Source organism: Dermacentor silvarum, chromosome 5, assembly GCF_013339745.2.
Source record: "Dermacentor silvarum isolate Dsil-2018 chromosome 5, BIME_Dsil_1.4, whole genome shotgun sequence".
NCBI lineage: Eukaryota > Metazoa > Arthropoda > Arachnida > Ixodida > Ixodidae > Dermacentor > Dermacentor silvarum.
Window position 1 is genome coordinate 41,853,877 of NC_051158.1, and position 144,179 is coordinate 41,998,055.

Consider the following 144,179-nt stretch of genomic DNA (forward strand, 5'->3'; position numbering starts at 1 on the left):
TATGCTCATCTGTACATACTCATCATCGCCGTTTTGGGGCCTGGTGGTGGTGCGCTCACTCTAGTGACTAAAAGACAGTGTGACTGCCTAAACCTTATCGTACAAGTGGTGGAGTGCGCTGTCCGGTTCCTTCGTCCTCCCGTGTTGTTCTCTGTCCAGCTTTACCTACGCTACATCCCTGCCTGGGTCGCCGTCTCTGCCAACTGCACCCGACCATGTCCCAAGACCAGCAGGCCATTACCGCGACATCCACCTTGCCTGTTCCGGCGGAAACCTCTGCTTGGACGGTCACCACCCCTCAGAAGGATCCACCAGTGTTTGCCGGACTTCGCGGTGAAGACGTTGAAGACTGGTAGGAGCAATACGATCGCGTGAGTGACTTTACCCACTGGAACAAATCTGCAAAACTTGGGCACGTCGCCTTCTGCGTCGCCGGCGTCGCAAGAACTTGGTTTTACAACCAGCAGCTCGATTTCGTCTACTGGAGCACGTTTAAACGCCAGCTACGTCTGATTTTCGCGAACTCTTCTGTCCGCCAAGATATCGCCAAGAAGAAGCTTGCTGGGCGTTTTGAGCACTCGGGCGAGTCGTAGACTTCGTACAAAGAGGACGTCCTCGCCCTCTGCCGCCGCGTGAACACCTCGATGGCAGGGAGTGTGTACGCCACCTGCTCAAGGGTATTGGGACTCTGGCATTCAATGCTCTTGTAGCGCTGAACCCCACTACCGTCGCAGACATTATCAGTACGTGTCAGCGCCTCGATGAGCTTAATATTTTTCGCTTGCACCCACAGTTGCCTGCCCAACTGTGGTCTCTAGACTTTCATTGTCTTTAGATGAGAATCATGCGGATACATCAGAACCAGGGCATTCTAACATTCAGCTTAACGAAACCCTCGTGTGTATCATGCAGAACAGGGATCGGATTGAAGTTCAGACTGTGGCTCTTAAGACACACACATGGAGATTAACTACCGTGCTCTTAATATCGCCGTGCGACTCCTGTAGCGCAGGGATCTACATTGCTAGATATGATAAAGCAAAAAAAAGTATGAGAAATAGATTATTTCTAAAAAAAAATTCTTAAAGGATAGTAGCACCCTGCACAGGGCAGTTACTACTGCTGGTCATACCTCAACATAGCTACAATAAAAATATTATGCTGCAATGGCCGTTCCATTGATTCCGCGGCTACTGACATATTTTACCTGTGTACTCAACATTCCACTGATATTATTGTATTGCAAGAATCTTGCTGTCAGCAGAAAAGACATTTAAGCTTAGAAATTATCGTGCATTTCGTTTAGGTCATGCCTCTTTTGGTGGCGGCTTGGCTACTTATTTCATCGACATCAAGAATTTCGCACCTTGCTGAAATGGTTTTCCAGCTTATGACTTCAGAAGGGAAATTGTAGCTGTAGACATTTCCATTCTAGGCTGCGTCCACTGATATCAGCTAAAGTTTATTTTCCCGAAGGTATTCAGAATACTAGTTTTCTTGATGCAGTAATTACGTCCTGTAGAAAAGAAATAAACTCTGTCAGGGATTTTAACTATCATCATACTTCATGACGTTTTAAGACCGTTTCCAGCGCTAAGCGTTTGTGGGATTAGGCTGCAAACAATACTTAATCATGTAGAAAGGCAAGAACACCCACATTTTTTTTGTAATCAGTCAGGTTTCGCGAGATACCTTTCTTTCGCTAGTTCCACGGTGTTAGAAATATCCTTTAGGTGTTGACACTCTGCCCAACGGCGCGACCAGATAATGTTCGGCGCAATGGCCTAAGTTACAGATCGGCCCCATCGACCCCTAAAGTCACTGGAACCAAGAAAGTACCACAGCCCTTTTCTCTTCGCCGCCGCGCCACCGTTTGGTGAGTTGCCGTCAGGTGACGAATGTAGATATGTCGGTATGTTGAATGTAGCTATCAGTTGCCGTCATGTGAATATTGTAGCTATGTTGATCGCAAAGCGGAGAAGCTTTGCGGTGCCATCGAACTGTCTAAATGACATAATGGGATCGAGAAGGTTCTTCACCAATTTGCGTTGAAGACCGCGATTTTCTTTGCGCAAATGAAGCGAGAAGATACTCCGAAATGTGCAGAAACGAGCAAAATGTGGCTCGAAGAGCGTCTGAATGCGGGCCGCTGTGCCAAAATAACATATTTAAGTGAGAAAACCTCTGCAATAAATTTGATGTGCTCGCAGATAATCTAAATATGGAACTTTAGAATACTTTTAAACTGAAAATGTTTGAACTACGTGAAGCTTTTGTCCCATCACGAGTTATAACCCATGTTTAACCCAGAGTTACGTGCCCTAGTTCGACGACAGCGACGAAATTATCAAAGATACAACGCATCTAATTCGCAAGAGCATTTGGCCTTGCTCAAAGCCATACATAATGTAATTTAGACAAGAGCCCTACGTCGCTAACCACTTGAATTTTTTGAATGTAGGAGAAATACTTGTCAAGGATACTAAAAAATTTGGAGGGATGTGAAGCGTAATGGCAAGGAGATCGATACGTGCTTTGAAAAACGATGAAACAATTATTCATGATAATGAGTCTAAAGTTGAAAATTGTAGGCGTTACTTTTTATGTGCTTTTTTGCCGTGTAGCTCACGTGCTGCCTGCTTTGAATTGCCAGTTGAAATAGACCGAATCCGGGAAGTCACCCTTTGTGTCGATGGTATCCGTAAATTATTAAAAGATGTGAACCAGGCTAAGGCGTGCGGCCCTGATTACATTCCTGCCGCTATCATAAGGAATTGTACGGACGCGATGTGCTTTTATTTCACTCGGTTGTTCCAGAAGTCCCTCTATGAAATCGATATGCCTGTTTATGAGAAGTTATGGCGAGTCGTGCCCATTCATAAGAGTGGTGTACGAAACTCCGTTCAGAACTACCGACCCGTTTCCTGAACTAGTATAACCTGCAAAATTATGGATCATGGAATATATAGTTGTGTTATGGCCCATTTAACCAAACATATTCTCATAAGTGCCAGCCAAGATGGTTTCAGGCGTGGTTTATCTTGCAATACGCAGTTGGTATACAGTTTATTCACGACTTAGCCTCGGCAATTGATGAGCAACAAGTTGTGGACTGCGTTTTCTTAGATTTCCGTAACGCATTTGATGTAGTCGCACATAGACTCCTACTCTCCAAATTAAAAGCTTATACATTGGTTAATAAAATAACAGCGTGGATTGCCGAATATTTGTCATTGCGGTAACAGGCTGTTGTTCTGAGCGGTATGTCGGGAGTGCCCCAAGGCTCGGTGTGGTTATGGACTAGAAATCCTACCCGGGATTCTCTATTATCTGGAAGACCTCTGTAGCAGAGGACGTGGCCATTAGTCAGCACTCTGTAGGCCTCACGAGTACTTCTAGCCTCACTGAGGCCAATAATATCCCAGGCAATGTCTGATAATTCTTGAAATAGCCCTGCTAAGCTAGCCTCACTCGAGAGGGTGCGCGTGTTGAACGTTGCCAGGTTCAGTTTCCATTGGCGGCCTGTCCAGACCCAGAGATTCTTACCACCCTCCGCCCTCTGCAGTAGCATGTTTAAGCGCCGCCTTGGTCAGGTGCTCCGCAACCACTGGGGACTGAGGGCCATGGGTTAATTGTCGGAGTCAAGAGGGAGGTAGTGGCCGAATACTGCACCAGGGAGACCAGTTCCTGTTCTGGTGAGGGAGTGACTTTGATGAAGCTTAGTGGGTCTTCCTAGTTTGGTTGCACCTGAACTAGTTTAGCCCCACTAGCTCTCGGCAATATATTTTTTATTGCGATAGCAATTATATGGACACTCCAAAGCAGATTTCTGCCGTCGGCGTTGCCGTCGTCGTCGCCGTTGTCGTCGCCGTCGCCGTGAGGTTCCGTATGACGTCAATGGAGATGAAATCGTCGCCGCGCGCCGCCGATCGCTGTATGTGCGAGTGAAAGGGGGCGAGGGACGCGCGCTTTCATGGGGAGTGAACCCACAGCGGAGAACAAACGCGCGTTCTGCGCCGTGCTCTCTTAAAGGCTGCAGAAGTAGGCGTCTGATGATGATATTTGGTGTTTTGTGGCGCAAGGGCCAAATGTGGCCAAAGAGCGCCAAGACAATGAATGGTATGTTTGCGATGATCGGTGAGTTCCGATGATAGGTTGCTATGTGGCTGTAAAGGGGCCTAAGAACAAATCGCGGTATATAAGCGTAAAACATACATCGAATAGAATTATGGTAGTGACGTGTGGAATGATCTGTGGGTCGTGAATGTATGAGAAGTGGTCATGGTGTTAAAATTATTAAGGATATAAAAGCAGCACAACGCCTACCGAAGGCCTTTGTGAACAAAGACCACGAGGCACGAGCTTTATTTGATAAGATACTGCAGCACCGGCCTCTGCAGAGAGGCCGTGCTACACGTCACCTGGATAGATAACACGAAAATTATGTATGTCCTTTAAAAATGCCAGAAGTGATTGATATTTAAGAAGAGGTTCATTGCCCAAAAACATAGAAGGATGTAGTGGGAGATTTAGCCGTGATGGCAATGGAAAATGTTTTTTTCCTCTGAGGCTCCAGCTCAGGGCACTGTAAGAGGACATAAAGTACACTGAGTGGCTCGCCACATTCGTCACAGACAGGCGGATCGCCACAGGACAATACGTTTGCGTGTGTACTGTATGTGTGTCCCATCCTAAGTCTGCAAAGTGTAACCTGTGTGTGGCGTGTTTTCGATTCTGACGGCCAATGAGCGAGATGAGGCTTGAGAGTATGTAGTTTGTTTCCGTTTCTCTGTCCCACAGACGTTGCCAGTAGGCTCTGACCTTTTTCTTGATAAATGGATTTAGGTCCATTACAGGGACGGTTATGGGCGAAGTGGCAGCGTCTGTATGAGCAGATGTGGCTAGCTTGTCGGCCAACTCATTCCCTTCGATCTCGCGGTGCCCTGGCACCCAGCACAGCACAATTTGTTGCTTGGATGCATACGCGGTGCAATTTATGGAATAAAGAGCTATAATTACGGGGTTTCTGTGCCTACTTAGAGTTTTTAAACATTTCAACACGGATAAAGAGTTAGTACAGATGATTGCCTTGGGTATGTATAACCGTTTGATGTGTTTAACCGCCGCCAGGATGGCGTAGGCCTCCGCTGTAAAGATGGTTGTGTTTGGGTGTAGAACTCCGACAGCCGAAAAGGATGGACCGACCGCCGCGTAAGACACGCCAGTGTGTGACTTTGAGGCGTCAGTAAAATATTCCGGACAAGAGTAGTTGTGGCTGTAATTTGAGGAAGTGCATACGGATATGTGCGACCGGCGCATACTTTGTAACATCAACGAAGGACAGAGAAGTAGGCGTCTCTTTCCTCCTTTACAATCACCATATATGTAGAGCAAACGCGCCTTCTTCCGACGTGCGAAAGGCCGTGGGGGGGGGGGGGGGGGAGGGAAGGGAGGCGACGTTTAGCTGCGGCACCAAGTGCCTATTTCTATCAGAGGCTGCGGCAATAGTCACCAACGCCGCACGCATTTTGTGCGAACGCGGGTAAAACGCCGACGGCGTCGACAACAGTTCTGCGTGTTGCCGCTGCTGCTGCATGTCGAAGTTTATACAGCTCATAAGGCTACTATCATTACTCCGAATAGCTCTCTACAAGTTTGCTATCGGGATTGATGCTTCGCCTTTCAGATGAAACTGCGACAACTTTTCAATTGTTCTTGGCATCGTGGGTCCCTACAATTGGCTCTTTGGAACCAGATGAGACATCCAATACATTTCGTCTGCCCTCATGAGTGCGCCATTGCCGTTATGGTAGCCCGCTTTTCAAAGAAAGCATCATCGTCCTCATTTGGTGTACTGCCATACTCAACTGCGCATACGCTCGCAGGAGATTGGGGACACGCTCAAGTTCCTCGGGCACAAGGCGGACGTACAGGACACGTGGCCCAATGACGTCATGGACATGGCACGCGCTTCGGCGAGGGCAATAGCGGCAACCGCATCTACGCTAACTACGACTTTCGGCGACAGGCCAACAACTTCGTGGATGGAGAATGACGAGAACACACCACATTGTTCGTCACTTCCGGTGCCGCGCCTGACGACAGCGATCGTAGCGCCTTCTGTGGACGTCAACCAAAGTGCACGTCACTATCTGCATCGTTGGCGTTGAGAAACTTGACCACCAACACTTTGAGCGTTTGTTCGTTATCATCAAATGACATCACATCTCATCAACTTCCGGCATCTTACTAAGGCAACGCAGACGCACTTACAGCCCAGCTTAAAGCAAATTCAACCTTGCGTAACCTCTACGGTAAGCATAAAGTGAAATTGCACTGAAACTCGTATAGGAGATTGTATTCCGCTTGTGATAACGGGAATAACATTTTATGGGCCAAAGTGTTCGATCAAATGTAACAATTGTTTGCGAATTTGATATAACGATGTCAAATCCCTTAATTTTATTCAACCTAAAGCGTTTTTGTTCCATGTAATCATTGCTGTTACACTGATATTGCACTTTTACTTATGTCGGATATGCTACGTGTCTTCTAATTATTTGTTCTGTGAATATATGTGAAATGTTTTGACCTGGTTCATATTTTTTAATGCGATAGCAATTATATGGACACTTCAACCGGATTTCTGCGGCCGGCGTCACCGTGAGGTTCCGTATAAAGTCCAAGGGCGATAAAATCGTCGCCGCGCGCCCTATGCGCGAGCGAAAGCTCGCGGAGGACGCGCGCTATCACGGAGAGCGAACGCACGGCGGAAAGCAAACGCGACCGTCGCGCGAAAGGCCGTGGGGGTATGGGAGGGAGGGAGGCGGGGCGACTCTGTGCTGCGGCACCAAAGTCGTATCTTGCAACCGGGCGCAAGGGAAACTGGCCACTCAATCTCCCACGCGAAAGCAAGAAAGCGGGAAGGCAGCGCGGGAGGGAGGGGGGGCGCAGCTTCTACTCTGCCAACAACCGCGCTCGTACTTTGCCCGTCTGTGGCGGTATCCCGCACCGTCTCTTATCTCCACACGGCTCTGACCTCTGTATGCGCTGTGCATTCGCCGCTCAGTTTCCGTTGAAGCGATAGACCGCACGAACCTTCGCACGCTGCGGCGGCTGCGCTTGCTGCCAGCGTTTTGACAGTCGTTGTCCGTAGTCATTCAGTGTGATCCATTCTTGTTTGCTTCTGCGCGCTGACACCACGCTTGTTGATTCAGATAGTAAGCAAATGTGTCCAAGTTTATGTAGCCAATAAAACTACTATCCCTACTCCGAACAGCTCTCTACTAATTTGCTATCGCAATTGCTGCTTCGCCTTTCTGCGTCATTTTTTTTCTTGCCGGTGTTAGGCACCACTGCATGCATGAAAATGTAGTGGACTGGAGTAGGATTCGAACTTACGACCTTCAGATTTGAGTTCGGGTATTCTACCTCTGCTCCACGCCCCCAACTTCGCGTGAAATACGATATGGTTAAGATACGAATTAGGTCAGTAATCAACATGAAGCAGACATAATCAACATTCAATCTATAAATAATTTGAAGAACCATGTACGTCGACATTGTCCTCTTTAGCAAGGACACTTGACTTTCCTTTATTTGCCAGTTGGCCCAGCATTTGCATTAACAGACCAAACTCATGAAGACTGCTCGTTCGTCTCTGTTTTACAGCAAGGGGCCCGCACACTGCGTGTTTGTTGTTGGAGCTTGTTTGTGGTTCTTTAGATTAATTGATTCAAGGAGTGATGATGATATATGGGGTTTAATGGCGCAAGGGCCAATAATGGCCAAAGAGCGCCAGGCCAGTGTTAATGAGTTTGAATTGATGCGATGAATTACGAGTGGTGGATATGTCGTGGCTGTAAGGGGGCCTAAAAATAGTCGCTGTAAAGTGCATAAAATCTACAGGTAATAAGATTATGGAAATGACTGATGGCGTGTGCTATGAGCATGAAATATGCATTGCAAATAAATGTTACTATTTGCAAAGTAAGTCCGATGCGAAAATTGGCATGAAGCACTATTGCCTCAACAGAGCCCTTGAACATAAAGGCCTGGAGGCATGCGCTATACTGAGCACTATCGCAACAGCATCCTCTGGTTGGAGGATGTGCTACGAATATCTAGGGCTAATCACATGTAGTACCACGTCATTCAAAAAACCTAGGACTGCTTTGGTATTAAAAAGTGGTTCTTTGCCAAGAAACATACTGGGATGGAGAGGGATATGGTAGCGGTATGCAAGAGGAAAGTGTTTCCTTCTCTCTGTTTCGGCTTCCCGGCACTCCAAGAGGACATGGAGGACGGTCAGCCTCTGACCACATCGGCCACAGGTTGGAGGCTCGTTACCAGTCAACAGAAAGTTGTGAGTACCATATGTGTGTCCTATTCTGAGACGGCAGAATAGGACATCAGTTCGTCGTGTTTTAGTTGTACAGGGCCAGAAACCTAACTGTGGCTTAATCAGGTGGAGTTTATTATTTGTTTCACTCTCCCACAGGCGTTGCCAGTGGTTTCGCAGTTTCCTTCGCAAAAAGGCTTCAGATCTGTGGCGGGAATAGTACTGCTAAGATTAGTAGCTTCAGATGTAATTGATGTGGCCATTTGGTCTGCAAGCACATTACCTTCGATGGATCTATGACCAGGAACCCAGCATATTGTCACATGTCTACCAGATGAGTAAATATTGCACAAATATGAGTAAAGTTCAATGAAAACAGGATTTTTGTGTTTCCTTAAAGACATTAGTGCCTTTACGACACTTAAGGAGTCCGTGAATATTATTGCCTTCTGTAGTTTTAATTTCCTAATGTGTTTAATCGCAGACAGTACTGCATAGGCTTCTGCAGTAAGATACTTGTATAAGGGTTCAATACGTCTGATTCAGAGAAAGATGGACCGACGGCCGCGTAAGATACACCAGCATGGGACTTTGACGCGTCGGTGTAGAATTCAGGGCAACAGTACTTCGATTGGAGTTCACGGAAATGTATTGCGATTTCGAGTTCAGGAGCGTGCTTTGTGACCTCCACAAAGGATACATCACATGCTATCACCTGCCACTCCCAGGGTGGTAAAAGCTTACCTGGAGGCATTAAACGATGTTCGAGAAGTGGGACATCCATTTCTTCGCTAAGTTCTCTCACACGTAGTGGGAAAGGCCGTCTGACAGAGGGTCTATTATGGAAAAGTGTAGTACACGTCAAATCGTTAACGGTTTGAGAACATGGATGTTCATGATCAGAGTGAACTTTGAGGAAGTATGTGAAGCTGATGTACGATCTCTGGAGATGAAGTGACCATTCATTCGATTCTGCATATAGGCTTTCTATAGGGCTCGTTCTGAAAGCACCGGTGGCCAAGCGGATACCTAGATGGTGAACGGGATCCAGCATCTTTAGTGCACTTGGGGCAGCAGAGTTGTATACTACAGCACCGTAATCCAGTCGCGAACGAATGAGGCTCTTGTAAAGATTCATTAAACATTTCCTGTCGCTGCCCCATGATGTGTGAGATAAGATCTTCATGAGGTTCATTGTTTTTAGGCATTTTGCTTTGAGATATTTTATGTGGGGGATGAAAGTTAGCCTAAAGTCAAGTATGATGCCTAGAAACTTGTGTTCTTTGTTCACAGGTATTTGCTGTCCATGCAGTTCTACACAGGGATCTGGAATCAGGCCTCTCTTTCTTGTGAAAAGAACACAAGAACTTTTGTGTGGGTTAACTTTAAAGCCGTTTTCGTCTGCCCACTTCGTTACCTTGTTTAAGCCCTGCTGTACCTGTCTCTCACACACTGCGAGGTTACATGACTTGAAGCCTATTTGTATGTCGTCTACGTAGACGGAATAAAAAATAGCCGGTGGTAATGAGGCACGGAGTGTGTTCATCTTAACGATAAACAGTGTGCAGCTGAGCACGCCTCCCTGGGGTACACCAGTTTCCTGAATGAATGGGCGTGAAAATACATTCCCGATTTTGACGCGGAAGGTACGATTGGACAAATAGCTTTGTATTAGGCTTAGCATATTGCCATGGATGCCTATTAGCGCCAAGTCTCTCAGGATTCCGTAACGCCATGTTGTGTCGTACGCCTTCTCCATATCGAGGAATACCGATAAGAAAAACTGTTTATGTACAAATGCGTTTCGGATATTTTCTTCAATGCGCACAAGATGATCAGTTGTGGATCGGCCTTCTCTAAAGCCACACTGATAGGGATCAAGCATTTTGTTCAGTTCAAGGAAATGTATAAGGCGTCGATTAACCATTTTTTCAAATAGCTTGCACAGGCAACTTGTGAGAGCTATGGGACGGTAACTTGCCGCCAAGGAAGGATCTTTACCCTGCTTCAATACAGGGACCACAATCGCTTCTTTCCATGCGGATGGAAGATATCCGGCAGCCCAAATAGTGTTGAGAAGCGCCAGTAGTGTTAGTTGTGTATCAGTGTGCACGTTCTTAATCATGTCATACACGACTCTGTCGGGTACCGGTGCAGAGCTCTTACATGCGATCAAGGCGGCTCTCAACTCGGCAATATTAAAAGGACGGTTATACTGTTCGTTCTGTCGGCATTTGCGTATAAATGGCTTGCATTCTTCCATCTGTTTGTATTTGAGGAAGGATTTGGAATAATGGATTGAGCTTGACACATGCTCAAAGTGCTCCCCAAGACAGTCTGCCTGGTCCTGCAAGGTATTCCCTTGGTCATTAACCAGAGGCAACGGATGAATTTGTTGCCCCTTTAGCTTTCTTACGCCATTCCACACTTTTGCCTCCTGTGTGTAGGAATTTATACCCGAGATAAACCTCACCCAGCTTTCTCTCTTTGCCTGACGTCGTGTCCGCCTTCCCTGCGATTTAATCTGTTTAAATTGAATGAGATTTTCAGCATTTGGAGATCTACGCAATATGCCCCATGCCTTATTTTGCCTTTTTCGCGCCTGTCTACAGTCTTCGTTCCACCAGGGAACACATCTTTTACGTGAGCTACCATTCGTTTGTGGGATACACTTTTCAGCAGCATCAATAATAAAAGCGGTAAAATATGCAACAGCATCGTCGATACTAAAATTGTTTATAAAATCTCGTGGTAAATAAGTTGATTCTTTAAAATGCTCCCAGTCAGCAGATGCTAATTTCCATCGAGGAATACTGGGAGGGTTGTCATGCTGCGTTATTAAGTTTAAAGTTACAGGGAAGTGGTCACTTCCAAAAGGATTTTTGATGACGTTCCATTCAAGGTCAGGCAGAAGGGAAGCGGATCCAAGTGCAAGGTCTATCGATGAATACGAATCGTGTTGGGCGTTGTAATACGTGGGCTCCTTCTTATTAAAGAGACAGGCACCAGAGGTCAGAAGAAAATTTTCAATGAGACGACCTCTCGCGTCACATCGCGAGTCTCCCCATAACGCGTTGTGAGCATTAAAATCTCCCACGAGGATGTAAGGTTCGGGAAGCTGGTCAATGAGGTTATAAAAGTCTGTTTTTTCAAGGCGATGATTGGGGGGGACATAAATGGAACAGACAGTTACTAGTCTGTTAAACAGAATGGCCCGAACTGACACTGCCTCAAGGGGCGTCTGGAGGGCTGCATGTTGGCAAGCTACAGACTTATCTGCTATTATTGCTACACCGCCGGACGAGGCGTTAGCCTCATTGCGGTCTTTTCGAAAGATGGTGTATTGACGAAGGAAGTTTGTGTTTGTGGGTTTCAGATGTGTCTCTTGAACACACAGCAACTTAGGATTATGTTTGTGTAGGAGTTCTCTTATATCGTCGAGGTTGTGAATAAGTCCTCTAACATTCCATTGTAATATTTGTGTTTCCATAATGAAGAAAGTGTTTGTGCTGTGTGTTCAGAAGATGGAGACTAGCTCACGGTGCCCTTTCCAGGCGCCGTGACGCGAGGTTTCTCTTTTCTGGAGCGGTCAAGGGATTCCCGCCGCTCCTTAGGCGCTGGCGGCGCCGTCTGGCTGGTTGTTGTGTCCATCGCCTCTTGCGAGGCGCTGGACACGCGCTCTTGCGAGCGGTTGGCTTGACGTGAAGGCCTCGTCTCGAGGGACGAGGCCCTTGAGGCCACCAGCCCGGAGGTCGATGGCCCCTTCTTCTGGGGCGGCGGAGCAGCGTTGGCCGCAGCCACCGAGGGGGCGGATGGCGTCACCGCCGGCTCACCTTGTGTGGGCCGGACAGCTGCCGGATGCCGCTGTGGCGCTGCCCCCTGACGCGCCACCTCGGCAAAACTGACTTTAGGCAGGTATGAAACCCGCCTGCGAGCCTCTTTGAAAGTTATATTTTCCTTTACTTTGATCGTGATGACTTCTTTTTCTTTCTTCCAAGACGGGCATGACCGCGAGTATGCGGCATGCTCGCCATCACAGTTGACGCAGTGTGGTGTGTTTTCGCACGTTTCAGAGGCATGGTCATCGGAACTACATTTAGCACATGTCTGTCGGCCTCGGCAGTTCTGGGAACTGTGGCCGAAACGCTGGCACTTGAAGCAACGAAGAGGATTTGGAATATAGGGTCTGACCCGTAGCTTCACATAGCCCGCCTCGATTGTCTCGGGCAGGATACTTGATCCAAAAGTAAGTACTAGATGCTTGGTTTTGATCTCCTTGCCGTCCCGCCTTAGCATAATTCGTTTAACATTGATCACGTTTTGCTCGCTCCAGCCTTCCAACAGTTCAGCTTCTGCCAGATGCATCAGGTCATCGTCGGAGACAACGCCACGACTGGTGTTCATAGTTCGGTGCGGGGATATTGTCACCGGGATTTCCCCGAATGACACTAGGTTTGGAAGCTTTTCGTGCTGTTTCGTATCGTGGAGTTCCAAAAGGAGGTCTCCACTAGCCATTTTTGATGCCTTGTAGCCTGCCCCAAGAGTTTCGGTGAGACACTTTGACACGAGGAAGGGTGAAATCATTCTCATCGTCTTTTCAGAGTTATCAGAATGAATAACATGGAACCGGGGGAAATTTTGCAATTTGTTACCAAGGAATTGAAAGATATCTTCGGTGCGCCCTCGTTTATGAGGGCGATCAGGGAGTCGGGGAAATGACGAAAGAGCCATAAAGGGAACTATAACTTCGGTAGCTATGCCAGCCACCCACCACCGAGCCCAACATGGGGACGCTACGAAACCCGAAGGCAACGAAGACGCCAGCTGTACATAGCCACTATAACCTAATATAATAGACCCAAGGCTGGATAAACTACACCAGGTTAACCCTTGCTGCCTGGAAAATTAGAAGTAAAACGAAGTGAAGAGAAGACAGGAGAGATGGAAAGTGAGAGAGAAAGACGAAGGTTGGAGGGAGAGAGAGACAGGAAAAGGCAACTACCGATTTCCCCCGGGTGGGTCAGTCCGGGGGTGCCGTCTACGTGAAGCCGAGGCCAAAGAGGTGTGTTGCCTCCGCCGAGGGGCCGTAAAGGTCCAAGCACTCGGCATCGGCTCAACCCCCAGGATTCCCTTTTCCCCGGACACGGCTAAGCCACGTACAGTTAAACGCGGGAGGGGCCAACCCTCATGTGCTCGGGTCCGTGGTGTCGCAACACACCAAACGCCTGCTGACGCAGACGCCCCTGCGGGGGATTCAAGGAGTGCACTTCAATGGCTGAAGTCACGGCTGGTATTGCTATTGGAGCCAAGGATGTATTATATTGTCGAATGCAGCGTTTCTTACGCAACCATAAATTCTCTTCCGGCTATTTCTTGAACTGCTGTTCAAATATTTTGCTAAGGTAATAATTAAACTTTAACGCAGAAGCAGCAGTGACAAGAATTTTGACCTGTGTGCAAGCCTTTTAAACTATCGCTAGTTATACAACAAACCACAAGTGCGGCCGCGACCACAGGCCCGTTCACCTGTGCGGCGTAGCAGTAACACTTGCGCACTGGTTCCGGAACCACATTAACTGCATTAATACATTAGTTGGTTGGTTGAAGTGTTTGCTGCTGGCGGGTTTCATATTAAAGGACTATAAGAAAGCTATGTCCCCTACGAGCACTGTTTGAGCGTAGCGAGTGAACTCATGATCACCAAGACGGGTTTCACACGGCGCATTTTCTATCGTGCTCGAGTCCTACCGGGATGGAATTTTTCGATCCCAATTGGCTCCTTTGCGCAAGCTGAGAGGGAAGGAACCCTATCCCGGTCGGAAAATTTTGATCCCGGTCTGAATCGACGGTGGCGAAAAAATGCTGCGTGTGACACTGGTATAAAAATTTTAATCCCCAGACACCAACCGCTGTCCTTCTTTTCATACGGTCGATCAGTCAGTGAATCAAAAAATTCCGTGTGAACAGTAGTTAAATTGCCTTTTTATACATCCGTTGTGCTGACTTGATCTCTCTGTGCATGCGGTGGTTGTTGTTAAAGTCTTCTCATGTTTTCGGTTTCTTAAAGTGAAGCTTTCTTGCCGAGTTCGAGGCACTCTTCTGTACGTGTCTGGCCGCTAACGTCGAATGCCACAGACGTATGCTTCGGCAAGCGGCATAGAACAGCCTTTATCGCGGCCGAGCTGACGCGTTGAGACGCTTCGTGCGTTTAGACCTCCAGATTCACTAAAAGAAAGCGACGCATCACAAACACCACGAGTTTAACAAGGCACTATGGATCCACAACTGAAAATTTTGACAAATAATTTATGTATCATGTACTGCATGTAAATGTGTGTATGTAATATCCAGCCTGTCTGTAATTCACTGCAAGTAAGATCAATTGTTCGCATAGCATGCTGCCTTTTAATACGAATATTTATACCTCAAAAAGAACACTTCGTATGGACAAACCCATGGTTCACGAGCCAAACCCACAAGAATGCTTCGCTTTACGTGGATGTCAACTGTAGTTCAGTCTGCCCCCCGTCAGCCCCGCAGGGATTTAGAATCCGTATTCAGAGGCGCAAGTTGGAATCAGATAGCGCAAGACAGGGGTAATTTGCGATCACAGGGAGAGGCCTTCGTGCTGCAGTGGACATAAATATAGGCTCATGATGATGATGAAGATGATTCAGAATCCTCGTGTTCTCGATTCAGTAATTACGTCCTGCAGAAAAGAAACAATTTTGGCCTGTGATTTCAACTATCATCACATTTCTTGGTGTTTTAAGACTGATTGAAGGGGTAAACGTTTGTGGGATTAGGCTGCCAACAATAATTTATCATGCAGAAACGCAAGAACATCCACATTTGTTTGTAATCAGTCATTTTCCGTCATATACTTAGTTCTAACCTGTTATTATAAACTAGGGCACAAACAATGATCATCTTCCTGTATTTTTTGAGCTTGTATGCACGTTGACTCAAATTGCTATGCATTCGAATACTTTTGCTAATTTCAGCACAGTTAAAAAGGTGTTACGCACGGCTTTACCTAATTATCTAGATGATAAAAAAGAACGTAAGGCCACAAATTTATTTTGTGTTTTAGAAGACTCCGTTAATAAACCTCAATTCACTGTGCGCTCCCCTAAAAGAGGGTCTTCTAACCCTTGATGGAACACATAGTCCTCACGCAATTACAGGGTAAGAATGGCGCCGTTAAGATAACTACTTCTTAAGCAGTGTCTTGGTTTTTGGAGAGACCATAAGTTTGCGGCTGCAACTTTTAAAAGAACAGTTGCCAAATCCAAAGACAGCTTCGATTGTAGGCACTTCTTCCTAAGGAAAGCAACACAAAAGCACTCTTTAGATTCTAGAGAATTTAAAGATCAACCCGGCACAAATAAACCTCAACGCTGTGGTTGGAAGATATAGCTAAATGTCTATAAAGCCACTGTAAGCCTATTTTGATCTATCACGCTACGCGTGATAGGTAAAGGAAGGAAAGGTAAAGGAAAGACAGGGAGGTTAACCAGACATTATCTCCGGTTGGCTACCCTGTACCGGGGGAGGGGTAAAGGGATTCGCCAGGAGAGAGAGAGAAAAAATAGGTACAAAAAAGGGAAAAAAGTAAAGAAAAAAATCACACACACACACACACACACACACACACACACACACACACACACACACACACACACACACACACACACACACACACACACGCACGCACGCACGCACGCACGCACGCACGCACGCACGCACGCACGCACGCACGCACGCACGCACGCACGCACGCACGCACGCACGCACGCACGCACGCACGCACGCACGCACGCACGCACGCACGCACGCACGCACGCACGCACGCACGCACGCACGCACGCACGCACGCACGCACGCACGCACGCACGCACGCACGCACGCACGCACGCACGCACGCACGCACGCACGCACACACACACACACACACACACACACACACACACACACACACACACACACACACACACACACACACACACACACACACACACACACACACACACACACACACACACACACACACACACACACACACACACACAACACACACACACACACACACACACACACACACACACACACACACACACACACACACACCACACACCACACACACACACACACACACACACACACACACACACACACACACACACACACACACACACACAAAACGGAACTGTTTCTGTGGGCATTGTCACGCAGTCTGGCGAAGGCGTTCTAGTGTTGCATAGTGTCAACGTCCCATCTACGTCACACAGTGTAGAGTCACAATTTGTCACTGAGTTGAGTAAGACTTCGAAGAGGCTACAGTTTCGGAGCTGAGAAATGTAGCAGCCAGCTGCCCAATTCAGCGCCAGGTCCTGATGGTATTACTACTCCAATAATTCAACCATTATTTGAGATATCCCCTCACGCATTGCTTACCATGCTAAACCATTCCGTGAAGATTTCGAATATTCCTCTGGAATGGCGACTCGCAAAAGTAATCCCTTTATTAAAAAAGAAAGGTGCTGGTTACGCCTTCGATAACATTTGACCGACATCTCCTGAATGTAGCCTGGTGAAACTTATCAAAAGTATTTTACATGACTGCATTGATTATTGGCTGATAGAGAACGTGATTCTGAGCCCGTGGCAAATTGGTTTCAGTCGTGGGTGCTCCATTTGGTGTGCCCATATCGACCCATAAAGTCGAATTCAGCTTGCTCGAACGGTTAAGCGCATAGATGATGAGTAGAGACCGGATTTTAGGCAAATGCCTTTTTTTGTTCCTTGCGCTCCTATCGCCCCACTTTGATGTATGAGCATGAATTAGAGGTTAAGAAGGGCTGCTATAGTGTTTTTGTAGTGCCTATAAATGCCTATTTAGGCGTTTGTGCCTAAATGCCGATAAAGGCCTATAAATGCCTATTTTCAATATCGGCGCCTATATGAACACTATTTAGCATCAAGTTTCGCTTTCGAGTGCACTCAGAGACCGTTAATCATGTTACCGGGCGACATTGACTGTTCGGAACTCTATGGGGTTCAACCTAGATCATTAGTTCAACCAACTCCCGGAAAACAACTGGTAGCAGCATTGAAATGGAACGCGCCGGCCAGCATACGCCGCTGCGCTGATATTGCGCGAGCGGTTGGCGAATGCGAAACCGCGGAGAGCCGTCAGGGGAAAGGAGAGTGAAGAGCAAAAGAAGAAAGAAAAATGTGATGTGCACGCGGCTTTTGTTTTGTTTGTAAATCACTTTTTAAGGTGTTCACCGCCATCGGGCGTTCCTTCTCAGCGTACGAGATCATTCTCAGTGACAAGAGGCACAATTCTGAATCCAAAAATCTGGAGACGGTGGTAGTTTGCTAGTCTTTCCACAATCTTCACAGTGATTCTTCACAGTGCACTGTGATTCTTCACAGTGCTATCCAAGCAGATTTCTTCAAAAATGTGCACTTCAAATGGGTGGAAGTGTATTTGGCAGTGTTGGGACGTCTGGCCTGTACAATTCGGATAATGTCATTGTATATGAGAAAATTGCGAAGAGTTGTACCTAACAGTCCTCATGTAAGAACATGCTAATTTCTTAATAAATCGTAGTCTCTCTTGGATTTGTTATTCGTCTGTTTTTGTGGTGCCTTGATTTGTTTGCGTCAGGCAGACATTAAGTATCGTTTTTTTTAATCAGCATTCCCAGCTTTTAAGTGTTCTTTTTCATGCCTGTTTCACTATATGCGACGCTCAATTACAGTGGCCATATTGAACATGAATATGAGCAGTGTGCTTACTGAATGAAGCCAATTGATCGTCATTAGTCCAGCAGTTTTATGGGACAATTGCACGGCTATGTTCAATCCTTGGCGCCTTTGTGCAATCATAGATAATAATATTTCTTGTTTTCCTATCGTAGATATAGGCCGCGCACGTCTTTGTTTGAAATTATTTGCATCTGTGTAAAAATTTATTGTGCCTATATTTACGACGTTGGAGGCCTAAAACGTTGATTTGCCTGCCTATTTTTGGCGCCTAAAACGCGCTTTTTTAATGCCTAAAGATCGGGCCTCTAATGATGAGGGCCTAAAGGAAGGGCTTTTGGCGTTGCGCGGCTAAGCCACATGGTGCAACCAAAAAGGTCGTGGGTTCGAGTGCCTTAATTACCTCCACCTTAAATAAGATAGAATTAATTAAATCACTGGCACCAATGACCTTTGGTGTAACTTAAAGCAAAGGTAATTAAGGCAACGTTAATTAAGGTAGAGGTAATTAAGGCACTCGAACCCACGACCTTTCGTGGGAGTCGAACCAACTTTGGTGGGAGAAAACAATAGGGTCTAAGAAGGCATTAGAATGATTCATGAAGCCACCATGACGTCTGGTGCCCTTGTATTTAAAAGCAGCGCGAGACAGCCTGCTTAAGATGATCGGATGAGCGCACGACGAGAGCACAGTGAGCTGCATAGGATGACGAATTCCGTCGAAGGGGAAACGCGTGGTACACTGTCCGGTAGGATAAATCGGACTGTCATTGGCGCCACACAAGACGGGGCCAACATACGGAGTTCGCACTTTTCGTAGACGGAAGCTTAGTTTGCGATGAATAACATATACGGCGGTGCCAGTGTCTATAAGGACATCGACGGAAACTCCTTGCACACAAACAGCGAGTAAATTTGCCGGGCGAGCAGGAGGAATTATGACAGTGCGCGTACGAGCTGTTTCTCCTGCAAAAACTGCAGCTTCTATATAGTTTTCCAAATGGTTGTCGAGGGAATTGGAGGCAGGACGCAAGGGCGATGAAGTACGGCGGAACGGTGACGGGGAACGTCGACTGGGTGAGCGAGAAGTCCGGTTTATGACTTGGGACAGCGGATGTCAGGGCGAGCGACGTGAAGAGGGTATATAGGGTCCTGGAACGCAGGCGTCAGATTTGGGCACATAGTCTGTCTCATAGGCGGAATATCCACGTCGTTCATCTTGCTGCTGCCGGCGGCAGAAACGAGATATATGACCACGTATGCCACAGTAGAAATATGCTGGGCGGGAAGGGCGCCAGGTAGAGTCGTAAGGGGGCCTTCGCTGCCATGCAGGCCAGGTGGTCGCAAACAACGACAGCAGGTGCAGATGGAACTGGTATCGGTGGCCGCGGTGCAACCTCTGCATAAGATGGCGCACAAACTGGCACAGGGGACAGGGCACATGTGACACTTGTCATGGACGCCGGTTCTTCTTTAATGATCTCGCGCAAATTGGGGGGAGGAGCTTGCAGAGACGCAATGGCGGTGTTGGCCGGAGCATGGCCGTACTACTTATTTTTTTTATTCAATTAAATTTTTTTTATTATACTTTCGCACAATGATGCGGATGAGCGCTTGCACTATAATGAATTAAGGCACTCAAACCGATGACCTTTGGTGGGATCCGAACCCACGACCTTTGGTGGGAGAAAACAAGTAATAGGAAGTAACAACGTATTCGATTGAGAATGTCAAGGAATTTAATGAATGTCTTCTGAGCACGCAGATTCTCGCCTTCATCTTATTCAGCGTATGCTAAAGCTACCCTCTACGTTTTTCCAATTAGCCCAGTATTTAGATTATCAGAGCAAATTCATTAAGCTGTGAGCGGACCGCTGGCTCGGCTCTGTTTCCGAGGTAAAGATCACGTGTTCGGCCTTTTTGTAGGCGGAGATTGTTTGCAATTCTCAGATCAATAGATCAAAGGGGTGCGCAGGGCAACAAACTGCAGTGCTCAGTTCTTCATGGAGCCGAAGGTTGGCTTCTTGTTGATTGCAGGCTATCTTACGCAACCATAAATGATGTTCTGGTTATTTCTGTGACTGCCCTTGCAATATTTCGCAAAGATAGACCTAAATCATAAAGAAAAAGAAGCATTGACAAGAATTTTGACCTCTGTGCAGGACTTCTAAACTATCGCTAGTTATACGACAAACCACAAGTAAATGCGGCGGCAACCACAGGCACATTGAGCTGCTCGGTGTAGCAACAACACTTGCACGCTAGCGCCGGCCGTGCATTAACTGTATTAATAGATTGGTTTGTTGGTTGGTTGGTTTGTTGGTTGGTTGGTTGAGGTGTTTGCTGCTGGCGGGTTTCAAAATTAAAGGGGTAATTAAGGACCTTAATAACAAGGCGGAACATTTTCAAGGAAAAAAATATGCGGCCATCCCGCCCTGCGAACGTGAATGTCCTTCTTCTTCTTTCTGGGGTTTTACGTGCCAAAACCAGTTCTGATTATGAGGCATGCCGTAGTGGAGGGCTCCGGATTAATTTCGACCCCCCGGGGTTCTTTAAGGTGCACTACAACGCAAGCACACGGGCGTTTTTGCATTTCGCCTCCATCGAAATGCGGCCGCCGCGGCCGGGATTCGATCCCGCGATCTCGTGCTCAGCAGCGCAACGCCTGAGCTGACTGAGCCACCGCGGCGGGTATATATGAAAGCGTGGTGACAACACTAAGTACATGGATATATATATATATGCTGTATGCCTGATTGCAAAGAAATATATGCCGTTTGCCTTCAATTGTTAACCTGGAGTTTTTGTGTTTACGTCACAAAATTTTCCCACCAACGAGAGGTATCAAGCTTCGCTGTAAAACTACACGAACTGTTCGGCGAGCCCTTGGGGCGCGCGGTCGCAGCAAGAAAATTAAAAAGCGCCCTAGCGACGCGTGATCAGAGCCCCACAGAGCCCTACGACTAATACATGCAAGACGTCTTGGCTCTTTGCCGCAAAGCTGACGACCATGCAGACGTCTGAAATTAACAAAGTGGCCCACATATTAAAGGGTATCGCAGACGACGCCTTCCACTTGCTGGTTTTCGGCGACGTTTGTACTATTGATGCCACCATCAAGGAATGTCGCCGCTTCGAACAAGCTAAGAGCCGACGTATCACGCCCCACATCGTGCGCCTACCAAATGCCACTGCGACGTCGTCGTGTGAGGACCATCCCCGCCAGCCAATCAAAAGTGGCAACATAAATCATCTCGTACGCGGCGAGTTCGAGGCCTTTAATTCACCATTCGCCAATCGAACTCGGCCCTCCGGGGTGCCAGACGAGCGCACTTCCTCGACGCCACGGCGGCTCCACGGTTCTGGCTGACTAAATGTGTGTCTAGTGCGTGCGTCATTGCACACGTCACATCGAAGCAATCTGGCTACGACGTTAGAGTAAGGTGACTTAAGGGGGAGAAAACTGAATTAAAGTGAAGTAAAGTGAATGAAATTGAATTAAACCCTCGAGGGAACTTGCATTCATCTGGCGTTCTGTAACCAATGGCCGATCAAGTACATCATGTGTGAATAATGCTACTTACGGATCACAAGGCAATGCTGACGTCCGTGGATCCATTGCCGCTACCATGCGTTCGAGGTGAATGAGTCTTGACATCGAATCTGTATACTTCGGACGATGATTTAAATGTCACGGAAGAAGACGTCATTACGTCCGACTTACTGCTGGACTTCGAGAACTGAGTGCTTAAGATGCGACCTATGAATGTGGAAAAAAAATTAACTCAAGTTTGATTGCATCAGTCGCGTGTGTGTCACGGCGGTATAATGAAGCAATGCAACCACAATATGAACTCGTTGCGACTTTGCGATGAGTTCTGAATGGTTGCGCTCTGGTGATTAGTGAACGCAGAGAAAGGAAAGCGCAGAACGGAACGCAAGCACATTGTAGTACTTAAGAAGTATTTAATGTTGTCAGCTTAGGACTTAGTCACAATGCTTTCGCATTCAAATAACGTAAGGATACTTAAGTGATTGTAATTTTTTATCTGTTCTGGTTCTCTTTTATATGAAAGCGAGAAATGATGACGACGCAGTAATGATGACGACGCAAACTGTACCACACGCGCCGCTGTTCGCGTTTCATTTGACGACGATAGCATGTGCGGTTTCGCCTCAATGGGCGATAATGCTCGCCCTGTACGGTGATATTGTCACGTAATAGAGAAGATGAAGCAAACAGCAGTACAGGTGTGAATGACGAAACTAGCTTTTTATTGGGCCAACTTGCGGCCACAATAAGCTACACTCAAAGAACAACGACAGCGCCGAACGCAGTCGGCGATCCCAGGAAAATCTGATCAGCGGCGAAACGCGTCGGCTTTTATACATGAGTCACCGAAGGTTCTAGATTAATCCCCGATGCCCGCGTGTCTTGCAGAAAGTACTACACAATTCGCGTCGCTCATACAACCAGATTACATAAGCGCCGGTGACAACAGACAGTGGATAAACGCATCGATAACGTTCGAGAAACTTCCGATACACACATGAGCGTCCTGCGCCGAGCGATAACGTTTAATATTTGTTAGCCGGAGAAAGGCGGTCACTGGTGAAAGATAAATACGTACATGCGTCAACATTTTAGTTTCTGCAGGTTTTCCCTTTTTTAATTTTCTACCTTTAGAATAAAATAAACAGAACAGAAACGAAACGGGGTAACGTCATCGTGCAGTAAACATGATGGGCGCGCCTGTCAATAGTGAATGACTGGACGGCGTGCACTGTACTTTCTGCTACGCTCCCCGCTGTTCGCGTTTCATTTGATGCTGATATCACATCGCGTGCAATCTTGGCTAGCCGGCAGCATGCTGGCCCTACAGTTCGGGTACACCGAAGAGAGCGTGCCGAGTTGGCGCTTTCGCCAAACGAAAGAGTGAAGACGCTTAAGCTTCGCCTTCAACCGTGGAACGCGATAGCGTTATCGGGTCCCGGTCCCATCGCATTTTTCTTTGAGTAGGCTTCACTGCAACACACAATGTAGGAAAACCAGCCCTTCCCCTGTCGAGAAAACGGGGTAAGGCGAAGCTTGTGGCAAGACGACGCTGTCGCAGGCGTTCCGCTTCCTTCGCCCAACTCAGGGTCGGCGGCTCTTCGCTGACGTTTGGCCTCAACATCGCGCTACCGCAACTCGGGGTCCGCGGTTCTTCGCTGACATATCGCCTGGGCTTTGGAAATCCTTGCGCTAGAATCGGCAAGTCGACGACGAGTCCTGTCCCGAGCGAATTCGTGGCGCCCTTACTCAAACGCACCGCCCCTGCACCCCGCACAGATGGTAAGCCAGCGGAGCTGAAATGTGCGGCCCCGGTATTAGCCACACGTGATTTCTTTCTTTCCTTCTCTTTCTTTCTTCTTTCCTTCCTTTGTTTCTTTATTTCTTGTCCCTGGCTCATACCCGCTTATCCCTGACTCGTACTCGCATGTCCAATTGATTGCTGGTGTCACACGTTTTTGACACGTGTCATACGCGCAATTGACACGTGATTTTGTTATCGTTAATTGCGACGTAACTGAAGAGCATGTGATATTATTGATGTCATGAGCTATCAGTCATGTTAGTCATAGGTTCGTACCCTCACATGCCGATTTCGGTATATACCTAAGTGAACGAGACGCTAGTTTTCGACAGGTTTTCGATAGGGTTTTAGCGTGACGCCCCCACCCCTACCACCACCACCGAAACTTGCGAGGGAATACAAGCTTCGCTCGAAAAACCAAGCTTACAATGATTCCCTTATAGGTCGCTTCGCTTTTGAACACATATGCATTGCTGGGAAGATATTTCTCCAGGGGCAACAAAGCCGTCTTATATCAAAATATGAAGGCCCATAGACCTTTTTAAAAAAATAATTTTAAGAATTTTTTGCTGTTGCCCCGAGGCACACGCGTGTCCGAAACGCATTAGGCAGGCCAAGTCCCAGTTTGACCTTGGCTCAGCTTGAAAGTCAGATTTACGGAACCAGGCGTTTTCTAGGTTCCCACCTGGACTAATAGAGCTATCGCTGTGAGGCGCTTGCTGGCCGTGCGCCTGTGCGCATGCGTTGTCGACAACGCCTGATCGCAGCGCGACTGCGACTTTCTGCGCGGCGAAATATACAGGGCGCCAATCTTCGGCGACTGTGACGTCACCGGCTGAACGATTCCTACATCGCCTGCTGCTGCCTGACACGCTGGAAACGCCAGACTATAAATGGCTCTAAAGGCTGATTCACACTATAGGCCGACACGGCGCCGATTTTGGTCTGCCGACAGTTGGCGACAGCATTTTCCTTCCCTTAAACCATTGGTCACAACATTTCCCGTCCTACAAACTGCTCGCGTCATCAGTCGGCAGACCAGAGTCGTTCTCATGTCGGCATAGTGTGAATCAGCCGTCAGGGATTCGTAACGGTGACATGCCGCCGCGTCGAAAGACAGATGTCGACGGTGAAGAGAACAAACGCAAGCCCGTCGAGAGCGTGCGTGTTCGGTGGGCCAGTGAGTGTGCCGACGCGCGTTAAGCCGCATGCCAAGCCAAGCCAAGCTCGCGAGGCCTGGCTCGCCTAAATGCGGTCTTCGTGTATTACCCGCAAGGAGCCGCAGAAGGTCCAGCAGCGTTTGGGGCTCTAGTGGAAGAGAGTGGCCCAACACAGATGCGTGACTCCCGAGACTCCTGAAGAATACAGCGTGCGTCTCCTACGTTTTGTTGGACGGCCAAGGAGACTCATTGGACATCATAGTAATTTGGTGTGAAATACGATATGGTTAAGATACGAATTAGGTGAAGAATAAACAGGAAGAAGAGTCAGAACAGAGACATATATAATCAACATTTAGTCAGTATATAATTTGAACAACCACGTACGTCGACCATGTCTTCTTTAGCAAGGACACTTGACTTTCCTTTATTTTCCAGTTAGCCCAGTATTTACATTATCACACCAAATTTATGAAGACTGCTCGTTCGTCTCTGTTTCACAGCTAAGGGCCCGCGCACTGCGCGTTTGTGGTTGGAGCTTGTTCGCAATTCTTAGATCCATACAGTTAAGGAGTGCATTTTCACAGTTATTGTAACCCCGTATGCGTTGCCCTTGGAGCCGAAGCTGTAGTACGTTGCTGAATGCAGCCTATATTACGCAACCATCAATGCTGTTCTGGTTCTTTCTTTGACTGCCATTGAAATATTTCGCGAAGATAATAATTAAATTATAATACAAAAGCAGCAGTGATAATAATTTCGATCTGTGTGCAGGCCTTTTAAACTAACGCTAGTTATACAGCAAACCACAAGTGTGGCGGCGACCACAGGCCCGTTCAGCTGCGCGGCGTATACAGTTACATTTGCAGGCTAGTGCCGCCAGTACATTAACTGTATTAATGCATTGGTTGGTTGGTGGAGGGATTTGCTGCTGGCGGGTTTCAATATAAAGGACTATGCCATGATAGGAAAGCCATGTCGCGTACGCGGACTGTTTGAGCGTAGCGAGTGAACTCACGATCTCCAAGACGGGTGTGACACGGTGCATTGTCCATCGTGCTCGAGTCCTACCGGGATGGAATTTTTCGATCCCAATTGGCTTCTTTGCGCAAGCTGAGGGAAGGAAGCCTAGCGCGGTCGGAAAATCTTGATCCCGGTTTGACTCGACGGTGGCGAAAAAATGCACCGTGTAACACTGGTAAAAAAATATTAATCCTCAAACACCAATACCCCGTCCTTCCTTTCCTTTGATCATTAAGCCATTGAATCAATAAATTCCGCTTGAACGGTACTTACATTGAATTTTCATATATCCGTTATGCTGACTACACCTTTCTGTGCGTCTGTTCTTAAGGTCTCACATTTCCTGCTTTTTAAAGCGAAGCGTTCTTGTCGAGTTCGAAGCACTTTTCTGTACGTGTCTGGCCGCTAACGCCGAATGCCACAGACGTATGCTTCGGCAAGCGGTGTAGAACAGCCTTTCTCGCGGGCAAGCGGGGGCGTGCAGGCGCTTAGCGCGTTTCGATCGGCAGATGCACTAGAAGAAATCGACGCATCAGAAACACCATGAGTGCAACACGACGCTACGGATCCACCACTGAAAAGTAAAAAAAAAATAAGAATATATGTATGATGTAGTGAATCTAAATATGTTTATGTAATATCCAGCATGTCTATAATTCACTGTAAGTAAGATCAATTCTTCGCATAACATGCTGCGCTTCAATACTAATTTTTATACCTCGAAAACCGCACTTCATATGCACACGTACATGAGCCAATCACACCAAGAATGCTTCGATTTACGTGGATGTCGACTGGAGTTGAGTCTGCCTTGTTTTTAAGGCGAAAGGCTTATATGGCTCATGGGTCGAAAGTGTGACCGTCCGGAAAGTTCAACGGCACCAAATTGATGTTGGCACCATGTGGCATCACTCCATCACTCTTTTCGCAGTGTCTTCGGGTGACGTTGCGTATGTCATTTGTTCCAACTTTACTAGATTACTTCTTTCTAGCAACGGTGATGTGTTCATACCTGTTTCCTTGGATGAGGATTGCTTTTGTGCTGTTGTATCTTTTAGCGTGTGCCACGTCTGGCGCGCTGATTATTATTATGTTCTTGAAGTTGTTGGTGCGTAGCGTGTCTATGATGGCGTCGTTGACGTGGATCCCGGCTGCCTTGAGGATTCTGTCTCTTAGAGATACGCGACTTGTTTTGGAGACGTTCAGTCCTTCCTTGGCTTGGGCCGTAGAATAATTTTGCGTCGTATTTTGGTAATTCTAGCAGCCGCGGTGCTGGAAGCCGCGGTGCCGACCGCGTGCGGCTTCCCTCTGTTCTGTTTTCTAGTTCTTGTTGTGTTTTCCAGCCACAACCCTGAGCTCCTCCAGAATCTTGGCTCTTCTTTGACGGTGGCTTTCCATCCATCCAGCATCAATCAGCCTTAAAGTCTGACGGTGAAATGATTTCGACTTCTACCTCAACCTCCATACTGCCGATGCGCCTTGCGTTGTTTTGCTGTTGTTTGTTGCTCTGTTGTGGGAGCTTGCTCTTCGAGCGCATGTCATACGCCAACCGGGGGGCGCACCACGACGGGGAACTGGACACAGTCACCAGACGCTATGGAGCAATTTTAGAAAACCAAAGAGCCCTAAGGAGGATCTACCCCTCCTCCCCAAAAAGACCTTAGTAGAGAGCAGTCGGTCGCCTGGAGACAACTGCAGACTAATACATACCCCAGTCTGAGTTTACTCAGCAAAATCTATCCGGCAACATATGACAATAAATGCCCGCTATGCGGGGAACACGCGACGCTTTACCACGTTACATAGGATTGCCAAAAACCAAATGTAGTGCCAGTACACAAAACACCAACACCGGAGCAGTGGGAGGCTGCGCTATCCTGCTCAAAGCCTGAAGAACAGCTCAAGCTGATCCACAGAGCTCGCAAGATGGCAAAGGCCACAGGTGCCCTGGACTGAGGGCTCCACCTACGCCTGGAAACCTCCTTTGTGAAAATAAAGTTTTATTGCGATAGCAATTATATGGACACTCCAAAGCAGATTTCTGCCGTCGTCGTCGCCGTCGTCGTCGCTGTCGCCGTTGCCGTGAGGTTCCGTATGACGTCAATGGAGATGAAATTAAGATCCCTGTATGTTCCAAAGGTAGCGCAAACCATTGTTCAAATAGGAAAGGAGAATTTCCTCCCCGCCCTCTACCCCTCTCCTGACTTCTTCGCCGTTTTCCGCTCTCCCATTGGACGAGGCTTGGCACGTGACGAATAACCGGCGCGGCTTTCGTCATCGCGGGAAAACGGCGCCATTAGTGAGCGTAGAAACACCGGGAAACGTGTGCGCTGTGCGTGAGCGTAGCATTTTCGAAGACGCGCTCGGCTGCAGCACGATGCCGACTTGCTGTGCTGTTGGATGTTCGAATAGCATTGCCAAGGGGGGCAAGCTTTTTGCGGTTCCTCGTGGCAAACGAAACCTCAAGCGGCGAGCGATATGGCTCTACCGTATCGGAAGAAAAAAATTTGACTTCCACCGAGGAAGGCCATTACTGAGGGGGTTTCTGATCGCTGTTCTCAACCAGTTAGTGATGAACGCGGTTAGGTGGGTGCGTTCGCGAGTTCACCATCAACCAACAACTGAGTAAAACAAAAAAAAAGTCCCGGTTTGGCGAACAAAAGGGCTCATTTTGGCAATATGAATACCAGCATGACCTCTAATAAAATGAGCATAATGAAAGAGTCGACAATTAAAGAGCAAAATGCAGAAAGCGCGCGCACACACGGGAACCAAGGCATATAACTGAAGGGGGAAGAAAAGCGCGAATGCATTTTCGAACAAAAAAAAAAAAAAAAAACACGTTGAGGGTATTTAGTACATAAATGTCTCCGCCGTGTTGTGTGTGCATCGTTTGATGTAGTACCTCTGTTTTCGTGAATGCGTCAGGTAAACAGAACACCATCCGATTCCGAGAAACAATCAGCAGTAGTAAAGACTGCTGAGTATTGCGTTTCACTTGTTCTACCTTTCGTTTTCCTTGTCTGAGCGATGCAAATTCTCCTAATAATTGAAGGTACTACATATCTTACGTAGAAATCTCACGTACGAACAGCCTTGTGAAAATGCGCCCAGAACAGTCGCGTTTCAAGCAAGCGCTTCAACGCGCCGCATGCGATACAATATGAAGCGGGCGGTAGCGGCCGCGCACTTCGCTCACTGGGCGAGGGGAAACGGCGCGGAGAGGAGGAGTTTGCGCTACCTTTGAAAAATACAGGGACCGTAGATGAAATCGTCGCCGCGCGCCGCCGAACGCTGTATGTGCGAGTGAAAGGGCGCGAGAGACGCGCTCTTTCACGGGGAGTGAACCCACGGCGGAGAACAAACGCGCGTTCTGCGCCGTGCTTCCTTAAGGGCTGCAGAAGTAGGGGTCTCTTTCCTCCTTTACAATCACCATATATGTAGAGCAAACGCGCCTTCCTCCGACGCGCGAAAGGCCGTGCAGGAGGGGGGGGGGGGGATGGAAGGGAGGTGACGTTTAGCTGCGGCACCAAGTGCCTATTTATATCAGAGGCTCCGGCAACAGTCACCAACGCCGCGCGCATTTTGTGCGAACGCGGGCAAAACGCCGACGGCGTCGACAACAGTTCTGCGTGTTGCCGGTGCTGCTGCATGTCCAAGTTTATACAGCTGTTAAAGCTACTATCATTACTCCGTATAGCTCTCTACAAATTTGCTATCGCAATTGATGCTTCGCCTTTCAGGTGAAACTGCGACAACTTTTTTTTTCCATTCATTCATTCGAGCGCAGCTGGTGCGGGCTTCCAAGCTCCTCGCGGCGCGCGACCTCACGTGGTAACGTGGCCGCCGCCGCTCGCCAATGGCACGCCTGCTGTTCCGCTCGATCCGAAAAGTCAGCTGTAGAATTCTTCCTGATGACCTGATTTGCAGAAAACTTGTATCAGCAGGTTTCTTGCACCTCTAGACACACTCTTACCTAAACATCGTTGCGATATCCTTGGAATTCCGCCCCAGATAGAAGAAAATCGCGGGGCCCATGTGAGGTGCGACCGCTCCGCGCTTTCGATCGTCGTCGTCCAGCTGTGGGGCATAATTGCTCTTGAAGGTGGTTTTAAGCGAAGCTTTACTGGCTCACTTGTGTCGGTGTCGGCGTACGCCGAAAACTATCATCATCAGCATTGGCTGAGAGAGATGTGGTTGTAAAGAGGAAGAGGCGCTATTTTCTCGAGCGTCGTCGTCCTCTTGCGCAGCTGGCTGGTTGGCGCCCCTCGGGTTGCGCTCGTGCTCGTGCTCGGCACGCGAGATCGTGACACATGCTCCCGATTTCGTCGTCGTCGTCTTCTTTCACAGCTGGCGGCGTTGCCGCTCATCATTCCAGCGTAGAAGTTCACTTCTCTTCTGTCGTCGTAATGGGGAGGCCGCGTTTACGGAGCCATTCATTGTCTTACGTGACGGACAGATTTAATTTCGAAGCAATTTAATTTCGAAGGATCGCAAGCGGCACTGGAGGGCGAATGCTGTTAACCACGCCGTTGAGCAAACTCGAGACATCGAAGGCAAGCGACAAGCGCGACTCGCAGAGAATCGTAAAACGCAACGGAAAGAAAAGTTTCAGGAAAGGGAAGGAAAGGTAGACGGAAAGGGAAGGACAAGTAGTACGAAAGGGAAGGAAAAGTAGTAGCTCAGGTACGCATACGACATGCTTCGCTAACCCACATTTTCTCGACAGGGGGAGCGCTGGTAATTTTTGTTATTCTCTACTGTAATGTTATGAACTTGAAAAACAGTTCTTTTAAATTTGAATAAAACGGTTACATGGTAAAAGCTGCTTCTCACGTACGTGCAAAAATAACTATCTCCATCATCTCCTCATGCTTGTTGCGGTAAAAACTGCATTTCATTGCTTAAACGTTGACATGAAGATGGAACTACGTGTTGTACATTGCCCTATTGCTGCCTCGTCCGGTATTTTCACGCAATCTCAGTGACTTCGAAACACACCTCGAGGTTGCTTTCGGCCCTCTGGGACGGCACAGAGGTCTAGATCATTTTTTTTGTCAAATTCCTCGAAAACGGATTGCAAGAATATGAGTAAACCACTTCTTTTACAGTTACACATGCACCGTACTTCACACAGAGTGAATACTTCGCGTAATCACTTCCGCGTGAACTTAGAGAAAAAAGGCAATGTGTAATGTACTGTACAAGGGTTCTTAGGAGGCTATAAGATGGACGGTGCGTCCACAATGCTTTGCTTTTGCGGCCAAGCGCACTCCACGTCTCGGGAGACCGTCCAACCGAGACGCGGAGTCGTGCGCATGCGCCGTCGATATAGCGAGCGCACGACAACGCCGACGGCGCGACCGCGCCTCGAGTGTCATTGTACTTGCTATTGCAACAACAGTGGGAATTTATATGGTTGGTGACGAAGTACTGTTTAGAAAACTTTATTTACACTATGTACAAGAAATAGCAAAAGCACTCACTGTACGAAAAGCCGGCAGATGTCACGCCCTGTGGGAATCGATGTTATGCGAAGCAGTGTGCGGGGAGCCTACCAAGTTAACGAAACAACCACGAGAACACCAAGACGTAGGCGGCTTTTTCCTGACCTACATGACACGCATGTCATGACATTCACGTCACGAGTCCTCAGGAGTCCCTTTAGCAGTTTGCCATGTTCGTGACTACGACTTCAACCACTGACCTTTATTTAGCCTTTTCCTTCACTTAGTACCACATTCGAACCCATTCCATTGGTATTTGAGTGGTAATCTTTTTTTGCTGAGCCATTGACATTTATGCTCAGTCATGGTCATGACTACGGCTTCTACCACTATTCTTTAGTGTTTCCTTCACTTAGTACCCGCGTCAGAACCAATTTCAGTGGTTTTTGAGTGTCAATATTTTTTCGCTGAGTCATGTCATTTTTTGTTCAGTCATGCTCATGACTATTTCATCGAACACCATTCGTTAGTGTTGCCTTCACTTAGCACCCACGTCCGAACCTATTTCAGTGGTTTTTGAGGGTTAATTTTTCTTGCTCAGTCATTGTCATGTTTGCTGAGTCATGCACATGACTTCTACCAGCATCCTTTAGTGTTTCCTTCACTTAGTACCCACGTCCGAACCCATTTCAGTGGTTTTTGAGGGTTAATCTTTTTTTTGTTGAGTCATTGTCATTTTTGCTGAGTCATCCTCAAGACGGACATCTACCACCATCATTTTGTGTTGCCTTTACTTAGTTCCCACATCGGAACCCATTTCAGTGGTTTTTGATTGTTATAGTTTTTTCGCTGCGTCATTGCCTTTTTAGGCGGCTGTTTTATGACCTACATAACGCGCATATCATGACATTCATGTCACGACCTATCATTTATGTTCGCCATATACTCTTGTCATACAATGCCAATTTTGGTACCTACCAAGTTGACGAAAAGACCATGAGAGCACCAAACCGTATAGGCAGCTGTTTTATGACTTACATGATGCACATGTCATGATATATCATGACCTATCATTTATGTCCGTCATACAGTGTTGTCATATTATGTCAATTTTGGTAAATATCAAATTAACGATACGACCATGAGTGCACCAAGACGTAGGCGGCTAGATAGATAGATACTGTCAAAGTGGCAAATGTTCGCCAAGAAATGCTTCGCATTTAAAACGATGTACACAGATAATAAATAAGTACACACTGTAAAACAAGAGGCTGGTATGCTAAAATTATTGCTTTAAAAGGCCGCAGTTCGTAACCACCGCTTTCAGCGAGGTATATTATATAACCGTCCAATTCATTCTGACCATTTCTGTAGTTTATGGTTAAATGTTTCATTAACTTTCACGTCGTTGAGACTAAAAATGTAACACTGACAATAAAAATGGTTTGCTGCACATGCTTTTTAAACTATTGTCGGTAGATCGGGCACACAAAAAAACAGATACGTAAAGCAGCTAGAGCCCCATTTACCTGTCGGACATATACAGAGCCGGCAGGTGCGGTTATCGCGGTTTAGATGGATGCACGAATATTGTAAGCGTCCACTTTGAGTCGTCCTATATGCAGCGTGCAATATATCCTGCAATGTTTACAAGTGCACACTGTACACCGACCACAAGCTTTGCATGAAATGCAAGCAGCAGCACACGTGAATGCGCGCTAGCTGTGAGTGAAGCTGTGAAGTGTCTGTGAAGTCTTCAACGGCTTGCACTGCGGAGGCTACGGGTATCTGCAATGCTCCGCCCACTTGACGTCACAGCGACGAGCAGTTTAAGAGCGACCGCGCCGCAAAGGCGTTCGTGCCGGGTTCGAGACCCGGACCATGGACGAATTTTTGTCATCTGCGAGACTTTCTGAGAATTAAACCTGTTGGGTTTCCGTTGTAGTTTCGTGCTATACAATTCGGGCGGATGCCATTTTTTTTAATTTGCCCTTTTATGTACTTTCCTCCACCACGCTTCCGCGGAACTGAATTGCCAGTTTAAGTTTGGTTCTGGATGTTGACGTAGATGCCACTACTCCCGTTTTGGCGCCTACTACAGGCTAAATTAAGAGGCTTGTTCTGCTTGTTCCTCGACTCATATGTTGTAAATGCTGCAACAACGACGAGCACTGTCGCTCTAGCTGAGGCGTTAAACGTCTTCAGAGCACTCCAGACGAAATTCAGTAGAGACGCGAGGTTGGTATCGTCCTCTATACTTCAGCAACTTTACGCATGCTAACACGAAAGCTTAATTGCGCCACCCATGGGTTTCTTGTGCATGGGAACCATGCACACTAACCATGACTTGCTGAACCTGAAGCTGCGAGTCTTGCGTCAACCGGTGCAGTGCACTTTGACGATTCTCGCCGCCTTTCCAGCCAACGAATGCACAGCGGCGTCGCAGTTTCCCCGTTCCATTTCAGCAAACGGCTGGCGAAGCGCGTTCGGCACGAATTCCACAACTGAAAATGCGACCGACGTGCCTTTCGCGATGCGCGTCTGTACTTGCGTTCAAGTGAATCAGTGACAACCGAAGAATTCGGCATAAAATCCGCCCATGAAAACGCAGCGCACTTGATTTTTACCTCCGAGAGAAAGCCGAGCCAGCTGGAGTCCGCTCACAGCTTAATGACATTGCTCGGCTGATCTAAATGCTAAGGTAATTATAAATAAAAACTCGCTGTTTCAAGCTATATTGTTACCTTTGGCCGATACAGATATCAGGACGACGCAGATCTGTACGAATAAAAAAAATTATCTGCTTTGGACACGCATAACCGCTTGATGCAGCAGTGCTGCCAGCACTAGGGAATTTCCCCTAGATATCGGGATACTATAGGCCTTGTCTTGGGAAACATTTGGCAAGTCTAGGGAAAACATGTGTGATCACATGGAGGAAAGGCCAACACTTGGGAGATGAGAATCCGCTGCTGCAGTACTGCAATGACCGATACGTCCCGCCCATAGTCGTTTGAGGGCGCCATGGCGTCAATGTGTGCAGTTTCGATGGCTTAGTTTTGACGCAACCGTGGATAAATAACCTTGACCGTTCTTTCCAGGGACATTGTACGTTAATTCTCCGCTGCATAAAAGTGAGCGATATTTGGCCCATGTGTTCCGGAAGCATTGCGTCGCGTCTAGCGAGATTTATTTAACGGGCTCAAAAGGCGTTGCAGGGCCTCTTTAGCGTAAGTTCAGAACTTCGACGTCATAACAAGCAACTAAGGAACGCGAACACAAAGAAGAGACATACGGACTGGACAACCTCCTAGGGACTGGACTAGCGCCCGTCCATTCTATATGTCCCTTCTTTTTGTTCGCCTTCCTTAGCGCTAGTTATGGCGTCCAAGTTTTGTTATCACCAACTAGCCCGAACTTCGGCTTGAATGGAAAGTTAAAACACTCAGTGAAAAAAAAAAAGATGAACAAAGGATAAGGCATACATATTAGAAGATGCATACAAATGAAAAAAGAAAATGATAACCTCTGTTACTGTTAGCACTTTTACGCATATCTCAGACATTATATTACGTCCCGGCCATGCCCTAATTACATCTACAGGATCGGTTTGAAGTCACGATTCAGGGGCTTGGCGAGTCCTATGAACGTGGCCGTAGAACAACAGAGGAAGCAGGGACCGTCTCGAACCAGGACGCCACCGCTTGCGGCGCCAGCTCGCTGCATCCACGTGATCCGCTTCTCGGTGCCGCCGGCAGAGTTCCGGTAGTGAACGTGTATGCACTTTATGTGAGGCTTTAGGCTGGCACTGAGCGCCAGCACGGACATCGCGGCGACATTGTCCAACACGGAGGCCTCCGACAGAAGGCACAGGTACTGCAGGCCGGCGATGCGGGAGAGGTTGGCCTGGAACGGAACGATGCACCGCAGAAGCGTACATTCTGAAATATTTTACACCACTTAAAGGGGTTGAGACAGCAAATTTTGACGCTATAAAAGGCCTGCTGTAGGCTTGCTCTGTATGAAAGGACACTCAACATGAAGTGTTGGACACCAGCAAACGTTTAAAATATATTTTAATTCGCTTCCAAAGAGTGCCTAAATGCTAGTTCTCGCGATCGAGATCCATCGCTAGCGCGATTGACATCGACGTCACTATGTTGGAAGCGTAACGCGTTTTAGTGACGTCACACCACATTAGAGTGACGTACAATGAGCGGTGACCCACAGCACCGGGCAAGCCTAGAGAGCCTCGAGTCTAGAGTACAGTGAGCCGCATCGCAGGTAGACGTAGAATCGGAATCAGAGCTGCGGCAGCTAGCCATGACAACAGTCGGCGTGGGTTTGTTTGCCAGCACTGGTACAGAGCGTGTGCGCGAGAGCAGACGACGCAGCAGTGCGTTCATGACTTGAGCAGAAACATCACAAAATAACAGGACACGCGTCTGTTTCTTTTGCACATCATGTCATTACAGCGAAGCTGTTAGCCTCTAGTTGCACGGGATTTTTCCTGGCGTCATCCTCACGTATAAAAAAAAATATACCTTTAGCAACTAAAGCGAAAAGTGCATACATTCTTTGGTACCACGCATACTACATACACCACCGCATTCGTTTCAATAAGGAACAGGCACAAAACAAGCATTCAAACCACCACATAATTGACGATAAGGCGCTCCTGCTAACAATGCGAAACACGTACTCGGCGCTCCACGCATACGTAATCCCGGTAACGATTACCGTTGCGGAAGCTGCCGCGGTGACGACAGCTTGCGAGGCGGGTAGTGACGTCACTAGCCTTTCAAGTATAAAACAACCAGCCTAGCAACTAGCCATTGTTGTTGCAGCACCGATATGGGTAGACAACGCATAGTTAGGACTCTTGAGGAGCAGCGTGAATACGAGGCGCGACAAAGGGACAAGAAACAGCAATACCACCAGCGGCGGCATGCTGCCGCTGAATAACGTCTGGCTGAATAATGCGCCGGAGGAGTAGTTCAGCAATAAAGTATTGCATACACCTAGAACACATACTCTGGGATTGTGAAATAGTTCAGAGGAGAATTGCAGTCCCTCCGGATGAACTAAGGGCGCGGTGGAGAACCGCACTGACTAGCTCTGATCTTCAGGACCAACTTTGGGCCATCCAGCAAGTCCGGGAAGCTACCGAGAGACAGGGTCTCTCTGCTGCCCCCGGCGCGGCCTAGACCCAGGCCATCAATTTGCCGGATATTTATTAAAGTTGACTCACCCACTCACCCCTTCAGCAGTTGTAGTGGTGGTTTTCAACAGCATTGCTGGACATCCACTTTAGCAGGGCTGGGATGACGAGTCAATTTTTTTGTGCTGTTTCAGCTCAAGAGAAGATGCAACTGTGGGTGCATCAGGGGAGGGACAGAGCCTAAGGATGTCTTACGGAAGCATTTTAAGTTGTCCTTATCTAGCCCTTTGACCTCCTATTAAGTTTTATATATAGGAACAAGGCTATCATAAATTGTGCCAAATGCTATAAAGAATTTGAAGGGAGCAAACCGGTTGTGTGTGACTGCAGGGACTTATAACTGGTACTGGTGGAATGTCCTTAGCAAAACAGCTCTATGAAGCAGTTTTTTTTTCGTTTCTTCTGCCATTAGAGGGAGACGGTGTCTGCGAGCGTAATGATAAAGCTACCTTGAGCATTCATCTCAAGAAAAATACGCAATAATAGTAAATATAATGCAGAACTACTTTGTTGCGGATTGGTTGGTTCATACCGAACAAGTTACGCACTGCGCAGAATATGCTTTTTGATTTTTTTTGTTTCACTTCTGAAAGAAAAGTGTGCTCATCTTGTATTACAGTGGCGGCAAAACGATGGTAAATGTTTCCGCCCTTCTGGGTGGCGCGCGTGAGTACTCTACCTACATATTGGCTTTCTGTCGTTTCATGCAACTAAACTGTTCGTAGTCTGCACTTCTGTCCTACATATCCTTCCACCCTTCTTCATTTATTTTGCGCAGTACGTAACTCGTTCAGCAAATAAATAAGCGAGGAAATTTCAGCTCCGGCTACGTCTACACGTTTAGAATACGGAACCATCCCGAAATGTGCTCGTGCCACCGAAAGCCCCGTAGCGCGAACCGACTCACCAACAGATACGTGTCGCCGAAGGGCAGGGCACCGTGCCGGAGCACGAGACAGCGTAGCGAGCTGTTGACGGCGAGCACGTGACCCAAAGACGGGTAGTCTGGGTGCAAGGGACTGGGGCAGTCCGAGAGCCGCACTGTAACCGCTGGGCAGGCCTCGACGAACCAAAGGCAGATACGGCCATGCACGTCGTTTAGAGTCAGCCTGGCAAGCCCATTGTGAAACACGGGGGCGGCGTTGTTCATTTCAACCATGTCTTCGGGATTGAGAAAGAACTCACCCTCGCAGACGGCGCACCGAACAAAGCTTCCACGTCTATCGATGCGCACGTCGAGTTCTTTGAAGTCTGGGCAGTTCTGCGCCAGACGGCGCAGAGCTGGTGGGCGGCGAAGCCCGCAAGGGGGTGCCGAGAACGATTGCAGATACTTCAGCGACCCGTCCTGGAGCAGTTCCGTCAAGTCAAGGTCAGGGCCGAAGTGGAACGAGCTTATGTTAAGTTCGACGATATGCTTGAGCGCAATGGTGAAGAAATCGCGAAGACTGTCGCGGTACGAGGCTCCCGCCGCCGGGTAAACTCCACTGGAGGGCTCTGCCGGAAATAGCACAAGACAGAGTTGGCACACGTTGGTCCAGACGTGTCCAATGCTGGCCACGCGAATAAATTCCTCCGTGGTGCCTTCGGTGTTGTGGACGGCAGCCACGACCAGCTGTAACGGCAGAACGAGGGGATCAGTGCAGCCGACGGCCAGGTCACGGAGTCGAACACAGCTCCACGAGTTGCTCGACCTCTGGTAGCTGACGTTGGCGCATACGGCCGCGCAGCTAGTGAACTCCAACGGCGCGGAAGGCACGCGTTGAATGGAGGCTGGCACTTCGGATGAGAACGTGAACGTTTCCAAATGGACGCGTTGTTTGAGGATGACGTTACACTCCAGGAGTGCGTTCGAGAAGGTTCCACGCACGAAGTGCACACGCAGCTCTTCCAGCTTCGGGCAGTAACGTAGAATCGTCGAGAGGAGCTTGAAGTTGTGGTAGCCGCTCACTTCGGCGTACATGCGGCGCAGGTTGAGAGCTAGGGCGCCGTGCAATTGCGACTCGATTTGGTGCATGTGCCTCACTTCTGACGCGACGTCCGTCTCGGACACGAGTGAGAACTCGACTTCCACTAGAAACGGAAGCCGCTCCAACATCAAACCGAGAAGGTCGCTCGGCCGGATCGGGCAGGCGACGCAACGCAAGGATTGCAGTCCCGTGCATTTACCGATGTGCAGAGGCAATTCATCCGGTTCCACAAGAATGCAATTTGTGAGGTCCAATTCGCGGATGGCCCACACCTCTTTCAGAGCTTTCAGCTGTTCGACCAGAGACGACACACCTAGGTTGGCGCGCAGACTCACCATGTTGTTCCTGTGACGTGTCTTGTTAGGGAAGCGGTGCACGCTCGTTGAATTATAGAGGCTCGAGTGGCGCGGCCCAACGAGTATGGGGAACGCTGGCGGTGCTAACCGCACGTTGCACACGACTTTGACAGATGTTTGTTGCAGACGCGATATAGTGCGAGTGAGCAACGTGACGTCACACAGGTGCGGTGGCGCTGTCAACGCTCTGAACGCGTGCGAAAGAAAGATTTCGGCGAAATCCGAAGGCGTGTGTGTTACCGAAAAGACGCGCGACCGAGTTTTCCGCCTCTACTCAGCAAGAAATATTGTTGACAGCGGCGAACAGCGATGAAGAGCAGTAGTGTCAAAGTTGTAGTTTGCTCGTTCTGCCCTCTTCTATGTGCCTGCTTGTTCACTGCATAAAGCTATAGATGCAAGAACTCGTGGATATGATACAATATACACGAGATAACGTTCTTCAGAAGCCACGCATGTGCGGCCACAACACCGGAGCCAGCTTCAAGCGATATAGCCTCTAACCTTATAGGCTGCACTTACATGGACGGGACAGTCAGGAATCGGGCTGAAAGCGTGCTTTGCACGAACTCGCTTCTGACGCGTTTGAACAACGATGGCACGCAGCGTCGTCGAGCCGATACATCATGACGCCCCCGAACTGAGCTGCCGGTTCCCGCAGCCGTCTGTGACAGCTCTATATTTTGGGGTCATATTCTTATATATTAGGTTGAGTGCTTGTAGCCTTCCCGCGGCCAGCGCATAAATCGCGACGTCACAGTGCTTCCGCGCAAGTATCGGCGTTGGCTGGCCCGACGTGGGCGCTACATTTCAGTCGAACTGAGTCGACCTAGCACGTGCAGTCGGGCCGACTAAGCTCGACTCGACGCTCGTTCAGCCCTACCGGGCAGCGTTTGCATCAGCTCGACAGGTCAATTCAATCCCCACAAGCCGACTTGACCCATCTTTGTCGAGTTATACAAACGCCCCGATATTAGCGCTTTGACATGGGCTAGCCGGTGGTACAGCGGTGAGCACTGTTAGGGTGAACACGCGAGCGCGTGGCCGACGGCACTATCAGCGCCGCGTAACAGCCATCGTTGGAAACATTGCACATGCGCAGCATGTGCTTTGCGAAACACTCTTTCCACCGCGCGCATCACGTCATCGATACGCTTGTTCGTCGTCTGCTAGCCGCATTTTTTGTTCGCTGAGCTGATACCTTCTGCATTTCAAGGTCCATCTGGATTGAAGATTGGCGCGTGAAGGAAAAAAGTGAGTGTAAGAGGGATAATTATTAAACTTTTTATTCAAGAAAATTGCACTTTTGCAATTCAAGTTAAACAAGACCATGAGAACAAATATAAAAACATGAGCAAATCTAATAGCGAGTCATGTGACCACTTACAGCAACGACTGCAGCTATTCTGGACGGTAACGAGTCGTAAAGTGATCGAACATATTCCCGATCGGCTTTCAGCCTTTCCCACTCGTTGCTGACTTGCGCCCACAACTGGTCCGAAGTCGCGGAATAAAGGGGCTTCCTTGCCAAAGAAGCTTTCAGACGGCCCCACACGTTTTCTATCACATTCAGGTCCGCTCCTTTCGGAGGCCATTCCAGTAGCTGCATGTGCTGCTCCGCCTGGAACTCCTTGACAGCCCGCGCCGTGTGTATCGGTGACCGGTCCTGTTGGAACAGGTAATCACCGTCTGGGAATAAACTGCTCGCATATGGCAACAGCACATTGTTCAAAATGTTGCAGTATTGTTCCGACGATAAGTGTCCACGTATACGTTGCAGGGGCCCTAAACCATATCTTGAAACAGCACCCCACACGTTCACACTCGATCTCCCACTGGCAGAAACACCTTGCATGTTGTCCGGGTCGTTCCTGCGTGGCATTGTGACGTTAACTAAAACAATTGCTTTTCAAAGCAGGAAGTTTGCCTCACCGTGTGCCTGGTAGTCTCCAAACACGCAATCTTTGGTCTTGTCGCGTCGAAAACGTCGACTCATCCGAAAAGATGACGCGACCCCACTCTTCTGATGTCCATGCTTCGTGCAGCTCAGTGAACTGCCGTCGTGCGTCCTTGTTTGCCGCCGTTAGTAGTGGCTTCTGCGCTGCGACGCGACTGCGAAGGCCCGCAGTACGCAGGCGACGTCGAACAGTGGTGTCCGAAACGTCCAAATCCAAGTCCTCGCGTATTGCTGGGGCTGGCAAGAAAGGGTTACGAACAGCAGCTGCAACTATGAGGGCGTCTTCATCGTCTGTGGTAGCTTTAGGGCGGGGCGCGCGGGGTGCATCCTGAATGCGACCTTCATACTTGTAGGCTTGAATTATCCTGGTCACAGTCTTCAGGGGCCTAATAACTAAAGCGCCAATATACCGCTGGGAATAACCTTTCAGGGAAAGATCGACAATTGAGCGCCGTTCATCATCGGGAACCCTAGCCATAATACGATCTGGCGACAGAATGAACGGCTGCGAAAGATGTTTGGTTGTTTTATATACGGCGTTGCATGCACAACAACTTTCAAGGGAACGAATAGACACGCCCCCATAGATATACAAGTTTTTTTGTCTTGTTCTGTTCAAGCACAGATGTTTAAAGAAATCTTAAAATGCAGGATGCATGGGCTTAGAAAACAAAAATGCGGCTAGCAGACGACGAACAAGTGCATTCATGACGTCATGCGCGCGGTGGAACAATTATTTCGCGGGAGGCGTGATGCGCATGCGCAATGTTTACAGTGATGACCGTAACGGGGCGCTGACAGTGCCGTCGGCCACGCGCTCGCGTGTTCACCCTAACAGTGCTCACCGCTGTACATTATGCCTAAGCCCGCTCCTTCGTTGCTCAACAAAGGACAGGTTAAGAACGTGACCCAGATAAGGTGATGCGCCCACTCACAACTGTTATTTTTCGTTTAGAAAACGGCGGCTTATGTACAGAAGTCACAAGAAAGACAAAAAGAAAAACTGAGAAGCAAAATTAGACACAAAGAAAGTGACACAGGTTAAAACTTGAACTCCCTTCGTCAACACGTGTGCTATGAGCGTTTGTGTTTTCGCACAAGCGCGGCGTTCAAAAATTCAATGTTTTAAGAATTTATAGTTATGGGTGAAGCGCTTGCGCATCTATCAGCGTGGTGCATTTTTTATGCCGTAGTAATCACGTTATCCGCCTTTTCTAACGCGCGAGATAACTTTATGGCGTCGCTGAGCGTAGTTCTCACGCGCATGTCGCGCAACTCGATTTAAAAATAAATTTCGGTGTCTTACGTGTCCAAACCCCGATATCATCATGATGCACTCTATAGTGGGGGACTGTGGATGAATTTTGACCACCTGGGTTCATTTTACGTACACCGTCCAAGGTAGACATACCTGGTAGCGAAGCTTCCATAGGAGCCCATACGTCCAAAACATGGCGGTTGATCGGCGGTTAAATGGGGCTTAGCGCCATCTGTGTCAGAAGAGAACACTTCCGGGGGAAGAAAAAATAATGTGACGTCATATCCGTTAAAAACAGAAGTGAGAACATTTTGTTCTCAATGGCGCGAAATTTGTTTTCGGAGGCCTGCCACTACAGCTGTATATTCGAATGCCCCGCCATACAAATTGATGGGCGTTGCGAGCTTTCAGCGCGGAAAGCGATGCAGGAAATGGTCAGCCGTACGGGTGTCGAAATCGCATCCCTGCACAGAACATACTTTCTTTGGAGGCCGACGAACCCTTTGGGCGTAGAGTGCTCGTCCTTTCGTCGGACGCCAAGCCCGCCGGCCAGCGCTGTCGCACGAAAACAACTAAATTAAACAATTATTTGGCGGTCTAAACTTACTGCTTTTGACTGAATAGGTTAAGAAACAATGAGACTACCCGCGTCACCAAATTCAGACAAACGTCGGCAAGCAAAACAACACACCATGTGAGGGTGGCGTATTGTAACATGTTAACTTTTCGAGCGCGCCTTTTTGCACACTTCAAGAGCTGCATTGCATTGCAAGTGATGGCGGCCGCCGCTATCGGTGGGCGCTCTTACGGTGGGCGCTGAAAAAAGGTATTTATTGACAATGATCAAGTAAAACAGAATTGTCTCTTCTTTTCACGCCATCCGTATATAAAATTGATTAGGAACTTTATTTTCGTTGAATGAATCTAACTGTCCTTCTCTTTATTTATAAAACGCTTTTTTCTTTCCCAGTGTTTGTTCCCTCCAAACATACTCGCGCTTCAATCGCTGCTCCCATAACCACCCTTGCTGATGTCGGTGACAATTCGTTCTGAACCGCTTTTCGCCCCAAGCTTCGCGACCTATGTGAATCGACCTTGCACCGTCCATGGGCGTTTTTTTTTTGCATTTCGCCATTATCGAAATGCGGGCGCATTGGCCGGCATTTGATCCCGCATCCTCGGGATTGACAGCTCGTAGCAGTATACGCGTTGCTGTGCGGACCTCTTAAATTTCTATCGCCTTTCCCCCTCCTTATATGCACTCTAGAACACTTTTAACAGCGGAGCTGTTTAAGGTCTTCGTTGCGCCGCGTAGAGCGAACAAAAACTGCTCCCCACGATGACGTCACCGCGCGTTGCCTAGCAACCACCTCGCTGAGCGGCGTGTGCTTCGCCTCCTTTCCGTTCCGTGCACATGTTGCCTTGACATGGGCCGTTAAGGAGAGGGAAGGAGAGCATGGGCGCGGCGCGCGCAAAGCTTGTTGTCAGGTGCTTCTCTGTAGCTACGATATGCGCGTTGTCCAAGTTTGTCGTCTTTAGTTCGGACGTTGTCAATCAATTGAAAAGGTTCGGGTATAACGAAGATATTCTACCTGTATAACGAAGCGTTTTCAAAATATTTGATAAAGATTGTTTTTTACAGGTTCGGTGTCTTTCATACCCAAGTGAACGGCTCGGGCTAGCATCATGTGCACATTTTTTAAATGTATGCTTTAATTGTTGTAGTAAGACTTCGGTGTCTTCCGTACACGAGTGAACTGCTTGGGCTGGCACCGTCTGCAAAATTTTTAAATGTAAGTTTTAATTGCTGTAGTAATTTCGGATGTTTTGTTAGTAAATGTTATGCATTCTATCGTTCGAGTCGAGAGCGCACGGGCAGTGCAGCTGAGCTCTTGATTGCCTTTAATAGCAGTTTATATGTAGCGGCAATCGTTCGGACCGCTTCCCTTTGCGAGCTGTCCGCAGGGCCCGTCGACGAGACGCTTTCGCGTCTGGTACACGACCATGCAACGCTGCTGGAGGTCATCCGGGCTTCGGTGGCCTCCCATGGCGCAGCCGAGCGCGCAGTGCATTATGAAGAAGAACTGCTTGCTCGAGAGATTCACTCCCAGCAGCTGCGTCGTCGAACGACCACTCCCGGCGGCGGCGAGTCGGGCTCTCTGGAAGGCCAAGTAGGCTATCCTGGAACCCAGGACTTCATCAAGGCGCCCCCTGTCGGCGAGCTCGGTTTCGTTCAGTCTCCGTTGCCGCCAGGTGTCGTTCTGCGGCGTCGAATGATAGACAGAACAGACAACCAGGAGGTCATAAAAAGTGAGTGAGAGAAACAGAGACGGTAAATCCGATGTAAAGGATGGAAACAAAAAAGGTCCATCGAGATTTACAGAAATGGCAAAAAAAGAAATCGCGAGGGAAAAGCTGTATGTTACCGAAAGGGGAGTGCCTTGCTGTTTGAGGCCAGATCTGGAAACCTGAGCACAAAAACATACCGGAGCACATAAGCGCCATAGGATGAGGCATGCTCACGCGCCAGGTGTTGCGTGAGGAGAGAGGGCATCACCGCGATGCCACGTCACTTTCGCTCTCGGAAGCCGGTGGGCGGTCCGTATGTCTGTCTCTCATCTCTCCCCCACTCGGCTTAGCTGCTGCACGCGCCAGCCGGCCCTGGTGGCCGTCGCTGCTTCGTCGGTCTCTCGTCGCGCAGGGCGTCGGTGACACGCGGCGTTGGCACCGCAGGCCAACGCCGCATGCCGCTACTTTTTAGAACTGCGACTTCCTAAAGGAAGTCGTCGAAAGGCGAAGCATCGGTTGCGATAGCAAATTAGTAGATAGCTATACGAAATAAGGATAGTAGCTTTGTCGGCCGTGTAAACTTCTAGACATCGGCATACTAACTAAACTAACAAGCATGGTGTGACGCGCGCACAAGCAAACATGAACAGATCTCACTCGATGACCGCGGAAACTCGCTGTCGAAACGCTGGAGTGAGGAAGTGCGGCAGCAGCGGCGAGCGAATTGACCTTCGTGCGGCCTATCGCATCAACGCGAACCAAGCCGCGAAAAGAGAGCGCACGGCGGACTCTGTCCCCGTCGAAGATGGCTTTTAAGGAAAAGCGACCGCGTGCGGCTGCGCCTTAGCAGCCGCTGGAGTAAAACGCGCTCAGCCTCCCTTCCCTCCCCCCCGGAGCCTTGAGCACGACGAAAGACGGCGCGCTTCTTCCCCGCTTTCCCCCCTTGCGGACGCGAGATTAAGCCGCCATCGCCGGCTCACTCTCGCGCGCTTTCACTCGCACATACAGCATACGGCGTGCATCGACGATGTTATCGCCCTTGGACTTTACACGGAACCTCACGGCGACGCCGACCGCAGAAATGTACCTGGAGTGTCTATACAATTGCTGTCGCAATGAAATTGTCACATTGCGTAATGTAATCGTGGCCTCGGGCTTGTAATGCACCAATCTGAGCCGGGCTGCATGTAGGACTTGCCTTGTTGCGGCCGGCATGCAGGCAGTAAGTGCTGTCGTCGGCGGCGATGTCTCGGCTTTGCCAGAAGCTTCGCCAGCGCTCTCCGACTGCTGGATCGGCGCGACGCCGCTCGACCAGCTCATGCGCCAGAGCCTTGGCGATGACCTGGTTATGCCGGGCATAGAGTTTCATTAACTTTCGTAAGGAGAGATATGCAGAGAACCGAGCTTACATATGGACAGATGAACATACATAATAACAATCCATGCACAGGTTGATGGACAGACAGACAATTACGAGAGATGGTTAAAATGAGAAATAGACACATTTGTAGTCAAACGAATACACCACTAGATGCTTTCCCGCCCGCGTGCGCGCACACACACAAGCAAGCAAGCAAACAAACAAACAACAGACAAACAAACAAACAAACAAACAAACAAACAAACAAACAAACAAACAAACAAACAAACAAACAAACAAACAAGCGCGCGCGCACACACACACACACACGCACGCACACATACAACAAAGTTGCGTACGCGAGAAAGTGGTGCAAACGTACGACAGCACGAGGCCACCACTGTGTAATGCATAATTATTTACCCTTTGAACACAAAACATAATGCACTTTGGTAGACCCGTCAGTCGCAGTCAAACACTGACAATAAAAAAAGTATACTTTTACAACACTGCAGAATTGATTAATTGAACTTCTCTCGGTAGTGTGGAAAAAGTTTTCTTTGAATCGTCAAAGATAATTTTCCCTTATTACGCGAAAAATAACGCAATATTCGCCAATCTTTCTGGACCTTATCCGAAGAACCCCCCGGTGCTACCTCTCTACGCCGCTTTTGTCAAAAGTGACTATTACTGGAGTGATAATGACGCCCTCTCTGACCGAGCCTCCGAATCAGAGCAGGCGTCGACGGCGATGGTTCGGAGCAAGCGTCAACCGACGGCGATAGTTGAAATTCGCCTGGAGTGTCCATATAATTGCTATGGCAACGAAAAGAAGTATTGGCGATACTCGCACCTGACCCGAGCGCGGCGAGGTTGTACTCGGGTGGTGCTCCAGGAACGTACAATGGTGGCCGGAAGAAGGTGGCCGGAGAGTCCACGCTGACCGCTGACGTCATCGCCGGAAGCAGCGCCTGCGCCAGCGGTGGGAGGGCGTGCCAGGCGCGAAGGCGACGCAGCCATAGCTGGGGGAAGCTGCCTCCTGCTCCCACGGGTACCCGCAAGCATAGTTCCGTCCGTTCTCTGCAAGACACAGTTGTGGTCATCGAGTAAGTCTTGCAGAAATTACTAGAGCTAACTCTGGCGGAGCGGTCATTCAGCCATCATAGGAATGACGCGTAATGCATGCATTTGTCTCCGCATGTGCGTGCTTGTGCTTTCAGACGTTCTCGCGGCGTTATTTATTGCGCTTGCTCATGTGAATTTTCAAACAGTCGTATTTTTTTTCTAAATGCAATAAATGCAGTAAGTTTCTGACGCAGATGCGTAGTCACAGGCAAATTGTTGTAATATATTATAGTGCGGCAATTTGTTTTGCGCTTTGTAAAGTCACGAAGCCGTTTGAAGCATGAACGACGAAGCCTTGGAAGACCCGTGTAAACCGTGCGGTAAAGCCGTGTGACCCGTGAAACGTTCTACTTTCAGCTCACGTAGGCACTTGGACCATAATTCTTGGAAAAAAAAAACTATGCTTGAAGCCACGGGGCCTGCTTCATATGAGCTGTCGCATCAACGCATCAACTGTCTACAGTAACGCAAGAGTCCTTCAAAAAAAAAAAAAAAAAAGAAGAGAGAGAGAGAAACATGGAAGGACAGTGGTAACGCGAAGGCGAGGGGCGATCAGCGAATCAGAGCCCAAATTCAGAAAGCCGTTTGCTCGTAAGAGCTATCCGTAATTGATTATTCATGTTCGCTAATCACGTGTTCGCTATCACACGATTGGACAGGACTTGTTCACACGAACCGGTTTAACTTTCGAACTACTTTGCAAGTACGGGCTCGTGAACGAGCAGCCGATGCTGCTTGTCACAAGATAAGATGGAAGGCTCGACCAATAGTTCTGCCACTAATTATTCCATTCAAGCCGGTGTCACCCAAAGGGATTTTTGCACGACATTGGGCGATGATAATAAGAAAATCGAACTGCAGGAGCGCTTCCGCGTTTTAATCCAATCAGAATGTGTCCGGTTATCGAACCTGCGATCACGTGCTCAGTACCAGTATGTGGGAGCAGCCTTAATATAGGTAGATGCGGTACACTCCGGCGATAAGAATGGCGGCATTGCCTTTACAGTTGCCACTTATGTTAGCAAAGTAACCCGACCCACTGCGCGCAGCCTGTATGGATGGATGGATGGATGCTATGAGCGTCGCCTTTGAAACGAGCTGGTGGGTTGTTCCACCAAGCTCTTGTTCTTGTGTGTAAGTGTGCCACTGAAAGCCACCTAGTGGTGGAATTTGGATTGAGGGCCGGGAGAGGCCATTGCGCCAAGAGTGGAACGCACGGGCTGTGATTTTTTTTTTTGTTTTTGTTCGCGCAATTGAAAGAAAGTGATTTAGCATCAGACTAGGCAGGACTACGCAGCATCGGACCACGTTTCCCATCTCCAGATTCACATTGGTGTGTACAGGTGGAGCAGTGGTTGCGAAACTCGTAGTGTTTAGGTTGTGGCGGGTCCTGGCGAACAGCCGGTTACGAATGGATGGAGCGACGGACGTACAGACACCGTAGATTTCCCCACACCATCGTTTTTTTTACTTATTTAGGTACGACTGATGTAAATGTACCTTCTAATTATATGTAAACGATGTGCTTGATTCACACACGAAAATAAGCCACTAGAAATCTTGCAATATGGCCGCCGTTCTGAACACAACCCTCTCTCGGAAAAAAATGTCCTCGGTACAGACAGCGACGGACGTACTAACACCCTCCCCCATAAATGCTCTGAAAACGGAACAACCTTTGTCGTGCCTCCAAGCGCCAAGAAAAGATGTTCGGGGTCAGCGTCCTGTCGTCCAGAATCCGGGAACAGCGCCGCTTGCGACGTAGCGCTGGCTCTTCGAGAAGGCACAGAGTCTCTTTCTGCTGCGATGGCGCTGCCATTCGCCGCGCCGAAATTGAAGATGGAAGCCACGGCATCCTGGAGCTCTGCCATGAAGCCGGTGACACCCGAGATGGTCGCTGCGGGCACTGCGGTTTTGCCTGTGCACAAACCGCATGCTTAGTAAATGCGAGCTTTTACCGGCGAACTGGCTACAGAAGTTGTAGCCGCGTAAAATGCCTAGTTTAACGTAGTATAGATCTAGAACAGCCTGCGTGCAAAATTTTAAGTTTGAAATACGAGTGGATGCGCAAGGAAAGGATCGCAACAGTTGATGTTTTTGATACTGAAGGTCCATGGGGGAAAAAAACAATGCTGTCATTAACGCTCGCCGGAAGTGACGCATGACTCGGAACGCGCGGCTCCTAGGCATGACCTCTGAGATTGGCCACCTACCACCCGTGGCTACCGCAGCTGCATGGGGCATGTTGGAAATATGACGTCATATCCACAAACAACCAGCCGCACGGGTCGCCTGCTTAGGCATTCTTTAAAGGCTGCTAAATATCGAATTATACGATTATTTGACCTGCAGCTCTGCCAAGATTATTTCTGTAGCATATACGGCTCATTTATCACCCACTTAAGCCAAGTTGACGTTTCGTTGCAACTGACAAGTGCTTGTCCTAGCGCTCGAATGCGTCAGTTGATGCGTCAGGAATTGTTGCTATTCACGTTGTAAGTTTCGCAAAGATAGAGGACTTGTGTGCGTCTTCCGTCAGTTGGACACCTTAAGAACGCTGGAAGTATAGTACTCGTGTCCACAAAGCACTTTGTACGCTCTGTAACAACATAAGGTCAACAGACAGTGAAGCCGTGGAAACATGTCAACTTTGCCGGCCTTGGTGCCATTCGGTAGCACGCGAGGGTTTGTTCGCCCCGTCGCTTTGTACTGTATGCTTACGTAATGCGTGACGCCTGTGACTGAAAGGATATGTCACTTCCGTCGCCATGGCAGTGAGTAGCGTTAGCTGACACTTCCAGCGCTAGGTCTACGGTACACGCACGCTCAAACGTCCAAGCAAGTGGATGACGGGGTGGTTGCGTTAAACATATGATTGCAACAAAAAAGGAGACCTCCTCGGTTGTCCTTATAATTCTTGCTCACATCATACGCTATACCATTTCTTGGAAACAGTCCTCTACATTCAGTTTACTAAACTTACTATTATCAAAGGTTGCTGGCCAGTGACAAGAAGCTTCAATGAACACGAAGCTTTGTGAACTAAGAGGATGCTTTGCCTCGTGGCCTACTCAGATTTCCCCACTTAAATACATGTGAAATTAAACGCTGAAATTGTTTCCCTAGACAACTGCTGAAGCGATTTGAATAAAAAAATTGATGCGTCTAAGAGAGAAATCTGAATTTTACTTGCTGAAGGAAGCAGAATTTTGATATAAGACCTCATAACTTTAAAAAAAATTGCTTAATAGTGGCAACTCGGAAAAAAATTGAAGCACAAGATTTACAAAACCGTAACGTGGCACCAAGAGCAGATGTTGCAGTTCTGCAGCTTTAATCTGTCGCAGTATCTGAAGGGGTCAAATTTGATAAGATCTTATGACTCACGTGAAACTGAGACAAATATTACGAATAGGCGGGGCCCGTGCAGAAGAATTCGAAACTAACTTGGGCTTGTTGGTTTACGTTCAGCACTCATGGCGGACAGCAGAGACGACGAGAAATGGTACAGTGATATCCATGATATGACAAGTGATTACAGTGATCACAAGAGATAATTATTCAGCAGGAAAGTAATATTGGCTTAACTGCGCTCTTTTCACGTCTCAATGCATAATGTTTTAATGCCGTATTATCAGTGACCGATTACATTAACAAACTAGGGCCAGGACACGTTACATCAAGAAAGACGGTACTGTAATTTCACAGTGTCAGCACCGAATTTGTGCCCTGTTCTTGCGTATTTTTACAGTTTTCTTAATTTGACTCTTTGGTTTCACTACACAACAATGCACTATCTCTTAGTATTTGTCTATAGCGTGCCTTTAGGCACTGCATAGCAGCATTCACACTACCTCATCGGCTGCGAGGCGTTATATTTATGCTAAATGCGAGGTAACCTTAGCTCACCGTCGAATAAGTCCAGGATCCTGTGCGGCACGCCGCTCAGTCGGTCCACCAATCGCTGACACTTCGTCTCCGGCGTTGGCTATAAAGAAAACGTTCGTTGGCTAAGTACTGACTCGATGCTTTGAGGGCATTATTTACAGCTCTCGCGGGTTTTACTGCTCACAAGTTGGCGTCTCCGTAGCATAACGCAAACGAGCACTATACGGCGACCTGCCGGTCTGGCTACGTAAGCATGCATATAGTTGATTTAAATGACCATGCCGGATCCTGTATGCGGCGGAGAAGATGTAGTTTGGAGTGCAGCTCTCCGGTGATTTGAAATCGGGATTGCAGGGCACTGCATCGCGGGCCAATAAAACGGTCATATGCTCGAAAAGCAGGCGAAACAACACAAACACACATTGCAAAAGAAAAGAAGCGGACAAGAGACAGCGTCTGTCTCTTGACCGCTTGCTTTTTTGTTTTAGTTTTAGCTATACGTGTGCATTTCTGCTTTCTTACTAGGTCAAGTATACAACGACTAGGCAAACCGCAAGTCCTTTGAATACAAGTGCCCTATTTTATACCGTCACTTTATTAACTGCGTTGAGAGACTGCCCCGCGGCCGGACGAATCTCTTGCCTTTGGATTCTACAGGTGTAGATTTGCAGAGCTGAGGGTATAGGCGCTTGCATAACGCAGATACAGTGGCTAAAGCATTCGCAGTCTGCTGAAGATTGCTGTGAACCAAGGACTGAATACAAGCACATTGAAACGCGAACAGGGGATATTGCGGTTATTGAGAAACCTAGCGTGATGGCTTTATCGTCAGCTACTCCGTCATCGAACTTCACCAACAGCACCTACACAGGCCGCCCGACAGATGGCGACGGGGTTCGAGGTTAAGTGCGTTTGCATGTGGCAGAGTAACATGAAGATTCAGGTCTGTGGTACAGCGGATAAGAAGTATAGGACTACCTGCATGACACCACCACTGGCAATGCATGGGGATATGCTTGCGCTCTGAGCGTAAAGTGACTCAAATGGTAGCGGTTTGTTAATCGACAGTTCCGGAGAGCATGAACTATTAGAGCTCTAGCGTGTCCGGTATTCGGGTAAGCGCAAGCGGGCTGAGCGTTTTACCGGATGAGTGGAGGCGCAAACGTGAACGGCCGGCACGGTGCAGCCACCTGGTGGTGCAGAGCTCAAACAAACAAACACAGCGATAATACTGAAGTAACAAAGTTTCTTATACTTCGCTGCTGGTGTAAATTTCCGACAGCGGCGTAATCGTGTTGCTGCCGAAATTTTACACCAGCAGCAAACTAAGATACACTTGGTTACTGCAGTATGAGCTGTGTTTGTGTGGTTGAGCTCTGCGCCACCAGGTGGCTGCAGGTCGCCCACATTTACGCCTCCGCCCTCCGCTAAAACGCCCAGTCCGCCTGCGTTTACCGGAATACCGGACAAGCTAAAGCTTTCTAGTTTCATGTGGTATCGGTTTATAGCCTCACCATGACTGCTTTCTTGTCCGGGAGGTCTTCTACAGCCCGGGTCCAGTTTAGAGCCGCCACAACGTCCGCCTTGGGTCCGACCAGGTAGCGGAGGACGTTCCAGGCGAGCACGCGTCGCATAGCCAGCCTCTCTTCGGGCCTCGACAGGTACGCCACCAGGGCTAGCGCCTGCTCGTCCACGGTCACGTGCTCGTTCAAGCCGTGCTTGGAAAGGCCGAACCGAGCAAAAAGCCACTGCCACCGGTCTGCCGCACGAAAGACAAATTTCCAGGAAATCCGTTTCGGGGATTACTCAGGCAGAACGAATACTGTTGTAAAAACACGTTCTTCAGAGGCGCTATTCCGGAAGAGCAAGAAATGTGGCCGCTGAGGTGGTTGTGGAGCTCAACGACTTCCTTTTTGGGCGTGCTTGGTACCTTGAGCGTCTTGGTAACCTAACTTAACCTAGCCTATGAGATTCGACTGCTGTCTGCCGGCAGCCGGCAGAAATGTTTTTTGAAGTTCTCCTGGCAGTCATAATCTCATTGGCTGATGGAGTGATGCTAGAAATGCCGGCAAAATTAAGATTTCGCATTCTGCCGACCTAACCTAACCTATGAGAGTCGACTACCGGGAAAACTTCGAAAACATATTTCTCCCGCCTGCCGGCCCTTGCTTGTTTGAACCATTGTTTTAACATGTTTAACTTATTTAACCTTTGTTTAACCTTTTTTTAACATAGCCACACCCTTGTTTTAACATGACCCGAGTGCTGTTTTTCAAGCTTTAAGCGCTCTCATTTTATTATTATAGCGAAAGCCTTATGTCTCATCGTTCAGTAGACCTTCAACGTCCTTGAGCGAAAACCGTGTCGTCGAAGTGAGATCGTACACGATGACGGCTCGGTGTCGTGATTCCCTTACTACCCCGACCCGGCATCGTGTCTTACCTATATACAAATGCTCAAGCGACAATTCTGATGGTGTGCGCGCCACCATCGTCGTCGTGGCACTCGAACTTTCAGGCACTCGAACCCACGACCTTCGGTGGGAGTCGAACCCTCGAACTTGTGTGAGAGTCGAACTCACCACCTTTGGCCTTAGGGCGAAGTAATTAAGGTACAGTTTATTATTATTGTCCTATGTAAGAGGCCGCCTGCGGCGCACAAAAGAAGAAGAGCACGTGAAGCACGGTGTTCGGAACGGCACGAGCTCTCGAGGCGCGTGAGCCGAGCCGTAATCGAGGGATGAACGGCGCTGTCTGAGGATTATCGACGTGGCACCGGGTCAGGAAGGTCGCATCTCCAGCTATGTTCTGGCGACGGGAGACTTGGGGGTCTTGTTGAGTCCGTGACGTTGGCCGTCCAAGGTGTGGCCGTCGACCTCGGCAAGTTCGAGCGAGGCTCCTGGACTGGCTGCAGCCTCTCACGGCAGGACCGGGCACCCCAGAGAGGATCCCCCTTCTACGGCAGACCGGCACGTTCGATTCTCCACGAGACGCCACGTCGGCACTCATGAAGAGGTAGCGACGCATCCAGACGCTAGGCCTATCCAGGTGGGCCTAAGCAACGCCGAACGCCATTGCTGACGAGCCTACGAGCTCATCACCGACGAACCGACGAGCTCACCGCCGACAAAAGAGACAACGCGAGGCTTCGGCACCTACGGCGCTCTCAACGCTTCCGACGAGCCCGACACGTGTGCGACAAGAACTTCAAGACGGCGATCCGTCAGAGACGATCACGTTTTGTTTACGACGCAGTTATATAGTTAATTAAGGCACTCAAACCCACGACCTTTGATGTTAATTAGAGGTTCAATTAAGTCACAGTTAATTAAGGTAGCGTCCATTAAGGCATTAGAGCGCGCAACCTTTGGTCGGAAAAAACAAGTAAGAAGTGAGAACGCATTCGAATGAGAATGTCAAGTACTTTGAGGAATGTCTCTTGAGTGCGCAGGCTTTCGCCTTCACTCTCTTTAGCGTACGTTAAAGTGACTAAATTTTTGCGACAGCAATTAGATGGGCACTCCAGGCGCATTACTACCATCGCCGTCGCCGTGAGGTTCCGTATAAAGTCCACGGGCGATAAAATCGTCGCGGCGTGCCGTACGTTGTATGTGCGAGTGAAAGTGTGCGACGGTGAGCCGGCAATCGCGATTCGCGCACGCAAGGGTGGGAGAGAGAAGGAAACGCGCAGTCTACCAGCCGCGCCCAACTTTTCGGAGAGAGGGGAGAGAGGTCGAGGGGCCGCGCTTTACTGCGGCGCCGCGTGCTCCCGTTGGACTGGAACATAAGAATTTCTCACTATAACACCTAGAGGTTAATCTGGCGCCACCGTCTATGTGAGTTTCCTAAAGGGCGCTGTGCCGTCATGGGAATGACAGGATATGTGTTTGCGAGGCTTGTGTTGGCTGGTGTTGTACGAGGCTTTCTCTAAAACGTGCACATTGCTACACAAATTTCTTCTTAAAATAAAATCTACATAAAAGGCTTTCACTCACCAATATTACATCTCTCAATAAAGTTTACACACTGGCAATGCCGAATCAAGCGAATTAAAAGCAAGAACAGACGACAAGTTGTTCCAAAGCGAGCGAGAACCTTGTCGTCTGTCCTCCAAGTTTAGCGGCCAGCTGATCCTTCTTACGTTTAATATTATTGTACATTCAATAATAAGTCCTCGAAATTAAAGAAAGCATGTTTTTGTGTAATACATCTGTAGCGCTGCACTGCCGATCCGGGCAGCATTGCATGTGTAGCGTGCGTTGGAAAATGTGGCCCGACTATTACTAACTGAATGAACAAGCGTGGTGTGAGCGCGCACAAACAAACATGAATAGATCACACTGAATGACTGCAGACAACGACCGTCAAAACTCTGGCAGCAAGCGGATACGCCGCAGCGGCGAACGTACGTGCGGTCTATCGCTTCAACGGAAACTGAGCGCATAAAGGTCAGAGCCGTGTGGAGATAAGAGACGGTGCGAGCGAGCGACGATCGCGGTTGTTGGCAGCGTAGAAGTGCGCCCCCCCCCCCCCCCCCTCGCTCCCTCCGGCGCTGGCTTACCGCTTCCTTGCTTGCGCGTGGGAGCGATAAGAGACTGTGCGGACGAGCGACGAGCGCGGTTGTTGGCAGAGAAATGCCCCCCCCCCCCCCCCCCCCCCCTGCTCCCTCCGGCGCTGGCTTTCCGCTTCCTTGCTTGCGCGTGGGAGATTGAGTGCGTTCGCTCTCCGTGATAGCGCGCGTCCCCGCAAGCTTCCGCTGGGGCATACGGCGCGCGGCGAAGATTTTATCTATACGGAACCTCACGGCGACGGCGACGGCGACGCCGACGGCAGAAATCCGGTTGAAGTGCCCATATAATTGCTATCGCAATAATAAATCCACACCAGCTTTTTACACGCTGTTTCAGCAGGAAATGGATCATTGTGACAGACGGAACGGTACTAGCCAGGCGCGTCTTCAAAGCGCCCCGGCTCTCCAAGAACGATGCCAATCCGAAGTCCCAATATACCGGCATTCCCGAGCCTACCACAGCGCAGCAGCGCCTGATTTCCCTCTAGGTAGTATAGTGAGAAACTCTATGGGCTGGAAGGCTCCGGGGGAGGGAGGGGGGGGGGAGGGGAGGGGAGCGTTCTGCGCCGTGAGTACCCTCCCGCGCGGCTGTATTTTGAAAGCCATCTACGGCGGGGGCACGTACAGTTCGCCCTCCCTGTGTTTTCGCGGCTAAGATAGCGTTGATGTGAGCGCCGGCACGAAGCTCAATTCGCTTGCTACTGCTGCTGTGCTGACTCAGTCCAGCGTTTTTACAGCGAGTTTCCGCGGTCATCGAGTGAGATAAAGTTCATGTTTGCTTGTGCGCGCGTGACACCATGTTTGTTAATTTAGCTTGTGTGCCGATGTTTGCAAGTTTATATGGCCGATAAAACTACTAGGCTGGCTCTATATAGCGGTAAACTAATTTGCTATCGCCATCGACGCTTCGCTTTTCGAGCGACATTGCCACTGTTAAATGCGAAGCATTTCTTGCCGGCGGCTCTGTCCATCCGTCCTGCGTCCCCTCCCCCTCTCACTCCTCTCCTACGCTCCCCCTTTCTCTCCTCTAGGAATCCTGTACGGAGCGGCGCCCGCGTGCAACACCCCCACAGCGCATGCGCGTCCCCTCCCTTTCTCTCTCCTCTCCTACGCTCCCCCTTTCTCTCCTCTAGGAATCCAGAGTGGTGCGCACGACAGGTGGTGCAACAGCTGCATGCTCCGCTGGGGGCGCCATGGTAGCTCCGGGGTATGAAAATGACGGAGCACGCGCGCCTCATTCTCTCTCCTGTGCAGCGCCGCGATGAGCGCTCGGGCCGCTGCCGCGAAACCATCTCCCGCTCAAGCTAGCCATCTCCCCGCTGCTTCGCATCCACACATGGTTCCCTTTAGAGGGAGATGGAGCAATTTTTTTCGATTTTCTTTACTCCGTTGGCAAGGTGTGTTATTGAGCTGTGTCTTTGACACGCGCGTACCGAGTGCATTTTTCTTTCTGTTTTTATTCTGCTGCATCGTTTTGCTATTTGATTGCTTTCGCTGAACAAGAATTATAACTAAGTATGTGTACCAACTGCCCAAGACCTGATATTAAGGTCTTGGGCAGTTAAGTGACATCTAAGTAAGTATAAAGAAGTTCAGAGAGATAGGTACGAGAGAGATTGACTATAGACTACCTTTTTGGTTAAGAAGCAAGCGATATTAAGGCAGAAGAAAAGTATGGACGAGTGGCTTCGAAGCACAGGAGTGTATGCTTGGACTGATCAAAAGTAGTAAATAAAGAAATGTAGCTGGAGCCAACATGAAGGAAGACGTTTCGACAAATTTAAGTACCCTTGTCGATACGTTCGATGCAGCTACATCTCTTGTTCGAGCACTGCTGATCAATCTGGTGGATGGAGCGTTAAAGGTGCCATGCTTTCGGTGCATGGGGGATTGTTGGTATACGCAATCTTGGAATACAAAGGCATACGCCAATAAGACGATGATGATGACGCGAGAAGTGCGCACAAGCACGCCACAAACGCTGTCTGTCTGCCACTAGCACCATTAGTTAAATGCACGCTAAAGAGTTATGTTAAGCTGAGCGAAATTAGTAAGCCACGCTTATGAATTATCAAAGAGTGAATTCTTACTAATTGAGTTTGCTAAGCAATTATTTAAACTGCTAAGCAAAGAGGTCACTCTCTGCTACATGAAAAACAGATGTGTTGGTCCACTGCTCTGATGTTTTCGCAGCTGCCCGCCGTGACGTCACAAATTTCGACTACGTCTGCTCGGGCCTAGCTAATTGCTTATTCTCGAAGATGCTTCGACGTGCATACTAATGGGACCAACGAGTCAGCTATTTCGATGGGAGCGAAATGCGAAAAACACCCGTGTACTTAGATTTTGGTGCACGTTAAAGAACCCCAGGTGGTCGAAATTTCCGGAGTCCCACACTACGGCGTGCCTCATAATGAGATCGTCGTTTTGGCACGTAAAACCTCATAATTTAATTTAATTTTTGACCTTCGTGACCCGAGGTGTCGCTATATAAACACACCTGTCGAGATGCCTGTGGAGTTGGCGAGGCTTCCGATGCTCATTCTGTGTGGTCGCCTGGAGCCTGCTGCAGTCTCGTTCACGAACTCTGCGACTGGATTCAGCGAACAGAGGAATGGACGTTATGAGAGGCCACAAGGCATTGGGAAATCGCAGTGAACCAATCGCAGTGGCGATGTGCGGCTGTGGCGTTGTACAGGCTGGACGCGAGGTTCAACACCCAGCCGAAGCGGTTGCCATTCTAGTGAATTTCGAATGCAGAAATGCTCGGGTACCCGTGCTTTGCGTGTGTGTGTTAAAGAACCGCAGGTGGTCAAAATTAAACGGTAGCCTGTTCCTACACTTTCTTTCACATGCTCCATTTTTTTTTTGGTGAGAGACGCTAAGTGAAATACGTCACACGTTGTGAATTCATGTTGCATAACGCGTATGCTGTATGTCATGCATTCTTATCCGTTTATTTGCAATACTACTGCACAAATGACAGTCACGAAACAGGATGAAGCCGAAATTCTGATTTTCTGACTCGACACTACCTGAAGCGCTTCCTTGTAACACTGACTTTTTTGCACAAGAAGCGTTGCACAACTTGACTGACTCATTAATAAGCCATGTCCGTTGTTAATGAGAGCATGTAGCGTTTATTTCAGGTAGGAGTATGCTTTCGAGCCGTTTCAACTGCACGCTAGTTTCGTTGACATCTGAGCGGAATGATGCTCAACATTCAATGAACTGCTGAATGCCTATTCTCGCCCATTAGTGAGCGAGCGAAAATTTGCCGATGCGAGCGCGCGCGCAGCCTACTTCCACGGAGACCTACTTCTGCGCTGCCTACTTCCGCCTACGCCGTGCCTACTTCCGCTGCCTCTCCGTTGGAAATGTTTTTCCCAAATTTTGGGCTGCCAAGGTGGGGGTGGGGCCTTTACATGGGTGCGGCCGTTACACGAGTCTATACGTACTTTCACTGCGCCCCTTACAGGCGCTGGAGAGTGAGAGCACGTCGCACAAACTCACTCTCCGTGTCCGCATCCATGAGCTGCTCCGTCACGTTCGCATCGTCCACAAGAGCGTAGTGGGTGAGGAGGAACTGGTAGAAGTCGTCGACGTCATCCTCTTCGAGTGAATGCAGTGCGTTGACGAACTCCTTCACTTCGGGGTTCAAGGTGATCTGCTCAGAACGAGGCGACGGTATTTGCACGCAGCACACCATCACCAGCACCTTTCTTTTAAAGCGAGAGCTTTAAGGGCCCCTTTGCCTAGTGAGCACCGCGTTTACCGCGAACGAAAATCATGCCATCTGGTGGTGCTGCAACTAACCGAGCTCCGCTGGGTTCCTTGCAGCACCATTAGATGGCGTTCGCCTCCGCGCATTCGTGGCAGCGGCGGCGCCGGCCGTGCGGGGGAAAGAAAAAAAAAAGACCCAGAAAGATCGCCTTCGAGCATAGCGTTCGCCGCAAGCGTTTCCCTCTAAAAATTATGGTTGCATTAGCTGCAGTTGCCGAGAAGCGTGAGAAGCAGCCAGGGACCCTTTAATGCTATCGCGTTCTACACTTAAAGGCGAAGCTTAAGCGTCTCCCAAGGTTTGCCCGTTTCAAACTGCTTGAGCCTTTCTGGCCCAATTTTATAGCTTAAATGAATAATTGGTATTTCGGGAACCTGTATTATAAGACAGGCAAAAAAATACAGTCGAGTTTTTGGCAGCACCTCGAATGCGTTTGTAATGAACTACACGGCGAATCGAGGAGTTGGAGTCAGAATACGGTTCTTCGCACTTACTAATTCATAATTGTAACGCTGTGAAGTATGAACACAATGCAGGTGGTAACTATGAGCCCCCCCCCCCCCCCCCCCTCCCCGCAGCAAGAGCCATGTGTTAAGCAGCAAGCTCCCAAGATACGCAAACAGGCCTCGTCTCGGTATGATGCGACGCGTGGATATTCGCGATATATGAGGGAGATGATATGTATATATGCGGTAGCGAGTCAGCAAATTATGTAATCATGGTTGCTGGGGCTCATGTTTTAGAGATTTATCTTGATGTTTGTTTCTTTTCATATAGACTATTTCTTGCCAGGCATTATGATTTCCGCAAGCATAATTGAAATAGAAAGGGTTAAATGAAGTTGCTTGCCGTGTATAGATATGGCAATTATGTCTCTTCAGGGTGGTCGTCAGAAAAGGCGGGTACTACCTGGCAGGACAAATAGCCATGTTCATTGAGATTATTACCAACGTCAAATATGTTAAATGTCAAACCTATTATGAACGAACGACATGGTACACTCAGAAACATGCTTTAAAGCCAATTAAGATAGTATAGCTTATGTGCACTGACTATTTTGGTTTGGATTACACTTCCTCAAATTATTTTCGATGCCACTGGATTTACCAAAGTACTTCCAAATTTATTGTTGCAATAGGCTAAAACTGCATTGTGTAGTATGTCAAGTACAGGTTGATCTAGTAAAAGAAAAACAAACAAAACAAGAATTTAACAAATGCTATAATGTTTTGTTCACTCTTGGTGGAAACTAGATGGTCTAGTAGTCGTCGCAGTCCGTTCGCTAATTAACTAAGATTCAGTAATTAACTTTTTAATTACGGCTTTGGCTATATATGGCGCTTGGCTGTGGCGAAAATTTACATAGAATATAAAATTGGTTTAAACTTTAGCAGCAAATGAGCGGAAATGCGGCTACTCAGATTAGTGGAGTGTCCTAGGTAGAATTTCTGTTTGCAGTTGCTCAAGTATAGGATCCTAGGGCTAATATTGATCTGGGGATTCTTGAAATCTTATTTTGCATTGCTGACAAATCCTTCGAGCTGAAGAAAAAATGAAACTGAACCTTACTTCAAGAGCGAAAGCAGCTGATGCTTCTCCAGTGACGTCATACTTCCGTGAGAAGGACACCGGTGCGTCGACGCCGTATTCAAGAGAAAGCTGCATCATGCGCTGCAGTGGATCCTCTGCGAGATCGTCCGTCATGCGGCGCAGGTCCAGGTTGAAGTGTTGCAAAAAAGACAGGACATCCTGCACGCCCTTTGCCGGATTAAACGCGTATTTCAGGCAGGACTTCATGAGTTCCTGGCCGTCTTCTTCACTGGTTGCATGCTTCTGTCCGTCGTCGGTTGGGTCGTCTGTTCTGTTTGCCTCGATGATTGCCACATGCTGCGAATAGAGGCCCACCAACTTACTCGAAGTCTGTAGACATCAACTGATGATGATGCATAGATGACTCTTCCTCTGCTTCGTAATCATCACTATCATCATCACCATCAACACCACAACCTTTCAAGCCCACTGTATTATGAAGCACACTCTCCACAAAATGCCGTTTTTGTAAACGTCTCATCTGCTATAGTCGTTTGACGTCTATAAGATGTCTAATGTTTAATTGTAACATCTGCATTTGACTGATTTTGCCAGCCCGCGCTACATATAGTTACTTGCTTAGGTGGCGACGAAAATTTGGCAATGTACAAAAGACGCAAAAGAGACCAAAGCTTATGTGCTAAGCTTTATGATTTCGGCGTATTTTCATTAAAATTAACTTGACAGACATATCGTAATTATCAACTTTTTTTTTCAGATCACGCTTACGTTTACATTTTATTGAGTGGTTATCATCCATACCAAGTCGAGACAAGACTCCAACGAGGCATGAATCCTGCAAGTTGTCAAAAAATAAAAACACAATTGCCTACATGTTGTATAAAAACATTGCTGTATATTCGAACTGGCGGTCTTCAAGAGCTCTCGAAGTAGAGTCGAATATTGGACGAGCAGCTGTTCGAGCAAGAGCTGTTGCAAGCGCTCAATCTGCTCTTTCAGAGTACACTACGTGTTTGAGAGTAGTGCGTTTCAGAGTAGCACAACAGAGAAATGCACCGACTGCACGGCGAGCACCACGGACCTTGTCTGGGTTGGAGTCGAAGCTGGGGAACGCTACGGACGCGTGACAGACGAACGTGTTGCGCTCCTTGCACGGGTCCGCCTGGCTGCCGACCGTCGCGTCGAACCAGTCCTTCATGTGGCGGCAGAGTGAAGTGTTGCACGCGGCTTCACCCCCTTCGGTGACCGCCGCACGGGGCGCGGCCTGCATTTCGCCCCCTGGAACAGGTTGAGTATAGGCTTCATGGGGCACTGTTTAGGCGACATTTAGGCCACATATTAATTTGTCTTCACAGCGAGGTGACATCAGTTACTTCCCTCCTCCCCGCTCCGATATAAATGGGTAACGTCTGTCTGTCTGCCTTATCTATGTTTGTCCGTATTTGTGTATGTCAGTCCGACCTCTGTGCTGTCTACCTAGGTATCTATCAGTCGGCAGTCTATCTATATATGCCTGTCCTATGTGTATTTCTGGTCGTCCATCTGCACCTTTTTGTCTTGGGTCTCTCTCTGTCTCTATGTCGTATCTGCCCGTATCGATAGTCTTTATTCGCCTGTGTGTCTTGCTGTGACTATCTATCTATCTATCTATCTATCTATCTATCTATCTATCTATCTATCTATCTATCTATCTATCTATCTATCTATCTATCTATCTATCTATCTATCTATCTATCTATCTATCTATCTATCTATCTATCTATCTATCTATCTATCTATCTTATCTATCTATCTATCTATCTATCTATCTATCTATCTATCTATCTATCTATCTATCTATCTATCTATCTATCTATCTATCTATCTATCTATCTATCTATCTATCTATCTATCTATCTATCTATCTATCTATCTATCTATCTATCTATCTATCTATCTATCTATCTATCTATCTATCTATCTATCTATCTATCTATCTATCTATCTATCTATCTATCTATCTATCTATCTATCTATCTATCTATCTATCTATCTATCTATCTATCTATCTATCTATCTATCTATCTATCTATCTATCTATATCTATCTATCTATACATGTCTATACGAGGTCTGTTAGGAAAGTATCCGAGCTTTGGCCGAAGAAAAAAAAAACTGGCATAACTGAAGCGTTGGAAACCCAATCACCCTCAAAGTAGTCTCCTTGGGACTCCACACACGTCTTCCAGCGGTGCTGCCATTGTTGGAAGCATTCCGAGAAGGCCTCTTTCGGAATGGAGTTTAGCTCAGCTGTCGTTGCAGCCATAATTTCCTCTCTTGTTTGAAATCGCGCTCCTTTCAATGGCCTCTTGATTTTGGGAAACATCCAGAAATCGCAGGGAACCATATTAGGAGAGTAAGGAGCCTGTTGAACTACAGGAGTCTGGTTTTTCGCCAAAAATGTCTGAATCAAGTGCGAGGAATGTGCAGGAGCATTGTCGTGATGGATGCGCCAATTTCCTGTTGACCACAAGTCCGGTCTCTTGCACCGCACAGAATCACGTAGGCGACGGAGGACATCCCTGTAGTACTCTTTGGTGATTGTTTGACCCTGTGGTGGGTACTCGTGGTGTACCACACCGCGGGAGTCAAAGAAAGCAGTCAGCATCACTTTGACGTTGCTGCGCACTTGGCGGGCCTTCTTTGGTCTTGGTGACGTGGAATGCTTCTACTGTGACGACTGGGATGTGGTTTCCGGGTCGTACCCGTACACCCAAGACTCGTCACCAGTGATTATGGTGTTCATGAAGTCGGGGTCACTGTTTGTGGAATCCAGCATGTCCTGTGAGACTTCAACACGAAGTTGCTTTTGCTCCACCGTGAGCAGCTTCGGCACGAATTTCGCCGCGACTCTCTTCATGGCCAAATCTTCGGTCATAATGGAATGTGCAGAAAAAGTGCTGATGTCCACCTCTTCCGCAATTTATCGGATAGTCTCATGACGGTCCGCATCACCACAGCGTTCCCTTCGGCAATGACCTGGTCATTTCGGTATGTTGATGGCCGACCGGAGCGTGGCTCGCTCTCCACCGATGTGCGGCCGTCTTTAAACCGGTTGTACCACTCCTTAATCTGTGTGCTGCTCATAGCATCGTCACCGAAAGCCGTCTGAATCTTCCGAATGGTTTCCACTCGGCTGTCGCCCAGTTTCTGGCAAAATTTGATGCAGTAGCGCTGCTCCAGTCGCTCCGTCATTTTCCTTGCAATAAAGGAACCGACGAGAACACTGCGCAGTACCTCACTCAAACGCTGCGACCCAGCGACTGACGCTATCGGCAGGCGGGAAAAAAATCGCGCATGCGCACGAAGGTTCAAGGTTGGCTGATGCAAGCGCGCTTGTTTCACATCCATCAGGTGTACGCAAAAAAAAATAAGGTCGGATACTTTTCTAACAGACCTCGTATATCTGTCAATATATCTGTCTATACATGTCTATATATCTGTCTATCTGTCTAATCTCATTATCACCTCCTTGCTCTTGCTGCTGATCCCCCTGTTCAGCCGACGTCGCCAGCACTGGCTCAGTTGTCACAGCGTCGACAGCCGGCGTGATCGTATCGACGTGTGGCCTTTCTGTAGGCCGCACCTCGTCTTCTGGCGCCTCCGTGGCTCTCCGAGGCAGCGGTCTCTGGACCACTTCCTCTGTTGTCTGCGACACACATTTTCAGTTTATCAATTATTTATCAAAACTATACTAAACTTTCGCTCTACTTAGTGTCGCGTAAACAAGGGAATCATGTATAAACGTTCCTTCCGGCCAAACCCCCGGCTTCAATGCTCAGTAATCTTGCGTAGAACTAGCGCGTTTATTTTGCCGTCCATTTATTCATTTAAACAAATTACACATGTTTGGAAGAAGATATACACACGATGTTTTGCTTTCGTCACGGAGATGAAGTCTAAGGCGAGTACGAAGTCGCTGTATCAACCAGTGGACGAGTTTCAGTGACTAAGCAAGCAGATCTACGATAATGGAGATTCTGCACTTGCATCAAGACGTCCACGTCTGTTCACTCCTTTTTGTGTGTGTGTTCAACAATTTTCTGCAGCTAAAAACCTCGAAGAATGAACCAACTAGCTAAGTTAAACACCCTTCTGTTTCACAAAATTGTGTTTAAAAGTGGATCATGGTTGTAAGAACGCTCCATCTACTCAGTGAAGCTTACGTGTGGAGTTAGATTAAGAGTGTAGGTGATTGGTGCATATATATATATATATATATATATATATATATATATATATATATATATATATATATATTTGTCCTGCGAGTGCCTCTGGCAACAACAGGAAAGGTTTTACTCGCGTAGAGAAACGCATACTCACCAGTTCTTCGTCTTTAGGTGGGGCCGTCCCGGGAAGGCCAAAGGGGCCCCTTTGGCGAGCGCCTCGGAACGATTTGGCATCGGATGTCTGCAAGAAAACGAAACGCAGGACTTCCGGAAATTTGCGCAAACTTCTTAGTGCGTAGCCATTCGTCGAGAACGGAATTAAACTGGAAACGAGTCATTTGAAGGCCTCTAAGCGTGTCTGACTGTGATCTTTAGAAACATGCGAAGTTTCGAGAGTCGGTTGAGCATCAGTATTATGGATGCGAAGAAATTGGGAGAAACCATCTGCGGATCGTCGAAGACAAGCGATAGCTTACGGGTAGATTTGCGTAGTACACGCTGCTTGGGAGGCTCTCTGAATTATCACTATTAGTCAACGCTAAGAGACATGTGGGGACTGTGACGTTGCACTGCAGACAATGGCTGCGACATGTCTCATAGTTCCGGCATCTTCTAGAGGTACAGAACCAATTGATAGATAGATAAATAAATAAATAAATAAATAAATAAATAAATAAATAAATAATAAATAAATAAATAAATAAATTAGACAAACGCATCTTTCTATCCATCAGCAAGATTGCAAAGGAGTTTTTAAAAATTTCCACTTGCTTTTTCATGAAGGTTATTGCAATGCTTACTGCAGCCATTTAAGAAACACGTAGACAAGTGAATACTTTTTAATATACCAAGAAATACAGGTTTCATATCGATTGAAAAATATCTCATAGACATGATAATAATAAAAAAAAAAGTTGGCCGCATATCTGCTTGCTTCGCTGCAAATGACATCGAAAGACGATAGTCTTCTGCCACCCCTGATAAGTAACACCCTCTCTTGTCCACCCTCCCTCCCCTCACGCTCTTCCCCTCGCCTCTCACTCCTCCCATGATGGATGCAATGGAGATTTTGCTGAATTCAATTCAAATTTACCGCGTTCGCCCTGCTCTCGCGCCATCTGTTGGGACCTTTTATTACCGTTGACTTAAAGCCGGCTGCAGAGCCGCGGCTTCAGTCGGCTTCTTTTAACGCGTAGCGTTTCCTACACCATTTCTAACGCATTCGACGCCATTTCTAACGCATTGATTTTTCATTTACTCAATACAATATGTATTCCTAATTAAATGAACGCTACGGATTACGGTTATGTGCCTCAAAACTCTGTACTGCTAAATTAGCCATCCTATACTCCGTGTCATACATCAGCCAGGTGCAACGCTGTAAAAGCTGCGCAAGAAGTACGGCCATTAAAATGTATTACTCCGCCGTGCGTTCACTCCCCGTGAAAGCGCGCGTCCCTCGCGCCCTTTCACTCGCACATACAGCGTTCGGCGGCGCGCTGCAGAAGATAGCGCCAACCTTTCCCTTTCCCTCAAGAACCACTTATCGCGCGGCGACGATTTCATCTCCATTGACGTCATACGGAACCTCACGGCGACGGCGACGGCGACGCCGACGGCAGAAATCTGCTTTGGAGTGTCCATATAATTGCTATCGCAATAATAAAAAAAAAAACGTTTAGCCTTGCACTCTTGTTACTAATGATGATGATAATTTCTTTTCGCGCTTCTCGGACTTACGGCCCTCACTGCGCGTTGCATAGCGCAGCCTGCATCACCGACACCGCGTTCCAATGCTCCGCTCACACGGCTTCGTAACGGAGCGTGGGCAGCGTTCTTCGTTCCGCTGCCAATGTGAGCGTTGTGCGCACGCGCGTTAGCGTTCCCGCTAGCGTTCCGCTGAGCGGCTGTGCACAAATCTGTCCGCTGAGCGGTCTGAGCGGAGCGGACCGTGAACGCTTTGCTAAAACTTATCTATTGTTGGGATACGCCGGTGTGAGCGGAGCGGACCGTGAACACTGCTATAACTGTCTCTATATATAGCGTCTAATGTTTCCGCTGACGTTCCGCTGAGCGGCTGTTTGTGCAAATTAGGCTACACCGGTCTGAGCTGAGCGGACCGTAAACACTCCGCTAAAGCCGTCTGTTAATGTTGTGAAAAACGTTCTGCCGGTAGCTGGCTACTTAAATTGGTTTGGGGCTGCGCTGTGTGTCCCCAGACATCCACGTAAGATGAGAAATGGCGGGTACATAGACAAAGAACAGACGACGGCACGACCCCGACGACAGTGTCATCATCGTAGCTGGCGTTGTCATGCCAACCGTCGTCGCCAGTCGACGCCATGATAATAGCGGTACGACGCTTGCGCCGTGTAGCCACCATGATGGCATTTGTGATCATTTGCTTATAGTAGTTGTTACAATGTGGAAGTATGATTGTTCCGAACAGCGAAAAGGTTCATTATAAAGAACACTGACGAAATCTTTCTAAGTTATGATTTCTTTTTAACTTTTTGAATTTTCTGTTTCTTTGAAATTGGGTTAAGAAACTGTGCTCTCTGATGCCCTTTCTTTGCTGATGATGTGCCCCAGTAAAAGCTGTGGTGAATGCTGCGAAAATATTTTAACCAATGGCAAGAAGATGGCTTGACCAATTACCATGGTCGCGATGGGTGAGTTTTAAGAAAGGCTTTTCCTACAATTCTGTGGCATTCTCAAAACGCTTTTTTTTTCTGATAAACAAATTTTATGCCTCTTATTTAGTTGTTGTTGGTGATCATATAGCGCTCTCCTGTGTTTAAGCTTGCTATTATTCAAGCACCTCAAATGTCGACCCTTGAGGCAAGTTGCAAACAGAAGGCTGTATTTTAGTAGTATTTCGCAGCAGAATGTATGTGAATGCGTTCCGTGGAAACGATATTATTGACAATTGAAGGACGCTGTTTGCCAATTGAAGGACCCTCCGTGGCACTTTTGTTTCTTCTGCAATGGCTTGCACTGTTGAGGCTAGGGTACAGCGGGCCCACACCGCTCCGCTCACTGTGCATCACTATGACGCGCAGTTTAATTTTAGGTACTAAAAAAAAATGTTCCCCAGTTTACGCTTCAGTTTATATGTGTCCTCACACGCAGCCTTATCGCTCCAGCTCTGGCATTCAAATACGTTCAAAGAAACAGCGTAGGCTTTTCTCTGCTGCCTATCTGCGCAGTGCGCCACTTCCAGTGGACGTGTGGCCTCGGTCGCGTTGTTTATGCGATGCCGGACTCCCGCTTTCGGGCCATTTGCACACGGAGACATGACTCTCCCAGCCACGATACTCTGTTCCAAACATGTATTGTAATTTACACCCTTAAAAGCGAAAAAAGGGTGTAAAATGTTCTGTAACTCTCACCTTACACACTGGGTGTAAGGGTGTGAATTAGACCAATTTACGCCCTTATTCACTTTTAAAGGTGTAAATTTAAGCAAGTGACACGTTTCTGGCTGGGCCGAAGAAGCATATGCCACTCGGGTAATTTAATGGTAAACAGGTTAATTAAATCTCCGACGCCTTCCATGCATAAATACGTCATGTCTTGCGACGTAGAAGGATGAGACCTAATTGTACTGCGAAGTACAGCGCGGCTACACCATATACTTCCTCCATATGGGACGCACTACTTTATGGTCGCGGATGCCAAAAGTGAGATAAATCTTTCCAGCATTCGTAGCGTTGCCTCATGTGCACGAAACGGAGTTCGCCGCACGAGAGAGAGAGAGAGAGAGAGAGAGAGGCAAGTAGTCCGATGCAGCCCAAGCTGCGCGTCTTGGTGCAACTAATGCAGGGCATTTACAACGCTGTCGCCGCCCTTGGAGTCGACAACTGTGCAACGGCATTGCAGTTTCCTGTTCATTTGGCAGCCAACGTGGCTCGCTAAGCACGTTTTGCACAACTCGAGGAACTGCGAACGAGCGAACGCGCGTCTTGGAACGTCAAAAGCCGCAAGACGATCATCGATGATGGCTCGGCTTACGTTCAGGTGAATCTTGGCGTAAACAAATTGAACGCAGAAAGACGAAGACGAGCTGCAAGACGCAGACTGTTGTAGAGGGCAGCTAAGCCTAAACCTATCGATGGCGAAACGTTGCGCCGCGGTGGAGCTGGTACAAATCGAGCAGACGATGGCTGCCAAATACCGAAAGTACAAAACCGAACTTTTATGTCCAGGCTTTGGACGCAGCGGTATTTTGTAATATTTAAGTATGAGAAGTAACACGAAGAATGTTAGGATTGTAGGTGATCTTCTGGCCTTTCATAAACTAATTATTATTCGTGACGTCTTCCCAAATTCAGCCAGTTGATGTGTGAGGCCGCCATTCCGTCGTCATGTGCAGTTTAGGGGGCAAGGGTTTGATGCAGCCGCAAGAATGCATGGGCGGTGTTTACAGCGATATTATACGTCCCCTGCTGCGTTGAAAGGTTCTAATATTTGGCTCGTGTGTTAAGGGCAGCGTTGTCTAGCACCTAGTATAATGGTTTTTGCCATTATAGAAAAATGTCGCAGGGCCTGTTTACAACTCGCAAACCGACTAGCCCAAGTAGACATTTTTAAAGCCTTCTGTGGGTGTGCATCCTTTAAGGAACGCTGCATATATCAACACTCAAACAGTTCGGACTTAATGGAAAGTATTCTGTGAAAACTATGTGTTCGTGTCCCGGAAAAGGGTTCTTTATTGTGGGGGAAAATGAAGGCAGTACTTCAACTTCTTATGACGTCCTCGACAAATCGCCCCGGTGCGCCCCGGTGCGGTTTGTCGAGGGTGCCATTATATTTCGCCCAGAGTCCCAAATATGGGTACGTCACCATGACGTCATAGATTACACAAAATCAATAATAATTGTCTCGTATTCGGGCCGTTCTTGTCACCGCAAACGTTCTCGACACTTGCTAGCTCGAAACCTTTAGACAATGTAGAATGCAATGTAGTTCTCCTTTGGCGATAAACGATGGACAAGACCGTACACAAGTATTTAAGAAGATGACCGAAGGGACAGCGGCCACTGTAGGTCTCTTCGTAGCCAATGCTATGAAGACGAGAAATTTTGAGTTGAGCATAACGCTCATTTTGCTGCTATTCTGACATTTCTCTGACCGATAACTTGGGTCTGTGTGAGTTAATTATCATAATCCATTTTGCTATTTGTTCTAAGACATATTGAGAATAAATCTCTTCTAGGACGGTGTAAGATGTCGCGTTGTATAACTTCTCTTGTTGAGCACAGTTTTATTCTTGATGTTTGGAACTGCATCACTTCAAACTGTTTAGTGGAGGAGGCCCCGTCAGGCGCAAACTACCTTTAGCTTCTGTTCCTGCGTCAGGCTTTAGTTTCTGTCTGCCGCGAAAACTGAAATAATAATAATAAAAAGGAAATATAGAGCACAAACGGTGGTTTCAAAAAAGCGTTGCATGGGCCACTTTAAGCGCCGTAAATGGCTCTAAAGAACACATGTCTTGCAAGGGCACATGAAGCACATGATGCAAGAGAAAGCACAGGGGAAGTTTACTGTTATATTGAATTGAATTGTAGATATAATAAGTAAGAGAGTAACTCTGACGCACGCTACAAAAGACAGCAGGACGCTTTCCTCGGTGTCCTGTTTCCATTCCTTCTTGTAATGCTTTCCTTTGCCATCCTAGGCGGCGGAAATATTTCCGAAGACAACGAGGAAACGCATCATGACAGTAAGGACGCTGTCAGTTCTGTCAGATTTGTTTTGTTTTGTTTTCTTCTAAGGTGTTCTATGTCCACCCTAAGAGCTGGAAGCGTTTCAAATGCCCGAGGTTCCAACTAGCCCAGCTTCGGGCCTTAAGTGCTTCGTACCATTTTCTTGTTCCATCCTGTGACGAACATCAGGACCATGACGAAACAGGCGAGGAGGACGAACGAGGCGAAGACCTCCTTCCACTTGTTGCGGGCCTTGGCCTGGTACTGCCGGTGCTGCGGGTCGTCGAGTGAGCTGCACGGAAATGCGGGAGTGTCTGTACGTGCGTGTCGACGAGCATAGATTAGGACCCACAGTCGTAATCACCTTCGTCATCATTATCATCAGTCTATTTTATGTCCATTGCAGGATGAAGGCCTAGCTCTCCCTGGGATCTCCAGTTACCCCAGTGTTGCGCTAGCTGATTGCCAACTTCCACCTGGACATTTCCTAATTGCATCACTCCGTCCAATTTTCTGCCTTACTCGACTGCGTCTACCTTCTTTTGGTACCCACTCTGTAACTCTGATGGCCCACCGGTTATCCGCCCTACGTAATACATGGTATGTCCACCTCTCTCTTTTTTTTCTCTTAATGTCAACTAGAACATCGGCTAACCCCGTTTGCTCTATGATCCACACCGCTCTCTTCTTGCCTCTTAACGTTACGCCTAACGTTTTTCATTCCATCGCGATTTGCGCGGCCCCTACAAGACCCATTGCTTTGCATTCTACAGATACTTGCACATGGCGCAGAAACTTGGAGACTAACAAAGAAGCTTGCGGAGAAGCTATGGACCGTACAACGAGAGATGGAAGTGAAGATGACAGACGTAACGCTACGAGACAGGAAGGGACTAGTGTGGATATTAGAGGAAACGGGGGGGGTTGGCGATCTCTAGTTTGAGTTAGCAGGAAGAAATAGGTCGATAACAACATGGCGTGTCCTTTCCACGACGTGCAAGCAGGTCCTGGCGATTACGGCGTACCGACGTCGAGAAATCGCGCTTCATTGAGCGGCGAGACTAAGAAACAATGGCCTCCGAGATTGCGCACCTGATCTCTGAGCTTGCTTGTCCCTCTGAGATTGTTTGGTGGCGCTGCTATCGCGCAGGTGCGTGGTCGGGTGGTATTTTAAAAAATACTTAGCGTGATTTATCTCTACTGCAAAAAATGAAAAAAAAGAGTGAAAAAAAAAACACCGCATATCCACGGGGTGAATGATGATGAGTGGGCGAAGCTCCGGAGGGAATCGTCGGTAAACCGTGAATCTTCTGTGTAATTCGCCCAGTCTCGCCGCACTAAATCGAACGATTGACTTCCACCAATGACACGCGCCATATGTGACGTCATTCCTATTTTATAACAGCGCCCTTCATTATAATTGCACCATCTCCCGCTTACGGGGACGCTAGCACAAACGCGTTAGAAACGTGCAGTACTCTCTAGTAAGGGGGAGAGGCCACAGCGTCTTACGCAGCCGTTTACACATGCCGGAACGTGCACTGCGTTTGCCGACGCCATCACATGACTGCTGAGAGAGTATAACCCCCGTATTCATAAACGCTCCTCGACTTGAACTTGACTTGCCACCGCCTTCAACGCGTTTCGAACGCGCTGCCCAAGGCGGTGGCAAGTCAAGTTCAAGTCGAGGAGCGTTTATGAATACGGGGGTAGAAAAGAAATAGCAATAAACACCAGATGTGGACTTCACTGGAAACAATATTTTCGCATCTCCTACGAGTGTCTACAACACGCTAAATGGCATCTTGACAATTAAAGTAACAAAAAAACAAGGGATCTAATTCCTCCAAAAAGTTAATCCAATGTCTGGCACTAAAACGAATTACTGGCGGATTCTCAATTACCGTATAGACCCGTGTAAGGGCCGCACCCGTGTAAGGGCCGCACCCCAACTTGGCAGCCCAAACTTTGGAAAAAGAATTTCCAGCGCAGAAGCAATCGCGTTTGGTGCCCAACGGCGAATTTTCGCGCGCTGCGTACTTCCGCGTGCCGCTATTAGGTGGCGAGAGCTGCGCGTTAACTTCTGATGCAATCGTACATCCGGGTATCCGGGGTTTCCACAAGGGCGGAATCCTATAACGGTTTCGAATGCGAACCGGTTTTTGTAAAAGACAAGTCGGTAACAAGAGATGAATAGGAAAGCAATATTGTATCCCTTTTTAAACATCGATGCGAAGCGATAGGAAGCCAAACAAAAGCCCATTGTGTGATTTGCTGTTTCTCCATAATTGAAAAGCATAAAGCCCTGTAAAATAATTTACGCCCATAAAAGTGGAAAAAGGGTGTAAATTATATTACAGTGATAATGATGACTTAAGGTTAAATTTGCGATAAATTTCGTGTTCTTCAAAGATTAGATAAGCTTCAAAGAATTTCGAAGCTTACTGAAAAAATTTCAGCCTCCATCGCAGTTATACCTTTATATTTCAAATGATAAAAGAACGAGTTAACGTTTGCGTACGTTTTCTTGGCTTGATGGTCGGTCGTCATTTTTATGGCTGTAATCCACCGAAGTAAATCGATGGCGATGCGACGCTAAGCACGAGGACGCGGGTTCGACTGGCGTCCGCGTTACGATAACGGCGGAATGCAGCGCCCTTGCACCGGGCTTTGGGGTGCAGGTTAGAGACCCCAACGTGGTTATACTACAATCGGGAGTTCAGCACTGCGGCGTGCCTCGTAACTCACCGTACAGTTTATGGACGCCAACGCCCCCAAATTATTCTGGTATATAGATGTTACTAACAGAAAATCGAGTGCCCAGGTTCCCCCTGATTCTTTCAGGTGATCGACGCGAGGCGTTGCAAATTGGTTAAAAAAATTGGAGGTCGCTTAAGCGTCGCCTTTAAGAGTGGATCGCGATAGCACTCAAAGATCCCTGGCTGCTTAACAGGCTTCCCGGCAACTGCAGCTTTTTTTTTTTTTCCAACTTCGCCTCCGCGCGCGGCTGCCGTAAAGCTTTACGGCTGCCGTAGGGTGCCTACATGCAACGGCGTTGCATGTAGTCTCCCTAGGCTGCCGAGGAGGCGAGCGCCATCTGGATGGGATTTTTGCAAGGAAGAAACCGCGGCGCGCCGCTGTATGAATTGTAGAAATGCTGGAAAAGGTGTTTGTGTATGAGTTTCGGCGTAAGAGAACTGTATTTTCTCGTATATTTAAATTACAATCCGACGCTATCATACCTGTAGCTTGTGGTTAAGTAGTACGTTACGATTTTTCTGACGGATTTTGCTTTGAGAAATTCAATTTTGTTCACTAACGTCTTGTGTCACGTGGAGGGCCTGCACGGTTGGGGTGGTTCGGGATTATGTCCGCCAACACCCACGCCGACGCCCGATTTTCTGCGACACGGGGCCCTTAACGCTGTCGCGTTAAAACCCGTTGCCTGACTACTGCAGCGGCTGGAAACGGTGCTGACTACACTAGACAACGACGTCCAGCGCTTCGAACGGGTATAGCGCTCTAGTAGCAATCTGAGAACGGCATTTGGCCGGCGCGAGCAACTGAGTGCAATTTGTTTCTGTGTGAATCGGCGACAAGACATAAGTCGGCGCTCACCTCAGCGATATCACGGAGGGCGAACGAGACCGCGGCATCAAAAAGCGGGACATGGTTCGATGCAGGCGGTCCTCGGGCGTCCAGAAACCAACACGATAATAAGGGAGGTTGTGTTCTGTCGTCTCGTCTTGTCTCCAAATACTGGCTCATACCCACTACGGGAGAATGGCCAAGAAGGAGGTTGTCGAATGACGAACATGGTCTCCAACGGCTTCTAAAGAAATTGAACTGATGATGATGATACTGAAAAATAAGTCTGGCCCCTACCCACTTAGAGGGAAAGGTAATCAAATGGGTGACAGAAGACATCGAACTCCACTCGTTGCAATCCACCTTTAACAAAGATTTCTCAGAAAAGTTCTGATTATGTGCTATACAGAAGGACCAATGACACGTGCAAATTTTAACGCGATAGCGTTAAGGTCTCCCGTGTCGCAGAAAATCCGGCGTCGGCGACCAGCGTCGGCATGCGATGTCGGTGTCGGTTGCGGAGAAAACCATCCCCAACCACCCCAACAACCCCGACCGCGCAGGCTCTCCACGTGGTGCAAGGTTTTGGTGAACAAAAATTGAATTTCTCACAGTGAAATCTGTCAGAAAATGGTAAAGTACGACTTTGCCATTCACCATCGGATTCGCCGTCGGATTGTTTACCATTCGGCGTCGGATTGTAATTTCACTATACGAGAAAACCTAATTCTGCTACGAGGAAACTCAAACACAAACCCCCTTTCCAGCATTTCTACCAGACCTACAGCCGCGCGCTTGGGTACTTGCGAAAATGATATCCATATGGTGCTCGCATCCTAGGCAGGTCAAATTGTGACTTCGCCTGCTAAATCGTTTTGGACACGCGTGCGCGTCGGGGCAATAGCAAACAGTTAATGAAATAATAAAGAAAGGTGTTAGCGCCTTTACATTTTAATATAAGACCACTTATTTGCCCCCTGAAAAACGTCTTTCCAGCAATGCATTTCAGTTTAAAGGGAAGCCGACTTTATGGAGATCGGTGTAAGCTTGGTCTTTGTAAGCTGGCTTTCCCACGTTCTATGTTGCCGTGAATGAAGCCTGCTTGCCGCATGCGAAAGATGCGATGCGAACGGGTCCCGATAACGCTATCGCGTTCTACTCTTAAAGGCGAAGCTTAAGCGTCCTCCAAGTTTTATGTCTTGGCTGTGAGCTTGTAGAGCGTCGTATTGTTACAGCCGTTGGATTCGATGAACATGCCCAGGACTCGAAAGGACTCTGGGGATAGTACAGCCGCATTTAGTGTAGAGTTTGATGTCTATTTCAGACAACGGTTTCCAGCCTCTAGGTTGGGGACCGGTACATTGGTAGACGCGTACAAATATGCGGGCAAGAACAAAATAATTGATATGTGCTCTATGAACGATCTGTCAAGAACAATGATTTATTGCATTTATCGGCCCATTGTCGGTCCTATTCCTGTGAGCCATTGCTATCTAGCATTGGAATTCTGGAGAGGAGTGAGAATATGCTTGCAAGAGAGATAATGGAAGCTTGCAGTATTAGAAAGAATGAGATGAGCTGTATAATTGGCACCTCCGTCTTGCTGCACAACAAAGAAAAAAATCACCACTCCTTCCACTCCGTGAAGATGGTCGAACAGCGAATCTGTGCATTCGCGGCCGCTTGGCTCCATCGGGCGAAGAGCGTGCGGCGCAAACACCTTATACTGCTTATACTCCCGAAGAAGAAGCTTGCTTACGTCGTGGGGAACGCGCTAGGAACGCCGTCGCGCATGGACGCCGACGCGTCCCAACCCCGAAACGTGGTAGGAACGTCGTCGCGCGTGGAAGCCGACGCGTGCCATCCCCCGCAACGCGCTAGGAAGAGAGAGATTGTGAGTTGTGAAGAGGAAGAGGCACTATCGCGCTAGGAACGCCGTCACCCATGGACGCCGACTGAGGAGCCGACCAATCAGAGCGCATGCCGGGGAGGAGGAGGAGAGGCGCCGGGATATGAAAGCCACCGTCACCCATGGACGCCAACTTTTATACCCCGGCGCCTCTTCTCCTCCTCCCCGGCGCGCGCTCCTATTGGTCGGCTCCTCTCCTCCCGGAGAGCGCGTCACGTGACCTCTCCGGCTCTGCTCCTGCGTGACGGCGGCCGTCATCGCTGGCTCACGTTCGACTAAGAACAGCTCTGCTGTTAAAAATGTAGAAAAAACTGCATGCTTGCCGAGATAATGCGATTGTGGCTTTTATGCGCAGTGTGGTCAGCGCACCTACCTTGGTTCTGCGTACGTAGGTAAGCTGATCCCAATAAAATTCAGTTACGAGTTAGTGACTGTCCTGTGTGTGTCTTTCTTTCCGTCGCATTAAAGGTTTGCGCATTCATTTATTCCATTCAAATATATTCCCCATTTCCATAAGTGGCAGGAGAGGTGTCGCTTTACCTCGAACAGGAGTACATCAAATGCACACTACATACAGTCATCAATATGAAAAGGAATAGCGAATTTTTAATGACATTAACTCGTGGTTCATGGGTTCAAATCTAGAAACTTGATACATAACAATAAGTTTCCTGTTGAACTTTTAGTACCATTGAATACTTTCATGGAGTGCATGTGTGTTTAGCCCCGAAGGGCGTCTGAAAATTATTAGGTGTTTCATTTCACATTGATGACGACTGTGCATTTTGTTTGCACCCTAACAGGCGTATTCATTCTGCGAGCCTTTATTATAAACCACTGCGGGTCGTTTTACTTGCACGACTTTGTACACGTTATGCAGCCGCAGATTTCTTTTCAATCGAATGCTTGCTTGACGTCTGCACTTCGCTCACCCACACGGAAATGCAGGTAACTGTTACTAATTTACATTATTTCATTTGTTTACCTTTCTGGCGTGCGTCAGTAGCAGTACATGCCAAAATTGTTTCTTGACTGCCTTTATTTGCCAGAAAAGATGCTGATGCAAGAAATTATTGGCAACAATCACCACAAAATAGGATTGAATGCCGTTTAGCTGCTGCAACAGCAAGCAAACCTTTCGAATGTCAACAGGAATAGCAAACATTGCCAACACTTGCGCATGATCTCAAAGCTGCTTATTCTACACGGAAAGACATAAGGAGCCCTTCGATACTTTCGATCCATGGCATTTATATTTATAACGCTGAGACAGATGTAAAGTTCTGCGGTTTTGTGACGGCGGAGCATTTCACATCGTCGAAGCTAAGGTATCGCCTAATCATGGCCCAGCAGTGACTGTTCAGGTCCTGCAGTTGCATGTTACTGCCGCCGACAGGTGGCGTGCACGTCACTTGTTCCTTTTCAAAGGCCCGTTTCAAAGGGGATGCCAATAAATCATCATCATCATCATCCTCATCATCACCTTGACGACGCGGATCACACGCCTGAAGTCGTGCAGTCCTTCGACGCTCCTGAGCCGACTTCTGACCATCCTGGCCATTTTGTCTGCGCCGATGCCCTCCCTGTTGGCGAGCTCTCTCACTAGAGCCGTATGCCGAGACAGCTTCTCCAATGCGGCGGCGTTGTACCTGTTCGCGATAAGTACTGGGTTGTATAAATAAAAACAGTGATACGCTGCTTCTGATAAAGCTGGTGAATCATTGGACAGTGGATAGATTAGCGGCAAAGGTGCTTCCAACACCTTTGCCGCTGTTTCACTTCTCGATACTTTGTTTCAAATTTAATTGTCAGATTTAGAATAGCGTTCGACAACTTATGCACGTTAACGCAAGTACCTTTCTGTAGGTTGTGGTGCGCGTCCCTCGAAAGCTATGGAGTTTCAAAGTAGCATACTGGGCCCTTAGGTAGCTTACTTTTAGAAAATCCTTCAGTGCTCTAATTACGTTGCAGTGCGAGTACTTTTCGGCACGCTAGAGTGCGCGTAACGTTGGATCATTTGTTTAATAGACAGTTTTAGAATAGCGTTTGTCGCCTGACGTACGTTAAACGAAAACACTTTTTCTGGACGTTACGGTTCGCGTTCCTTCAAGACGTTTAGTGTAACGTACGGGAACGCAAACGTAAGCAAGGCGTTAGAAGACAGGGTGCCTTCTAATGCATCGTGCCAAAGATATCCAAGCTAATACAATCCATTAGAAACCAACCTATCGTTTCTATGCCCACGTGTCTCGTTATGCCCATGAACGCCGGAATAGCCAAATGATCTCAGAAGCTGAACACCCTATGCATTATAACTAACATTTCAGGTGAGCATTGCGTTACCATAAACTAGGCTTTCATGCGCTGTTATCGAGAACCTATCTTAAGAAGACCGTAAAGATAATGCACGAACTTGTTTGCCGATGAGAAAATTAACGATATCGAAAGTGCGCAAAACAATTCACTTCCCGTGAAGGGAGCAGACAGGCCAGGAATGGCTACTCGTTTGGCCTGAAGCAGGCGGGCTTGGCGTAGCCACGTCGGGCGACGACGTTTCCGTAGAAGAGAAACCTGCAGGAGATCTATAGCCAAAAAGAGATTTTTGCTTCAAAACGTAAGCAAACAGGCAGCTTGCCACGTGGCAAACTTGCCTAAGCCAAGACAATCCATTTGCACACGACCTGCCGTTTCTTCGTCCACGTGTCTCGTAAGGCTTACGGCCGCCCCAATCAGCTGTGCGATGTCAGAAATTCGGCGCGCTAGCCGCTCAGACATTGCGGTTCAGGTGCTTTCAGAGGAGGCGAAAACATAACTCGGCATTTTTTGGGGGGCGATCTGCGATTCCGAGAGCGCGACCATGAAGAGAATGCTCTCTGAAGCTTCAGTCAATGGGGCTGCCATGTCTGACAACGCCTGTTTCCTAGCATACGGAAATATGACGAAGGTTAAGCTCACGTATTAACGTACGTTAACATAGCGTATGTAAGCCACAGAAACCAAATAGAGTACGTACGGGGTGATGGTATTTATATATATTTTTCGGCACGTAAGGCGCTTAGGTTTGCTTGAGAACTCTTCTTTCTTCTATTTCTGTCTCTCTCTCTCTCTAATGTAAAACTGACAGATCATATATACTCGTTAGTTGTGCCGCAGGACTTTACGCGACTTTATGCGCACAGAATTTCGTATTTGCACGCACTGCACGTGCTTCATTGTTCTTTCCTCCGCAGTATTCAAACTTCTGTGGCGTGCGCAGTGCAAGATTGATGACGAACATTGGCTAGGGCATGACGGACGAAAAAAATAATAATGCAGCGCGCAGAATTGTGTTTACGCGGGAAGGTTAGTAGTACATGACTTACTGAACAAATAAAAAGAAACACAATGCAATGATGTGACACAAAGCGAAGAAAGGGCATTTAAAAAAAGACATAGATGCTGATTTCAGCGACAGCTGTTCGTACGTCGCACATTGTACTCCATTTTCGTCAAGCTTTCAGGTGCAGTTCTGTGGAGTTTCAAACTGGTTTTCGCAAGAGCTGGAAATACAAAACTTCGCTTGAAATTTGCAGCCATTAGACTGTTTGAGAGGCTCGACGCATAAATGACTGCCTTTTACGATGTATTTGTATGATGTATTTCGCACATGCACTGCCATGTAGAGATATAATATATGCGAAAGATGGGCACCATTGACCTCCATTCAATTATATAAAAACTCGCTCAATAGGGAGAGAAAGCTCTTTATTTAAAAGCAGGCTTTTTTTGCGGGCGTAGAAGTATTCGCCTACATGCTACTCTCTAAGAGATGGGAGAGAGAAAGGCACCTAGAAAAGAAGGGAAGAATAAAGGGAAAGAATCAGAACGCACATTGCATGAAACATGTTTGTCAACGGCAGTTGCTTCTTTAATGCGAGCAGCATTATTGGCTACTTCAGGCGTTTTGATCTATCTATCTATCTATCTATCTATCTATCTATCTATCTATCTATCTATCTATCTATCTATCTATCTATCTATCTATCTATCTATCTATCTATCTATCTATCTATCTATCTATCTATCTATCTATCTATCTATCTATCTATCTATCTATCTATCTATCTATCTATCTATCTATCTATCTATCTATCTATCTATCTATCTATCTATCTATCTATCTATCTATCTATCTATCTATCTATCTATCTATCTATCTATCTATCTATCTATCTATCTATCTATCTATCTATCTATCTATCTATCTATCTATCTATCTATCTATCTATCTATCTATCTATCTATCTATCTATCTATCTATCTATCTATCTATCTATCTATCTATCTATCTATCTATCTATCTATCTATCTATCTATCTATCTATCTATCTATCTATCTATCTATCTTATCTATCTATCTATCTATCTATCTATCTATCTATCTATCTATCTATCTATCTATCTATCTATCTATCTATCTATCTATCTATCTATCTATCTATCTATCTATCTGCTTGTCTGTCCACACATCCTCTTACGGCAACCCAGTGACCCGTCGTCGCCACACCACTTTCGTCCGTTCCATCGACATCAATCTGTCATTTCATCGTAATCATGCAGTCGCCATTTCATCGCGATGATGCCACCGTTGTCGTGCCATCGCTGTGAAGCTGCCCTCGTCATACAGGCTTCGTGATGCAGTCTGCGTCAAGCAATTGTCGTCATACACTCGTCGTCATCCCGTTGTCCTCGTACCGTTGTCATGGCAACGTCATCGTTGACGTGGTCGCGCAGTCGTCGTCATGTATTCGTTCTCATACCGTCGTCACGCTGTCGTTGTTATAACATGGTCATCATTTAGGAACTTCATCTGATTGTCGTGATTTTATCGCCTTTGTCGTTTCATGGACGTCAGTTTTTTTTTTTCGTCGTTACATCGCAGTCACTGCGTCAGCGTCGTATAGTGGTCGTCATGCCGTCATGCTCGTGGGTGACGTTGACAAGCAAATTCCGCGGCAAATTGTTACTACACAGGAGTAGGATATGTCGCGCATAGCCGAAGCAACGGGAGTCTGAGGATCAACGCCACAGTTGGTAAATAAACGTGAGGTCAGAAATACAGTGTGTCGCTCGAACGCAAATCGGATTACCATCGACAGTAATCGTGTAATAATTTCTGACTGATTTTTTTTTTGTCCGGTACACTCGGCCACGCCGCGACTTGGCATGGGAGGTGCCGAAGATGGCTCCGGCCGAGCGGCATTCGCTGTTTCGGGATGGCCGCAGGTTTCGCAAACGATTATCCCGTCACAGTTGGTAGAAAGGCGCAGGCGATCTTGTACACTGGGCCGCTGTCTGCCTCACTAAACGCTGTCGGCCGCACTTGTCCCTGTCGATCACTGTGCGTCGGTGTGGTCTACGGGGTGCCTGCGACGAGGGGGCTAGTTTCCATGCTGGTGTGGCGGCACCGTTGTCGTGCCTACGTTCCCTGTGGTGCTGGTACCGGCAGATCGTGACAAAACGTTGCGTGCAGCCTAGCTGTTCATGGACTGAAGCAATGTCCTAAAGCTAAAGTTAGACTAAAAATACTGAAACGAAAAAGACAAAACCAGGCTAAAATGTTACTGGCGGTTTCTCAACAAGACACTAAAGAAGATGCATTTGGCCTCATGCAAGTAGAACGATTTGTGTTTTTTGTTTAAAACTCGGTGCATGATAGCTGAGAGGCCCTGTACGTTTCCACCATACATACAAATATACCTAGTACCCAACGTAACATGAGCCAAACTTTATAAATATGCAAATGCCACGTAGCTGGACAGAACCAAGGTTATGTTGTTTGCCGTCGCCTGCATATACTGAGATTATTTCTTTGCATTCCACCTAATTACATAGTTAGTCTTGATTAATTACTCAACTTCTCAAATATTATAGGTAGATGAAAAGTTTCAGTGAGAAACTTTTAGAGCAAGGTGAGAAACTCCCGATACAGCTTTATGTTGCTCAATACGTGCTACATACAAGTATTTTTTCCGAGCGTGAAAGAAGCCCGCGAAGAGACGCAAAATCCCCGCTCAATTGGCCGCTCGAGACACTTCACGTGCATTCGCGGGCTTCTTTCACGCTCGCAAAAACACTTTTATGTAGCACGTATTGAGCAACAGAAAACTGTATCGGGAAATTACGTATTCTGATTTCTCGTGGAAGTAAAGTCTGCCTGTTTGATTAATCAAGATTAAGAAATAGAACTGGGCTATCCGCTAAAGTCGAGTATTAAAAATCCTGTATTGTCTAGATAAAATGACTCCCCAACTCGGCCATGTGATAGCGGATGTTCAGAGAAGCTTTTGAAAACAACCGATACAACTGCTGAGGTGGGTATGCAACGCATTATGGCATTAGAGTAATGGTAGTAATGCTGCTTTAGAGTAATGGCAGTAATGGGAGTAATGGTAATTTTGACAGCACGCCTCCGCTGGCCGACAGCGGGGCTGCAACAACAGTCAAATAAGTTGCTATAGGCTGGCTATTTTATATGCGAAAGGCTAGGGACTTCCCTCCCCACGTCGCTAGGTGGCGTCGCCACGACAGCTTGCGCAACAGTAATCTTTAACGGGAAACGTATGCGGGAAGCGCTACGTGCTTTGCATTGCATGTAGGCGCAGGAGCACCGTATCATCACTTATGTGGTTCGGATGCTTGTTTTGAGCTTGTTCCTTATTCAAACGTACGCTGTTCTGTACGTTGTATGCGTGATTCAAAAGAATGTATACACTGTTCGCTTCACTTTGCTGAATGCTTGCAGCCTCTTCCTTGCGGGGGTGTGAGCCATTGAACGTGGAGATATGAGCCATTGATGATGATAGTTTTGTGTCGACGTTGCACCACGAAGAAATCCCGGGATCCTAGCCATATACAATTTCGTTGTAAAAACACATCGAATACGCGTCATGGAAAAACCTGAGACCAGTGTCGATACCTATATTAGAGGCCATTTTGCATGCGTTTCTTTAGTGCCCACGCGTTTCGTGTGTGAACCTCTCTTTCGACCACTCCCTACAGTACAGTTGGGAACTGTACGTTTGCCTGTAGTTGAAATGCACCGTGTTGTACCGTGGACTTCAAACCAAGTAGGACATACACGACGCTTGGCTTATAACGAAAATACTACTGCATACTGACAGATGAAGTTCATGTTACTGGCTACATGAATCAAGATGTGCAAAAACAGCGAGAAAGAGTATTGATCTTGATGCGACCGTGTACACACTGCTCGCACATTGTACACGCTGTGCATGAAATCGCAAAGTAGTCATACGAGGTATAGAAACATCGCATTGATAAAAAAAAAACAAGAAAAAGCAGTGGCTCCAATCCACGCTGTGAAGCTGGTTGGAGAGGAAAGCTGTAAACGACACCCACATGCAATGATTACCCATTGCGACGTCACTTGAATTCACACACGTGGCTCTACAAAGAGTGAAACCAGAGACAAGTGAAATGTACTTAACCACACCCTTTATTACTTCACAACGACATTATATTCACGCTGTTCTTCTGGCGTCTTTACTTTCCGTGGTCTACCCATGGTAGCCTGGAATGAACTGAATGAGTTGCTAGATCGTGGGGACGTCACTACGTGATTTCTATGCTGTTGGGTACTTGTCCACTCGGAGTAGCTTACGCAACCGCAATCTTTACCGGGAAACGCACGCGGGAGAAGGAACGTGTTTCGCATTATTAGCAGACGTCATTAGCATACATTATACGGTTTGCACTTCACACGAGGGTTTTGAATGACGTCAAACCCTTTCGAAGCAGCTGCAAACCTAGTCTTTACCGGAACGCGTCGGCGGGTGTTCCCATTGTTCACACGCGCCCTATCATCCATCATGTGGTTTTGATGCTTGTTTTGTGGTTTTTCTTTTGAGAACGAGTGCTGAGCTGTATGCTGTATGCCCCGATTTCAAAGGAGATATGCTGTTGGTATTCAATTTTTAGCCTGGCTTTTTTTGCTTACGCCAACGACACGAAAATGTTCTTGACTGGTAGAGGTATAGAGCTTCGCTGTAAAATTTTAGGGGATCTTTACGGGATCTGTTCGTGTCCTAACGTGCCGGCGGAGCGCGCGTTAGGACACGAACAATGAATGGCCCATACCTCCTTAAGCAATGGCTCATACCCCCGTAATCGCGGCCTCCCCATAACGACGGCAGAAGAGAAGTGAACTTCTACCTTGGAATGATGAGTGGCAGCGGAGCCAGCTGTGAAAGAAGACGACGAACGCGAAGCAGTGGCACAAGCCCATTCTCGCGGTTGCGCTGAGGGGCGCCAATGAGCCAGCTATGGAAGAAGACGACGACGCTCGAGCTAATGCTGATGATGACAGTTAATCATCATAATGATCAGAAAGACCGGACGGTTAACTGTCCCTTTCCTTAACTAAACTTATGCTCCTATATCACACATATATATTATACAACTCTTTACTTGAACCATAACCTCCTTTTAGATGGGTTTTTATTATTGTCATGGTTTCAGAGACACATCAAACTTCCGGTTGCCTGAAGCCAACTTTCTGTGCTTCTGGAGAAACATAATGTCGCTAGGTGCTAGCGCCATAAAAATGTGTAAGATCGCCGGCGACGCACGCTGGCGCAGCTGTCGCGACGTCTCAATGATACTAATCTGAGTGTGCTGCGGACAGTTAGTGGGGCTAAGTTTTGGCCTCATTTTTTATTCTTCACTGTTGGTGTGGAGAGACAGGTTGGTGACTCCGTGTTCCAGACGCTTGATGTACTTGTTTGACGATACCGTCCACTACGCATAGGGTTGTACACGAGGCAGCGTTTACTAAATAATCTCCTAGTGACGAGCACCCTTTAAGAACTGCTCTCTTTGACTTGAGTAACGAAAATCGCAGTGTGTGACGCATCGCAATTATTGCTTGCTTCGACTCAAAGTTCTTGTAGCGGGGGTACCTTATAATACCTTTTTTTTTGCATTTCCGCAACTTTTGGCTGAATCAGATTGCTAAACCTTGGCCTGTTTATGGGAAGCGGAATTATTTACGGAAGGCCACAATACGAACAGGACCTTTAGCGCGGTAGGTTCGGTGAGAAAGAATTCCTGAACACAAGTAATTACTTGTATTGAAGTACACCTGCTTGCTGTTTTAGACGTCAACTAGGTTGGAGGATAACTTGGTAGATGAGCCGCGTTTCATAGGCATACCTTCTCGTTTTATGCGCAATGCGTGATATAAAATCTTTCATTTCTGTTACCATGGTTTGGCACATTAACCACAAAATTAAGATGTGAAAAACCAAGGAGAAAGCAACTACTATTGCGTGCAAGTTTGTTTATGCATATGATACAATTTACTTGCACCTCACCACATGGATTTGAGCGGAGTGTAATAAGAAGAACCGGTAATTTAGCGAGTTGTTTTGTTTGCACACAAAAAAAGCACATATAGGATTTGTTTGTAGTCTTGTTCTACTGACGAATACATGACAATAGTGATCTATTCAGAATATAGGGCCAGACGCGAACTAGCACATGATAGTCTTGAGTATAAGAGCAATGCTTACTCTCTAACGGACGGACAAAATGAACATACAAACAAATCACACCTGTGAATAAAATTAAGGCGTAAAACATGGCAAGACCTAAAATAAAATTGACGAGAACACGACCGTGTAACAAAGAAAACATGGCATTAAGTGACACAGAAATGAAAAAAAAATCTAGTTATTGATTGTCTAACCACACAATAGGAAAACAATAGGAATACATACGCTGCTGAAGCCTGCATTTCACTATGAAGGGTAGATACTTGGGCATGCTGGTAGCTCATGTTTAAAATAAGAACAGCGCGAGAGACAGGGACAAACGAAGAAGAAAGAACAACGCTGTTTGTGTCTTTCTTCGTTTGCTCCTGTCTCTGGCACTGTTCTTATTTTAAAATTTGTACATTCACATACATAGCCTTACAGACACATGTGTGAGATATTTATGCCTAGAGAGAATGATGAATTCCATAGAACTGTTTAGGCCAGAACTGTTCGGTGGACACCCCTAAGGTTGTTGGGATTGTCGACTCAGCCTCTATGTTCATTGCATATTTTTTTCCCTTCAATGTTGAACGGATGCCAAGTCTTCCACACTTAAACTTCGGTTAAATATAACGGATTTTTGTCATTAAATACAAACAACGGTATTACCTTATACACGTTTGTTAGTATTTGATATTGCGATGCTGTGCATCTGTCTGTGTTTTAAGGTCTGCGAACTCAAACTATATACTAATCAGTTAAACCATTCGATCATTAGGTAAGGTCATATACGTGACACTGATAGTGTAAGTCTGTAACTCCACTTCGTTCAACAGAACTGCACTCTGATTGCGCGGCGCTTCAAGAGTGCGTTGAGGAAAACACATACAAAAATTGTTATGAGTCCGGACATATTACCGGCAACACCCATTACATCAGCATGAAAGAATATTCGAGACAGTTACATTAGATGCATCAGCAAGCAAAAGTACACAATGCATAGACAACACATTATGGGGATTGGTTGTTATTTTAGAAACTGGTAGTGCGGTAATTTACTCGCCGAGTCATCGTAGTTGTTCTACTGTTGTACATGCCTGACTCTCTGCCAAGGTGACCAAGAGATCGACGCAGCGGAGGATTTCTATTCGAAGGTTGCTGGTCAACCAGGCTCGTTCACCGCACATCATCCCCATGACATTGGAAAATCGCGGTATTCTCGTATGAACAATCTGTTTTCCATCGACGAGTTGCAAGAGGCGCTGGCAGTATGTAGACGTTCCTCATGGCCTGGACCTGACGGGGTGACATACACAGCTCTTGGCAACCTCGGTAAAACAGCCAGGCATGCTCAGCTATACAGGGTGGGTCTGGTAGGGCCAACCTCCATGCCCTCCAGTCTGTGCAAGCTGAAGCTCTGAGAATATTTCTTGGCCTTCCCAGGTGTGCATCCACGGCAGCAGCAACAGCCATCGCGCATGACCAACCCATCAATACGTACATTCAAGTCGACGCTTTAAAGATCGCATCTTCCATCGCATCGAACTTCCATCGCATCATCTCGCCTCCATTCCTGCCGCTCGACCTCGTTCAGCGTTTAACAGGATTATCGCCGCCAACCACGTAATTTTAACGTCGTACTTCACGCTTGCAGCATGACTATATCTAGCGTTGTGGTGCCTACACCCGTGCCAAGCACGTCTTGCCATTTCCGGCATAAAAAAGAAAGCAGTGATGTCATCTTTCGCCCTCAAACATACCGTACTTTCATTCCTACATGAGAAGCACAGAGCACCCCTCCATGTTTACACGGACGGTTCTGTTTCCTCGAAAAGTTCAGCTGGAACAGTGGTAATTTCCGCGAAATTTATCCTCATCAAATTCACGACGTCTCACATTACGTCATCGACGGTTGCAAAACTCGCCGCTGTCCGTGCTGCTCTGGAGTTTATTGGTCACGAGTCATCACAGCTATGGTCCATATTTTGTAACTCGAAGGCAGCTCTCCATGTGTCTGCTGTCTCCTTTCAACCACGGACCTAACGGCAATTAGTCGCAAACGTGCGACTACTTCACCATCACGCAATCGACAAGAGGCACATCACCATCTACCAGTGGATACTGGGTCACTGCGGAATTTATGAAAATCACGGCGTGGATGACGCTGCCCGATTGAAACATGATGGTGCCCGTGTTACTGCAATACCACTGATGCAACCCCAAGGCTTTACTTATTTCGCACGCGAGCTCACACAGTCTCTGTAGAACACGAGGGAATTCACCAACGCATGTCTCCACAGATTGGATACACGCCTGCTACTCCGTTTTCCAGCAGAGGTACCACCAGCGGAAGCAACACTTCTGTGCCACATTTGGCTCGGCGTGGTAATCACGACAGCCTATTCCTTCTGCATTGGAACGGCCGACAGCCCTGCTTGCGACAACTGTTGCTGCGAGGAGATGATCAAGCACCTCCTTAGTGACTGTCGCCGTTACATTGTGGTAAGAAGAGTGCTCGCGAACGCCCTCGAAAAGCTGGACGATCGCGCCTTGACAAAGGAAAAAGTTTTAGGGCACTGGTCCAGACGGGATTCGGCACTCAAGGCCTTAAGTGGTCGGCTCTGTTCTTAAGGGCTTGTGAATTGTGCGACCGATCTTGAAAGTTGTAGCGCGTAGCATCGCGTTATTGTGTGACAATTTCTCACTTTATTATTTTTTTTTGTTTCCTGTATCACCCTTTTCGTTTACTTCTTTCCCCGGCACAGGGTAACCAGCTGGTAATTGCACTGGTTAACCTCCCTGTCTTTCCCTCCCTGTGTATATCTCACTGCACAAAAAATTAAAAAAATAAAAATAAAAAAACACATGAAAACTTTATTATTTTTAACGTAAATTACAACAACTCATACGTGCTGTCGCTCGTGGTATATGACGTGATGCACGTGTCAGTCGTCTCAAAGAACTAGTTGGCGTTAGAAACAGAAAAAATATGCCTGGTTGCCGGTATTCGCTGAAAGGCTGCCGCCGCGTCGCCCTGGTGTTCCGACACAGTAGCTCACATTGGTCTGATTGCGGTAAAAAAATTACACCGCCCATGCACCCCGTACAGATGGTAAACCAGTGAAGCTGAAATGTGCGACCCCGGTGTTTATCACTGGGTTAATCCCGACGGTTCATTAAAGTCTTCTTCAATTATTGGTTACGTCTTTGTCTAGCTCGGCCGCACGAGCCACCTGATGGGCCCTACATTGCCGCTTGCGCTCCGCATCATGGGCCCGATCTTCTGCTGAGGCGTTATCACAACGCCGACAAGGTCTCTCCCGCTCGTCCCCGCTCGGCGGCTCATACCCACATATCCAATGCGGGTGTGAGCCATACGTGATTTCTTTCTTTCTTTTTTTCTTCCTTTCTTTCTTGTCCCAGGCTCATACCCGCATATTAAATGCGGGTGTGCGCCACACGTGATTTTATTATCGTTAATTGTGACGTAACTGACGAGCGTATAACGTTATTGATGCCATGACCTATCAATCATGTTAGTCCTACATTCGTGCCCTTCCATGCCAATTTTGGTGTACACCAATTGAACGATACGCGAATTTTCGATAGGCTTTCGACAGGTACATTTCCACCGAAGGGTTTCTGTGGTCGGACCAGGAGTGTTTGGTCTAGGCATGTACAGATTCGCTGTAAAACTTCGGCACAAAGCTGACGCCTGGGGCAGTAAGGATTTGTCCATCATCGCAAAAGCAACAGTCTGCAATGCACTTTTAGCCTGCCTCATTACTTGATGCTCTTGAAGTTCGCCAACTGTGCTTGGAGAAAAATAAGAACATTAAACTTTTCCACAGGACCTTCGGCCGCGTCTAATGACGCTCGCAGTTCAACTAGCGTAGGGTGCCTCGGTGTCAGCGCCGCCTCCTGAACTAGCGCGAAATATACAGGACGGAAAATAGACATGGGTAACACGAGTGCTAACTTACAACTGAAACTGCAAGGAAGCTCCGGTGCCGGTACTCCTTCCCCGTCGTTGAGTGTGAAATATTTATCGAGCCTGCAAGTCAGAAGGAGCTTTTCTGAAGAGTCTGTAAAGATCTCGCCGTTAAATGTGCACAGTGACGGAGGTTTAAAGAGCTTTTTAAGTTTTTTTTTACTTAACATTCATCAACGTGGCTCACATGCCGTGTTCACGAGGACTTAATTGGTACACATAATCTGTACGTGGTGCCTGAGGTGCCCTGTGTTGATGTGTGTGTTCATGAATTCATGTTTACATGTTAGGTACTGTATCACAATACATTTTGGCAGCTAGTTCAGTGCTTGTCCTGCCTCCCTTTCGTCTGCGTGTGTCGTTGTTTCACGTCCTTCTAATTCAAGATATAACTACACGAACTATCAACGGGACTTTTTTTCACCCATCTGCATACATTGTTTTACGGGCACAAAAGACCTGGCTCTCCTGTCGTACATTATCGGGGGACAGCGGCAAGTATATATTTTGATGATATCATGCAGTCAAAGACAAGTGAAATCCATGGTTCGGCTCTTTATCAGTTGCGAGGACTGGCACTGTGTTTAGGCAGTAGAGGAACGGCGCACAGAAGTTTTTGTAAGAGTGCAAAGGACAGCGTCTGACTATTTTAAGACAGTGTTTTATGAGAAAACAGGTTGAAGAAAGCGGCTCCAAGGTTAAGCTATATCATAACTAATTGTGCTAACCTTGTTTCATTGTTTCGGGGGCATCTGCATTTGAAGACAGAAGACAGTTTGTTATCCATCATCCATGTTTCTTTTGTTGTGTTACACTGTCTAGTCACGCAAGGTCTGGCCCGTTTAAAGGGAGCATTTGGTTCTTTTGTGATATCATTGATGTGTTTTTAAGAAAATGTGAGCGAAAGCAAGTCCGCTTGGACGGTGGAAAGCAGTGCTATCTTAGATGCTAAATATTGAACACGTGGGACTGTTGTGACTGCAGGGCTTATAACGTGTCCGCCATCGAGCACGGGGAGCAGTCGGCCGGATCCCGTGGGGGATGTAGTCTGAAACATGAAAGTTCCAGCCGTTATCTCCGCGGCGTTCTTCATTGTCGTGGTACCTAGGGCATCACTTAGCCAGTATTACGGAGATGTAAGTATCAAGATGAATAACAAGGCATTGATCTGGGCGAGATGGAATTTCGAATTCATGGCAGTGTTCGGCGCTTTGACATACACAGACCATAGAAATTATTCAGAAATGTGTGCCCCTGGACTCTTTAACAAAGAATGTTAATGCTTACCTCCTTTCCTGCCCTAATGAATAATAGGTTTTATTTACAGAAATGTTTACGCTCCTGAGGTTTCGTTATTTGTAAGAATTTTCATTTATGCATACAAAAGCATGCACCTTCTTTCATTCTTTACTTTAAATAAAACTGTGTTCTGTATGTAACAATGGTGCATGATGCTCTTGTTTCCGTTGCTGCATGCTCTGAGTGTGTGCATTCGGACATCTGCCTTTCGCTCTTGTATCCGAGACTTTGTTGCATGAAATAGAGAACTGATCTTAACTATAATAAATACATGAGAGTGCAGGAAAACTTACAAATAGTTTCCGACATGAACTCAATACCAGCTTCACCTTTCGTTCGTTACTTGCGCCAGCTCTATGATTACGTCAGTGTCTTTTTGGGAGACCTTGATGCTTGCCATACTTCTCAACCTCGTACTACTTTGTGAATTACAGAATTCTAGCTCCTAGGTCCTCTTCCAGCCGTTATGATTTAGTGTTTTGTCCAGAGTGGCGAGGCGTCTCAAGCCTCAGCTTGGGCAACTCAAGGGTTTATGCATGGCAAAGAAGAGTACGACAGTTTTGCGAAAAAAGATTCTGAGTTTCTGTTTGCCGTCAAATTCCCTCACTAAGAATTCGAGAGTCGGGGTGTTCTATTTGGTTATACCTTTGAGGTGAAGGGCCCAGCGTTGTGCTGGGACTTGCGGAAGGCTGTGGAGCCGAGGCGAGAAGTTTAGAGTAAAACGTATTTGCGTTACGTACCTTTCTCTTCAACTTTCAACTGAGCTCATAAGTTCCGAGGCCCATAATTACTGACGGGTTCCTGTTAAGCTAAGCTCTCGTTTTGGACACTCTCTATTTCAATGTAATAACACCTTGCATGGCCTCCAACCTTCACAGCAGAATCAATATGCTATACCCTGGCCTTTGCTCCTTTCGAGGGGAGGCGATATGATGAGTGGAAGACCACAGCACGGACAGAACCTTTACGATGGTCAGTTCAACGACAACGGATTCCCGAGCACAGGTAAATAAAATAGCGGAACACATTTATCCCCTGTTTTCAAACACCTGACTGGAGAATACATTCTAGGGCGAGTGCTGTTCTTCAGTTTATCTACTTTGTTTATGCGCTATAGGCACGCGGTAGTTACGGTTAACCACTGGGGTGCTACAACACATTATTTCTTTTATCACGACGAATGATCAAGGTATCGATACGAAGAAAGCTAGAACATACAGTGTCTCCTCCGACGTTGATTACCTATAAGGTACAGTCAGCTTCACCCTGCGCATGACTTGCGGCAAAATGTATTAGTTACGGTTGGTCGATAAGACAGAAGGTTAGAGGAGGGGATAGGGGCATTTATGGGCATGAGGGCACCTGATCGCCGTCCCCTTTGCTTTCACTGTGGCGAAGCTGGGCATGTCTACCGACAGGGCTCATATCAAGAGCTCGGACTACGCAGATTCTCAACAAACTCGCCGCGACCTAGGTTCGGCCAGCGTCCTCCTGCAATTGAAGAATGCGTTGCCCAGATGCGCGGGTCCTCATCATCTCGACACCAGTCACGATTCCCTTCGCCGCGGCGATTTTCTCCGACTCGCCGTACGTATTCGAGCGTGGTGCAGGGTCGATCGCCCAGCCCGCGCCGGGAAAACTAACCACAGCGGCCTTCGGAGGCGAGGCCGCTCTGTCTGGACGTGCTCAAGGACCCCTGCTGACGCGTACGCGGACCGACGATACATCGACGACGACAGTACCTGCTGATTACGGAAGACGAATTTCCTTGGACATTCCTGTATTGCTCGACGGTCGTGAATTGACTGCTTTAGTGGACACTGGAGCAGATTTTTCAATAATCAGCGAAAAACTGGCCACCCTTCTAAAGAAAGTGACGACGCCTTGGAATCAAGCGCCAGTTCGTACAGCTGGCGGGCACATCGTCACACCACTCGGCGTGTGCACGGCACGAATAGAGATTCGTGGCTCTACGTTTGTTGCCAGCTTGAGCATTCTCCCTCAGTGTTCTCGAGACCTAATCACCGGCATGGACTTTCTCAGGGAGCATGGAGCTATCATCGACATTCGACAACGCCTCGTCACTTTCTCGACAAAGAGCGCCGCAGCGACGACCAACACCATCCACCCTCGAGCACCTCTTCGTGTCATCGACGACGCTGTCACGTTACCACCGCGTGCAAGTATCGTGGTTCAAGTGGCATGTGACAGACGTTTACACGGTGAAGCGGTCGCAGAAAGCAATCACTCTCTCCGGCTTTCTCAAGTTGTTTGCGTTGCAAGAAGCCTTATTGATCTCCATAATGGCCACTGTGACGTTCTTGTTACGAACTTCACCTACGAACACCGCCACCTTTTCCCCGGTACTGTCATCGCCTACGCCGATCCGATCACCGATGTCACTGAATGTTTTGCCTCCGAGGCAATCGGCAATGCTGAAGCACCTCTAGGCAACGTCGACATTAGTGCAACGCTTCCTGAAGACAACAAACCCCTGCGTGATCTGTTGCGCGAGTTCCACTCTTGCTTTGCACTGTCGTCGAAGATAAGTCAAACGTCGATCACGAAACACCGTATCATCACCTATGACGACGCGCACCCCATACGGCAACAGCCTTATCGTGTTTCCCCGACCGAACGACATGCCATTCAAACGCAGGTGAAGGAAATGCTTCAAGACGGCGTAATACAGCCTTCATGCAGTCCCTGGTAACCGCCAGTCGTGCTTGTTAAAAAAAAAAAGATGCCACTCTTCGGTTTTGTGTCAACTACCGGAAGCTAAACAACGTCCCAAAGAAAGACGTGTACCCGTTGCCTCGTGTCGACGATTCTCTGGACAGGTCGAGGGGCGCGATTTCTCCTCTATCGATCCGAAAAGTGGCTACTGGCAAATTGAAGTAGATGAGCGGGACCGCGAGAAAACTGCCTTTGTGACTCCGGACGGCCTTCACGAATTTAGAGTACTCCCTTTCGGCCTCGGTTCCGCTCCAGCCACATTCCAGCGAATCATGGATACCGTTCTCGCTGACCTCAAATGGAAAAGCTGCCTCGTCTATCTCGATGATGTCGTTGTATTTTCGGAAACTTTTGACGAGCACCTTCCACGCCTTCGGAATGTACTCGAAGCCATTCGATCGGCTGACCTTACCCTCAAGCCAGAGAAATGTCATTTCGGTTACGAGGAACTGAAGTTTCTCAGTCAAGTCGTGAGCACAGCAGGTGTTCAGCCCGATCCCGAGAAGACTGCTGCCGTAGCTGTTTTTCCCGCTCCAACCGATAAGAAAAGTGTCAGATGATTTTTGGGCTTGTGCGCATCATATCGACGCTTCATTGAAAATTTTTCAAAGATTGCAGAGCCGCTATTTCGCCTTACGCGTGCCGACGCGCCATTCCTCTGGACTGATGAACAACAGACCGCCTTTGCAGAGCTACAACGTCGATTGTCTTCTCCTCCCGTGCTCGGTCATTTCGATGAGGACGCTGACACAGAAGTACGCACTGACGCCAGCAATACTGGTCTCGGAGCTATCCTGGTGCAAAGGCGAGACAGGACTGAAGGAGATAGCCTACGCGAGCCGCACTCTGTCACGCGCAGAGTCCAATTATTCCACCACAGAGAAGGAGTGCCTCGCGGTCATTTGGGCTACTACAATGTTTCGGCCGTAGCTCTACAGGCGGCCATTTAAAGTTGTGACCAATCATCACGCTTTGTGCTGGTTGGCCAACCTCCGAGACCCTTCTAGATGATTGGCACGTTGGAGTGCGACTCCGGGAATTTAACATCACCATAACAAGTCCGGCAGAACACATGAAGATGCTGACACGCTATCACGAGCACCTGTTGAATCTCAGAATACTGACGAGGAAGATGAGAACGCCTTCCTGGGAGCCCTCAGCGGGCCGGATCTGCTCGCTAAACAACGATCGGACGCTGAGTTAAGGCACATCATCGATCACTTAGAAGGCGACATCGCGTCCATTCCTCGTCCTATTTCGCGACGGTTGTCGTCATTATGCCTACGAGAGGGCATCTTATACAAAAGAAACACAGGTGCCGGCGACAAACCACATCTTGTAGTAGTGCCTCAAGTCCTTCGCAACGACATCCTATTAGCCTGCCACGACGAGCCGACATCTGGTCACTTGGACTACTCAAGGACTCTGGACAGGGTACGAAAACTGTACTACTGGCCTAGACTGACTGCTTGCGTCAAACGCTACGTGAAAGGATGTCGTGAATGCCAGCGCCGCAAGTCACCGTCCTTCAAACCTGCAGGCCTTCTACAACCCATCGACCCTCCGCGTACGCCGTTTGATGAAGTTGGAATGGACCTTCTTGGCCCATTTCCCTTGTCTTCCTCCGGCAATAAGTGGATCATTGTCGCAACCGATTACTTGACGCGTTACGCTGAGACGAAGGCACTACCACACGGGACAGCATCTGAGGTTGCCCAGTTTTTTATGCATCACATTGTGCTTCGGCATGGTACACCGTCATTAATCATCACTGACCGAGGGACGGCGTTTACGGCGAAGCTTCTGGACGACATCTTCAAGTTGAGTTACACGAGTCATCGAAATGCCATTGCATACCACCCTCAGACTAACGGCTTGACAGAAAGACTAAACAAAACACTGGCAGACATGATCTCTATGTACGTGGATGTGCAGCCCAAAACGTGGGACGAAATCCTGCCGTACGTAACGTTTGCGTACAACACTGCCACGCAGGAAACTACACGATTCACGCCGTTTCGTCTCGTTTATGGTCGAGATGTTATAACTATGCTCGACGCCATGATTCCGTATGACGACATCGATCAGCTCGACCAGTTAGCTCCTGACGTCGAGGAGTACATTCAGCACGCCGAGGAAGCACGTCAACTGGCCCGTGTGCACATAAGACAGCAGCAGTGTACTGATGCAATAAGGTACAATCTCCACCATCGATAAGTTACCTATGAGCCCGGTGACCAAGTTTGCGTTTGGACCCCCATTAGACAGTGAGGCCTCAGCGAGAAACTCCTGAGCAAGTACTTCGGACCGTACACAGTATTAAGGCGTGTCAGCGGCGTGATCTATGAAGTGATTCCAGACGGCGACCTGTCAACGCCCACGCGCCGATTACCACGTGCAGAGATTGTACATGTCGTCCGCCTCAAGCCGTATTTTACACGGTGACGTTCATACAGTGTAGTGGTGAATCAACTTTTTTTTTTTTTTTTTTTTTTGCTGTAGTCGCGTCGTCCTCCGAAGCACTGCGAAGCGATTTTTTTGTTCCCGACCACAGAACGCATTTTTTGCCTCGTGTTCATGTCCGCGTGTGGGCTAGCGCGTTTCCATTTTTTTGTGTGTGTCTTACCTAATTTGTGTACTTTCCGTGTACGTCTTGTGTTTGAGCATCGAGTCGTTGCTTCATTGGGAGGGGGAATAATGCCACCTGGTGTTTTCAGTCAGCAAATGATCAGCATTGCGTGCCCAGCAAGAACGGCGAAGAAGACGACGAAGTCGAAGATCCCGCGCCAGCTGGAGAACCAAGGAGGATTAAAGAATGGCGGTGGTCCGGCTTCACTTTTGAGATGGCAGCTCCACTCCAGCATTTTTGTTAAATCCTCCTTGGTTACCCACAAGGAGGATTAAAAAAAATGCATTTTTTAAATCCTCCTTGTGGAGAACCGTCCCTTCGTTACAGTGTACTAGAATTGCCTATTCTAGTACGCTGTACCTTCGTGTCTGGCTGCTGGTACTGTTGATTGTTCTTGCCTTAGCGCGTGACAATATGCAGGGTAGCTTAGTGGAAAGGAAGAGACTGTTACTATTAAGTAAAATTTACCCTCCGCGGTAGCTTAGCTGCTATGGTATTGCGCTGCTAAGCATAAGGTCGCGGGATAACATCCCGGCCGCGGTGGCCGCATTTCGATGGGGGCGAAAGGCAATAACGCCTGTGTCCCACGCATTGGGGGCACGTTAAACATACCCTGATGGTCGAAATTAAACCGGAGTCCTCTACTACGGTGTGCCTCATAATCAAGTCGTGGTTTGGAAACGCAAAAGCCCAGAATTCAATTGAAGTAAAATTTACTAGGTCTTTACCAGTACCATCTACCACTGTACACGGTAATAGCTGGCCCTTCCCTTCTCTACCACGTGACCGGCTCTTCAAACTTTCACACACACGCACACACACATACGTTTTCACCTTTAGACAGTCCTAATGCTACCGCATTATTATATACGTCATCGCAAGAGCGAAACATTATTGACGGAGAAATACCATTTATCAAAAGAATCGTGGCATACTGCGTGACGAAATTAAAATTTTCCTATTGTCGGGTCACATTCGAAAAGTTGAAATACGTAACTGACACTGGTGCGTCCATTTCAGAACATCATGGCCATCACACTTACGCGTACTAGTGCTCCCAGCAGCGTGATATATACGACGCCCTACAGAAATCTTGCAGGGCCCATCCCTAAAACGTTTACTAAATGTTCTTGCTAGGTAGCCATGCTTGTCCAATATGATGCATTTGCATCACTAGGTTGTCTGGCTCTTTTCGCCAGTGAACCCACACGAGATCAGTTGCAGTGTGACTAACATGTTCCCTTTTGAGTCTTCCTCTGGCCAGGTTTCGCTGTCCGGTGTTTTTTTGTGCCACGAAGCTTTATATACTGCGTGTTGCATAAATAACAATCGCGGGTGCACATTAATACATGAGAAAGCGTTGCATCTTTGCAACGTATTGCACATTTGTTGGCCTCAAAACTTCTGTTGAAAAGCAGTTTGAGTTTGGTAAATTATACCTATTATGGCATAGCGAGATCTCTCAAACGCGACTATTCCTGCTCGGATGGACAAACGTACAGCCGAGCTGCGCCTCTCCGAACGCCAGGCGCGAGGCTTAAATTTAGCTCCTATTGCGTCGTGCATAGCGCGACAACAGCGCCATCTGTGCAAGTGACGCATGTACGGTAGTGTAATGGCTTGTCTTCTCTGCACACAGATACCAAAGTTAGGTTCCTCGATAGCACGGTTGCAAAGCCATAAGCAATAATGTTATAACATGTTTTTGTTACATCAGTTTCAGCAAGCAAACCCTCCCTTGCAACCCGCAAACCCGCAACCAAGCAAAGCCTCCCCGTTTACCTACTGTCGTTGCGAAATGAAATATTCGAACACCTTTTATTCATTCCTCACTTCCTTCTTCAGGTTGGGATGCCGTGATCCACTCGAACAACGGAATCGGAGACAACATCTTCTACCATAGCGGTCTCCAGCTCCGGAACCAAGAAATCCCGCAAGACTCGTGGGGAGGCAGCAATCTCTTGGGAAGAGGGAAAGCGCGAGGTGGGGGAGGGGTTCATAACCCATTGCCGGTTTACCAGCCATGGGTGAACGTAATAGGGTCGTACATCGATGGTGTAAATACACCCACTGTTGTCAGAGGCCAAGTAAAGCTTCGACAAAAACGGCAAGCAGAATTTGATGACGATGAATACTCAAGACGAAGAAGGAAGCAGCGACGCCGAAAACGCCCGAAAAGACCTCATAGGGGCCAGGAGGGTAATGTGTCCCAGCTCGGTGGGGGATCAGTGCTTGGCAAAGCTCGTCGCTGTCCCCTAAAAAATGGGGGTGAGCCATTGCGCTTCAACCTAAAGGTTGGTCCTTCGAGAAGATAAAAGACGACGATTTTGTTTATTTTATTGTTCAAAGGACAATAAAGAAACAATAAATCGGGTTATAGGGTAATTAAGTCTGCTCTGAAGAATCTATTTGTGTCAAGTTTACGGTTAAAGAGTGCTTACTAAAATGAAAGAACTGAAGGCCAAACAATTACCACACTTAAATTTCGTATCGAAAAACCACCGCTGATACCTCGTATGACGCCGCGGACGCGAATTTAAAAATACTTTTTCGTGGTTGAGCCACTGTGGTAGAGTAGAACCCTATCAAGGCTTGCTAACTTCACTCCTTGGTCACTTGTTAAAGTACAATACAGTCCATCTTTGCTACTAAACATGATTTATGCCGGAGCACACGTGGTAAAAATACATAACGTCACGGCTAGCATAAAGGGTTCAATAAAGGCTACGTGACCGGGGTTGCAGCTAAACTTATTGAAAACACTATGACTCTGAGAACTAAAATCCAATGGTTTCCTGCGCATATGGGAGAAGTGGACGAGACCCGGGCTAACCTCAATGAGGTTACTCATGACTTGGCACCAGGACTTGCTAGCCGTGATAGTCACAACCAAGCCCTCCCCCACCAGGCCGGGGAATTAAGAGATAATTTATTAACATATAACGAGATTACTAAACACTACTATCTAGGATGCAGACAATTTACATTGCCACATTCAAAGCTGAACAGGGCTCCGGCAGTTTCACTGCAACTATTACAAACAGGAACTTATCCCACGCCGTACCACCTTGATAAAATTTATCCAGAAAGGGAGATCAAGAAAAGATTGTCACGCATGCAATGGCACCATTGAGATGAGACACATGCTCGCGGAATGCCCTGCGACTCTCGCCAACCCTGAAGATAAATGGATCAATTGGAAGAAGATGCTCCAGAGTTAATCTTTTCCAGATCAGCTACGGGCTGTCCAGAGGGCCCACGATGTCGCTGAAGGGCTGGGCCTAACAGTGCCATCGCGGGTGCGGCCCGCCTCGGCCTGAAAGAGTCGCGCCTCAGGACTTTTGTAAATAAAAAGTTTTCACACACACACACACACACACACGCACACACACACACACACACACACACACACACACACACACACACACACACACACACACACACACACACACACACACACACACACACACACACACACACACACACACACACACACACACACACACACACACACACACACACACACACACGGCTAGAAGTGCAAGCACTATTAGGGGGCGTCGCCACCAGTCTTTCAATTTTGAGGCTTATTCGGCTTACCATACGCAGCATCCACCAGTGCAGCTATATTAATTTTATCTTCTTCAGTGTCCATTTAAGGCCCACCCGAGCTCTGTACCTTCCATATATATAACCATATATATAACAAGGATTCCACAGCTACCTTGGTTCTCCACAAGAAAAGTAGAAAGTTACCTATCAAGAAAGGGTTCAGGCAAGGAGACACAATCTCTCCAATGCTATTCACTGCATGCTTAGAAGAAGTATTCAAGCTCTTAGACTGGGAAGGATTAGGAGTGAGGATCGATGGCGAATATCTCAGCAACCTTCGGTTTGCAGATGGCATTGTCCTATTCAGCAAAAATGGGGATGAATTACTGCAAATGATTGAGGACCTTAACCGAGAAATCTTAAAAATGGGATTGAAGATTAATATGCAGAAGACAAACATACTGTTCAATAACCTGGCAAGGGATCAAGAATTCAGGATCGCCAGTCAGCCTCCAGTCTTTAAAGGGGTACCTTTATCAAGGCAAATTACTCACAGGGGACTCTGATCATGAGAAAGAAATTTACAGAAAGATAAAATTGGGTTGGAGTGCATACTGCAGGAATTGCCAAATCCTCACTGAGAGCTTACCATGTCGTGAAATGAAAAGTGTACAACCATTGCATTATACAGGTACTAACATATGGGGCAGAAACTTGGAGGTTAACAAAGAAGCTCTAGAACATGTTAAGGACCGCACAAATGGCGATGGAACGGAAAATGTTAGGCCTAACGTTTAGAGACAGGAAGAGAGCGGTGTGATCAGAGAACAAACGGGGATAGCCGATATTCTAGTTGACATTAAGCGCAAGAAAATGAGCTGGGCAGGCCATGTAATGCGTAGGATGAATACCCGGTGGACCATTAGAGCTACAGAATGGATACCAAGCTAAGGTAAGCGCGGTCGAGGACGGCAGCCAACTATGTGGGGTGATGAAGTAAGGCAATATGCAGGCGCAAGTTAGAATCAGCTACTGCAAGACAGAGGTAATTGAAGATCACAGGGAAAGGTGTTCGTCCTGCAGTGGACATAAATGTAGGCTGCTGCTTCTGATGATGATCTAGGAGCTGGTGTTATCCTGAGGATTTGTTCAAAGCGGATATGACTGCCGAATTCACCAGCTATAATTGGTAAAGTGCAATATATTGACTTATTTATTTATGTATTTATATATTTATTTTTGCATACAGCAGCCCTTAAGGGCTTTTGCAGGAGTCGGTGTGAAAAGCAGAACAATGCCAAATAATAGAAACAATATGAACAATAGAAACCAAAACTGTTCAGTAGTCGCAAAAAGTAAGTTTAAAGGAAGAGAACGAGTAAGACTAGTCAAAGAACTTAAGTTTTCAATTACACATGGAAAGAAACTGTATTTAAGACTGTCCGTACGGGCACAATAAGGCGCGATGTTTAGGTGATGGTGACTTCTAGTATTAGATGGTTTTGCTGGAGTTAGGTAATTAACCGAAAAAATACGGCAAGAGGAGTTAATGATGCAATGCAGAAACTTAAGGGATTCCGTGCGTCGCTGGTCTGACAGCGGTTGCAAGCCTAGGGATGAAAGCCCTGTGGAAGGTGAAAAATCCCTAACGAGCCTGTGGCATATGAAGCGGATAGCTTTCTTTTGGATGGTCTCAATTTGATTATTATCGCATTGTTTATGCGGATTTAAGACAGGAGAAGAATACTCTAGTATAGGCCGGAACAAAGATTTATATATTAGTAGTTTAGTATCCCTTTGGGGCTTTGGTCAATGTGCGGTGCAGATAGCCCGTTTTCAGTGACATTGATGTTAATAAATCTATGTGTTTGGACCAAGACATACTGGCTGTGAAAACAAGGCGAAGGTATTTATATTCACTAACGCTCTGAATGGGAGTATGTAACCCTGATGAGTTATAATAATTTTGTAAGTAAGAACGTGCCGTCAGGTAATTAAAATACCAGGTAATTAATGAAACTTCGAAAACTATTCAAATATTAAGTTGAATTGCTCGAGCAAAAAGACCTGCGTCTGGAAGTAATTTAGCTCAAGAAATAGAATTCTGCTGCACGCCACGGGTGATTGAAAAAAAATCTGTGAACGATATAAAAGTCCAAACCCATATATACTTGAAAGTAAACATCTTTGACAACGATCTGTCCGGCTGGGTATAGAAATATTGGCAGCGAAAGATCACCGGCCAAGCACTTCGTACAGATGGTTAGCCAGCGAAACTGAAACGAGTGGCGCCGGTGTTTATTACTGGGGTTAATCCCGACGGTAAATTAAAGTCTTTCTCAGTTATTGGTTACGCCTGTGTTTCTTAATGACGCTACACACACGTTCAGCTGCAACGGAGAGAACGACGTCACTGACGGCGTATGCCCGCAGTCGGCCGTTGTTTGTCGCATCGCCGCTTGCGATTCTCCAACATTAAATTGCTTCACAATTAAATCTGGCCGTTACGTAAGACAATGAACGGCCCCTACCCCCTTAAGCAATGACCCATACAACCGTTAATGTGGCCTCCCCATTACGGCGACAGAATAGAAGTGAAATTCTACGCTGGAATGATGAGCGGCAACGGAGCCAGCTGTGGAAGATGACGACGACGCTCGAGCCCTTGCTGATGATGATAGTTTTTGGCGTACAGGCGACAAAAGGACGAATCGGCTAGCCACATACATCTTCGCAGTAAAAATTCTATTGCAAAAATTATGCATGACATTGAATATAATATCAGCAGACTCTCTATTGAAGGCAACATAAAGTAAATGGACACACAACAGAACGTTTATAATGATTTCTGTAAAGACTGCTTCAGCCAAGGTTAAAAAGCTGCGGACGTTTCGTGACCGGCTCGGTCCCTCCGTCAGGGGGTGACAGGAGCGGTCAAAGGAAGAAGAAAGCACCGTAACCTCAGAACTATAAGAAGAAAGGGGTACACAAAAGACTTCTGCCGAATGTGGCACCGACAGGGTCGTCTGCCCCCTACCCCCCGGACCCCCTTTTGCCGGCGAGAAAGGCGACAAAATCAACCCGTCGCCTCAGCATTCCATACGTTCCAGGAATTAGCCAACAGCTTTCGAGGGTGCTGGCGAAAGGTGGTGTCAAGGTCGCACACAACAGCCAGTGTCAACGCTCGCCATGCAGGTTGCCCCCGCGGCCAAAGAACCGACCGTCTAAAGAGAAATGTCCCGAGATTATTTACAAAGTTGCGTGTTATAAGGGCCCCGCCACTTACATCGGGGAAACGAATAGCTTTTCTGACAATGCGCTAGCACTGGAACGACGTGCGGAAACTGAAGCACAGCGCAGCGCTCCCGCTGTACACTGTGAGAGGCACGACCACGCAACAGATTTCCACGGCGTCTCTGTGACTGACACTGAGACCAACCCGGTGAGAAGACTCTTTGTTGAGTCGTGGCACACTCAAAATACTCACGGTCACATCGATCGGCCTTCGGAGACGCTCCCCTCTGTGTACGCCCACAGCATTCGTGACGCTAGGGAGAGGACGTGACGCTATGAAAAGGACGCTGCTTCTTCGGCCGCTTTAGTAACCCCTAGAAGAAGGGACCGAGCTGGTCCCGAAACGTTGGGAACTTCTTAACCTTGGCTGCAGCAGTTTTCGCTTTAAAACCCGTACAGGGACTACGAAGTTGCTTTTTAAGACAGGACGTGCCGTTTGACCTTTTTCTGCAATAAGAAAACAGACGCGCGAAAGTTGATTTGGCCGTTAGAAAGTAACACTGTTGAAAAGATGAGAAAGGAGGCTTTCCTGAATGCGTGCTTAGAACCCCTAATGTTTGCGAAAGCAGCATTCTATAAGCGGAGCCAGATTTCGAGTTCTTTCGTTGAGGATAGCAAAAAATGTTATTGCTCAGCGATACATTTCTAGCAATTCTAGTAATTACGTTCAAAAGCAACTCATACGAAATTGTATTGTCGCCCCCTATGAGAACTATAAGACAATTCTCGATGAAAAACGCACGTTTGGGAAATTTGGGAAAGAAAAAAAGTACACACCACGGACCTATTTTACTTGTTGCTAAAATGAACTCCACATAGCGCTTCTGTATAATCTGCTTGAAAACGAGAAAATATTCATGTTAGATCTCACACTAAAAGGTCGGTTTGCTCTAATATTTGTATTATATTCGGATCGGAAATGTCACTTTTCAGGTGCCATTACGTAGAAAATTATCTCTATGAGCAGCTCAAGTGTCCCCGCCTGCGAGGACGACAAAGCTATTCGCGAAAGGGAACCGAAGTTTGGGAACTTACAAAGCGAAAGAGGTAGGCATCGCGCACCTTCGTTGCTTTGGACTATTAGTTATGACGGGCGAGGATGGGCTCCCGTATATCCATCTGCAACGACCTACCAATTCTATGACAATCAGATATGACAAGTGTGATGAAGCGATTTATTCGCAGGAATATTATCAGAGCTGTCATACCGGCACATAATCTGCACACAATAGCTTTTCCAAGAAAGACAGTAAAAGCGATTCGGGAACGCGTGCAACTTCCAATACAATAGATGTCCAGTGCTCGTCATTATGAATAGTTAGCGCTGTCTGATTGTCTTTCGAAAACCTGGATCTGAATGTCGACATCGATCATGAAGTGTTTTATCTTACCCTTTGGATAATTCCGTTGCCGAGTTTTCTTTAGCAGTACTTCCACTTGTCAGTCAAATGTTTCACTTGGTTTTCAAATGGTGCGAGTTGTTTCAACAAACTATGAAGGAAAACGCACCCGTGCTCAAATGGAAAGTTGGTCTAATTTTAAGGTCGCGCTCTCGTCCACGTTTTATACTCCTGCTGCTGTTGCTGCGGCAGGGCTTATATAGCGGTTGGGCAATCACCGAGTGGGCAGTGGCGAGGATCCCACGCGGCAGACATAGTGAGGAACATGGCGCTTACAGCTGTAGTATCTGTGGTCTTCTTCACTGTCGGGGTGCTTGTGCCGTCATTCGCGCAGCGTTATGAACAGGTAAGTAACAAGTAGCGTTCAATGCAAGGCTCTAGTGATTATTGACTAAGAAATACGAGGTTTCCCATACATTAGATATCGGCGCGACAAGATGTCGGACAGATCACTACCGCATAACTTGCACTACCACTTAGATATGACTATTTTTTTTCTTCAAACTTTCTCACCCTAGAGTTCATTGCGTTAACTCTAACTGGAGGCAGAAAAGGTAATAGAGCTGCATTGAGAGAGTACCGGAAGTCTCGAAATTGTAGCTAAATATGAGACATATACAGGCGCAGCGCAGTCTACCAGGGCCATCGTCCTTAACAATTTGGAGGGGAGAGTTGAGAAAGGATAAGTCGGCGAGTGAACTGCTGATATTTTCTGGCAATCACGTGCGCTATGATGCACGCACAACGTGCGTGAATTCGCACATACGAGCGAGGTGCCTTTAGATACGGCTATAGCCTCCTAAGACCCCTTGTACAATAAATACATTGCACATTGCCTTCAACATTTTTTTTTCGAAATTCAAACGGAAGTGATTACGCAACATATTCATACTGCGTATGAAGTATACCTTGCATGTGTAACTGTAAAGCAGTGGTTTGCTCATATTCTTGTCATCCGCTTTCGAGGAACTTGACACTCAATTTATATAGACCTCTGTGTCGTCTCAGACGGCCGAAAGCAACCTTAAGATGTGTTTTGAAATGACCGAGATTGCGTCACAATACCGGACGCGGCAGTAATATGACAATGTACTACCCGTAGTTCCATCGTCATCTCTGCGTTTAAGCAAGCAAATGCAATTTTTACCATAGCAAGCCTGAGAACATTATGGAAATAGTTATTTTGTTTCAAGTACACTGAGACGCAGTTTTTGGCATATAACCATGGTAAATTAAAAAAAAAATCGTTTTTCCAGTTCATAACATAACAGTAGACAATAAAAGCCAACTTTAAGAGCAACTATATCACATAGTTGTGTTCGGGCCTCAGGAGGGTAGAGAGGTAAAAAAACTGTCACGTCTCTCCCTCTCCCCTACGTGACGAACGGTTAAACGCCGTTGTCGACACTGTTAGGGGAGAGGCGGACGAGAGCCCAGAGAGAGTCGGCGCTAGAGGCCGGCAGGGCTAGCTGCGCGCATGAGCCGCAGTGGGAGAGCGGGAACGCACACGCACAAGCGAGAGTGCCCCGATGCCCTTCTCGCCCACCACTCCTCTTCCATTAGGAAGTCGTGTTTGCTCTCCACCATGCATTCGGTCCCCGTAAAAGCGTGCATCCCTCGCCCTCGCTCGCTTTCACTCGCACATACAGCATACGGCCAATGAGACGTTTTTTCTATTGCCAGACGCGACGATCGAAAGGTGAGCCCTTAACAGATTTGCTGTAAAAATTAAAATCAGGCCGTTATGCGTTCTAGGGCGAAAGCATGATGTGATTATGGATAATTGTGAAACATCGTTTGAGCGCACAAATAAACACGGACCTATCAGAGAAATACAAGAAAAACGCCAGTTGCTCGGCTCATCCGTATTTATTCGTGTGCTGGAATGATGTTTCTTAATGCTATTCATAACTAACTAGCCCAGTAGTACACGCTTTCTGATTATGAGGTGCGTGCAGTGGGAAATTCTAGAATAATTTTTACTACCCTGGACCCTTAATATCCATCTAAATCTTGGTACAGGAGCAGTTTTGCATTTGGACGCGATCGAAATGCGGCGGCCACGACCGGCATTCAGCCGCGACGTCAACAAAGCAACGCAACGCCATTGCGACTAAGCTACCACGGCGGGTGGCTACAGCGAATGTAGTACCCGCCAAAAAAAGTGGAAAGTTTACGAACGCTTGCCGCATAATGGTACGCGATCTACCGTCGGTGGACTATTTGTTCCATCGTGAGGTTACGCATGACAGAGCGCTGTTGAAAACCAAAGTTTGTCAGATTCAGAAAAACGTGTCCGACGAATAGCTGCCATCGTCCACGCATTGACAGTCCTAATCAAATTAATTTTAATTTTGTGGTTTACCGTTCGGTTGAAAAGAGCGGGCTCCGAGAAACAGCAATGGGAGGCTCGCGAATAACTTTGACCACCTGGGGTTTTTAGGTGCGAAGCACCATATGCGCTCTAGGGAGCCTACATGCAAGCGCTAAAACAGCGCTTGAATGTAGGTTCCCTAATGCGCTCGGGCTGTCGGTGTCCCCTGTCGTAGCACACAGTAAGCAAGCGGCTCGTGCTGGCGCTCGGCATGTGCTCGTGGCTCTGCTCCCGTGTTCGCCGACGTCTTCCACAGCTGGCTGCGTTGCCGCTCATCATTCCAGCGTACAATTTCACTTCTCTTCTGTCGTCGTAATGGAGAGGCCGCGTTTACGGGGCTATGAGCCATATTGCTTAAGGCAGTATGAGCCCATTAGCGGTGCATAACTGCATGCTTCGCACCTCCCCAGGTTTCACGTTAGTGGAGCTGCATTTCGCTCAATGGGTCATTTGACACTTACGGATAAAATTTAATTAACCGCTCTGACCAAGCTTACGATTGAACTCGTGCGAACTGTAATAACTAATAAATTCCACACCGCCGTGGGGCCGTACTCGTGCCAGCCAGCGGTGATGTGCGCCAAGCCAAACGCCGAATTTTTGAAGAGTAGCTAAATTTAGGTACACAAGTGCTTTCGCTATCGGTTCTAGTCAGAATGCAGCCGCCGCTGGAGGGGGGGGATCGTGCCATTGGACTTCGTTTCCAACACCATAAGGTCATACCCATTGCGTAACTTGGGTGGGTAGCCTTCAAAGCCATGCATTTGGGTGATGTTGACGAGAACGTGTCATAGTCGAAAATTCTGTGACCTGGGTGCCATTCGTCGCTGGCGCAAACATTTGCGTGCCCGATCTTTGACGTTGTCTCGTGTTCCTTGCGCCATTTACTGCAAGCGCAAATTCAACAGTGCGCTAATGCCGTTTTTAAAGTACACCGGCCTTAGTGACCGTGTGCAGTCCTGCTGTGCATTCTGCTGCGTGAGCACAGTATTCCCCTTTCTCTCTTTTCAACTTTCCTTCCACTTTTTCTCTGACAATCTCCAACTTCTTCTAGGGCAGCAAATCAGATGCATACCTGGTCGACCTCCCTACCTCTTTCCTCTTTCTTGATATTTTTCTTTTCTTTCTTTCCGTCATTATCTTTTCTTTAATGAGATCTAAGTTATTCGCCCAGATGACAATACTGCCGCGTTCTTCCTTTCCTGAATAGAAAATGAATAGAAAAAATGGGGATTCCCGATAAAGGCCGGTGGACCGCCTGAGCCAGAAGACATACGGGGGCCCATGCAGGCCATCACCCGCAAAATATGATGAGGCAGTAAAAAAAGTGGCAGTCAGTCGAGCCCCACAATTAAAACGAACATGTGAAAGATGACAATCAATAAGGATATATGTGCGTAAAACAGGTTTGTCATACTAGGGTTTGGCATCCAATAATATTTCTGCTTCAAGCGTAGTCTGGACCTGAATTCGTATAAATTCTTTTGCGCTAGTGCTGTCTAATATGGACCGTCACGGCTATGATCGTCTCTTTCTAACGAAGTTTGCTGTCCTGAGTTTCTGACCCCCGGATACATGGCTACGAGAAATTGCTCCTATTCTTTCGATTATTCAATTACCCTCAATGCCATAGAGCATTAATAAGAGAGGGGGGTGGGTAAAAATATAAATACAATATAACACCAGCAACAATAGACACAATACAATGCAAATGATAACCATAACAGGAATGATGCAACAGTTAGGTAGTTATTGACAAAACAGGTTTGTAGCAGCGCTTCTAAAAGCATTAACATTTCTAACGGCAACAGCATTGCATGGAAGGCGATTCCAACATGAGCATGCACTGGGAATAAATGAGTCATGATAACATTGAATGCTTGGAAATGGAATACCTGCCACTTTATGATAGTGATCAGTGCTGTTGAACTGTAGGATGGCTTTGTTAGTAGCCTATCTTTAATGAATGAATTGCTATGATAAATCTTATGAAATAAAAAAAAAGGCGGAAAGCTTTTTTACGGTGTGAAAGGTTGGGTAAAGAAAGGTGGGGAAGGTGAGGAGACACTTCCCACCGTAAAGCGGAAGGTGGGGAGACACTTCCACTGTCTTCGTCCTCCTCCTGTCCAACGGTGTCTCCCCACCTAACGCGCTCTCCCCCCTCCTCATTTCTTACGATGGACCTTTTAGAAGCTGCACACCGCCACCTACAAAGAATACCCATTGAAGAAGGAGCCGAAATGGCTCCGACACGTAGGGCTAATAAATTCCCCTATTTGGTTGTCTTAATCAATTTCCCCAACCAGACAGGTAACTTTGTCGAAATGTTTAGCTTCCAACGGTTAGAGGCACGCTTTTAGAGGAACTGTTTACGGGAACGATAATGTATTTCGCAGCACATTTAAAATCCCATATTTTGAAGGCGGTTGGAACCTAAGGACTTCTGCTAAGCTGACATTGACCTTACTGGTGTTCGGTTTAAATTTCGCAATTACAACGTTTGCCCAAAAATTAGTCTTTAAACAGTTAGCTTGCATATTTGATCATTACCAAAATATATTGTTAGATTTTTTATGCTACCTATTTATGCCTAACCACGCAGATTTTCGGCAAAGTCGGCAGGCACCGAGATATCATACATATTTATTAAATGTACCACATAAATTGAAACACCTAGTATTCAGACTTATTGGACCCAATGTGGAGTATTTTTTTCTTTCTGTTGCTGAAAATTATTCCATATTCACTTGTAAACTAAATATCAGAGTTCTTCATTCTGGGGTTTTACGTGCCAAAACCAGTTCTGATTATAAGCCATCATTGCAGGATAAAAAGTAATACAGTGGGAAATCGAAATACCGAGGTTATTGCTCTTTATCGTTCGATATGATGCGTTCACCAGCGCGTTGGGGATGCAGGTGAGAGAGAACACTCACTTGCAGCAGTATTTACCTGGCAAACCATTTCGGATAAAGTAACATTTAAAGTGCAGCTTCCACTCTAGTTATATGCTACTGTTAACTGTTAGTTTATTGAACAATGTATTGGTATGGGTGCTTGACGCTTTCAACAGTAATCTATTCTTTTCTACGAAATATTTCCGTACTAAGCTTTCATGTTTGAATATAGCATACATAATGATCCTTTTCTACCTATTCCAGTTGAATGACTACGCCCTAGGTCGCGCTTTGTTTCTAGCGAACAATTACGGTGATCGCTCGGGCTACTACGGAAACCCAGGTGAGACAGAACATATCTCCTTTCTCTTAGCTGTCCATGTTCGCAGAATTGTCCGGACATGCAGCAGCATTCGCTCATGGCTGGGCCTAAATATGTGAACTAAGGTTTGAACAATGACAGCCATTTGCTACGCTACAGAATAACTTAACATCCTTGAATACATGGAATATAACAGACACGAGAATGAACATAAATACTACATTCTCTACGCAAATGTTCGACGTCTACAAAATACAGGAGGATGAGGATGTTAGTAACAGGCGTATATCCGCACTTGCCATGGCATGCAGCCAAAATTGTGGCGTTAATAGGCAAGCGATGACGTTAAGCATAGACTGCGCCACTCACTAGTCGCTATCGTTACGAGAAGAGATCACCAAGTCTACTAAATACACAAAGCAGAAATACGGTGCTACCACTCCGGTAATCCGCTCCATAGTCACTGAGCGGTTCCAATACATGAAGCACGCCGTCCACTAAAAAAAAACAACACTGTAATTGCCACATGAGCAAAAAGTTCGGCATGTGTTACACTCTTGTAACAGAAGAAGGCGAAAGCCTGCCGCACATTTGGTGAAACATGAAGTTATACAATCGGGGTAATACTTCTTGCAAGACACAAGCCACAATGGAAAGTACACGTATGGCACCAAGGCTTCTTCCGCAGTGGCGCTTCCTGTTTAAAATAATCTGTTTTCTTTCAGAAACAGCCTCTATTTTTTGCGCATAAAGGTTTATCATTGGGCTTTCCAGGCTGCCCCAATTAGCCCTGAACTATTATTCCCATGGCGTAAAATTTGTGTAAAAACTAAGACATGGAATCAAGGAAGAACTGAACTAAACAGTTTACTTTTCGATTTTTCGTTTGCTTACTTGTCCATACTATAGCCGAGCATATTTAACACATCGCATAAACTAAAACACATAGTTGCAATTGTGTGCACATAAAATAAGTACGCACTCAGAATGGCACGGATAAACAACACAAGTTACTACTGTACAATCCCGGTCCTCACAGAGTGCTAAAAATTAAGATTAAGTAATGGAGTTTTACGTGCCAAACCATGATATGATTACGAGGCACGCCGTAGTGGGAGTACTCCGGAATAATTTGGACCGCCTGGGTTTCTTGATTTACAGTAAGTGCTCCCTCTACTAAGCAGTTAGTAGGTTTCAGAGTCGAATTAATAAGAGGTGAAATATACCACCGTCACATGTGGTCTTTGTAGTATAGCGGTCTTTATACGATTTTTAGGTAAAGTATGCATAGTTTACATCGTTATGTTCGATTGATAGGTATGTGCTGCGTTGTGTCGCACATATATTCACACCGTACGCTATACAAATGTAGGTTAATAACTTTGGTTATTCATCCAGATACCTAAGTGCACACCTGTACAACTTGCGCTCTTAAATGCTGTGGCTATAAATGCTCATAACAGTGCACAAACAAACTATTTCATAGTCTTAGAGGGTCTGGTAAATCTTAAACAGATCATTCACTTCGTCGTTATCTACGTCTTTGAACTTTCGTGCTTTTTTTTTCACCAGGAATAATGCGAACTCACTCGCTCTCACACATATTTTCTATATATCTTTTTCCATCTTCGTAGGGATGGGCTCCACACATCGCCGATACAATGACCTCAGTCACCACAATTTCGACACCAGCAGGGATGGCGATTTACTGCATCAACATATTGCTCAAGGCACGCAAGGGCACTATTTTATAATGCCACCTCACAGCTTGCGGCGGGGCGACATCATAGCCAAGTACCTGCACAGTGTGGACGTGTCTAATCAGGAACATATCCGGCCAAGTCCAAGAAGAAAGAGAAGTCCACGAGGAGAATGGGAGCGAGAATACGATGAGCGAAAAACAGCGCGACATGGATGGAGAAGGACTAACAGACGACGCTGGGAACGATTACACGATGATGCAGCCCATGGGCCCGCGAAAGCCGGGACGGGACTGGTCCGTCTGCACGGCTGCCCAAAGAGCCAGGGCCCCATTCGTCTAACATTAAAGGTTGCTAATAATGAATGAAACAACGCCATTCAGTTTCTCATTGCTTTATGTACAGCACCCTTATGTTCCCTGGTTAACACAGCATGCTGGAGCGGCACACTTAAATGACGCCTATTAGCGCCTACGTCTTGTGTCTGAGTGAAAGGAAGAGTAGAGCACAGCACGTGGTCCCGCTTTTCTTTCTTCATTTGTTCTAAGAACTTTACAGTTGATTGTGCGAGACAAGCGAATACCAAAGCACAATAGCATTAAGCAAGGCTTGCTTGAGGCTCAAACTCCATGAGCTCTGCCCTCCTTCGAGGGATGGCGATGCGGTGTCTGCGCACGACATTCGTCTTCGCTACAATACATGCGTTCATTCAAGAATATATATATATATATATATATATATATATATATATATATATATATATATATATATATATAAAGCAAGCAGAACAATGTGAAGAACTAAACCAGGGTATCATATACCAGAATCTGTTGTCTGACGCGCGCTCAATGCATTGCCTTGGGGGTGCAGGCATCGCACTGAGAAATGCAGGAAAAAATAGAATTTCCTTCCATTTTTCTTCTATCGTACAGTGACTACTAAACAGCTCGCGCTATATAATATTTTTCTATTCTTAAGTAACAATCCATAACAAAATTGCGGCGTCAACGTTTTCATTATTAAATTGCTCTTTTCCCACAATAAAGAACAGGAAATGGAACTAAGGTGTTCGAAACTTCGAATTATTTAGTCACAGTCATATGAAAACGACAGACAATGACGGCGGAAAAGGCATAGGGGAAGTAACTATGTTTAGGTGAAATATAGAAATAATAACGAAAAGAACGAAAAAATGAAAGTATACGAAAAGGTAACTTGTCACAGGTGGGAGGACCAAACCCACATCTTGCTCATTTCACGTGCGGTGCTCTACCCATAGAGCTACGACGGCGACACCTATCCGGCCACTTGTTTGGGTGTTTTCCTACTAGATTAGCCTTAGGAGTGGTAACCAGCGCCACTCATTGCCAGGGCGGCGGATGCTGCGGTTCCGTGTTCCTCGCTGTCGCAGTGGACTGGCGGCCCGCTGCACGAGTGTCTCATTTCAGGAATTGCCAGCCGTTTGTGCGCAGGCGCGAGCGCGAGTGGATGCGAGAGAGAAAGCCGGAGGCATGGTGTAAGAACAATACCTGGGAGCATTTGCTCCTTTAATGTCCGACTTTACCTAGGTACTGCGGAGGAGAAATTTCATTGCGCGTTTTGCATGCGTTTGTCCCTAGGCGTGCCGGCATTTCGGAGTGAGGACGTGCGTTTGTCGGTGATCTCTGTGTCTAAAGGTAGCTCGAACAGACTTCTTCGCACCTGCGGCGCTCGTGCTGAGTCGCTCATGCCGGGTTTTGCCTCTCTAGCGCCTTACGGCCCTCTACCTTAAAAATAACAGAACTTATTTTCCCGGGGGAGCAGTATGGGCCCTAGTGGAGACAGGGCCTACTCTCCTGGAGCCGTATCTCCACTCGTGCCAGACTTTTCGTATGCTGCTCTCCGTGACTTTTAAAAAGCATTTTTAATAATCCTATTCGAGTTTAATAAACATCCTTCAGCATACGTAAAGCCTGTCACGAGCGAAGATGGTGCACCAGGAGAGCGGGCCCTGTCTCTACTATGGACCTATACTACACCCCGGGAATATCAGTGATGTCATTTTGAAGGGGGAGCAAAGTAAAGCGCCGTAAGGCGCCAGACTGGCGTACCAGAATCACGGTCTGTTTATGAGGCGCTACATAACGCGGACTCCGGAATACTTTTTACCACCTGGGGTTTCTTAACGGGCACTCACTGCACGGCGCACGGGCGTTTTGGGATTCCGCTCCCATCAGAATTCAATCGCCATGGCCGTGACTGAACCTGTGACCTCAAACTCAGCAGCGCACTGTTAAAAACTTACTCCTCGCCGCCGTAGCGCACAGCGCTACGGCTGCGAGGAGTAACTTTTTTCTTGGGCGCTGCATGTATCATAAACGAATTCTAGCTTGGGCGATTCGCCACTCTCACTAATGCATCCCTCCTTGGAAATTCATCGCAGCTTACTTTTCACGTCACGGCGTAAAAGTGCAATGATACCCTATTCGCCACGTTTTGTGTAAGTTTCGCCTCGTTATATACAATACCGAATGTATGGAAGGCGACTGGACTTATTTTACAAATAGTGGGGCTTGTTTTCTGGTATACGATATACAGCTGCGTATTATGCTAATCTTGTCAGTTGTACCTTTGGGTTTAAACTGTTGCTCGGGGTCCCAGGGCCGAGTAGCTTCGTCCTCCTACTCACTGCTCCGCGAGCTGAGCTCCGGGTCAAAGTGCGTTGCGGTGTGGGGCACCACGGACAGTGTTTTCGTATATTTTCTTGCGTGTCTCCGTTGCTGCGTTTAATGTGCCATGCCTCGGATAACTGATTTTTTTTCTGCAGCAAAATATTATAACACAGATGACGTTGCGGCGACGCGAAGGTTGTTGAAAGTCTAACGGATGTCCATACCACTATGATAATATGGGATACACTTTGCAGTATTTAAGTTTCTGTGAAGTCTTACATGTACTGACCTGGATGATCGAAACTGCAAAATCACACAGCACATTTTGAGCTCGGTTCATCGAAAAGTAAATATAAGGTACCACTAAATGTACCGTTATATAGTTCATTTTTCTCTTATGGTCTATTAAGTTATGGTATTGAGAATGCGATCACATTGGTACCTTTGGGCTTGTGTTATGCGGTCCATGTATTTAGTGTAATCGTTCACGATAAGTGTAAAGGTATAGTGATGATGTTCTTCCTTTCCTTTTTTATTTATTTCTTTTTGCCAACTCGACATGGCATGAAGTACCTGCTTAGCTATTGGAACACATCTCTATACTATAGCTGAAAGCTGCATTCCTAGTCTGCTTCAGTGCTGGTAAGTATTAAAACGCGCCAAAAGACTGCGTAAGCTTCGCTCCTTGGCTCCTTAAGACGGAATGTTACGGACAAGCTACTTGAAAAAAAGTCTAGATGAAACACACACGGTCATCGTGGAACCCGCTGCAAAGGGCCTCATTGTCTCGATGCCTTCTTGTGAAAGTTACCCCCCACCATGAAATCGATTTCACAAGTGTGACATGTCAGCGTACCTGAATAACTTGCGTCGATTTTAAGAACTAGGGCAACCCTTGATGTTATCGGCTCCGCTTCGGTCTACCTGTTAAGAATTGGCGAAGATGTGTTGCGTTAACAGATGTTTGGGGAACTCACCTACTGTATGGCAGGCATAGATGACTGGTTTGGTACCACAATTCATTTCATCAGAGAAGAGTCACAGACTATGCGTGAAGACCATGGAAAATGGGTAACGAAGTATACGTTCTGTAAGTCGCTTTTGTTTTATATGCATAAAATTGGCCTTAATGTTTACTTTCAGTTTCACCATAAAGTTATGCCACCCCAAGCAAATAATAATAATAAAAGCTAATAATAATAATAATAATAATAATAATAATAATAATAATAATAATAATAATAATAATAATAATAATAATAATAATAATAATAGGAGGTCCCATTTCAGTTTTTAACTACGGGACCTCCTTCTGTATATACTTACCATGTAATTAACCCCGTTTTTTGTATTGAATAAACTGATTCTGATTCTGATTCACAGCTGCGCTACAACACTGAATCTACAAGAACCAGCCTTTTCAAGAATAACACGAGGGCAGCTTTGAGTGTGTATCGGGTGCTGAGAGAATCGGTCGTGAATAGCTGCTATATGGCCTTGTCCGTGGGAGGCTTAAGATATCCCTTTATTTTTTTTGTACGACTGTACTCGAACGTAATAAATAATTGCAACATATTCGAATGTCTTCTCCTTTGTGACATTTCTATTGTTTCGTTTCGCTCTGTAGCGGGGGATTGGCTGTTCCCTTCAATGTCTAGGATGTGTATTTGTTTTCCAAACGCCAGTCAGTCTCTTCAAGAAATTGCCAATGAAACTTCGTCCAGCTGGGATACGTAAGATATGTCATTGGAAGTGCGCTTTTCAGCATGTGGCAAAATTGCTGCAGCTACATTGGCTTATATAACGGTTGGACGCTGGCGCAGTCGATCAGGCTCTGACGCGGGGACGCGGTCAGAAACATGAAACTTTCCGCCGTTCTATCACTGGCCTGTTTAATCACAGCGGTACCAACACCAACGTTTGCCAGTTATTATGGGGTGGTAAGTCCTCAACAAAGTTTAAGTCCCTTCTGTACTAAGCATGCATGTGATGTTCTAAGTGTAAGTACTATAAGATAGGACGATCAGTCACAACACCGTACCATAAACACAAGTTCTTGCAAACTCAGCTTAAGTAAGCCTAGACAGTCTGTGGATACTCTATAGACTTTAAGCAGATTACATTGCAGTCTTACACACTCACACTCTTTTCCATAGAACTGTAGAGGCTGTTTTTACACGCAAGTTGTTAAAAATTATTTTTATTGCGATAGCAATTATATGGACACTTCAACCGGATTTCTGCCGTCGGCGTCGTCGTCGTCGCCGTCGCCGTCGCCGTGAGGTTCCCTATAGATAAAATCTTCGCCGCGCGCCGTATGCCCGAGCGGAAGCGCGCGGGAACGCGCGCTATCACGGAGAGCGAACGCACTCAATCTCCCACGCGCAAGCAAGGAAGCGGGAAGCGAGCGCCGGAGGGAGCGGGGGGGGGGGGGGGGGGGGGGCGCACTTCTCTGCCAACAACCGCGCTCGTCACTCGTCGCTCGCGCGCACCGTCTCTTATCTCCACACGGCTCTGACCTTTATGCGCCGTACATTCGCCGCTCAGTTTCCGTTGAAGCGATAGACGCACGTACCTTCGCCCGCAGCGGCGTATGCTTGCTGCCAGCGTTTTGACAGTCGTTGTCTGCAGTCATTCAGTGTGATCTATTCGTGTTTGTTTGTGCGCGCTCACACCACGCTTGTTCTTTCAGTTAGTAATAGTCGGGCCACATTTTCCAACGCACGCTACACATGCAATGCTGCCCGGATCGGCAGTGCAGCGCTACCGGTGTGTCCCTTCGCACGCGCTGCCCACGGGAAGCGCTTCTCATCAACACCACTGTTTCACACGCGCCTTCTCGTGGTCATCCAGTCTCTCTTCATGTCGGTCTACTTACGCTGCAGCACACCTGCTTACTTAAAGCTCATGCTTACTACAATTCATATTGCTACCAAAGCCGCTCACCTTACTTCGTATGACATTGCTGTGTTGCTATCGCATTCATTGCTTCGCCCTTAAGGCGAAACTGTGACATTTTTTCTTCAGAGGTCCCTCTTCTTTCTTTAGTTTGTTTTGATGCAGAGCCTTACAAATGTCTCGCATTCGGAAGGCCGGTAGACAGCGGTGAATAAAAAGAGCGAGAAGTTAAGTCGACGCGCTGCCTATACATACATGCTTAGACTTCATAGTAAAATATCTGTACGCTAGGTTTATAAATTCTTCGCCAAATTTTTTTGAGGGAGGAGAAAGGCAAACGTTCCGAATGCTGCAGCTGTTAACGGTGGCACCATGGCTCGGCGTCGATGGTGATTAATAAATCTTTTTCTTCACATTCAACACGATGCCAACTCGCCCAGGTGACCCTACATCTGCTAACACGATTGTCTCAAACTTTCTCAAACAGAAAGGTTCACCGAATACGGCTTTCTCCGGAGAAATTTTCGATGCGCCTGAATCGCTTGGTGGCGGATACGAGACCGGAAACCCGCGGGGCATCAACATGGGATCGATGCCGGGTCTTCATCCACAAATGCCAAGTGGCTCCTACGGAAGCCAGATGGGATTCCAGCCTTTCCATCAGCTTCAACCGGTAAGCACTCGGAGGCAGTTCACTCGGTAATTTGCTTGTGAAAACTGCGTACCATTATTGCTTGTGAAAACTGCGTACCATTAATGGGAAGCACCTAGCACTAGCTTAGCTCTTAGCCTATATACTGTCTGCGCTTTGCATGCTTGACAACGTAACTGGAAGTCATTGCAACCAAAAACGAACATAGTATCTTTCGTAGCGAGGCGTTCAGCTGCTTTTGTCCGGAGGACTGTCTTCTCGCCAAACTAAAAATCTTGAGCATCGATGGTAGACACAATTGTCTCCCATTATAACAAAGTGACCGGCTGCGACGATTATTTGGCGACATGTTGGGCAGACACTAGCGTGAAGTCTTGTCTGTATGGTAGCCCCTTGCAAGAAAACAAAAGAAAAGAAAAGATGAGCAGACTTCGACAATAGCTCCTGTCTGTAACTTCGGCATCATCAGGTCTCCCAGAGCAGATGGGGCGCCCTCTTGCTTGCTTGCTCCTAATACGATGGCGCCTGTCCCTTGCAGAGGATTGATCAAGAAGCCAGCGGTTAAACGGAGGCGGAGAGATAAAACTAAGAAAAGAAAGTAAGGCAGGGTGAGGTGAAATTTTTCCCAAGTGCATGATATTAAGGGAGACCACTTTTAGAGAGTTTTTTTAAGGAAACGTACGTGTGGTTTACCATCGTCGCTTCCAGAACTTCATCAGGGTAGCTATATGGGCTTGTTGGTATGGCATCTGCTACTTTGTTGCTCCACAACAAAGTAGCAGAAGAACTCCTTTGCGCTATAATATTGCTTGCCATGGCCTTCAACGCACCTGCACAGATGGCTTCACTGCCAGAGTCTGCTTATACATAAAACCCAACAGAAATTTCCAAGCACCGACAAATGTCAGATGGCGACTGATTCGACTGAGTGCGCGACTCCATGATTGCATATCGCGGCACGTAGTGGAGTCAGTGACAGCTCCCGTATGGAGGCAAATTTGAGGTATCCGCCTGATTAAAAAACAGGTGGTTTCGCCCGGAAGGCGAAGCATAGATTGTGAAAGCAAATTAGTAGGCAGCTATACGAACTTACTTTAGTAGTTTTATCAGCCACATAAACTTGTAAATATAGGCACACTAACTGAATTGACAAGCATGGTGTCACGCGCACACAAGCAAACATGAACACATCTCGCTGGACGGCCGCGGATACTCACAGTGAAAACGCTGGAGTGAGGAAGCGTGGCCGCAGCAGCGAGCGAATTGACCTTCGTGCTGTATTTCGCTTCAACGCGAATTAAGCGACGAAAACACAGCGCACACGAAGCTATCAGCACTCGGCGCACTCTGTCCCCATCACAGATCCCTTTAACGCGAGGGCCCGCGTGGCCGCGCCATACGCAGCCGTCCCCGGAGTAGAACGCTCCCCCTTCCCTCCCCTACCCCCGGTACCTGGCGCGCGACGGAACACGGCATGCTTACTCCCCGCTTTCTTCCCTCGCGCGCGCGAGATTGAGCCACCATCGTCGGCCCACCTCCGCAACGCTTTCACTCGCGCATACAGCACACGACGCGCGGCGCCGATGTCATCGCCCTTGGACTTTATACGGAACATCACGACGACACCGACAGCAGTATTTCACCTGTAGTGCCCACATAATGCTATTGCAGTAAAATATGGGCCGATCTCAAAGGCAGCGCAGTCTAACACAGCGTCTCAAAGCGTTGGCGGTCACTTGGGAAGAATGCGAGAAACTGGCACGTCGTTTCCGCGCCAGACGTTTAAAAGTCCGGCTTTGTCACGGGAGAAGCACACGTGCGATCGTGGCCTAATGGTCAGTGCAATGCGCGGCTGCGCGGGAAGACAGAGGTACGATCCCACCATCGGTCACGCATTTATCTATGACATTCTTAGTGGACTTCATCTCCTTTGCAGGTACATAACAAAGAAATTGGCCGCCATCCCGCCCTGCGAGCGTGAATGTCCAGCGAAGCTGTATCAAACAGCAAACACACACACATACCGATAACTACGGTCTAAAAACGCGCCTTAATTCTCTCTTGAGGTTGGACCTCTAGCTCTCAAGGTGAAAACGGTTGAGTCGCCGACGGCTGCCCGAGGTAGCGTAATGAAGCTTTCGCTTCAGAACGCGAGGTGTTTTGAGCTTTCGCGCGGCCAGCTATCGAGACGTCACACTCATCACAAGCTAAGTATGCTATCGCATACTTAAAAAGTGAGCGCTCCTACGTTCCACCCTAATTTATCATTTGTCTTCGTCCTCTGGCAAAGGGGAAGCTGAGGATAATGATATAGCTTGATGACAACGAGAAGTTGCCGTTGTGTCAATGACGGCTCACTAAACGAATGAACCGACAGACAAAGAAAACTCAAGTTCAATTGAAATTTATATCATTTATTTATTTATTTATTTTTCAATACTGCGGACTCAAGGTCAAAGCAGGGTGGACAATACAAATACAAAAAAGCAGCAAAAAACCGAAAGAATAACAACAAATAAACAATAGCGATGCAGGATCAAAAATGGTAATTCTCAATCTGATGACTTGCCTCAGTAAGGCAATTCCAATCATGCATGCTCCTTGGAAAATAAGAAAATTTCAATAGGTCAGTGCGAGCAAAATATGGCTTCAGCATGTTTCGTTGGTGGTGTCGGGTGGGTCTGCTAGTTAAGGATGATAAATATGGTGATAGATATAGACCTAGCTTGTTATTAAAAGTTGGGAAAGAAATTCTAATCTAAATGTTTCTCTTCGTGCCTGTAAAAGTGGTATGTCATTAGCTTGCATTAAATTAGAGGGCGAGTCTAACGAGGAAAATTTGTTAAATATAAACCTTACAGACTTCCTCTGAATACGCTCAAGACTATCAACGTTACGTTTACTCTAAGGGTCCCATATAATGCACGCATATTCTAGTTTTGGTCGCACAGGAGCGGTGTAGCAGTGGAGTTTAATATTAGCAGGAGCAGTTCGAAGTTTATGTTTCAGGACACATAGTTTGCGACAGGCAGATGAGCCCACATTATCGATATGAAGATTCCAAGATAGGTTAGACGTCAGTGTCGCACGGAGATATTTGTAGTTGTAGCACCTTACTTGTTGTAATGGTGAAAACACTAAGAAATAAATATGTGAAAGTGGATTCTTTTTCCGAGGCACTGGAAGGGCAGACATATTTGCTTACGTTTAGTGACATTCCCGATTGTGTACACCATTCATGTATATTACCCAGACTAGTAATGAGGTTGTTGTAATCGTTAGTGCATATAATTTCTTTAAACAGGACACAATCATCAGCAAATAATCTAATTTCTACGCCAAGGTTAACAGCATCAACAATACCATTAATATACATTAGAAATAGCAAAGGGCGTAGACTGCCCTGTTGTGCACCAGATGTTACTGGAAGACAGTCCGAGAGTTGGCCTCCTACATCTACGTATTGTTTCCGATTAGTTAAGTAGGTTGAAATCCAACAAACAAAAATTTCTGGAATACCAATTGTTCTAGGTTTGAAAATTAGCTTACCGTGAGGAACTTTGTCAAAAGCTTTACAGAAATCTAAGAAAACCATACCTATCTTGCCGTGTCTATCCAGGGTTAATGGAAGAGAATGAAACAATGCGACGAGTTGAGTTATGGTTGAAAAGCCTTTCCAAAATCCATGTTGGAAACTTAGTCAATATAGAGCGCTCTTCCAGGAATTTATTTTTACTAGTTACTATGATATGTTCGATAATTTTACAACATGACAAAGTTAGTGAAATAGGACGGTAATTTCCTAATGTTAGGTGGTTTACCTTTTGAAAAATGGGCACAATTCGGGCTGTCCTCTAGTCATTGGGCAATTTCTAAGTCAGCAAAGAACGTTTAATTGAAAAAAAAAATCGTGACGATAAGTTCTTGTATCACAGTAGATAAACAATTTTGCTTACCAAACTTCGTCACACTGGCGGACCTCCAAATTTGTTCGTTGACCACAAAGAGAAATGCAGTTTATAAATTTTCAATTGTTACATTTATAATGAACAAATTCAGGAACCGTGTTGTAGTTGCTGAATTGCAGCAAGCAGGTACTGGAAGCGTAACATTTTGCTAGGAACTCTGTTCCTTGCTCAAGTTTTGACAATTAGGCAATTGAATGTGCCGTGAAACGCGTTGGTGTTGCAAGTTAACAGTTTTCAGTACTGCCTTTTTTTCATGGTGCGTGAACAAATTAAGGTAAACGGAAGTAGATTTCTCGTCAGTCTTGCTGCTACTCAGTTCTTGCAATCGGTGCAAAGAACATAGCTTTCAGCAATATGGTACGCTTTGTGTACATGGAAATTTGAATTCTGCCATTAAAGCATGTACCTCAAAGTTTTATATAAAGAGTTAAACACCGAAACTTTGATAAATTGTTATTAGTATTGTCGATTATCATTTAAGATTTCATGTGAACCGCTGCTGCGAAGCTGAGTACGTAAACATAGTTTTGTATCAAGTGGGCCATTCTTAACAAATTGAGACAGTCTTCGCAGAAAGAGGCGATATAGTTTTCATATAGCCACCACGGTTAGCGTTGTGGCTCTGTCGTTCAGCTGCTGAGAACGAAACAGCGGTTCGATTCGTGGCACGCCACACTTCGATGATGGCGTTAAAACGCCTTAAAGAAGCGCAGGTGGACAAATTAGTCCGGAGCCATTTATAACGCCGAACCCACCGTGCCAGTTTGGGAACGTTGTAAACTCTACAACTTAATTTTATTGAGTTTTCCTCTCGTAAACTGCTGCTAAGCCGCTGCCCTCATGAAATATAAAGCGAAATGGTACAGCGAGGTAAGTAACATTATATGGTTGCTTCTCAGCAGATTTCTCGTGAATGATGTTTTCGTGAGTAAGTGTACGTAATGCTCAGTCGTTTTGTTTTTTGCCTATATCGCAGCTGAATCGGTACGCCCTAGGTAACGCTTTGTTCCGGGCTACGAACGCCATGGTGAATAACGGAGAACCAGTGTACGGAGATGGACTTTACGGCGGTGCTTTTGGAAACCATGGGAGTCCTGGTAAGTGAGAAGATACTACACTCAAGCGCAGCAATTCCCGGACTCGATTGCCAGCTTAAACCCTCCTCTAGACAATCTAGCCTCTTCCATCATTTTGCATCTTTTTTTTTTTGCAATCTACCAAAGAACATATTTTCACGAAAACAGCAAATTTACAGTGAGAAAAGGTGACCGGGAAAAATGCTGCCTAATGACAGCTTGACAGAGCCCCAGCTACCCATCGGTGGGGAAGACAGGGTACAGCACTCATAATGTTTAGCATAACAGTTTATCAGAAACATAAGCTAACATAGTTTCAACATTTGCAAAACTTTGTTTCAACGCAATGAGGAATAAGGGTGTAGGTGTTGGGATTGAGATGTATAGGGCGTATTGTTTAGCTGGACCAAATTTTGAAAAAATATTGCCGGTGGCAGATTCTAAGTAACCCTTGAGGTAAAACTTGGTGAGGCGGCCATTACTCCTACGAGAAATCAATCTACTCAATTCAATAATTACCATAATTACAATAATTATTCTTACCAGTATTTACTTTACGGCCCATAATTAAATCTACGATCTATAAGCTAGCGAGCTTGCAAGGCATATCGACTTGGGAGAAATTCTGAGGACGGTGCCATTTTCAAGATTTCCGCCGTCAACTTGCGATAAAAATACACTGTCCCTGGTTCCTGTTACGTATGAAAACGCTGTTTTAGTCATTGAAGCAGGAAAGTAACTGGGATGCCAATGCATTTCGTGAGAAACCTTGAAAATTATTGTCTAGTAACTAGTGTAGTCCTGAGAATTCGTTTCAAGTAGATATGCCTTGCGAACTCACCGGCTAATAATTATTAGATTAAAATATGTGTAACTTAAAATATATATAAATTAAGAAAGTGAATTAGTGTAATTAGGTTATTTATTCAAAAGAACATTTTCATATCTACTCGAGTAATGGCCGCCTCATCGTGTAATTTAGCTAAATGATTGCAATTGTAGTTCTGCCACAGGCAATTTTTAAAGATTTTTTTGCAGCTGAAAACAAAACACCTGCTATGTAGGCGGTCACTTTTTCCGGCATGACTGTTGTCGGACAGAAGTACTTCCGTGCGTTCCCTGCCATTTTAGATGTAGTAACACACTTTCTTCCTTTATTGCACACAGTTTGGGACAGCGTATTAAAGCGGGAGCTATCATGGCTCCATTTGTACCCAGATCGCTGCTATCGCTTTTTTTTGGACAACCTCTGCAGTTTTCACAAACTAAACTTATGACTATAAGGGGTTATGAAGAACTGTAACGGTTGACTTGAGCCACAAGATAGCTAGAAGTCTACATAACGGCTGCGGAGGCTCTGTGGCTAATGCGATCCGCACCCGTATTTACAAAATAAGTAGAGCAACGGCCGAAACTGCATTAAAGGTATTATCGCGGTGCGAAAAATTATACAGTGGCTCCTCAAGTGCGCTTTCGCGAGCTAAACGTTCTTGCTTCCCTTCATCAGTTACATTAGGGTAGCGCTGACTACCCCTGGCTGTTCTGTTGGATGACGTAGAAACAACGCTCACCTTCATTGGTCGAGGCATGCTTGCAGTTCGATAGCACGAGAAGCTGTGGAAGTGGCGAGCGGCGCCCCGTGTCCAATCATTGCACCAATGAGCGCGCGCTTCCGCATCAGGTGCGCCTGTTGCTCGGGAGTTGTGCCGGCAGCGCGGTAGTTGTGCCCCCTAATTATCGTATGGTTATTTAAACTCACATTAACTGGACACTTACTTGTCGATGATGATGGTGATCTATGGGCATCTCCTTTGAAACGGGGCGGCAAGAAATAATCACCTAGCCTACTCCAATTAATCAGGTATTATATGCATACTTTTCATTCTAGCATTTTCGTATACAGCTCCCTAATCTTTTTTATCTTCCCCAAAGCTTCAAATCTAACTTGTGCCGCTACCTACGCGTGTAAGATATAAGGTCACAATAATCTTTTCCCTGATTTCTTTTCCACTAATACTTGAAACAACTGTTGCTTATCTCGACTGCTGACTGGCTGATGCTTCCATACACTTCAAATCCAAGCGCTTCTGAAAGGTGCACGTTACCTGCAGGTCTCACTGGGTGAACACCTTCGCGTTCCATTAGGATTTTCTGAGTAGTCTCTCGAGTTTTGCTGCAGCAAACACATGCCTCATCTTGCTGCCAATATATGCTCATATTTGAGAATATTTACTACATAGATAATATAAGTATCCAATTTGCAAACTTTTAGATTAGCTCATGACAAAATCAAGATATTAAGTTTATTTTAAATTACTATAATTAACTACCCTAATGATTTTTTTGTTATAGACACCCTTAGATCTAGTTTAAGATTGTTGTATTATTTTGCCTGGTATGTAAAAATAAAATTAATTGTTAAGAGGAACCGGAATATTGAACATGCCCTTGCTTGACCTTACTGATGCTTTCGATATAATGCTACGCATCAAAAAGTTTTTACACTAGAACTGTTGGCGAAAGTAGATGCGAGAAAGTCGTTATCTTGGACATAATTTTCAGGAAAGTCTTCACTCAATCAGAAAAAGCTCTTCCAAAACGAAAATTTATTCTCCCTTTCAAGTTTTACTGCACTTCACGAAAGAAGCATTCGAAAACTCTAAACTAGGGGAACGTCAATGTATAGGATATCGTGGGTCATTTAGGAACTGGATGGGTTGAGACTAGTGGCATTCACGTGATTTATGCCACATGGTGGCGATTTCTTTCTTATTCAGCTTCGCTTCAGCAATTCAAACATGTGTAGTGAACAACTAGAAAAAAATCACGTCATCTCACCCTACGGGAAACCATGGTGGGATGCGAAAGCATCGCGGGGGGTGCTTACCGAGTTTTCGTTTCATTTCCAGGGTAGGCATTGCACGAGTTCCTGCACTTCGATCGGAACGTTTACAACTAACTCCTTGATTCCGTACTGCCCGTTGCTGTGCGTTAGTCGACGAATGCTCATGAACGGGAGTCGCGGTGCGATGATCCGTTCTTCGAGCGGGTTCAGCGCGGGGAGGTGCTCGGGTTTCGGCGGGTATCGGTAGCCGTTGCTCACGCTCATCACCGGAACCTTTCCCGACGTTAGAGCCTCCTTGCACGCGGAGCACACCGCGAACTGCAGGAAGTCGCCGGTGTTGTTGCTGAACTGGCGTCGAAGCACGCCGACGGCCGTGTTACGATGACGTTCGTTCTGGACGCTCCCGACCTTGCTCAGGTTGTTGTCGAACCAAAGCTGGTCGTACACGATGCAGCTGTGTCCGAATCTCCGATCGAGGAAGTCGCGCTTGAACCGCGCGTCAGCACCGTCGAAGCTCGGGCATCGTAATGGCCTCGAACGTGTTGCTGCTCTGGCCGCAGACTCGCGTTGCCTCGTGGCTTCGGGATCGGGAGCTGCCGCTCGACGCTGCCGTTGCGCTTCAAATTTCCGAGCCCGGAGTTCGGGGTCGGCTTGATAACGCTGACGTTCCACTTCGGCGTGCCGAGCCCGTGTTGCCTCCGTAGAAGTTTCTTGCCGACGTTGACGTTTACGTTCGGCTTCCCTGGCCCGAAGTTCGGGGTCCGCTTGCCGACGCTGACGTTTACGTTCGGCTTCCCGAGCCTTCCTCTGCTCCGTGGCGGTGGCGCTGCCGCTGCAACTAGCGCCGACGTTGACGTTGTTCATGGCGTTTCGCACTTCGTTGCACAGAGAGAGAATGACGGAAGCACAGCGAACGCGCGCTTTATACTGCGCCGCGACACTTGCGCCGCCTACCAGCGTACCCTTAGAGAGAGAGGGAGAGAGAGAGTTATATACAATGATTTGCTGCGCCGCACCTGTGGAGGAGAGGGAGAGAGGAGAGGAGGAAAGCCCGCACCTGCGTATGAGGAGAGGATAATGAGGGAGAGTTGCGCATGGGCAGTAAGGGTGCGGACGCCGCAGAACGGACACTGCCCCGAGCATAAGATGCTCTCGCATCTAACAGAATAATAATAGAAACCTGTATACTTGTTACCGAGCATTGCGATTTGTGGTCCAAATAATGACCGACTTGCACAGGTAATCCACATGTAAACGTTGAACCGCAATATATGGCACAGAAGATCAAAGAAAAAAAAAAGGCTGTTTGAAGTTATGTAATGTATTTGAAGAAACCCACTTTAAAAGCGTAAGAAATTTATTTCCGGCGTACCGGCCAGGGACTAACCTTTATGAAAAGGCTGGATAAAGGCCGGTCCCCGGCCGAAACATCGAAAATCAATTTGGTATGAGATGTACCATATATATATATATATATATATATATATATATATATATATATATATATATATATATATATATATATATATATATATAAGAGTTCATTTTTAGCTTTTACGGTATTTTAGGAAATCGCCTATGGCAGGTACCAAAATTCTTATAATTTAGCTGGGTTATTCAATCAGGCGGTCATTAGTAGCACTGGAAATCGAAACACATATTCAACTTATTGGCAACAATTCACTGTATAACTTATTAGTTAATTACTTGATGACACATATTGCAATTTACGAATTGTAGCCGGTGAGCTTGTCAGGCTTATGCACTTGAAAGGAATTTACAGAATGACACCAGTTTCGAGATATGTGCCATCAAACTCGCCGTAAAATGCACTGTTCCACTTACTTTTTACCAAACTACTGCGTTGTACATTGAAGTAAAAAAGTAACTGGAACGCCCATGTATTTCGTCCAACACTCTGGGAAATAATTTCTCGAAACTGGTGTCATCCTGGAAATTCATTTCAAATGGTTGCGTCTTGCAAACTCACCGGCTACAATTAGGAAATTGCAATAGGTGTCGTAAAGTAATTAACTAAGACGTTCATTAGTCAATTTTTGTTAATTAGTTGAATATGTGTTTCGATTTGCCGTGCTGCCAATGTTCGCCGCTTCGAATAAACCAGCTCAACAATAAGAATTATGCTACCTGCCACACGCGATTTTTAAAAATTCTGTAAAGATGAATTTTGAGCACCTGGTATGTACGTGTGTGTTGTGTTGAAAACAGTAATTGAAAAGTCGATAACAAGCAAGCAATATTTATACCCGTACCTCTTACAGTAGCATTGGAGGCCCACGAGAATGCGGATTTGTCTATTAAAGGTCAAAGCCGACTAAATTCAAGACGGAAGCGAAGTCCACAAGGGTGGGAACAAGTTCAATACGATGGCAGAGCTTCAGAGACCAAAGGACGCAAAGGGAGAAGACGTAGGCCAGCTTTTCAACTAGCATCTCCGGGCCAAACAAGTCGGAATGGGCAGCAGGTGCTCGGAAAACTGAATCGCTGCCCAGGGAAAAATGCAATTAAATTAAACTTAAACGTTACACCCGAGAAATAAGAGAACGTCATTAATTTACTCTCACTGCTTTACGCACAACGCCTTTTGTCCGCTGGTGGCAAACTTTACCCTGATGGATTGCGTCATAGCTGCTGGTGCGGCACTTCTTTAAGTGTATCACAGCACCTCCGACGTCTCTTGTCTTTAAAGCAGAAACATACCAATTGTTTTGGTGCAATTGTGAAAGAATGCAAATGACTCGAATGTCTGAGCATTGCGCAATTGTAAAAGAAGTGAATTTGATCTTGTGCACAACCCGACAATGCATCGTTCAGGATTCAATAAACATGTGTCGAAACAGAATTTTGTGCATTCAATTTTCTACTTTTATGATAATTTTGATTCCTTGATCAAGGTATGAGTTTTATTTCATACCGCGTGATTAAAAAATGGTTTTCTTCATTTACACATTATCAAAACAGAATACATTGTTTCACAAACCACGTCACTGTGCATCAAGCTATATTAGTGAAACCCGGGTAACCGAAACCACTACGACACGGGAAACTGGCGTAAGAGTTCTCGAGGTATGAGTTCAGATGTATAACGAATAATTGCTGAATGTTCTTACTAATTAAACGTTTATTTAAAATGAACTTATATTAGAATATTGAATTCTACCGGTGCTAACATATGGGGCAGAAACTTGGAGGCTAACAAAGAAGCTCTAGAACAAGTTAAGGACCGCACAAAGGGCGATGGAACGGAAGATGTTAGACCTAACGTTAAGAAACAGGAAGAGGGCGGTGTGGATCAGAGAGCAAACGGGGATAGCCGATATTCAAGTTGACATTAGGAGAAAAAAAAAATGGAGCTTGGCAGGTCATGTAATGCGTAGGATGGATAACCGGTGGACCATTAGGGTTACAGAATGGATACCAAGAGAAGGGAAGCGCAGTCGAGGACAGCAGAAAACTAGGTGTGGTGATGAAGTTAGGAAATTTGCAGGCGCAAGTTGGAATTAGCTTGCGCAAGACAGGAGTAATTGGAGATCGCAGGGAGAGGCCTTCGTCCTGCAGTGAACAAAATATAGGCTGATGATGATGATCATGAATCAATCATTTTAATGTTATTTTCCTCCCTACCTTTATTAACGTTGCACAAATACAGCAAATGAAGAAAGGAGGTGGCCTGGTCCTTTTAATGCGTCCTCTGCAGCCCTGCACACGTTTGTCTTCCCTAAGTATTCCTCTTCAAATTTTTGTTCGGTGATCTTCACTCGTTTTCTTGTGAACATTCCTGGGGGTAGCGACACTGAAGACTCGCTCAATGTGCGCGCTGGAGAGAAAGGCTATGCAGTAGCGTACGAACAACTTGCTCAAAGTATTGTGGTTACTACTGAATGCCGCGATGCTTGGGTCTCGGTGCTCTATGAAGCGCAGCGCATCATTGTGGCTGGGGCTAGGCAAAGGCGTTCGCTAAAGGGCCAATGAAAGAAGCTGAAAAATTGTATTAGATGATTTTCTGGCATCAACGTCGGAAGTGGCCATCGCTGTCGAGCCATTTAAATTTGTAGGCCAGCGTCTGGTGGACCTGCACTCGGCGCCCTTCAGTCAATCGTAGACCATTTCGACTTAAACGACTAATTGTAACAGACGCGAGCAAACGTTCAAGTTGCTTGAAAAGGTGTCCGATCCTGTAATGTAATTTAATATCATGCTGCATATTATTTAGCCCAAGAACTAGTATTCGTGTGTTACAATCACAAAAATACTCATTTATCCGTAGCGTAATATGAAATAGAAACATATGAGTTTACCTGCCAAAAACTTCTGTCTAAACTTCTGTCAACGTCCGAAGTGGCCATCGGACGTTGATGGCCATCAGTGAACATGGCCACCTGCCATGTCCAGGTGATCCAGGTGTAGCTGCAGGACGATGGTTGAGGGAAGAAGGTAACCCGTAACCCATGTAGATGTTTTCATCCTCTTTGTACTCGGTAGTTCCGCCAAGTTAAAGTTCTCAAAGCTGCGTTGCCTGTCAGAGCTTATTTCGTCGAAAGTGTAACTGGCTACATGTAATCGGTTACAGAAAAAGTAATTGAATTACATGGAGCGTTACCGATTAAACAAAGTATGATTGTGAAATTATAAAATTACCAAAAACCATAATTGATTACGTGTAAATAATTACACGTAATTCGTTACGTACACGTCTGGTCGAGACTGCAGGGCGGGTAATGCTACCAAAACGAGCGGAGAAAAATTCCAGCAGATCCAACTCACCTTCTTGAAATCTGCATACAGTGAAGCTGTACTAATATCGATGTAGTAGCCTGGAAGGGGACCGTTGTCTCTTCTCAATGGCACTTCGTCTGTTGAGGTCAAAATATCTTACTCACGTATTATTGCTGAACAGAAAAAATACACGGACATGAGAGAAGAACACACACCAAGCGCTTGGTTTGTGTTCTTCTCTCACGTCCGTGTGTTTTTGTTGCGCATTAATACTTGAGCAATGGATAACCAACTTTACCCGCAACGCGCTTCTCTCATGAAAATGTCGTGCACGTTTCCGGCGTCGTAGTCTCCATCGATTTCGCGCCGATATCATGCCTGCGTCTTTGGCGCAAAGCAAACTGCCATAGCGCGCATAGGGTCTTGCGCATCCTTCCTACGCAATGTCCCTACTTTTAAACCGCCTTGTGTTTCTTCGTTTCTTCCCATTTATTTCAAGTGCACCACCGGTTTCTCCGCCAATCTTCCGTTGTGTGCACGTGTAGTAGTATGAAAATCATCATGCTCGTCAACAAGTGGCGATCACCTCAAAGAGACGCCACCAGAATAATTACGCTTTGCTTACCTTCGCTAAGGAGGCAGGCATCCTTCCCTTCACCTGATGCCTTACCCCAATCTTAGGTCACAGGCCATCCTTTCTGATAAAGGTTTTTGTTAGAGCATCTCGCTGCTGTGCTGGAGGTGCGTGGTTTGATTCCATCATCGGGTACGCAATTCATTTTTTTAAGTATGAGCTATGCGGTAAGACAGCAACAGTACCCGGACAGCAGCCATGGTCAAGAAAGTCCGGGAATGTTCTCAAAGAAAGCTGCGCTTTCCAATTATAAATTGAAGCACAGAATGCACACAGACCAACAGGCACTTAGAGTATAATGTATTTGTACTAACTTACTGCGCAGAGATTTCACTGTCTCAGAGTAGACCACTATAGATAGCATTTTTATATGTCAAGGAGCTTACAAAAACGTGGACAGGAAGTTGGTATGGGAGATTCTCAAGGATGAGGGCAGAGATGAGAATTTGGGGTAGCTGCTGAGGAATATGCATGTGGTCAAGGAAGCAACCACGTCACTTGGGAACTTGGGAAGGCTGAAAATGCCACGTCACCACGGCACTTGGGAAGGCTGAAAATGCACCGAACTGGTTACAATTCAAGGAGGACTCAAGCTAAGATTCCCTCTGTCTTCACTTTTGTTCACAATTTATGTTAGGGCCATGGAAAAGACGGCTGGAAAGCAGCAAAATTAGTTTTTGATACATCTTACTGTCGTAACGTGCAAAACGGGTGCAACGGCGGGTCCCAGGTGAGACGCATGCGGACGGGAAAGTACTATTGGCGGACAATTTTCAGAGAGATGTGACTACTTGTGTAAATTAAAAAAAAATTAAATTATGGGGTTTTACGTGCCGAAACCACGATCTTACTTGTGTGAATGCAGCGACATATCTAGACCTTTATCGTAGCACACAGAAGTCGGACATTGTACTATTTATTGAAGAGACGCGTTGTGACGCAATAAAAATTCGACAATTGTCTAGACTATCTCAACCAGGCGGAAGAAGAACTGGAGGCGCTGGAGGAATTATACGCGTCTGTCACAAATCTCGCCAGCGAGAACCCCATTCTGACGATGCGTCAAAATACTTATATGGAAGTTAACGAAGTACTCTGAATTGCATCCAGGTGAGACCAAGGTTCCGCAGAGTATTCTTTACAATGAGCACGCAGGCGAACACTCTTTCCCGCATATCTACTTTGGTCACCCGCAACGAATCCCTCAGTTCCCTACTGGGCGCCAAATGGGAGGGTACCGAAGTGGTTTAGATAGAACCGACAAGGTCAATAAAGTCGTCAGATTGTCGTCACCAAGACGTCTTTTCGCCCTTAAACGCTGGGTATGTTGCTGAACTGCTAATCGTGTTAACGACCACATCAGTGGTGAGATCTGCTATGCCAGACTTTAATAATTCGTTAGCATTAGCAGTGTCAAAGTGGAAAAAATCATGCGGGACCTATGCACTGTGGGAATCGATGTAAGTGAAGCATTTTATGATGTTTGCTTTGATGGACGATAATTGGCGGTGAAGTTGAAGACGAATATTTGAGACAGTAGAGGCTTGGGCTAGTCGGTACATACTCGATAGGGGAACAGCGCAAAAAAAAAAAAAAAAAAAAAAAACACGACAAGAACACAAGAAGGGAGCCATACACGAACATGTGTTTTTTTGCGCTGTTCGCCTATCGAATATTTGAGACATTCAGCGTTTAGTGCGATACGAGGGTTGTGAATTATCTTAAACGTTACCGTACATGCGCCACTGCTGTTTGTCTACTTGTACACCGAACACACAGCAGGGCGTGTTTGCTTGAGGCGTTGTTGTGTGCCATTGTTCACATCTTCCGAGAAACATTGTCATTGCCTCCTACGGCATATTACAACCTGGCCGAAATGTTAAACATTATTTGAAGTATAGGACTTTACGAGCCAAACCTATAATCGGATTATAAGGTACGCTGTAGGGAGCGACTCCGGATTAATTCTGACCACCTGGGGTTCTTTAACGTGCACCTAAATCTAAGAACACGAGCGTTCCTTCATTTCGCCTCCGTCGATATGCGGCCTCCCCTTGTTGGGATTGAACCTATGGCCTCGAGCAACGTCAGAGCCATTAGGTGACCGTGACCGGCACAGAGGTGTTCACTTGCGGGGTGGCCACTTGGGTGGTGGCGTCTTGACGTGGCGGTGCTTTATTGCGCCTTTGCGACAGCACGCCCTGCGTCAGTTGCTCGCTCACTAAATTTGCACGGTGTTCATTTTACAGAATAAGCAGAAACACACCGTACCTCATCGTACCGTACCTTGATTGTACGTTCATCTAGTTTGTCCTCAACGTTTGCCATGTTTAGAGGTAGCTTTCTCTTTAGTGAACGAATCCAGATTGACGGCAACTCTTGCCATGTATAGTGGCAGTATTTTATTTAGTGAGGGGACCAGGCATGCTTTATGACTTCGTCTTTCCTCTCTCTCGCTCTCTTCCCATGAATACGAGCTGCCAGGAGCGAATATTTGCAGGGCTCTTATTCCCTTGTTTCGTGACTGCCTTGGTTCTGTCTGTCCATTATCTGCCTCTTATTTCTGCCTCCTCTGTACCATTCTGTCTACATCTCTTCTGGACGGTTGGGCGTGGGCACATGGTAAGCGGTGCCGCTGTTGCAGGGCTTCTGTGGGGGAAGCTCACGCATAATTACAGCGGTCCGGAGGGTATTGTGGCGACGTCCGGCAGCTCTACATGACATTGTGGCGACGCTGGGAACGTTCTAGTAGGCCCCAAACTAATTTCTGACGTCGACTGATCTTTGTGCCGAGCTGCTGCCATTATAATATACACACACTTTGAACCACACCCCGATGTGGTGGGCCAGATAGCAGAAGCAGCAGGGGCATAGAAAGCACACACAAACACACACACACACACACACACACACACACACACACACACACACACACACACACACCACACACACACACACACACACACACACACACACACACACACACACACACTCATATATATATATATATATATATATATATTTATATATATATATTGTTACAGAATATTACATTCAGAATATTACAGAATGTTACATTAGGGTTACAGAATGGATACCAAGAGAAGGGAAGCGCAGTCGAGGACGGCAGAAAGTCAGGTGGGATGATGAGGTTAGAAAATTCGCAGGCGCAAGTTGGAATACGCTAGCGCAAGACAGGGGTAATTGGAGATCGCAGGGAGAGGCCTTCGTCCTGCAGTGGACATAAATATAGGCTGATGATGATGATGATGATATATATTGTGACGGGGCGTCAAATAGACGAAAAAGGGGTAGTATTTATCTACAGGGATTGTCGGCAGAGATGGCCAAGATGGCTGAACACGCGCAGCGGTTTTCGGCGATCGTCGTCTTCTTCCTTAATGCAAGGAGGCGGCCCGTAACATCTAACCGCCCCGGCGGGCTGAGCGCCGTCTCGGCGCAGACTAATTACACGAGGAGGCGACGGAAAAGTACGGCTTCAGTCGGGATACGTGCACGACGTCACGAGATGGCAGGGTAGATGGTGAAGAACTGTTCAGTGGGGTGATTTCATAGTTCACGTCACTAAGTTGCCGTAAAACCTTGTAAGGTCCGGTGTAACGCGATAAAAGCTTTTCGGAGAGACCGACGCGACGAGAAGGAGTCCAGAGAAGCACAAGAGATCCCGGAGAAAAGCAGAGGTGCCGGTGGCTGCGGTCGTAACGGTCCTTTTGGCATAATTGTGAGTCGGATAGTCGCTCATGAGCTATCTGACGTGCCAGATGGGCTCGCGCGGCAGCATCGCGGGCATACTCCGTGGTATGTTGTAGAACAGCAGGTAGGAGCGTGTCAAAAGGCAATGCAGGGTGGTGGCCATACAGGAGGTAAAACGGCGAAAAACCGGCGGTGTCGTGACGGGAGGAGTTGTACGCGAACGTGACGTATGGCAAAGCGCTGTCCCAGTCCCGATGATCGTCAGACACGTACATCGACAGCATATCGGTTAAGGTGCGGTTCAGCCTTTCGGTGAGCCCGTTGGTCTGCGGGTGGTACGCAGTAGTGAGCTTGTGCTCCACAGAACAGGAACGAAGGAGGTCATCGACAACTTTCGACAAGAAGTAGCGGCCTCGGTCTGTGAGCAGTTGCCGAGGAGCACCATGACGAAGGATGACGTCATGAAGGAGGAAATCGGCGACGTCAGTGGCGCAACTAGTCGGCAAAGCTCGCGTGATGGCAAAACGCGTAGCGTAGTCGGTCGCAACTGCGATCCACTTGTTCCCTGAAGCAGACGAAGGAAATGGGCCGAGGAGGTCGAGACCGACGCGGTAGAATGGCTCCTGGGGTATGTGAATTGGATGCAGAAGGCCTGCAGGCAACCCTGAGGGCCGTTTACGTCGCTGACAAAGGTCACACGCAGCAACGTAGCGTCGAACAGATCGGTACAGACCAGGCCAGAAAAACCGGCGCCGCACGCGATCGTATGTGCGGGATACGCCAAGATGGCCAGCGGTCGGAGCATCGTGGAGTTCTTGGAGAACAGTAGCACGAAGATGCTTGGGGAGAACAAGCAGAAGCTCTGGGCCGTCGGGAGTGGTACTACGACGGTAAAGAATATCGTCGTGAAGCTCAAACAGACGAAGCGATGGGTCGGGCTGACGAGAATGGAGGCGGTCAATTATAGACCGCAACGTGTGGTCACTTTGCTGTTCAGCGCGTATGTTGGCCAGATCTGCAATAGGTATGACGAAGTCACCGGTATCACGTTCACCGGTGTCGGGAGGGTCGACAGGGTAGCGGGACAAACAGTCAGCATCTTGGTGCATCCGGCCAGATTTGTAGAGCACGTCAAAGGTGTACTCCTGTAGTCGTAACGCCCAGCGGCCAAGCCTTCCTGTAGGATCCTTCAGCGACGAGAGCCAGCAAAGGGCATGGTGGTCCGTGACAACGGAAAACGTTCGGCCGTACAAATAAGGGCGGAATTTTGCCACAGCCCAGACCAAAGCCAGGCATTCGCGCTCAGTTATCGAATAATTCCGCTCCGATTACGAGAGAAGGCGGCTGGCGTAGGCAATGACACGGTCCTGGTCGTTCTGGCGTTGGGCGAGTACTGCACCTATGCCGTGGCCACTAGCGTCGGTGCGAACTTCTGTAGGGGCCGACGGGTCATAATGCGCCAAAATGGGCGGTGAAGTCAGTAAACTGACAAGGGTGGTGAATGCGGCAGCTTGTGCACGACCCCAGGAAAAAGAGATGTCCTTCTTGAGTAGGTCAGTAAGCGGCCGGGCAATGTCGGCAAAATTCCTGACGAAGCGGCGGAAGTAGGAACACAAGCCGACAAAGCTCCGTACATCGCTAACTGAGCGAGGAACAGGAAAGTCTCGGACGGCACGCACCTTGTCGGGGTCAGGTTGGACACCGCTAGCACTAACAAGGTGTCCGAGAACGGTGATGTGACGCCGAGCGAAACGACACTTGGAGGAGTTGAGTTGTAGGCCAGCGCGGCGAAACACATCAAGAATGGCCGACAGGCGGGCTAGGTGGTCCTCAAAAGTAGGCGAAAATACAATCACGTCATCTAGATAACATAAACACGTAGACCACTTATAGCCCCGAAGGAGAGAATCCATCATTCGCTCGAAGGTCGCGGGGGCATTACACAATCCAAAAGGCATAACCTTGAATTGGTAAAGTCCATCCGGTGTGACGAACGCAGTCTTTTCACGGTCCATGGCATCAACGGTAATCTGCCAGTATCCGGAGCGTAGGTCGATGGAGGAAAAGTACGTGGCGCCGTGGAGGCAGTCCAAGGCGTCATCGATTCGGGGCAGGGGGTAGACGTCCTTGCGTGTGATGTTGTTCAAGTGTCGGTAGTCAACACAAAAGCGCCAGCTGCCGTCTTTCTTTTTTACTAGCACCACAGGGGACGCCCACGGACTGGAAGAAGGTTCGATAACGCCTTTTGTGAGCATTTTGTCAACTTCGCCTTGGATCACACGACGTTCGGCGAGGGAGACACGATAGGGACGGCGACGGATAGGGCTCGCGTTCCCCGTGTCGATGCGATGTTGGACAACAGACGTTTGGCTCAGAGAACGATCGTCGAAGTCGAAAATGTCGTGGTAAGACTCCAGGAGGCGGCGAAGGTCGGTAGCTTGATCAGAAGGAAGGTCATCAGGGATCATTCCGACAAAGACATCGCGCGGCGAACTGGTTGTGGTGCAAAGGAAGGACGAACTGGAGGAACGGGTGGGATCCAACGCACAAATCTCGCAGTCTTCGGCAGCAGTGATGGCGGCGAGTGACATGCCTGCCGGAATCAGTTGAGGAGAGGCGCTGAAGTTTAAAATAGGAATGGCGATGCGGTTGCCGGTGACAGTCACGAGGGTGTTAGGCACGGCGACGTTCTTGGCGAGCAGAACGTCCGTTACCGGGGATAGCACGTAATTGCCATCAGCGACAGGAGGGCTCGAGACCATGGCGATATATATGGCGGCTTGCGGGGGCATGCGCACATAGTCGAGAGAGCAGAGACGTGCCGAAGGCGTGGTTGGGGCATCGGCTAGGTGAGGTAGTTCGAGCTGCAGGAGGCCAGTTGCACAGTCAATTAGGGCAGAATGAGTCGCGAGAAAGTCCAGACCAAGAATAACGTCGTACGGACATTGTTCAAGAACGGCAAATAAAACAGTAGTTGGGTGACTGGCGATTGTGACGCGGGCGGTGCACATGCCAAGGATGGTGGGAGTTCCTCCATCGGCCACTCTTACAACGTGGGAAACAGCAGGTGTGACCACCTTCTTTAGGCGACGGCGAAGACCAGAGCTCATGACGGAAATATAAGCCCCGGTGTCGACAAGTGCAGAAATCGTCACGCCATCAACGTCAACGTCCAACACACAGCGTCGAGTCGGCAGAGTAACTAGAGGGTTTTCGGGCAGAGTCGTAGATGCAGCGTTACCTCCGGGCGCTGCATCGTTTAGTTTTCCGGAGTGAAGGAGCCACGGTTGCTCGGCGACGGGGCGCGGCGAGGTGGCGGGGAGCGGGAGGACGGACGGCGGTACGGTTGCGAACGCGACTGGTGACCTCTAGGTGACGGCGAGCGGCTGGACCATGTCGTGGCAGCGTCAGGATTGTAGGGGTGTGCTGCAGATAGTGGCTCAAAAGGGCTGCGATCAAGGCGGCGAGCATGGCCAAAGGATGGAGTACGTGGCGGGAACGACCAGCGGTTGTGACAGTAGCGAGCAACGTGCCCGACACGGCGGCAGTGAAAGCAGATAGGCCGATCGTCTTCAGTTCGCCAATCAGCAGGGTTTCGCGATCGTGGAGCGAACCGCGGATATCGAGGGAACGATGTCGGGGCCCCGGAAGCGGATGTAGGGCTGACAACGGCGCAAGCAGCGTGAACCCCGAGATTCGCGAGTTCGTTTCGCACGATGGCTTGGACTAGCGAAACCGCTGGTGTGCTCGAGTCGCCGGCGTTAGAGTTGGTAAAGAGGCTAGCGGGAGCCATTGCCTCGATTTCACGGCGGACAATCCTCGTCAATTCGGCCGACGGCGGCGAAAGGTTAGATGGCGGACGTTCTTCACACGAAGACGGTGCAGCGGTGTTGGGAAGCCGGGCGAATGGTCGTTCAATACGGCGGCTCTTAGCCTGCTCGAAGCGCTGACACTCCTCGATCATGGCATCGACGGTAGCACAATTTCTGCACATGAGCAGATTGAATGCGTCGTCCGCTATCCCTTTCAGGACGTGGCCAACCTTGTCAGACTCTGACATGTTACTGTCAGCTTTACGGCACAGCGCCAGCACATCCTGTATGTAAGACAAATATGATTCCGTGGACGTCTGGGCGCGAGTTGACAGCTGTTGCTTCGCAGCTGATTTTTCGACTGGAGGCGTTACCGAACAGGTCACGGAGCTTTTGTTTGAATGTATCCCAGCTTCCGAAGTCGGCCTCGTGATTGTCATACCACAACTTCGCCGTTCCACTAAGATAAAACACCACATTGGCCAGCATGACTGTCAGGTCCCAGTGGTTGGAATCGCTCACCCGTTCGTATAGCGTGAGCCATTCCTCAACGTCGATACCATCGGTGCCGTTGAACATTCCAGGGTCTCGGGGTTGGACGACTACAATCGGTGTCCGCGGCGCAGAAGCAGATTCCGGTTGGTGTGCCATGGTGGTCGCACCGCAGCGCCGACCGCTTCGGAGCTCCGTCGTCTGGCGAGAATACCCAGCACCTCCCACCAATGTGTGACGGGGCGTCAAATAGACGAAAAAGGGATAGTATTTATCTACAGGGATTGTCGGCAGAGATGGCCAAGATGGCTGAACACGCGCAGCGTTTTCGGCGATCGTCGTCTTCTTCCTTAATGCAAGGAGGCGGCCCGTAACAATATATATATATATATATATATATATATATATATATAGAGAGAGAGAGAGAGAGAGAGAGAGAGAGAGAGAGCAACTGACGGTGGTCTGCTCTGGACCACCGTCAGTGGCCCTTCGCTCCTCGAAGAGACAGGACCTGGGTCGAGTGAGCTCTTGAACCACGCTTTGCAATGTGTTGAACGTGGTTTCAATCATGTATTCGGGACTTTATTTTAACGCTACATCGCCGCAGAATTTTTTTCACTCTGCTTATCGCTGAACACGCTAAAGCCATTCGCAGCAAACGGGCATATTTAAGGACATAAAGCGCGAGCGCGAAAGTATCGCGCAGCCCCGGCGCCAACGGCCGCATGCTGGTGAAAACGCACGTCGAGCCACGTTCGCCAATATTCTGTGCACATCCTCATATTTTATGACGTGCATCCGTGACAGGGGTAATCAAATTGTTCAATGGGTCGGAGAGCTCTTACAGCTGTGGCATCGCACACAAAACTCCCACAATCAGTTTTGCAAGAAATAGAAGGATGCCATCAGACGTGCTTCGAATTCTCTAAGAATGGGTCGCAAATGGCTATCAAGGTCGTTTTATCTTTAAAAACAGCGCTGCTTCCGCTGTTCCATTGTTTGTTGAATGCCCTCGTCACAGCGTCCGAGCACATTGGAGAACATTTCGCTGACTCTCTCACTTATGTACATTTCGTTATGTTGACGTGTGCCCTGAAAGGGATGGAGGCCTTCTTTGAAGCAATAATTCCATCTGCTTTGTTAGAATGACGCCAGTCTGTTCGATACATTTAGAATAAACACGTGCCCGCAGAATAATAGAAAAGCGTTACATCCAACGTTGTTCCAGTCATTGCGGTATAGGCCTACGGCAGCAGCTGCTGCACGAGCTTTTTTTACAGTGGTTGCACACAAGTCGAGGAAGAGTCGGCAGGCTGCTGGGCACACGCCAGCAGAAACATGAACATTCGTGCCTCGCTGTCAGTGGTTTTCTTCGTTGCCATTCTCAATGCCCCAGCGTTCTCCCAGGATGAAGATGTGGTAAGCCTTGAGAAGGATGTAGCTCTCTCATTTTTCTAGCGAAAAATCTTCCTCAATACGCAAGGTTAGAGAGACGAACCCATTCATATCCAGGAACTTGGGACAAGGCCCCTTCGGCTGTCTGTACAACTTCACCCCAGTGCACCAGTGTAACGTAACATGCAGCATTTTTCAAAATGTGACATTTCGATGGGCCTCCCGAATATCCAGAACTTTCAGTTTACAACTTCGAGATGGTACACCCTTTAATTAACATGCGTATTTACCGCGCATAGTCGAAACGTCTTTGCTGCGTCATCGAATAATTTGGTCAGGCTTCAAACAGTGTTATAACGCAGGAGAAAATTTAGGAATAGGCGCAGTAAGTCTGCAGCTATTATAAGGTAGTACCCTCTCGACGTTGCTAACTGAGAGTTGCTGAAATTCGGGCACTACTCTGAAATATCTATTTCAGAAAATGCTGCCCATTGCGTTACGCTGGTGCAGTGCGGGGAAGTCTGACAGATGACCGCAGGGGAATGTCCAAAATTTCTGGGTATACGTACTAGAGCGCAGATAAAAATGCGGGGAAGCAGGCTTCATGTGTCGTTTGCTTTACCGTGAACTTCACTTAAAAATAAGGGGTTAACAATTCGGGCTTGCTAGCATGGAATGCTGCTTAGGTATACAATGGCAAAGTAGGATAAGCATGGGGCTCAGCTACAGCCTTCCTGTTCAAATGCACATGGTAACACTGCAATGCAACATTTAGCTACAGCCGGAGCAATTGGAATGAAATTCCCTACCAGCTTGTACTTGTACTGCCAGGTTGTATGGATACTGCTAAGGACGAATGCTACTCGTCCACGCTGCAGTTTACATCGTTGTGCCAGAACAAGTCATGCGCATCAACACTTGCTACCCACAGCTACTTGTTCCGGGCAACCATTCCTATCATTTTGTAGTTTATACCTATTTTGCTCTCGTGGGTGTGGAGAAGCTTATCACAGTGCTTTGCGTGCTCGTATAAAAACTATTTGCTTACGTCTTACTCGATATTTCAATACAAATATAAATCACACAATTAACCCCTCCAGACACGACGTCCACAACTTTGGGCGCGAAATGAATTGGCAGTTCTGTTCAAAAAATGGCAAGAAAAAAAAAAAACAAACAGGGAAACTGAATTGCGTTGGTCAACTGATCCCTCTTCGTACACTATGTTGCTCCAGTTTACTTCGGACTGCAGAGTACTGCTACTCGTCGCCACTTTACTTACCATGTTTGACAAAAATTTCACCGCATCGCAACTGAGTCTCACTGATGCATCTGGAAATTGTGTTCCCCAGAAATCCACGGACTTTGTTTCAACGAGAACTTTTCAAGGTAGTCTTTTACTATTTGTGTGCACATATGTAAACACTCATTTAGAAACTTCAACGATATGTAATTTCTAGGAAAAGAAGAGGCGGCAGATGGAATATGTCTACTATTTTTCGTTTCTTGAAAAAAGTCTGCTGTTTGCCGCGAGATCGAGCTACAGGTGGCAGCACCATCGCCGCGTTAGTCTGGATAGGCGGTCGGCGGCACGAATTGAAATGCCCATGGTGGCGCGTAGCAGTGAGCGATTTGGCCCAATTTTATGCTAATGAAACTCGCTGAATACAATTAACTTAGTATGAAATGTCCTCCAATACCCCAGTTTTGTATGAAATGCGGAGAAATATTCTTGTTACCTGAAGAAGCGCAAACTGCAATTCAGCGGGGGACTGGCACTTAGGCAAACAATGTGGGTTTCACTACTTCCTTGGGGCTTTCTGTGCATGTTTCGCTGGCACTCTGTTTGCCCTGCTAAAATTACTGTGCAACTTAATTATTACTGCATTCTCTGCCAATCTTGCACTGCTTATAAAGAAAGGTTAGCATTCCTGTACAACGAAGTTACAATACCAAAGTGATGCGCACTCTACGCCACCAGTTCCAGCTATATATCTCCATTTCTCTATCTTTTTTTTTTCATTGCTGCGAAACGCAAACAGTTCATGAGTTCAATTAAACAAGCTAAGTCACTGTGAGCTAAAGCAAGTTAGCAGGATCGCCAGGTTGCTTCAGACGAGAATATGTTTATCGCAGTAACACTAAAAGGGCACAATTTAAGCACAAAGCTGGCCTTGCATGGAATACACGCAATGTTGTAATTATTTGACAGGATAACATCATTACGTTGTTTTATTTTAGGAAATAATGGCCGCTATTTTCCGTCCAGCTAACAACTCGACACTGAAGAAAAAAATGAAATTATAGCAACCATCTTTCAATTGAGTGTTATGACGTCCTGCCTCTAAGACCACTGCCACACATGATCCTGACTAATACCCTATTTTAGTATTCCTGGTGTAGGAGCGAGTCGAAAAACAAAACCCCGCGATTTACTTAAGAGACAAAATAAATTCACTCTCGTGGCGTCAGAACCACGTATTAAAGCAACACCCCAGGCCGCGTTGTAACCACTAAGCAAGATAGATGCAATGATCGCAGTTATCATGATGCAGTTCTGGTAATATAAAATTTGTGACGCGGTTATGAGCGCTTGCTAACGATTATTTTAATTTTTTACTGCTTAGCGATATTCACGGCACCTCATTTACGTTGCCTGGTATCACAGAGATTGCGGAGGGATCAACACGTCGCGACAAGTCGCTAAAGCCCGGCATTCACGTATCGCTTTAACCACTTGATTTCTACGAAACGAGGGAACATGCTTTCTGTGGTTTAATTGAAAATTCAAGCGACACTACAATTAGTATGGTTGGTGCGACGGTCACACATCGCGCGATCGACATGGGCTCTCCAGTCACTGATCTTACAAAGCGCAAAGACAACAGCGCAAGGCTAAATGCTTCCGTGCATCGTCAAAAAAGTACAGATTAGCTTTTTTTGGCCACGCTTCAACCCCTGAAAACGTAGTCTTTAAAGATATGCGCGCCGTACGTGAACATGTGATCACGCCGGGCGTAGCAGACGACGCGCGGCACAATCCGCACTATCCGTGGTTCAGTCAGTGTCCGCCAGGCGGCAACTATGCTCGATCTCGCGGCCAATACCTTCAAATCAAATTATGGGAACTGACACATTTATTGACAGTGCACCTCACGTCCATGTCACACAGGCAATTTTAGTGCCACTTCGAGCAAGTGCACTGCTACTGGAGAAAGAAAAGTGTTCTTTGGCATAGATGACAATGCCAATAGGTGAATCAGTAGGCACAACAGCCATGCCATCATTGATGCACTACTTCAGTCAAAGAAATTGGAAACAAACGATGGCAGCTCCACAGTTATGGTGGCTAGCACGTGCATATACACAGGCATAAACAACTGCGTGACCATTACACATAAAGAGTCCGAGATCGAGAATAGTACACTAGCTTATTTTTTAGGCATAGCGCATTTTATCAGCTTATAACATTTGCAATCACGAAAAACGTAGTTTAAAATTACTACTGATTCTGCTTTCAGTACCAGTTTATGTATCCTTTAAGCATTGCTGCCGAGGCTACGCACTTCAACGCAACACAGTGAGTTCGCCGAACACACTCGCTGCCGAGTGCGTCCCAGTAGCAATTCTTGAACAACGGCAGCAACGCTCCCTTGCAACTACTGCGTCATGTCCCGCATCTCTTGTGCCCGCTGATATATTTGTCAAGAGCTGTCTTATGGTTCTCCTTAAGTTCGTT

General features: G+C 47.2%; 6 protein-coding genes across 7 annotated transcripts in view; 3 read left to right on the top strand and 3 right to left on the bottom strand.

Annotated features, from left to right (window-relative positions):
* Positions 1-34,265: 34,265 nt before the first annotated feature.
* On the bottom strand, positions 34,266-39,225 carry LOC119454099 (uncharacterized). The gene is made up of 2 exons (XM_037716106.2): positions 37,231-39,225; positions 34,266-35,008 (listed from the first exon to the last, which is right to left on the bottom strand). The coding sequence occupies exons 1-2, from the start codon at positions 38,626-38,628 to the stop codon at positions 34,700-34,702; spliced, it is 1,707 nt and encodes a 568-aa protein (XP_037572034.1). The 5' UTR covers positions 38,629-39,225; the 3' UTR covers positions 34,266-34,699.
* Positions 39,226-43,546: 4,321 nt separating this feature from the next.
* On the bottom strand, positions 43,547-45,555 carry LOC125945347 (uncharacterized). The gene is made up of 2 exons (XM_049667110.1): positions 45,346-45,555; positions 43,547-44,119 (listed from the first exon to the last, which is right to left on the bottom strand). The coding sequence occupies exons 1-2, from the start codon at positions 45,514-45,516 to the stop codon at positions 43,772-43,774; spliced, it is 519 nt and encodes a 172-aa protein (XP_049523067.1). The 5' UTR covers positions 45,517-45,555; the 3' UTR covers positions 43,547-43,771.
* Positions 45,556-46,323: 768 nt separating this feature from the next.
* Positions 46,324-78,405, bottom strand: LOC125945680 (uncharacterized). Its single transcript, XM_049667914.1, has 12 exons — positions 77,320-78,405; positions 70,496-70,631; positions 64,786-64,872; positions 63,928-64,108; positions 61,503-61,699; positions 60,440-60,757; positions 58,603-58,756; positions 57,590-57,682; positions 52,035-52,279; positions 50,542-50,620; positions 48,309-48,550; positions 46,324-46,587 (listed from the first exon to the last, which is right to left on the bottom strand). Exons 2-12 carry the CDS (start codon positions 70,532-70,534, stop codon positions 46,324-46,326), a joined length of 1,899 nt encoding a protein of 632 aa, XP_049523871.1. The 5' UTR covers positions 70,535-70,631; positions 77,320-78,405.
* Positions 78,406-90,259: 11,854 nt separating this feature from the next.
* On the top strand, positions 90,260-98,387 carry LOC119452377 (uncharacterized). 2 transcript variants are annotated; one of them, XM_049667111.1, is made up of 3 exons: positions 90,260-90,499; positions 91,544-91,667; positions 97,873-98,387. In XM_049667111.1, the coding sequence occupies exons 1-3, from the start codon at positions 90,419-90,421 to the stop codon at positions 98,340-98,342; spliced, it is 675 nt and encodes a 224-aa protein (XP_049523068.1). In that variant the 5' UTR covers positions 90,260-90,418; the 3' UTR covers positions 98,343-98,387. The 2 variants fall into 2 exon arrangements, with proteins under 2 accessions (XP_049523068.1, XP_037570503.1); XM_037714575.2 differs by having other exon boundaries at positions 90,261-90,499; positions 91,541-91,667.
* A 6,099-nt stretch (positions 98,388-104,486) lies between these two features.
* On the top strand, positions 104,487-111,939 carry LOC125945348 (uncharacterized). The gene is made up of 3 exons (XM_049667112.1): positions 104,487-104,619; positions 109,809-109,887; positions 111,501-111,939. The coding sequence occupies exons 1-3, from the start codon at positions 104,539-104,541 to the stop codon at positions 111,932-111,934; spliced, it is 594 nt and encodes a 197-aa protein (XP_049523069.1). The 5' UTR covers positions 104,487-104,538; the 3' UTR covers positions 111,935-111,939.
* Positions 111,940-140,383: 28,444 nt separating this feature from the next.
* The window catches only part of LOC119454101 (transcriptional repressor CTCF-like), a 14,009-nt gene continuing 10,213 nt past the window's right edge, over positions 140,384-144,179 (top strand). The window contains exon 1 of the mRNA XM_037716107.2: positions 140,384-140,464. Within this exon, the coding sequence (XP_037572035.1) occupies positions 140,384-140,464 (81 nt within the window). The remainder of the gene's footprint in view (positions 140,465-144,179) is intronic.

Coding starts and splice junctions, on each gene's coding strand:
- LOC119454099 (XM_037716106.2), bottom strand. CDS start 38,628: ATGGTGAGTCTGCGCGCCAACCTAGGTGTGTCGTCTCTGGTCGAACAG. Junction 35,009..37,230: donor TCGGCGACACGTATCTGTTG/GTGAGTCGGTTC, acceptor GTTCCGTTCCAG/GCCAACCTCTCCCGCATCGC.
- LOC125945348 (XM_049667112.1), top strand. CDS start 104,539: ATGGCGCTTACAGCTGTAGTATCTGTGGTCTTCTTCACTGTCGGGGTG. Junction 104,620..109,808: donor TCGCGCAGCGTTATGAACAG/GTAAGTAACAAG, acceptor TACCTATTCCAG/TTGAATGACTACGCCCTAGG. Junction 109,888..111,500: donor GGGCTACTACGGAAACCCAG/GTGAGACAGAAC, acceptor CCATCTTCGTAG/GGATGGGCTCCACACATCGC.
- LOC125945347 (XM_049667110.1), bottom strand. CDS start 45,516: ATGAAACTCTATGCCCGGCATAACCAGGTCATCGCCAAGGCTCTGGCG. Junction 44,120..45,345: donor TGCATGCCGGCCGCAACAAG/GCAAGTCCTACA, acceptor TCGACGCCGCAG/AACGACACCTGGCGGCAACG.
- LOC125945680 (XM_049667914.1), bottom strand. CDS start 70,534: ATGGTCCTGATGTTCGTCACAGGATGGAACAAGAAAATG. Junction 52,280..57,589: donor CTCCACAGGCATCTCGACAG/GTGTGTTTATAT, acceptor TTCGTGCGGCAG/ACCGGTGGCAGTGGCTTTTT. Junction 46,588..48,308: donor CGCTTGGAGGCACGACAAAG/GTTGTTCCGTTT, acceptor TGTGTCTTGCAG/AGAACGGACGGAACTATGCT.
- LOC119452377 (XM_037714575.2), top strand. CDS start 90,419: ATGAAAGTTCCAGCCGTTATCTCCGCGGCGTTCTTCATTGTCGTGGTA. Junction 90,500..91,540: donor TTAGCCAGTATTACGGAGAT/GTAAGTATCAAG, acceptor CAACCTTCACAG/CAGAATCAATATGCTATACC. Junction 91,668..97,872: donor CAACGGATTCCCGAGCACAG/GTAAATAAAATA, acceptor TTCCTTCTTCAG/GTTGGGATGCCGTGATCCAC.